The sequence below is a fragment of the Mercenaria mercenaria genome, chromosome 16 (genome assembly GCF_021730395.1).
Source record: "Mercenaria mercenaria strain notata chromosome 16, MADL_Memer_1, whole genome shotgun sequence".
Lineage (NCBI taxonomy): Eukaryota > Metazoa > Mollusca > Bivalvia > Venerida > Veneridae > Mercenaria > Mercenaria mercenaria.
In genome coordinates, this window is record NC_069376.1 from 61,038,680 (window position 1) to 61,182,858 (window position 144,179).

General features: G+C 34.8%; 3 protein-coding genes and 1 long non-coding RNA gene across 8 annotated transcripts in view; all 4 read left to right on the forward strand.

The window, feature by feature from the left end:
• Positions 1-44,213: 44,213 nt before the first annotated feature.
• Positions 44,214-59,296, forward strand: LOC123541511 (uncharacterized). 4 transcript variants are annotated; one of them, XR_006684565.2, is made up of 8 exons: positions 44,214-44,354; positions 45,103-45,206; positions 46,788-46,873; positions 50,272-50,424; positions 50,801-50,954; positions 51,402-51,510; positions 54,042-54,154; positions 56,971-59,296. It is a non-coding gene; the product is annotated as an uncharacterized LOC123541511 (long non-coding RNA). The 4 variants fall into 4 exon arrangements; XR_008367912.1 differs by having other exon boundaries at positions 50,272-50,420; positions 50,801-50,958; XR_008367911.1 differs by having other exon boundaries at positions 50,272-50,420.
• An 8,667-nt stretch (positions 59,297-67,963) lies between these two features.
• LOC123542229 (uncharacterized) lies at positions 67,964-102,395 on the forward strand. Its single transcript, XM_053525981.1, has 10 exons — positions 67,964-68,216; positions 70,119-70,257; positions 70,941-71,719; positions 79,934-80,019; positions 80,458-80,532; positions 95,525-95,704; positions 96,688-96,983; positions 99,554-100,094; positions 101,639-101,973; positions 102,293-102,395. The coding sequence occupies exons 6-10, from the start codon at positions 95,543-95,545 to the stop codon at positions 102,393-102,395; spliced, it is 1,437 nt and encodes a 478-aa protein (XP_053381956.1). The 5' UTR covers positions 67,964-68,216; positions 70,119-70,257; positions 70,941-71,719; positions 79,934-80,019; positions 80,458-80,532; positions 95,525-95,542.
• On the forward strand, positions 91,903-92,310 carry LOC128549362 (uncharacterized). The gene has a single exon (XM_053525979.1). It carries the CDS (start codon positions 91,903-91,905, stop codon positions 92,308-92,310), a length of 408 nt encoding a protein of 135 aa, XP_053381954.1.
• Positions 102,396-135,754: 33,359 nt separating the features above from the next.
• Positions 135,755-144,179, forward strand: part of LOC123540899 (uncharacterized) — a 9,670-nt gene continuing 1,245 nt past the window's right edge. The window contains exons 1-6 of one of the 2 annotated variants that reach the window (XM_053527222.1): positions 135,757-135,901; positions 140,600-140,732; positions 141,431-141,501; positions 141,880-142,017; positions 142,708-142,745; positions 143,251-144,179. The exon at positions 143,251-144,179 is cut by the window's right edge and continues 1,245 nt beyond it. In XM_053527222.1, coding sequence (XP_053383197.1) covers positions 140,672-140,732; positions 141,431-141,501; positions 141,880-142,017; positions 142,708-142,745; positions 143,251-143,374 — 432 coding nt within the window. In that variant the 5' untranslated portion in view covers positions 135,757-135,901; positions 140,600-140,671 and the 3' untranslated portion in view covers positions 143,375-144,179. Of the gene's footprint in view, positions 135,902-140,599; positions 140,733-141,430; positions 141,502-141,879; positions 142,018-142,707; positions 142,746-143,250 lie in introns of both variants that reach the window. The other variant, XM_053527223.1, reaches the window with a different exon arrangement.

Consider the following 144,179-nt stretch of genomic DNA (forward strand, 5'->3'; position numbering starts at 1 on the left):
CCTACTAAATATTTCATATTCAATTTCATCTATACACATCTCTCCTGCTTATTTTGTGGCCATTGCTCTATACTAATATTTTAATTCCAATTATGATATATATTATTTGTACCGTCCTATCTAGATTACCAATCCGGAATGGGATGAGACGGGTCAAGGCTGAAACTGGGGTTTGACTGATGTGAGAAACTGGACTACAAAGGACACCGCTTCCCATCCCCCCAAAATGTATTTAATTCCATGATTTAAAATTTTTATTTCTTTCTTCACTTTAATATTACATAATGAACAAATCACCTTTCACAGACATTCTTCTACTTTTGCTGGGGAACTCAGTATGCTTCTTTGGTGCCTTGACACAAGACACATATTCCTGCTTCAACTGCAGCTCAAATGCCGAAAAAATGGCCTTATATAAGTATTGTAAAAAAGCATTGGCAACAAGAAATATAAAATTCCCCCGGTACTCTTGTATTTCTGCCTATATGTTTTTTTTTTTCTACCCAAGTAGAAAATACATATTCCCTACCAAAACATTCTTTTTCCAGGACCCTTTTCCCTCAACATATCGTTGGAGTGTAACTTCTAAAAACTGACCTAGTGTGGTTCCAGATGATAAACTTTCCACTTCAGGCTAATAAACTCTTTATAATAATATTACGATGTTCACAAAATTCATGTTTTCACCTTTTCTATCATATTAAATACGTCTACTTATAAAGAAGTGAATATTAACACTTCATTATAATGTGTGAATATAGAAAGTGTCAATTGGCTGAATATGACATGATTTCACACTAACTATTTCATATTAAATTGATTATACACATCTTTCTCTGCTTATTTTTTGGCCTGCTCCACATTAATATTTTAATTCAAGTATGCTTATCATGTATCTTTTTATACACTCATATATGGGTGAAAACCAATCAGAAATGGGATGGGAGGGTCCCGTTGGAATTGGATAGGAGAACTCGGAAATAATGGTATAGACAGGACAGAGATTCCACCCCCACAAAAGTATTAATTCTAATAATTAACATTTTTAATTATGTTTTTTTTCACTTTTTTATACTATTTAGATGCTCTTTCTTGCTTCATATTTAAACTTTCTATTGATTTATATTCCTTTTCTGCTCTTAATGAAGTCCAATTCACTCGCTGCCTTATAATATGAATGGACATAGTTGACCTTGGCAATCTATTGACCTTTTCTATCATATATACATTTTTACGAGACAGTACCTTTTACAAACTCTAATCAAGTTTAACTATAGCAAAATTTAATGTTCACTGCATTTATAAGACATATTTTCACATGAACAATTATTTCATATTGAATTCACTTATCAAATCCATACTTGCTTATTTTGTTTCCCATGCTCTACACGCGAGTGGTCCAGAATCGACCCAATTATTCCATTCAGAAATTATACACCATAAGGTGTTCCCATGGGAAAATTCGATTGGGAAAGATTTCCCAATGTTTATCCCTGGGAACAACATCGCGTCCCATGGGAAAGCCCTTTTCCCATGGGAAATGACCGTTTCCCAAGGAACTCGGCCATTTCCCGGGAACAGAACATATTATAATAGCAATATTTATTCAACCGAATACGACTAGAATGATGAAAGTTGTTGGAGCTCTATGGATGATATGGCTATCCTTCAGTACCATTTAAAAAGTTCAAAGCTTTCGTAGCAGTACTTGCCGGTTTTTTGCCATTTTATTGTCCGCGGCACAATAAAATTGGCGGCCTTTTCCGATACTAGATGCATCCGTAACAATAGTATAAATGTCTCCCAAAAACTCCTGTTTTCACCTTTTCTATCTTACATATATTTACTTACAAAGAAGTGTATTTTATGACTTCTTTACTTAAGCGTACTATTGTATGTGATATTGCATACATAAGGACTAATTTCTTACTTAAACATATTTCATATTAAATTCATATATACACATCTCTCTGTGTATTTTGAGGCATGCTCTATCATATATTTATTTTGTTGGGTTTATTGTTCGCACCGACACAATTTTAGGTCATATGGCGACTTTCCGCTTTACTGGTGAGGAAGACCCCAGGTGCCCCTCCGTGCATATTTCTCCCGAGCGGGGCCTCTGAGGTAGAAAAACCCCTCTCATATATTAAACTTCCCCTTCAACTATGATATATATTAATTCTCCCTTTCTCTCGGGCTTACAAATTAGGAATGGGATGGGCCGGTCTAGATGAAATTAGGGTTAGGAAGATTGGGAGATGTTAATCTGGACTACAAAGGCAAGATTCCTCCCCCCCCACCAAAAGTATCAAATCACTGATTAAATTTTAATGTTTTAATCTTCACTTTACATACTACAAATGAACAGGTCACTTTTTCCTTTTTCACATCCTTCTTCAGCACTTTTCTGGGGGAAATCCAGAGTACTGTTCTTTGGCTGCCTTGCACATGACACCATGCATTTTCCTGCTCAACTTGCAGCTCAACCTGAAGGCACCATGGACTGGATAAGTACTGTAATACGCATGGCCACACGACTCTACAATTAATTAATTATACATACTTCGACTTCTAACGACAGTGTACTAATAACATGCATATAACGTTGTGCATATAGAAAGTGTCAATTGGCTGAATACGACCTGGCATTTCACCTCACATAATTCATATTAAATGATTATATACACATCTTTTTCTTGCTTATATTTTTTTGGCCTGCTCCACATTCTATATTAATTCAAGTATGCGTTATTATGTCATATTTATCCATTCATATCTGGGTAACCAGTCAGATATGGGCTGGGCAGGGTCAAGTTTGGACTTGGATAGGATGAATCAGAATAAATGGTCTGACCGGACAGAGACTTTCACCCCCAATGCATCAATTTTCCACAATAATTAACATTTTTAATTATGTCCCTGTTTATCACATTTAAATTATCTTTTCCTTGGCTACATATTAAATCCTTTCTATTGACTTTTATATTCCTTTTCGGGCTTCCTAATAAAGGCCAATCACTCGTGAACTTTACATATGAACTGGACATAACGTCAGTTGTCATGGCAGTCTACTAACCTTTTCTATCCATATATACATTTTTACAAAGAAATGTTCTTTTACCACTTCTAATCCAGTTTAAACTATAGCCCATGTTTCCTTTGCAATAAGACCATATTTTAACATAACAATTATTTCCTCCTGAATTCTTGAATTCAATTGATACAAAATCCATTCTCTGCTTATTTTGTTTCCCATACTCTACAAGGAAGTGGTCCAGCCTCAATAAATATTGCTTTTTTTGTACCCTTTTCGCTGCCCTTGTGTAAATGTGAGTTCTGCTCAACCAGGGCTAGAGCGCGTGTGGCCGTCGCATGCTTTCCATACTGTTCATTGGAACAGGCTCATTAAACACTCTCAAAACTCATGTTTTCAACATTTCTATCATTATACATGATATTTTATTCACAGAAGTGTACTTTTATCACTTCTTCAAAGTGTTACTTTGTATGGTCAATTGCATGCCTTAAGACATATTTTCATACAACATATTTCATATCAAATTCATTATCTTACATCTCTCTGCTTATTTTGTGGCCATGCTTCTATTAATCTTTTAATTCATATGAATATATTATTTGTACATTCATATCTGGATTAAAAATCAGGAAATTGGGATGGGCCAGGGTCAGGGTGAATGGGGTTAGGACTGATGGGGCTTGCTCTGGCCTACAAAGGACATAGATTCCCCCCCCACAAAAGTATCAATTCCAATGATTAAAATTTTTATGTTTCTTTCCTTCACTTTACTGCTACAAATGAACCCAGTATATTATTTATTCTCCATTCTTCATACTGTTCTGGGGACATCCCCGATTCCTGTTTCTTTGGCTTGCCTAGACACTTACACCATGCATTTTCCTGCTTCCACTTGGCAGCTCGCACCGCAACCAAAAATGGATGGTATAGTACTGTAAATAAGCTTGGCAACAAGAACATAAATTACTCCTGTAATTCTGCATATATTACCAAGCAAAACACATATTACCTTTCAAGAACACTTCTTTTTCCGTCCCCTAATCCCCTATTGTTGGAGTGTCACTTCTGACATACTGTAGGAGGTAGGTTTCCACGATTTAATAATTCTTTCAATTCAGTTCTAGTTTCTATCCATAATAAAATTTATGTCTTGAAAAATAGGTGTTTATAAACCTTTTCTATCATATACATAAATCCTATCCTTATACAAGAAGTATACTTATACCTCTTTATATAATGTGGGATTAGAAGTGTACAATTGGAGGAATAACGACATGATTTCACACTAACTATTTCATATTAAATGATTTATAACATCTATTCTCTGTTTAAATTTGTGTGGGCCATGCTCTACATTTATATTTTAATTCAAATATGCTAAATTATATATAATTTGTACAATCATCTTGGGAACACCAATCAGGACATGGCATGGGCGGTTCGTCTGGATGAAATAAGATAGGTATATCGACACATGGGGGACAGAAGAATTGGTCCTATAGGTACGGACTGAGATTCCCACCCCCAACAACCAACAGTTCCATAATCAATGATAACATTTTTATGTATGTATTTCACTTAACACTATAAATGAATACGTCACTTTTTCGGGGTCCACATTAACCTTAGCTATCTCTCTTCACTCTGAGGAAAAATACAGTCTGTCTACTGCACTTAAATAAATTCCACGTCGCTTGCACTTTGATATTCTTCCTTGCTCCATTAATAAAATGCATTAATTGCATTTTATGTTTCCTTCTTCAGTTCTTTATTCTATTCTTCCTGAGGAAAATCCAGTCCATTCGCACTGGATGTGTTTCTTCCTTGTCCTGAAACAATGTAATTGATAAACTATTGATAATCCTTCTTGTTTATGTTTAAATCCAGTTAATTGCCATTTGATATTCTCTATGCTTCCTAAAAAAGTCAAATCGATCGCTGGACTTTACACTTATGAACGGGACATAAGTCAGATGTCATTGGCTGGTTGTTGATATGGTAGAAATGCAAATCCTCACAATCCCGACTCCATCTCTCAAAAAGAGGAAACTAACCATCATCTTAACATTGCCGGCACAGTTGCAGGACCCGTGCTCCAAAAAACGCACATCTGCAGCGGACATATAGACACGGATAGTCTCGAAGGCCAACGTTAGCATGTCTCACTCAATCGTAAAGGGACTGTCGGGCTTTGACCGTAGCAAACAGGGAACTCTGCCCATCTTTTGAAGCCACATCTTCTCCCAGTAGTCTCCCGTCCTTTGCACTGCTGTCTCTTCCTTTTCTTCATAATCAAATTCCCTTCACTGTACTTTGATGTTCCTTCTTATGTCATAATTCAATCCGTCCTTCGGCACTTTACTATTCCTTTCTTGATTCATAATAAATCCTTCCACTGCACTTTGATGTCTTTCATGCTTCCTAATGACGTCCAGTTCACTGCATAATAATGCCTCTTTCATACAAACGTTATATAATCCTATTTAAGTTGTGGTTTTTCTTCTTTTGCTCTCTTAACACTTTTTGTTCTATCTTCACTTTAACCACTGCAAATGGAACTCAGACTATATCACATTCTTCATACTTTTCTAGGAAAAATCGGGGACTGCATCTTTGGGCTTGCCTTCAAACTTGGACACCATTTTCCTGCTTCAACTTGCAGCTCAACCTGAATGAAAATGAACTGGTATAAGTACTGTAATTAAGCATGGCAACAACAAATATACATCTCTTATAATTCAGCAATAGTAAGAAAGAGAAAAAATACTCACCTTTAAAAACTTCTTTTCAACATATCACAGAGAGTGTTGTAACTTCCGAAAAAACTGACAAGCGTGGGTCAGATTATAATACTATTCCACTTACATAAGAGACTTCTATCCATAATCATATTATGAATCGTCTTGAAACAATTCAAGTTTCCACCTTTTTTATCTATACCTACATTTGCTATAAAGATGGGTTCTTTTACCTTATGTCGTGAGATTAGTGTGTCAATAGCATGAATAAGGACATTATTTCACACCAACATCTTTCAATAATATTGATTTTACACCTCTTTTCTGTTTGTTTCATGGCCATGCTCTCATTTATATTTTAATTCAAATATGCTATCTTATTTGTCCAATATCATCGGGTAACAATCAGGGAATGTGGGATGGGCATGGTCAGGATGCAATAAGATAGGATGAATGGGGAGAACTGGTATTAGGACAGGACAGAGAATTCCCACCGCCCAACAGTATCAATTCAATGATTAACAATTTATATGATATTTTTTCACTTTTAAACACTACAAATGAATTACGTCACTTTTATGGGTCACCTTAACATTAGATATTCTCTTCACTCTGAGAAAATCCAGTCTGTCCACTGCACTAAAATAAATTCACGTTGATTGCACTTTGATGTTTTCTTCCTTGCTCCATAATAAAATGAATTACTAGCACTTTATGTTCTTCCTCATGTTCTTTCGTTTCTTCCTGGCGACAATCCAGTCCCTTTAGACATTGGATGTTGTTTCTTCTTGTCCTGCAAACATTTAATTCCTACAGTTTGATAATCCTTCCTTGTTTATGTTTAAATCCAGTTAATTGCACTTTGATATTCCTCTACTGCTTCATTATAAAGTTAAATCGATCGCTGACTGTACATATAAACGGGGACATAAAGTCAGTTGTCACTGCAGTCAGTTGATATGGAAGACCTGCAAACCTCACAATCCCCGCTTCATCTTCAATAACAGAGAGGAACAACATCATCTTAACATGGCCGGCACAATGTTTGCAGACCGTCGCTCCAACAAAGCTACATTCGCGGAACATATCGACCCGGATTGTCTCGAGGGCAACGTTTAGCCTGCTCAAACAATAGTAAAAGGACTCTGTCAGGGCTTTGCACCTTGCAAAAAAGCATCTGCCCTTCTTTTGAAGCAACATCTTCTCCAAGTACGATCTCAGTCCATTGCACTTGACGTCTATCCTTTCTTCATAATAAAATTCATTCACTGTACTTTGAGGTCCTTTCTTGTGTTTAATCAATACCAGTCCTCTGCACTTAATATTCATTTCTTGATTCATAATAAATTCCTGTCCACTGCACTTTGATGTCCCTTTCTTGCTTCATAATAACTTCCAGTTCACTGCATAATAATGCTCTTTTATACAAAGGAGATAATTATTTAAGTATGATGTCTTCTTTTGCTGTCTTACACTTTTTTGTTCCTTCTTCCACTTTACCATTTCAAATGAAACACAGTCACTTTTTTCAGCCATTCTTTTTACTTTTTACGGAAAATCCAGACTGCATCTCTGGCTTGCCTTCACAACATGACACCCTTTTACTGCTTCACCTTGCAGCTTCAAAACTAAATGCAAATGCATGGTATAAGTACTGTAAATAAGCATGGCCAACAAAAATATAAGTTCCTTTGTCATTCCGCCCTATGTAGAAAGAGAACAACATAATTACTTTAAAAAAACTCTTCTTTTCACATATCGCGAGAGTGAACTTCCGAAACAAATGTACCACGCGTGTTCAGATTTGATATTATTCCACCTTCACATAATAGACTATATCCATCATACTAATTATGAATGTCTGAAAATTCAGTTTTCGACTTTTTTATCATTTACCTCCCTTTACATATACAGAAGTTTGTACTTTTACCACTTCATACCGTGTGAATATCGAAAGTGTCAATTGCCAATGAATAAGAATGCTTTCACACCACATATTTCATATTAAATCGTATTGATAACATCTTTCTTGTTTATTTCGTGGCCATGCTTACATTTATATTTTAATTCAAATATGTACTATTATATATTATATTGTACAATTCATCTTGGGTAACCAATCAGGGATGGGATGGGCAGGGGCCAGGATGAAATAGATAAGGATGAATGGGACGAACATGGTATTAACAGGGCCGAGATTCCCACCTGACACCAAGTATCAATTCCAATGATTAACATTTTTATGTTATTTTTTTTCACTTTTAACACTACAAATGAATATCGTACTTTTCTGCGGTCACCCATCTAACAGCCAGATATCCTCTCTTCACTCTGAGAAATCCAGTCTGTCCACTGCCCTTAAATAAATTCAAGTTGATTTGCCTTTGGGACGTTTCTTCCTTTCTCCATACTAAAATGGAATCTTGCACTTTTTGTTCCTTATCCTATTTTCTTTTATTTGTTTCTGCGACAATCCCGTCAAATCGCATTTGATGTTGTTTATTCCTGTCCTGAAACAGTTTAATTATAAAACACTTTGTAATCCTTCCTTGCTTTATGGTTAAACCAGTTGATTGCCACTTTGATATTCCTCTACAGCCACCAAGAGGCAACTCTGCAATCTTTTGAACGCAACCTTCTCCCAGTGTCTCCAGTCCATTGCCCCCTTTGATGTCCCATCCTTGCATTTGATTAATAAAATTCATTACTGCACTTGATGTTCCTTTTCTCGCTTCATAATTAAATCCAGTCCACTGCCTTTTCATACTCCTTTCTCTGCCGTCTTTCTGTTCATAACGAATTCCGTCCCTGCTTATGAAGCTCTTTCTTGCCGCCTGCAAAATGGTCAGAATAAATGACTTTAAATCGTACCAAACTAAGAACATGCACAAAACTTTTTTTTTTGTTATTTTTTTTTTTTTTTTTTTGTAGTATTTTTTTTTTGGTATTTTTTTTTTTTTTGTAAAAACAACAAATCACGCTACACACACTTACATACCAAACAAGCCTCACATGACCTTATTCCCTCATTCATCTTTTCCACTCCTGGAAAAAGACCCAGTACCGTGCAACGAAGATCGTTACCATAAATCCTAAATTTGCCAGGGTCTGGAACTGCTGGTTCCTGGAACAACAGCTACTGCATGCAATGTTTGCCATTATTAACAAAGCCTCCCTGGCTAACATAGTATTGTCTTAAGTCTTTAATAGTATACATCGGGTTACTGGTAACATATCACACGCTATCAAACTCCACATCCACAAACCCATACCATACTAACAACAAATCAACCACACACACTACCATACACATCACAGCACTCATGACCTTTTAAACCCATTCTTCTTTTCACTTCTGGAAACCAGCCCCAGTACCGTGGGCATAGAAGATAGTTACCATAAATACTCCTTTGAAGGGTTCCTTGGAAATGTGGGTCCAGGGACAATCCAGTATGCATGCATGTTTGCCATTATTAACAAAGGCCTCTTGGCTAATTTAGTATTGTCTTTAAGCTATTATAGTCCAAAAAGTGAAACTTGGTAACGTAAATATAACACACAGCTTTATCCCCCACTCCTCCCCCCACCTCCACATACCCATACACAACCCACACTCACACCACTTAACTAAGAAAGGTTTCAAAGAAATGGCAAGCAATCTGGACTGTTTTGGTATACATTTAAAACTTCACTACATGTAGTTGGGGCATGATTTCAGATAGCTCTGATAATGTTTGATGCCTATGATGTCAGAGTACTGCTGCTACGAATGCCGCTAAAAAATAGGCGATGAGGCGGAGGAGAAGGACGGTGGAGGGGGGGGGGGGGGGGGTGGAATGATGTGCACAATCGCCTGATGATGGTGATGTGCTGCCTTTCAACTGCTGATGATTTCTGTTTGTAATGCCTAGGATGAGTGATGAGCAGTGATGATGCCACTTTGTTCCTAGGAACTCCACATACACCGGTGGGTGTTGGCCCCCCACCTCCCTCCAACGACCCTGAAACTTCAGCCAATCTTGATTTTTAAAAATGCAGACAAATGGCCATGTTGCGGAGGAGGGGACGGGGGGGGGGATTGGAGACTACAACCACCAAGTTGTCTGCAGAAAAATCACAGTTACTGATGATAAACAGATGATGTGATGACTCGCGCCAGATGCTGGATGATAGAGATGATGGTGGTGACTAGATGATTGCTGACACTGAAACAGATGATGACTAGATGCTGATGCTGATGGTGATGATGCCTAGAGAAGATGATGATGACTAGCGATGGATGGTGATTACTAGATGTTGATGACGATGCATAGATGATGACTCGATGATGTGATGACAGCCGATGATGCTGAAGAATAGAGATAATGATGCTGATGATAAGTAGATGATGCTGAATGGATTGAGGCTGAATGGATGATGATAATGAGAGTGCTAATAAATGGATGCTGATTGGCTATATGATGATGGACTGATGGGACATGCCTGCACCGCCAGTGCCTGCCAGTTTCTTGAACACTCACATTCCACTGGTGGTTTGCCCAACTCCCCTCCTAATACCCTGGAACACTCTCGGCACCCTTTTCGTCTTTTTAACATAACCTGAGAATGGTTTGTGCTACACCCCCCGTTCATTAAATTTATTCGTTTAGTAGTAGGTTTTTCAAATTTCGGTTATCAGAGATGAGCTGTCATCTTCAGTATGTTCTGCAGAGCTGAGCGGCTTAAGGTGTGGTCTATAGGCATTGTTTCTTTGTCATGGCCACAGATTCACTTCCGTCAATCTTATTTTCTCTTTTAAGCGCCCCCACGACCCGCCCCCAAGCGGCAAGGAAACAGCAGCCATGACCAGACACATGCAATACAACCGTCCACATAGCCGACTCGACCCACGCCGAACATGATGGAAAATCAGAGTACCTCTTTGATCATGTTCTACCGTTTGATGCTGACAAATGGCCTGGGACAGAGGAGGGGCGGGGGGGACAGGGACTACCCAACAAGTGTCTGTCGAAAACTCAAGTACTGATGGATAAACAAATGCTGATGATAGATAGCGACGCTGCTGTTGAATAGCGAGATGGTGATTGCACAGTGATGATGACGATGCATAGATGATGTGATGATAGGACAAAGATGATGATGCAATAGCGATGTGATTGTGATAAGTAGATGATGATGAATGGATTAGGATGCATGGATGAGGATGATAATGATGAACAGTGATGATGAGGACAGAATGCTGATGATAATGAGCAGGGAATTGCTTGATAAATGGATGATGATGATGAGATTGGATGATTGATGAATGGATGATGATGATGATAAGTGGATGATGATGATGGATGTTTAATGATGAATGGAGGGATGATGAAGTAGCTAATGTTAAAGTATACTAAACCCCTTAATTCTGTCATGTTTCCCCTAAACCACAAGGGAGGAGGTGTGAGGCATTTGGCAAATCATAGGACTTAAACCCCCTCCCCCAAATAATCTGAAAGGCACATGAGGTCGACGGGGCCTAGCTGACCTGCGTGGGACAAAACTGTAAAATCTAACTCTGGCCTACCCACAGGATTAACCTCTAATCCCTGAACCACCCCCCCAGAGACCCCCTGTCTCTGGTGTTCCCTGGGAATACCTGGGATCCCTGTGGCACAAAAGGATCCGGCACCTCTACCTCTGGGACAAAAGAGGTGGGAGAGGCACCTCTACCTCAGGTACAAAAGGGAAAGGATCCACCTGGGGTACAGGACCCCCCTCATGCTCCACAGGATGGCCCCCCTGAGGAGCCCTTCCCCAATTACCTTCGACGTCAGCGGGGGCGTATCCTCTGGGATTACCGCAACATCAACAACAGGGCGGCCCCGGTCCTGGCTAGCGAAGGGAGTCACCTCGGGTGACAGCCCTCCGTCACAGCCAAAGCAACGCCCTCATCACTACCGGGGGTAGTGCCCCCCTAGCCCCCAGTCACCTCAGTACCTGAAAGTGGAAAAAATACGTAATAAGAAAAACGCAGCCTTGATTTTGTACACAATTAGGGCTGTCATCGATAGAAACGATATCGATATATCAACGATATTTTTTGGTGATTGATTATCGATTCCCATTTGAAAATCGATATTTTACTGCCAAAAAATCTGTCCACATAAACACTCTAAATTATCTTTTCTCCCTGCAAAGATGTCGCCTAAGTAACAGAAGTTGTATAAAAAGCTCATGAATAAACTTGTACCGTAGCTGTGTCTTTATTAATTTTTATTTATTTCATAAATCAACACAACACAAATAATAGAAGATGCTGTTGACAACGATGAATTATGAAAAGTAGGAATAAAGCAAATAACATTTACTTATAACAAGAAGGTATATAGCATGCACCCAAACCCCAATAGGGTTTTAAATCTAAATTTATAATCGATATATCGATGTATCGTCGATATTTGTCTTCCGATATATCAGTATCGTCGATATGCCCAAGACCGAATCAATGACAGCCCTATACACAACGCTCTAGTCATAAATTTAATCCTGAAATTATTTAAAAATGTCGTAACAAGACTTTCAAATCCATAACTCTTAAATATCACATAATGATGGCCTTCAGAGCACAAAATTTTAAAACCCGTACCCTTAACCAAAATTGGAAATCATTGTGATATAATTCGTTTAAAAGCAGCAAACTCTTCTGCACCCCAAAACAACCACATCACCTTAAACAATATGTAATGTTATAGTTGTGTGAGAGTGTGTTACCGGTATATCAGAGCTAGGGGTACATCGAGGGTATTTTCTCTGCACTTCATCGAGGCCGGTAGGCGAGACAGATATGTGAGGAAATAACGAGATGTATCCCTAGCTCTGGTTATCCTGGTAACACCACGCATTACATTTATAACTGTTTTAGCGCATTTGTTTATCATTAAAAACATATTTTTTTTCATTTTTAAAATTTTTTTATTTTATTTTTACTATTTTGATTCCCCTTTTTGCACCTCGCTGACTGACCCTTAAAAACTTCTGTTTTGAACCCTAGTGAAAAATCAATGGAATTCCAGTGGAAAGCTACATAAATTCCTGGATTTTGCTATGTTACTGGGAATACCAGTGGAATTACCAAATATACCACTGGAACTGGAATTTGAAATACAGTAGGGTGGGAACTCCACTGGAATTTGAATTTGAAAAACCGTAAGGTGGAATTCTACTGGAATTTGAATTTGAATACCAGTACAGTGGATTCCACTCAACTGAATTTCATGATTTGTGATAAAATAGCACCAGTTTTGGCGGAAAAATGATGGTTTTTATATAGTTTGAAATTCTGGACAGTTTATGTGGGAAAAGCATGGTACCGCTACAGTAAGTGCCTTATATATGTTTAAAACAAAAGAAGTTTAAATCAATTATAAAATGTGATATTTTTTCTGTTTCTTTTTTCAAAATAATTTACTCAGATGCAGTTATATTTTTGTCATTGGTTTTTTATGAATTTTATTCTTATTTCATGTAAATTTTGATCAGTTCTTGATTTCCATGCCTCTTACTTTGTCAAAATGTTTTTTGTGCCCCCACTATGAGTGGCGGGGGCATATAATTTTAGTCTAGTGTCGTCCATGCATCTGTACGTCCATCCGTTTGTGTGTATGTGCAATGTGTTTCCCAGATAAAAGTACCCAACAAATTTCTGCATTGGTTTTAAATCTTTGCATTTCATTGGCCAGACATATTGTAAAACTTGTTGTTTTGTTTGTAAAAAAAATCAAAGAAAAAGAAACATTTGAGAAATCTCAGAATTTCATGTTTTTCTGAATTTGGCAATAACTATCAAGTTTTTGAAATATTCTAGTTTATTTATTCTTTTACTTTATAAATGTAGGTGTTTGTGACAATTCTTTCTCTGAGAACTAAATTGGAGCTAAAATCATCTTTTCTTTGAAAGGAAAAAATTATACTCCCTTGATAGGACCTCAATAGAGAAAAAGTGTTCCGATATATATCGGAACAGTTTTACTGTGCTGATATATATCGGAACACTTTTTTTCTTATGAAACTCCATAGAGATTTCCGTGTTGATATATATCGCAACAGTTTTGTAAGATATCAGCACAGTTTTGTAGTAATAATGTGTGTTACTATGTATAACATGCTGCAAAGATCAAAGGAAAATTGCCGCACTATGCGATAAACATGTAAACAATACCACATTTTTACTATCTTGGCACATTGTCCATACTAAACAGGTATTACCTGATTATCGATATGGAATACAATGCCATTAAAATCACTAGCAGCAACCACAACCAATTCCACATTTTAATCTTCCTAAGAATATTCTCACTTTCAAATTGATAGCACCTTGTAAACTAGAAATTGCTTTTGTAAAAAAGCATATGTCTCCCCCAATGCAAAGTCCTATAGGCAACAAGTCAATAGGGGTCAGGAGCGAAAGTCAAAGAGACACTGATGGTTGGCTGTAATAGGGATCATCTACTTGGCATGTCCAGTCATCCTGCTAAATTTCAACACTCTTTGCCTAGTGGTTCTCAAGTCACTGTTCAGGCTCCTGTGACCTTGACCTTGGATCAAGTGACCTCAAAATAAATAGGGGTCATCTACACTGCATGCCCAATCATCCTATTAAGTTTCAACATTCTAGGTCAAGTGGTTCTCAAGTTATTTTCCAGAAATGATTTTACATGACCAGGCACGTGTGATCTTGACCTTTAATAGACTGACCCCAAAATCAATAGGGGTCATCTACTCTGCATGTTCAATCATCCTATGAAGTTTCAACATTCTGGGTCAAATGGTTCTCAAGTTATTGATCGGAAATTGTTTTCCATCTTCAGGCTCCTGAGACCTTGACCTTTAACAGAGTGACCCCAAAATCGATAGGGGTCATCTACTCTGCATGTACAATCATCCTATGAAGTTTCAACATTCTGGATCAAGACATTCTCAAGTTATTGATCAGAAATGGTTATCAATGTTCAGGCCCCTGTGACCTTGCCTTTTAACAGAGTGATCCCAAAAGCAATAATGGTCATTTATTCTGCATGAACAATCATCCTATGAAGTTTCAACATTCTGGGTCAAGAGGTTTTCAAGTTATTGATTGGAAACGGTTTTCCATGTTCAGGCCTCTGTGACCTTCACCTTTAACAGAGTGACCCCAAAATCGTTAGGGGTCATCTACTCTGCATGACCAATCATCCTATTAAGTTTCAACATTTTGGGTCAAGTGGTTCTCAAGTTACTCACCGGAAATGGTTTTCAATGTTCAGGCCCCTGTGACCTTGACATTTAATGGAGTGACCCCAAAATAGATAGGGGTCATATCTACTTTGCATGTACAATCATCCTATGAAGTTTCAACATTCTGGGTCAAGTGGCACTCAAGTTATTGATCACAAATGGTTTTCAATGTTCAGGACCCTGTGACCTTGACCTTTAACGGAATGACCCCAAAATCAATAGGGGTCATCTACTTTGCATGTACAATCATCCTATGAAGTTTCTACATTCTGGGTCAAGTGGGTCTCTAGTTATTGATCGGAAATGGTTTTCAATGTTCAGGCCCCTGTGACCTTGACCTTTGACAGAGTGATCCCAAAGTCAATACGGGTCATCTACTCTTCATGACCAATCATCCTATGAAGTTTCAGCATTCTGGGTCAAGTGGTTCTCTAGTTATTGATCGGAAATGGTTTTCAATGTTCAGGCCCCTGTGACCTTGACCTTTCACGGAGTGACCCCAAAAACAATAGGGTCGTCTACTCCAGCAGCCCTACAACCCTATTTAGTTTGAAGGTTCTAGGTCAAATGGTTCTCCAGTTATTGCTCGGAAATCAGTGTGACGTACTGACTGGCGGACGGACGGACAGGGCAAAAACAATACGTCTCCCCCAGAGGTGGGGAGACATAATTATCAGAAATTTTGTTTAAGTATCAGCATCAGCATCACCTCCAAAAGTTTAGCAGCAGTAACTGTATCATCATCAGCAGCAGCAGCATTAAAATTTCTAAGAATAATCTTGATATTAAATTGACAATCATTATGCGTAGTAAATTATTTAGCATTGTGACTTTGTTTCTATCATGAACATCTGATCATCATTTTCACCTTTTCAGACCAGTGACAATAACAGATGAATAATTAAGAATTCGAAGCAGCAGTCATTATACTATCATCAATATCAGCAGCAGCAGCAACAGTGATAACACAAGTGTAAACAGTTCCAAATTCTGCATCATCATCATCATCTACAGTAGCAGTAGTAGTCACAACAAGAGCTGTCACAGGAGACAGCATGCTCGACTATTTCGATGTTTGACAGTGAAATTGGGCACATTTGAGGAAACTGGAGCCCGTCACTGCAGTGTGGAGCGAATGAGTGAGTCCTCGGTCATAAGTATGACACATCTCAATATGGTTAACATTTGTGTCAAATTATTTTCAAATCCCTTGATAAATGGCAAAGTTATGGACCAGACAAGAAACACCTTTGTCTTCTAAGTGTGACCTTGACCTTGGAATTAGGGGTCTGGGTCTTGCACATGTAATGACACCTCATCTCAATATAGGGAACATTTATGCTAAATAATTTCAAAATCCCTTTATCAATGGCAGAGTTAAGGACTTACCAAGAAGAAGACCATGTTAACCTTTGACTTGTAAGTGTGACCTTGACCTTGGAGCTAGGGGTCTGGGTCTTGCTCATAACACGTCGTCTTATTATGGTGAACATTTATACCAAGTACAGTCGACATTGTATTAAGAGACCACCCAAGGGACTGCTAAGAAGTGGTCTCAATGGAATGGTCTCTTAATGAATTTCAGTCAGATGAAAAGGAAAGTTATTTTTAAATATTAATGTAATTGTACTTATTATGAACATACATACATGGTTTCAAAATCTGTTTTAACATCATGAACACTTTTCCAAGTCCACAAACTGTGAAAATTATGGCTAGATTGTTTGTCAGTTTGACTGATACAAAGGTAAATTGCATTCAGTCACGTGCAAAACGTACTCGCTAATTACACAGATGAAGAAATGCCTGGTAGAATTTTGGTACCCGGTCGCTTAATAGATACTTTGGTCAAATATATTGCCTGTCGGGACTACATTACTGTGGTCGCTAGTCGTTTAATAAAAAAAAGTCGTTTAATGGAATGAATTTATATACTGAAAACGTTCGGGAGGGATTTTCACTGGTCGTTTAATACAAAAATCGCTTAATAGAGGTGGTCGCAAGTACGATGTCGACTGTAATTTTAAAATCCCTTCATAATGGCAGAGTTATGGACTGGACAAGAAACAGAGCAACAATCACAACAACAATCACACTAATTCCACATTATAGATTTTCAAGCAACAGTTTCAATGTCAAAATTACTGATATTGCAATACAAAGTTACAGTTATCATCATCAGCAGCAGCAATGGCAGTCATGAAAACAAGCATAAAACCCACACTGTGAACCTTCAATCAGGATTATCTAGATCAGATTCATTTGCCAAACAATGTTCTTGTCATCATCATCCAACACCAGACACAACAGCAAGCATAACAAGAGCTGTCCATAAGACAACCAATGCTCGACCAGGGCTCCAGATAAGATGCGTATTAGCATAAATTACGCTTTGAAATAATGCATATACGCATGTCTGATAATTTTTAAGCATATAAAAACGTATCGTATAACCCCGTTTAAACGCCCCCGGAGGCGATGCATTTTACAAAAAATTTGATCCGAACAATGTCAGTAACTCGTGTAAATGCCCCCCTGTTTATCCCAATTCATGCACTGACATAACCCGATACGTAATCGTACTGGGAATCTGTGTAAAGTCGCGTGCTGAGTGACATCATCCGAGTTAAATTCCATCAATACTGTAGCGTTTATAGCGTGGCATTTTCAGTACTTAATAATACACACAGTAGATTTATTTGTGCCATGCCTGTTGACGTGTTTAAAAGTTTGTGTTAATAAAGTGTGTTTTTTTTTTGAAATTCATTTGTATTGTTATGGAATTGTTATTATCTGGATATTATTGTGTTGGATCTAGGACCAATTTTTGAAGGTAAGACTTTTTTATCTTCCCCCAAAAACAGGGGGGGGGGGGGGGGGGGCGTTAATATGGAGTTATACGGTATATGAAATAACAGAAACGCACGCAATGACTTTTTACTGGTGTAAACAAAATCTGAATCGTCCGGATGCTATATGTAACAGAGCACAGTCGCATTAATTCTCCCACATTGAACATACACACCAATTGAATGGAACTCCATAAACCTCTAGGTTAAACTATTTTTTACACTCAATGTCTGCGTATATCAAATAGTTGGGAATTAATATTTATGGTACGGTAGTGTATTTTAAAGCGGTGTCGATTTAAAATATCAACTTCCGGTGCGGAATAAACAAAAATGTCTCTTTCTAAGAATGTATAAGTGAACAATCACCCTACGCATTCTTTAAACCAACAAAACTGATCCCCAAAACATAGCTTAAGGTATATTTAATATCCTATTTTATTCGGTAGCGAGTGTGAAGCCAAAGCAAGCCAAGGGAAAAAAAAGAAGCAAAAACTTAAATGATGAATTGAAACTAAACTGCAAACAAATGCATGGGTGTTACACCCAATAAATATGTTATAAAACTGATTTCTGTTTTTTTTTCACATTTATAAATTTTCAGGAGTAAAATTACTTCTAGTCATTTTCAGATTTTACCATTTTACTCATTCACAAAATATATGTTGAGTAAATACTCATTGGCCAAAAACATTATCTGGAGCCCTGCTCAACTATTCATATTACTGTCCCAGAAGCAGGAAAATGGTACCCTACATGTTAAAATATTTATAGAGTTTCAATCCAGTATCTGCTTTAGTTTTGGAGATAGTAATTTGCATGCAAAATTTTAACCAGATGTTTTATGTTGAAAAGGGGACGTAATTTGACCAAAATGCATGTCAGAGTTATAGGACATGATGCGATCAACAACTTTTATAATCCTAAAGGCAAATGTGAAGTTTCAATTTAATATCATTCTGCGTTTGTTCTGCAGATAGTAACTTGCATGCAAAACTTTAACCAGAATTTTCTAAGTTCAAAAGGGGGCATTTGTGCCAAGTTACATCAAAATCCCTCCATGCATGAAGAAGAAATGCTCCAGACAAAGTCATCATTGATTTTTTGTTTGTTTTGTTTGTTTTGGGTTTAACGCCGTTTTTCAGTATTTCAGTTATGTTACACGGCGGGCAGTTAACCTAACCAGTGTTCCTGGATTCTGTACCAGTACAAACCTGTTCTCCGCAAGTAACTGCCAACTTCCCCACATGAATCAGAGGTGGAGGACTAATGATTTCAGACACAATGTCATTTATCAAATAGTCATGGAGAACACACGCCCCGCCCGAGGATCGAACTCGCAACCCCGTGATCCGTGGACCGACGCTCTACCTACTGAGCTAAGCGGGCGGGTAAAGTCATCATTGAATTTAACCTTTGACCTCCAAGTGTGACCTCGACCTTTGAGATAGGAACCTGTGGTTTGCACATGACACTCCGTCTCACTGAGGTTAACATTCATGCCAAATATAAACGAGATTGCTCCATGCATGTCAAAGTTATGGTCCAGACAAACAAATCCAGACAGATGCACGCATGCACTGACACACGCACGCACGTACACCGAACAGCCATTTTGACAACTATGTCTTCGCTTCTGCAAGCTGGCTCAACAATAAATTATCTTTCGGACGTGTGCAGGTTCTTCAATAATGCAGACCACACCACACAGATCCCCCAAACTTTTCTTTCAGTACAATGTTTAGATTTTAATACAAAATGAAATATTTTTTTATGTTAAAAAGTAGAGTACACTTTGAAATAAGAAGAAACACAAGTGTAGATTATAATAAGTCTGCACATCCATGCAGTCTGATCAAGATCTGCACTGTTTGCCATTCAGTCACTAGTAATCTTTTCTTAACCCTTATCATGCTGGACACGATTGATTCTGCCTTTGCGACCAGTGTAGATCATGATCAGCCTGCACATCCATGCAGTCTAATCAAAATCTGCACTGTTTGCCATTCAGTCAGTATCTTTTTGGCAGGCATCCCTTTTAACAATTAATGGTACTGTCCAAATTGAAAGATGGACAAGTTCATTATAGAAATTTAGCAGGGTATTAGGGTTAAGTCTCTGATGAATGTCAATTATTGAACAGATTATAAATAATCACTGTTCAATGTACACAGAAATATCAATTCAGTGACTATAAATTTTTATTTAAAAAATGTTTAACTTCTCCTGAAGTTTGAAAACTGGAGTTAAAGGCACTGACTTCCAGATTTTGGATAAAAAATATCTTTCTTTCAAACTGAAGTTTGGTCATATCATGAAAATTAGAATACCAGAATGAAATTTTGTTTCTAAGCTGTTTTTAAAATGCCAAATCAAGAAAAACAAGAGCACCGCCAAGCGGGGCAATATATGCCCAAAGGGTTACATCAGAGGATGAGAGCAAAATTTTAAGAACTTGACTGTTGAAGCCCAAAGCACAGGAACAACAAAAAGAAGAAATTTAAAAAAAACAGGAGCTGTCACTAATGGTGACAAATGCCACCCCCCCCCCCCCCCCCAAGGGGGCATAAAAAATTTTCTAAGTCCACAAAAAAATTTTTACCAGGTAAAGTTATGTCAAAATACATCTAACTAGATGCCCACGGGCAATATGTCGAGCCCGTCAGGTGTCAAAAGGACTGGGAGTTGTACATGACACTCCTTGTCTCATTGATGCAAACATTTATGCCAAATAAAAAGGAGATTGCAAAAAATTACAATATAAGTTTAACTGTTATTTAAAGTAACAACAAAGGAACGTAAATCTAAAAAAAAAAAATTCTAAGTCCACAAAAAAATCAGCATCGGTAGAGATAGGTCAAAATACACTTGAAAATTGGATGTAACATGCATGTTGTACTACAGAAAAGTGGTCTTGATTTTTCCCTACAACCAGTAATAAAAAAGTTTCAAATATAAGCTATTTATAGTAACAACAAGGGGAAGTAATTCTAGGATCTTGCACATGACACTCCGTCGCATGATGATGAACAATTGTGCCAAGTTACATCAAAAAGAAATGCTCCAGACAAAGTCATTCTTGTTTGTTTTGGGTTTAACGCCGTTTTTCAACAGTATTTCAGTCATGTAACGGCGGGAAAGTCATTCTTGTATCTGACTTTTGACCTCTAAGTGTGACCTTGACCTTAGACCTAGGGACCTGGTTTTTGTGCATGACACTCCGTCTCATGGTGGTAAACATTTGTGCCAAGTTACATCAAAATCCCTCCATGCATGAAGAAGAATTGCTCCTGACAAAGTTGTCATTCTTGTATCCTTTGACCTTTAAGTGTGACCTTGACCTTAGACCTAGGGACCTGGTTCTTGCGCAGGACACTCCGTCTTATGATGGTGAACAATTGTGCCAAGTTACATCAAAATCCCTCCATGCATGAAGAAGAAATGCTCCGGACAAAGTCATTTTTTAATTTAACCTTTGACCTGTAAGTATGACCTTGACCTTTGAAATAGGAACCTTGGGTTTGCGCATGACACTCTGTCTCACTGAGGTTAACATTCATACCAAATATAATGTCAAAGTTATGGTCCGGACAAACAAATCCGGACGGACGCACGCACATACACCGAACAGACATTTGGACAACTATGTCTTCGCTTCCGCAAGCGGGCTCGACAAAAATTGGATGTACCATCCATGTTGTACAACAGACAAGAGGACCATGATGGTCCTGAATCGCTTACCTCTTCCCACATGACCCAGTTTTGAGTACGACATTGTTTTTTCTATTATTTGACATAGTGACCTAGTTTTTGAGCTCGTGACCCAGTTTTGAACTTGACCTAGATATTATCAAGATAAAAATTCTGACCAATTTGCATGAAGATCCATTGAAAAATATGGTCTCTAGAGAGGTCACAAGGTTTTTCTATTATTTGACCTATTGACCTAGTTTTCAAAGGTACATGACCCTGTTTTGAACTTTACCTAGATATCATCAAGGTGAACATTCTCACTAATTTTCATGAAGATCTCATGAGAAATATGGCCTCTAGACAGGTCACAAGGTCTTTCTATTTTTATACCTACTGGCCTAGTTTTTGATTGCATGTGACCCAGTTTCGAAACTGACCTAGATATCATCAAGGTGAACATTCAGATCAATTTTCATGAAGATCCATTGAAAAATATGGCCTCTAGAGAGGTCAAAAGATTTTAATAATTTTAGACCTACTGACCTAGTTTTTGACCGCAGTTGACCCAGTTTCAAACTTGAACTAGATATCATCATGATGAACATTCAGACCAACTTTCATACAGTTCCCATGAAAAGTATGGCCTCTAGAGAGGTCACAAGGTTTTTTTATTATTTCACCTACTGACCTAGTTTTTTAAGGTATGTGACCCAGTTTCAAACTTGACCTAGATATCATCAAGGTGAACATTCTGACCAATTTTTATGGAGATCAATTCATAAGTATGGCCTCTAGAGAGGTCACAACGTTTTTCTATTTTTAGACCTACTGACCTAGTTTTTGACCGCACATGACCCTATTTCAAACTTGATCTAGATATCATCAAGATGAACATTCAGTCCAATTTTCATACAGATCCCATGAAAAATATGGCCTTTAGAGAGGTCACAATGTTTTTCTATTATTTGACCTACTGACCTAGTTTTTGACGGCACATGACCCAGTTTCGAACTTGACCTAGATATTATCAAGATGAACATTCAGACCAACTTTCATACAGATCCCATGAAAAATATGGCCTCTAGAGAGATCACAAGGTTTTTCTATTATTTAACCTACTGACCTAGTTTTTGAAGGCACGTGACCCACTTTCGAACTTGACCTAGATATCATCAAGGTGAACATTCTGACCAATTTTCATGAAGATCTCAGGAAAAATATATCGCCTCTAGAGAGGTCACAAGGTTTTTCTATTTTTAGACCCACTGACCTAGTTTTTGATCGCACGTGACCCAGTTTCAAACCTTGCCTAGATATCATCAAGATGAACATTCAGACCAACTTTCATACAGATCCCATGAAAAATATTGCCTTTAGAGAGGTCACAAGGTTTTTCTATTATTTGAACTACTGACCTAGTTTTTGACGACACGTGACCCAGTTTCGAACCTGACCTAGATATCATCAAGGTGAACGTTCTGACCAATTTTCATGAAGATCTTGTAAAATATATGGCCTCTAGAGAGGTCACAATGTTTTTCTATTTTTAGACCTACTGACCTAGTTTTTGAAGGCACGTAACCCAGTTTCGACCTTGACCTAGATATCATCAAGATGAACGTTCTGATAATTTCCATGAAGATCTTGTGATATATATGGCCTCTAGAGAGGTCACAAGGTTTTTCTATTTTTAGACCTACTGACCTAGTTTTTGAAGGCACGTGACCAGTTTCGACCTTGACCTAGATATCATCAAGGTGAACATTCTTACCAATTTTCATGAAGATCTTGTGAAATATATGGCCTCTAGAGAGGTCACAAGGTTTTTCTATTTTTAGACCTACTGACCTAGTTTTTGATGGCACATGACCCAGTTTCGAACTTGACCTAGATATCATCAAGATGAACATTCTGACCAACTTTCACAAAGATCCCATGAAAAATGTGACCTCTAGAGTGGTCACAAGCAAAAGTTTACGGACGCACGCACGGACGGACGGACGACGGACACCGCACGATCATAAAAGCTCACCTTGTCACTTTGTGACAGGTGAGCTAATAAGTGGTCTTGGTTTTTCACTACTGCCAATAGTAAAAAATGTTTCAAAATAAACTATTTAAAGTAACAAAACAGGGAAGTAATTAGAAAAACAATTATTGTAAGAGAACAACAAGAGGACCATGATGGCCCTATATCACTCACCTGTTATCATTGCACTTAAGGACAAGTCTTCAAGGTCAAAAGATCATAATAAAAATCAGTCAAAAGAATTATGAGAAAATATAGTTGAAATTTTCTTAAAGTAACTTTAAAAACAAGATTTGAAAACTTTTTGTAGAGGTCCACTAGGCAATGCTACATGTCAAATATCTAAGCTCTATTTTTAGAAAATTTTGAAGATTTCTCTATGTACAATCAAGTTACCTTATGGGGCGGGGTCAATTTGACCCCAGGGGTCATGATTTGAATAAATTTTGTAAAAGTCTACTAGGCAATGCTACATGTCAAATATCTAAGATATCTAAGCCTTCTGGTTTTTTTTAGAAATTTTTTAAAGATTTTCCTATGTAAAATCAAGTGACCCCTAGGGCGGAGTCAATTTTGACCCAGGGGGACATGATTTGAACAAAATTTGTAGAGGTCAACTAGGCAATGCTACATGTCAAATATCTAGGCTCTAGGCCTTCTGGTTTATTTTTAGAAAATTTTTGAAGATTTTCCTATGACATCAAGTGATCCCTGGGGCGGGGTCAATTTTGACCCAGGGGGTCATGATAAGAAAAAATTTTGTAGAGGTCCACTAGGTAATGCTACATGTGAAATATCTAAGCTCTAGGCCTTCTAGTTTATTTTTAGAAATTTTTTGAAGATTTTCCTAAGTAAAATCAAGTGACCACTAGGGCGGGGTCAATTTGACTTCGGGGGTCATGATTTGAATAAATTTTGTAGAGGTCCACTAGGCAATGCTACACATGAAATATCTAAGCTCTAGGCCTTCTGGTTTATTTTTAGAAAATGTTTGATGACTTTCCTATGTAAAATCAAGTGACCCCTGGGGCGGGGTCAATTTTGACCCCGGGGGTCATGATTTGAACAAATTTTGTAGAGGTCCACTAGGCAATGCTACATGTCAAATATCTAAGCTCTAGGCCTTCTGGTTTATTTTTTTTTAATTTTTGAAGATTTTCGTATAGAAATCTATGTAAAATCAAGTGACCCATGGGGCGGGGTCAATTTTGACCCTGGGGTCATGATTTGAATAATTTAATAGAGGTCCACTAGGCAATACTACATGTCAAATATCTAAGCTCTAGGGTTTCTGGTTTTTGAGAAGATTTTTTAAGATTTTCCTATGTAAATCCATGGCAACCAGAGTTCTGCATGGAATTCAACTCTTTGTAAAATTTTGAAAGGGGGCCACCCAAGGAACATTCCTGTGAAGTTTGGATGAAATTGGCCTAGCGGTTTATGAGGAGATGTCATTTAAAGTAAAAGTTTACGGACGTACAATGGACGATTGATGCCGGACGGTGAGTGATAAGAAAGCTCACCCTGAGCCTGAGCTAAAAACTAACAGAATTAATTTATCAGTGACTTTGGTACTTTATCATCAGCAGCAGCATCAAGTTGTTATTACAACACTTCATAAACATGAATCTTTTCTGTTTTTAAAGATCATTATAACCCACAACCATGATATGATATTATCAGTAGCTTTGGCATCATCAAAATCAAAAACAATAACAACAGATTCAGGGGGTTTTTTTTCGGCCGTTTTTATAGCCGTTATTCGGCTATATTCCCAATGCCAAAAAGTATGTATTTTCCCCAAAATAAGTGCAAAAATTCCCAATCTACATTCTGAAAAAAATTCCATCAAAATTGCACAAACATTGACCAAATTATGGACAATTTTGTAATGGAAGTATGTTAAAGAGGTTGTAAAATGTGAAACAAGTGTATGGGAAAGTGCTTAAACACATCCTTGCTATATCCTATGGGACTAAATATTTCCCAATTTGGAACATTTACGCGTCAAAATTCCCAATTTTGGGGGTATAGGTTATGTTCCCAAATTAGCTAGAAAAAACCCTGAGATTAACCAAATTTTATCAACAACATTTTCACCCCTTATATAGCCTGAAATTAAATTAAATTAAATGTTCGCATCATTGTGATGAAAATTATCAGGAACCCTACTGGGAATTTTGGCGCGTAAATGTTCCAAATTGGGAAATATTTAGTCCCATAGGATATAGTAAGGATGTGTTAAGGAGGTAGGTTACCTTCATATTTGTATGTGCGCATGTCCAACCGGAAGCTAACGTGACGATTTACGACGACGTTTACGACAAACTAAATGTGTTTGTATATTCATTCTTCTGAAAACAAATCATGAACCTGTCTTCGATCTGATGCTTTATGGTTTAATAATTCAGAAATAATGAATAAATTGCCGCAGAAACGCTTCAAAACAATGTTGCCTTAAAATGACGTCACTGACGTGTCAGTTACCGCGCAAAATTAATAGTTTTTGTCTTGAAAGTACGTATTTCTGTGCATTTTTTTTTATTTTAACTATTTTCAAATATCCATTATTTGCTGAAATATTTTTATGAGTCTTTTGCGCTGAATAAAAATCAATATTTTGCTTCTTTTATGTAGTTTTATTGAAATGTTATGCGGAATGTAAGAAAATGGATGATGGTAACCAATGTTATTTGGTATATAGTTGGGTGGAAGGTTACTTGTTACGGCCATTTTCAAATAAAAATCTAGCAGTTTGATTTGTAATACCTACTTTTCAGGTTCCGTTGATAATTTGTTACTTATATACTAAAACTAAGATCTAAAATTGTTCAAATTTCGGTAGAAAAATGTGGTTTCTTGAATTGAATTGATGTTACCATGGAAACGAAGCCCGTGACCTATGTATCTAAATGTAAAATTCAAAAGCGTTGACACTGGTCTATTTAAGAAACACAGCTTCGGCTTTTTATTTTCATTTCAACAATATCCATGAGAATAATAGCAGCATGCTGAATGATTTTTCCATGAAAAATGCCAGACGAGGGGTACTGCAGTAAGTATTCTAAGCTGTGAAATTTGTTTGAATAAATGCAAATAACACGAAAATATAACTTACGTTAGAAATAATATGTTTTATAGCTACATTAACTAGAAAGATAATCTTATTCAATATTTTTTTATAAGAAACTACGACAAAAAGCAAGATATAAGCTATTTTAAACATCTCTGTTGCCATGGTTACTTTAAACTTTAAGAAAAATAGGGTACCATGTAAAGTGCTTGGTATTTTGCTAATAATATTACCCAAATATTCCATGTTGGTCATTAACGAAATGGCACTGAAGCCGTCGAAAACCCCTATTTTTATACATAATTGTTTAAAAATGAGAGAAAATGCGTTACCATGGAAACACGAGCCCCGCGACATATACATTTTAAGCTTTTATTAGAAAGATAACGTGCATACTAGTAAAATTATCAATTATGCAGACTTCTACGGATATCAATGAAACTAAAATACACTGAAAAGTGTTAAATATCCGTATTTTCCTTCTTCTTTCAATATGAAATACCTTTGGAGGGTCATGCTCTTCAAACCTGGATAAAAATTGAACTTGAAGGGACAGAGACAAACGAAATTGAGATTATAGCAGTTAAAACTTCATATTACACGAAATACAAAAATGTGCTGCGGTTCAACTAATTTGAATTTACCCTTGTAACAAGGTAACCTACCTCCTTAAAGCACTTTCTCATACACTTGTTTCACGCCGTACAACCTCCTTAACATACTTCCATTACAAAATTGTCCATAATTTGGTCAATTTTTGTGTAATTTTGATGAAATTTTTTTCAGACTGTAGATTGAGAATTTTTGCACTCATTTTGGGAAAAAAACATACTTTTTGGCATTGGGAATTATAGCCAAATAACGGCCGAAAAAAACCCTGACCTGCCACAACATAGTCTACTTTTTCCTCCCAATTTAATTTCGTGCAAATCATTCTGATACAGCTATTCTACAAGAAGACAGGACAACTTAGGTCCTAGCTGCCTGAATAAATATCATTTCACAACTTCACCTGAAAGCTTATTCAGTCAATTTCTTTCCGGTAGCAGATAAAAAACTTAAGGTATTAGGCCCATAATAGAGTACCTCCTTTTTGAAGAGTATTCAATCCCAATCTGAGTAAAGTACATCTCCTATAACGCTACGCATAGGATCTGAGAACGACCTATTCATAGCCTCGTTCTGACGACCCTTTCGCTAGCCAATCAGAGCCTAACTTACAACATCTTGCAAATCTACATGTAGCCTTGACTTTTGATATTTACAATTCTTATGTCGTAATGTATCAGGTAGCCGGCTAGCTCAGCCGGTAGGCTACTTGCTTGGTAAGCGAGCGTTCCCGGGTTCGAGCCCTGGAATGACTGCACATTTTTCTTACTCTTTGACATTCGAACAAGACGTCTGATTGGATAAAATAAAAATAGCAATACTGGAAATCCAAAATATACAGAAGACGAATGTGAATGGGTCGTTCTCAGATCTTCGTTTAGAAGATCAAGTACTTTAGTCAGATTGATTCAATCCCTACCATAAACCTACTTTGACTGCAATTCTCAGGTGGGCATAGGTTCAAGCCCCATTGGGACCAAATTTTTTTTTCTTTATTTTTCTTTTTTTCTAGCAAGTTTTTACTTCTTTCAATACTTGTTATTGATTTATTGTACAAAAGTGGAAAAAAATTCATTTGATAAGCGATTCCTTGCTGTTCAAAGCAAATTTACCTCTGAAACAGAAGGGGTAGAGTTAGACATCTTTAAAAATACCGAGTTACATGCAGTAAAAGTTCTCTATTTTGCCTTCATTCTTTAGATTATATATTGTGGAAGAAATGTAGGTAGGTTTTACTTCTGCCCCAAGGTTATTTTTGAATGAAGTGAGCAAAATTCAAAACAGACCCGCTGGATTCGACCTTAATTTTACGGTTTTGGCAGTTAGAATTCTGTCTCATTAAATCCGTTAACTTGAGGCACCCTATAAAAATGATATTGACAGTTATATTTTAAGTTTTATAATTGATTACCAATAGTTTGATGTTTCTTTCATAAAAAATAATAATGAATATAATGAATTCTCTGCAAACACTTTAGATAAAGGCCATCATTTTGAAATTTGTCTGACTTGAGCTTGAGGAAATACCATAAATTACACAAAATTTATAAAAAACAGCACGGTAAAAGTTTTTAAAAAATTGCAACACAGTGCGAACCACGGTCAACTGTAAGAATATACAAAGCAAATGCCATTTTTTAAACATCACTATTAAGGGCCTAATACCTTAAAATACAGTATAAATTTATGTATTTGTCCAAAACAATACACATCCTGTAAAGAGTTCATTTTGTACAGGAATTACATTTTTATCCACGCCTACCACTTTTTCCTCACTATAAACTGGCACTGTACCTTCAATAACTTTTTAACAAGCAAATATAAACATGTAAGACCAAAACTTTCCAAAAGCCAAGTGAAGATAAATTAAAATTTAATAGCCACCAAGCTATCGTTTGAAAATTTGTCTATAATAAACACACTTACAACTGCAAAATGTGTCCTCTATTAGGTCAGAAAATAAACAAAGGATGCCATTTTGAACTGCAACCAGCATTTTTCTTGCCTAAAAGCAGCAAAATACATCCACCCCCCTGCAGGCATCACCTTTAAAGTAGACTTAATAGTTATGTCAGCTACAGGCTTATTCACAGGTATGTAATTTTGCTGTGAACAATACCAATTAACATACATTCAAAATGTATTTATATAAGGTCTAAAATCTATCAAAAATTAGACACATCGGGCCAGGCCAGACCAGGCCAGATTTTAGAACATGCCCCTTGAATCCTATCCGGTTATATTTGCCTTGATCTGTTTATAGGTGCAACCTTTATTAAGGTAGTGCTCATTACGTGACTTATTTACTAGTGCATAAATTGTACACAGATTGGTTTGTTCATACTTACTCCCCGACTTAAGATTCATGATCACCATTAATTTTGCAGTACATGTATTCACAACAAGAGCTGTCAGTGGACAGCACGCTCGACTGTTCTCAGTGCTTAAAATTGATAGTATAATATAAGCAATGAGTAAAACTTGAACATTACAATAAGTTTAGCATATTCTAGTTGAAAAGGGGCCATAATTCAGTCAAAATGCTTGATAGAGTTGCCTCCTCCTTCTTACAGACTGGGGTCATGATGGTAAACAAGTATGCAAAATATCAAAGCAATATCTCAATGGACTTTGAAAATATTTGAGGTGGTACTCAAACTTTAAGTCAAAAGGGGCCACAATTCAGCCAAAATGCTTTATAGAGTTGCCTCCTCCTTTATACAGACTGGGGTCATGATGGTAAACAAGTATGCAAAATATGAAAGCAATAACTCCATGGACTTTGAAAATATTTGGGGTGGTACACAAACTTTAACATTTGTGTGACACTCACGCTAACACTAACCTTCACGCTGACGCGAATAGGATAGCTCCCCTAATTCTTCCAATAGTCAAGCTAACAAGAGCTATCTGTAAGACAGCGTGCTCCACTTTTCTCAGTGCTTGACTCTGAATTAGAGCTTTGCCATTAAAAAAATTCCAAGTTAAAAAGGGACATAATTCTGTCAAAATTCAAATCAGTTATGGGAATTGTGGTTCCTGGTGTAGACTTTGATAGAAAATGACTATTCTGAGTTTCAAGTCAAAAGCTTTAATAGTAACAGAGATATTTGACTTCATCAAATTTTTTCTTAAAAAAAATCAAAGTTAAAAAGGGGCATAATTCTGTCAAAATTCAAATCAGAGTTATGGGAATTGTGTCTCCTGGTGTAAACTTTAATAGTAAACAAGAGCTGTCGGAGGACAGCAACGCTCGACTATTCAACAGCCTTGTTGATTGAATGAATACGAGTCGAAAAAGGGACATAATTTAGTAAAAAAGCAAAATAGGGTTATGGAACCTGCATAGTGCTTATCAGCTCAGGACAGTGGACAAGTGTGTGAAGTTTCAATCCATTCCCATTAGTGGGTTTACTAAGATACCAGCTTACATAATAGGAATTTAACCAAAACTCCTAAGTCGAAAAAGGGGCATAATTTTGTAAAATGCAAAGTTGAGTTTATTGACCCTTTGCATTGCATGTCATATCATGACAGTGAACAAGTGTGTGCAATTTCAATCCTTTCCTATTATGGATACTGAGATACCAGCTTACATACAAAAACTTAACCAAAAATTTCTATGTTTGAAAAAGGGGCATAATTTTGAAAAAAAAGCAAAATAAAGTCATGGACCTGCTTTGTTGCATGTCAGATCATGACAGTGAACAAGTATGTGAAGTTTCAATCCATTCCAATTAGTGAGTACTGAGATAGCAGCTTACATACAAAACCTTAACCAAAAAATTCTAAGTCGAAAAAGGGGCATAATTTTGTGAAAAAGCAAAATAGAGTTATGGAACCTGTGCAATGTAAGTCAGTTTATCACAGTAAATAAGGTTGTGAAGTTTCAATCCATTCCCACAAGTGGTTACTGAAATACCAGCTTACATACAAAACCTTAACCAAAAATTTCTAAGTCGAAAAAGGGGCATAATTTTGTAAAAAAGCAAAATAGAGTTATGGAACCTGTGCAATGTAGGTCAGTTTATCACAGTGAATAAGTGTGTGAAGTTTCAATCCATTCCCACAAGTGGTTGCTGAGATACCAGCTTACATACAAAAACTTAACCAAATCAGGACGCGGACGCCGACGCGGACGCCGACGCATGGGCGAGTCCAATAGCTCTACTATTCTATGAATAGTCGAGCTAATAACTACTTTGAGTTTCAAGTCAAAAGCTTTAATAGTAACAGAGATATTTGACTATCAAAAATTTTAACAATAAATTCTAAGTTAAAAAGTGACATAATTCTGTCAAAATTCAAATCAGAGTTATGGGGATTGTTTCTCCTGGTGTAGACTTTGATGGTCAATACCTATTTTAAGTTTCAAGTCAAAAGCTTTGATAGTAACAGAGATATTTGATTTTATCAAAAAATTTAACAAAAAATTCTAAGTTAAAAAGGACCATAATTCTGTCAAAATTCAATCAGAGTTATGGAGATTGTTTCTTCTGGTGTAGATTTTGATGGTAAGTAAGTATTTTAAGTTTCAAGTCAATAGCTTTGACAGTAACAGAGATATTTCACTTTATCAAAAACTTTCACCAAAATTCTAAGTTAAAAAGGGGCATAATTCTGTCAAAATTCAAATCAGACTTTGATGGTCAATAACTATTTTAAGTTTCAAGTCAAAAGCTTTGATAGTAACAGAGATATTTGATTTTATCAAAAAATTTAACAAAAAATTCTAAGTTAAAAAGGACCATAATTCTGTCAAAATTCAATCAGAGTTATGGGGATTGTTTGTCCTGGTGTAGACTTTGATAGCAAATATCTATTTTATGTTTCAAGTCAATAGCTTTGACAGTAACAGAGATATTTGACTTTATCAAAAACTTTAACCTGAACGGCGACGCCGACACCGACGCGAGTGCAACAGCTCTATTTTTTCTTTGAAAAGTCGAGCTAAAAATGGTAAAGTGCTATTTTAATAAAGGTTAAGTATCAGACGAGCTGAAATAACTTTGAAATGATATACAATTAGTTACATTGAACAAGCATAGGGCTGATCCAGGTTTTTTTATAAATAGGGCCCCTCAAACTGCAAAAAAGTAAATAGAATAACTTCGGGTAAATTCCGACAGTTGTGTATATTCGACATCTTGAATTAATATCTGTGTGGAAAACTCATAATGTCCTTGAATAATTTTTCTTAGGTAATTCATATAAGACACCATATTCATATCTTGTTGATGGGTGAATATTTTAAACAAGACAAGATAACACATACTGACACTAGTGACAGACTTTCCTGTTTCAGAAGTCGCAATTCAGTTGGTAAGTACAAACAAGAGCTGTCAGTGGACAGCGCGCTCGACTATTCTCAGTGCTTGATGGAATAATATAAGCAATGAGTAAAACTTTAACATTACAATAAGCATATTCTAAGTCGAAAAGGGGCCATAATTCAGTCAAAATGCTTGATAGAGTTGTCTCCTTTTTACAGACTGGGGTCATGATGGTAAACAAGTATGCAAAATATGAAAGCAATATCTCAATGGACTTTGAAAATATTTGGGGTGGTACGCAAAAGGGGCGAGTAGGATAGCTCCCCTGTTCTTCGAATAGTTGAGCTAAAAATGGGTCTATGTGGTTGGATCTTGGTAGCAAATTTGAATAAAATTGTACGAGAAGTTTTCTTCGGATAGGCTGCTTCCAGTAGCTGACAGGTACAGGAGAGATTGTGTATGTATACAGATCCGTTGTATTTTCTATTTTTAGAACTGATTTATAAGACAGCGATCAGGTAGACAGAGTGACTGTTGCCGAATGTCCATGTTCTTTATAAACAGTGATGTCTTTTTAACGGCCAAAAATTTCTTAAAACATAAATCATATCTATATATATTTTTTTATCAATGCAAAGGTTATAAAACAAGTGATTTATTAATTACTTTTAACTATTATTTCGAAATGGATGAATTCTGAACACTTTTAAAAGTGTTTTTCTAAAAGTTTTGAACATCACTACACCGCTATCAAATTTATATGTCATTTAAAACGATTATTCATTTAAAAAAGATATTTGAATACAAAAATATGGAAATTGTACGTATTTCAAAACTTTCTGAATTTTTAGAATCCATAAATGAGAGAAACAGTTATTAAGAAGTAAAATTCCTATCCCATACACAATCGCCTCAGTCACAATCAAATGCATTTTTTTGTTTCACTTGGGGTCAAAAATAAAAGTTTGTAAAACTCTTTTATTTTGAAATGTTCATTTACCATATACCTTGGTTCTACAAAAACAATGGTAGGTGTCGCTGTCTGATAGTTCGACAATATTTGTTTTACGATATAAAGATGAATCTTCAGGGAAAAAATAAAACAGACATGACCATTTTTAAAGGACTGTTTTATTAAAATAACTCTTTGTGATCCAACAAAATTGTTACCACATGATAACGTACATAAAAGTAATGCAGAAAACCCAAAAAACTAATAAATTGCACAAAGATTTGTAGTTATTATCTTCTTTTGAAGTTCAAAATTCTAGAAATTTTTGTTTTCTACCTGCTTTCAGTTTTTGCATACCTTTTGAAATGCATTTGTTCACCTCAAATATGTTATTTTCTAAAATTCAGTCATTTCTCTTTAAATAATGGTCTCATTTTTGTGATTACGACCCATTTTTTAGCAGAGATATCGCAGTTTTAAAATGAAAGCCGAAATTTACCCAAAAAGTCTACGGACAAGACATCATCGCAAAGTGCTTTCTGCATAGGTTTTAGAAGACAGTCCTTTAGTTCATTTGAACTTTTTATGTTTAAACTGATCAAGAACAAGTAAATAACAAACAAATTTAAGAAAATAAGTATAATTGACGGTCTTCAGAATGTGCCTTCGAATAATTGAAGGATTTGAACAACTGTGACTAAACCAAAATGTCATTATGTGACAAGTTCTGTGTGCTATTGCTTACATAAATTAGGACTAATTGTTTTCATATTTCACTATATACTAAAAATAATGATACTTGGAAGGATCCTCACTGAAATAGGCTGTTAAAAATCTCCTTCAGCTTGGTGTCTACGGACAAGACATTTGACCATAATTTCTGTCTAAAAGACAGATAGAGTAATAATGTTTCTAATCAATGCTCATGCATTTAATGTGCTTAAGAACTGACCTTGCAGCCTGTTTACAACTGTGTCTTAAAGTGGAATTATGGGCATTTTTCAAGTAAAAATCCAGCTGAAATAGATGTGTGTGTAAAAAGGGTGGAGGAAATTATAGCTTTTAACCCAATATACCAAACTCTTCTTGTTACCAGTACGAAATAATAACTTTCCAAATATGAATTTTCTTATTTTGAGTGGGGCAGTCTTTTTAAGAAAAGTCAAACTGCACGCAGGAGTTGCTTCCCTTCAACTTCAGAAATCTCTGCCGATTGGTAAGGGAGATCACTGCTTAGGAGATTGAAGAAAAGAACTATTATTCTATTAGTCAGATTTCTTTATTTCTAACGCATAAACTTCAAATACTTATGCGGCATTATCGTTAATTTAACACGTCTAAATGCACAGCAACCGAAAATTGCTTTTATAAAACATTCACCAAAAACACACTATGTGCAGTAGGATGCGCATAATGCCACTTTAATATTAACTTTCTTGGAAAAATACTGAAACAAGTGTTAGTAACTCGTAAATCGTAAATCAAACTATGATTTCAAAATTCTAGACCTCTGCCTCTGATGCATGTGGGGGAGTTGGCAGTTACTTGCAGAGAACATGTTTGTACAGTACAGAATCAATTAACAATTGTTAAGTTACATAACTGAAATTCTGTTGGAAAAGGGCATTAAACCCCCCCCAAAAACAAACAAAATCTAAAATAAAATAGCTTTCATTTTTGAAAGGGAGAAAGCTGCAAGGAGACTAATCACGTAGTAAATTGCTTGTAATATCTTTTTTAAGACGATTTAAAATGCTTCAGTTTTATGTGATTTCAGTCAGTTACAGAATAAAAGTTGAAAGGCAAATGAAATAGTTTAGAATGAAATCTTGAAAACCAATCACCATTATATCTTGGCCCTGAAGAGCACAGAAATATGCCATCTTGAGTTGATTATAACAAAATGTTTAAGTTGAAAGTGGACAGCCCACACCATGTCTAACAATAGATCCATACTCCACTAGAATATTTACCAAATGTCAAATGATAAGGGTGTAGACATGTTATGTTCTGTGTGTAATTTGACCTACTTACAAAAAGGTTATGGTCCTTGAACCAGACTATATGTTGGCCATTCCCCCAACTTGATAGAAAGGTGTTTTGGTTGTTGTGTCTGTTGGTAAACCACTTGGTTTCTAATCAGTGTCTACTGTAGAGAATGCTTTGGCTAACAAGAGCCAAACTTAAAAAATAAGGTGATTGCATATGGTTAACAGATGTCCCTATTTTGGGAGTGGGTTTGTAAAAGGTCAAGGTTACAGCGACCTTCAGACATGTTACGGTTTCCATGCAATAAATGGAGGTTTTAGTCTACAGTTCTCACATATCATGTGATGATTGATTATTGCTATTGTTGTAGGTCAAAGGTGACATTAAAACATACCAAAATACCTCTGACTTCTATCTATTATAAGAATTTATCAGTTTTTAGTCAAAGCAGGTTGATAAGGCCACAGAGACCTAAGCACTTCATGAAATGCTAAACAGCAAGTGACCTGATGCAGCTTTGGTTTTGATTGTGCATTAATAAATTTAGTGCATGAATAAGTAGCTTAATCATGTCTCTAACCACAGTGGTGGGAGACGCTGATTTACTCCTGTCTTTGTGTGTGTCTGTCAGTCTGAATGCATTATATGCCTTACTTCTTTCATGTATTTTTTTAAGTGTTTGCATCTATCTTCTCATTCTTTCTGTTTTACTACTAACTTGTAAAAGATTGTTGTTGTTTTTTTACATTTGAGAGTCTCTTGATTTATTTCAAAGATCTCTTGATTTATTTCTAAGGTTCAGTGCTGGTTTTTACTGAAAACAGAAAATATATTGAATAGTATTTGTATTATGTCTTGTCCGTAGACACCCTCATTGCATGCATTGTTTTTGCCATAACAAAGGGAGGGTTAGAAAGAAATGTATTATTCCTTTTTTGATAGCTTTTAACATTTATATAAGTCATGTATAAGATAAAAACATAATTCTATATCCATTGTACTTCTCAGACTCAGATTGTACACACAAGGATAAATGGGTGACATTTTGCATTTGGAAGAAGTATGTTTCATTAGAAATATATTTATTCTATATTTTGTATAAACATTAAGTGTGGTGTATCATTGAAACTTGATAAATAGCTCCAGTATGATTTTATAAATGATATTTGTCAAAAAACCTCCGTTTCTTTAGTGTCTACGGACAAGACATGTGTCTACGGACAAGACATTTTGCAATTCAACAACTATTTATATCTATATAACCCAGTTTAATTCCGTCTAATGTTTATCAACTTAGACACTATCCTAGCAGCTTTCATACCCACAGTGATCAAACTCTAATATTGCATCCTTCACAAAGAAAATAGGTGTCTACGGACAGGACAAAAAAATTGGCGCATTTATCACTGTCAGTTCAGAGTCAAATCTGAGGAGATAAGAAACTTCCACCTGAAAGAATGCTATTATTTTCAGAAGAAGGTAGACTGAAGTTCACACAGAGACAAATAAGACAGTAAAAAAAGAATTATTTTATAATGAAATCACATATCTGATATGAGGAAAGAGCAAAAAAGGCAAAATATATAACAAAACGGTCATGTCAGTCTTCAGTACATATCTTCTGTTGTGGATGACATAGACAGTTGAAATAACTTGCAGCTGAAAGAAGACGAATTTTCCTGTAAACCAAATAGCACAAAAATATCTTGCTGGTTCAGTTTTTAATTAAAATGAAAAGACAAAAAGCACATTTTTTTAGGTGAAACAATATAACGCTGAATTTTGGCCTTTTTTCTGTTATTGGACAGCATGGCGTTCGTTTTATATGTACATCAGATACCTGAAAGTAGTTCTACCTGCAACTGGGTAGTGATATGTAACTCCTGCAGTGCCGAAGACAGAATATATAAACATACACTTTTAAATTTAGGTGTATAACATGGAGCACCTAAAAAGTATGCATTTGATTGTGACTGAGGCGAATGTAAAAACATTTGTTTTGCCCACCACCAGATAAACTGATGTTTAAAAGCGTGACATCACAACAATCTCTCCTATGTTTTATCTTTATATTGGTTGGTCACAATCTGACTGAAGTACTTGATCTTCTAAACGAAGATCTGAGAACGACCCATTCACATACGTCTTCTGTATATTTGGATTTCCAGTATTGCTATTTTCATTTGAACCAATCAGACGACTTGTTCGAATGCCAAAGAGTAAGAAAAATATGCGGTTATTTCAGGGCTCGAACCCGGGACCCCTCGCTTACAAAGCAAGTGGCCTACCGACTGAGCTAACCGGTCATCTGACACTATAAGACATCAGAATTGTAAATATTAAAAGTCAAGGCTACAGGTAGATTTGCAAAATGTTGTAAGCTAGGCTCTGATTGGCTAGCGAAAGGGTCGTCAGAACGAGGCCATGAAAAGGTCGTTCTCAGATCCTATGCGTAGCGTAATAGGATATGTACTTTAGTCAGATTGGGTTGGTCATTGCATATTATCACTAAATTTTAGAAAAGGGGTCTGTGTCAATGTTATGTTCATTTCAATAATGAGGATGGTATCTGCTCGACTGCCAGAAACAATGAGAATGCCTTGCAAAAAACGCTATAATTTTACTTTGCTTCCAATTTTTGTGGAACAAAAGCAATGGCTAACACATAGAATGCTTGCTTTTCTTTTTCTTAAAAATTTCCTAATTTAATCCTAAATAATACCATTATTTATGAAAATAGATAGCATCATCTTAGATAATCTTCATTTTCGCGACAAATCATATTTTTCCCACAAAGATAGATAGATAGATATTAATAGAAATTTGACAGTCGAACTAATCTGACATGTACAATTTGTTTTATATTTGACGGTCAAACTGCGGTGGCTGCAAAAGTCAGAAATAAAAAAGCAGCTACTCAGCCACAGTAAGCTTGTCTAAAATTTGACATGGATATAGTCACACTGGCAATAGCTTTCGCAGAAGCGGTGGTTCCAAGGCCATGGCTTTGTAGGATTCGTCGCAGAAGCGGTGGAGAAATATGGCCGACTGACTACATTTATGCTATCATCGGTACGTTTTCTAATGACCTTTTCACGTTTGACTGAAAACAACCAGAGAGACAGGAGCCCAACATGTGTACTCTTCCAACCAGAAACACTTGTTCAGTGCAATTCTTTGTCATTATTGTAAACACTTCTGTACACTTTGAAGAGGGTCCCTGCCGTTTTTGTAGAATTCCCATTAAAAATGGTAAAATCTTGTACAAAACGACCCCTGAGCACATTTGCAGCAAATCGTAAGTTCGGCCCTGTCAAGCAAAAAATATTTCTTTGTAAAAGGTGAATATTCATTACAGGCATATGAAACAAGAGCTGTCGGAGGACAGCAACGCTCGACTATTTAACAGCCTTGTCGCTTGAATGAATAAGAAAGTCGAAAAAGGGGCATAATTTAGTAAAAAAATAAAATAGGGTTATGGAACCTGCATAGTGCTTATCAGCTCATGACAGTGGACAAGTGTATGAAGTTTCAATCCATTCCCATTAGTGGGTACTGAGATACCAGCTTACATATAAGAATTTAACCAAAAACTCCTAAGTTGAAAAAGGGGCATAATTTTGTAAAATGCAAAGTTGAGTTATTGACCCTTTGCACTGCATGTCATATCATGACAGTGAACAAGTGTGTGAAGTTTCAATCCTTTCCCATTAGTGGATACTGAGATACCAGCTTACATACAAAAACTTAACCAAAAATTTCTATGTTGAAAAAGGGGCATAATTTTGTAAAAAAGCAAAATAAAGTTATGGGACCTGCTTTGTGCATGTCAGATCATGACAGTGAACAAGTGTGTGAAGTTTCAATCCATTCCCATTAGTGAGGACTGAGATACCAGCTTACATACAAAACCTTAACCAAAATATTCTAAGTCGAAAAAGGGGCATAATTTTGTGAAAAAGCAAAATAGAGTTATGGAACCTGTGCAATGTAAGTCAGTTTATCACAGTAAATAAGTGTGTGAAGTTTCAATCCATTCCCACAAGTGGTTACTGAGATACCAGCTTACATACAAAACCTTAACCAAAAATTTCTAAGTCAAAAAAGGGGCATAATTTTGTAAAAAAGCAAAACAGAGTTATGGAACCTGTGCAATGTAAGTCAGTTTATCACAGTGAATAAGTGTGTGAAGTTTCAATCCATTCCCACAAGTGGTTGCTGAGATACCAGCCGACGCATGGGCGAGTCAAATAGCTCTACTATTCTATGAATAGTCGAGCTAAAAATCGACCAAAAATGATTCCAACGCAGTGTGCGGTGGCTACAATTGCAACGCATTACGGTGGATCTTGTTTCTTTAATGTTTGTTATGGACTTTTAACTTAAGTAAACAGCATTTTCCTGGGATTTTGATTGGGGTAGGTCCATGACATCAGACAGCAACAGAAACTTAATGTTTAGTAATAATATACTATTGATTTGCACTTCTGTTCTGTTGAATCTGAGGGTCAAGTGTTCTTTAGTTATCATCCAGAAACCATTTAACATTCAGGGTCACTGTGACCTTGACCTTTGACCTACAGATCTCAAAATCAATAGGGGTCATCTGCAGGTGATGACCAACCTTCCTATACACTTTCATGATCCTAGGCCTAAGTGTTCTTTAGTCATCATCCTGAAACTGATTGGTCTACATACAGACTGACCAACAGACAGACAGACATCTAACAAAACTGAAGGCAACAAAGTTATTTCTACCTTAGTACAACAAAGTTATTTCTACCTTAGTATGTGTTATATGTTATGCTTAATTAATGGACCAACTTTGAAAGAAATATCTTTACTATTTTTCAAGAAATATTAGTTTTTATGTCAAAAGCCCAATCGGGCAATGTTACCAGCCTGTTTACGGATGTGAATCAATGTCATACTTATTCTAAACATTCAGTTTCTGTTGCTATCTAATGTCAAAGTGATTTCATGTTCCCAGGGTTCAAATTTAGACAAGCATACAAGCTAAATGCTAGTGGAATTTTAAAATAGCTAACTAGTGGGTTTGAAATGTACTAGCTAATTTCAGCTAGTCAATAATATAAAAAGCAAATGTCTTCAGAGCTGTAATAAAGTTTAATTGTTTTGAAGGTACACATTTTTCTTCATGAAAGGAATGTTATCATTTATGTTTATGATATTTTATTTAATAGAAAATATTTTTGTTTGAGACTGGCTACTAACAGAGATCAATCAGTAAGTTTTGGCCAGTAAAATATTGATAGAGTAATTAAATATTAATAACTTTAGCCGGTAGCTTTTCATTTTAGCTAGTGATCAAAAAAAAGGGCACTAGCTAATTTCAGCTAGTACAAACTATTGTTCAATTTGACCCTTGGTTCCTACCAAATCAAAATTTTGGGAAAATGCTGTTTACTCCAATTTAAAGTCAATAGCAAAATTAAAAGAAACAAGCCCCCACCATAATGCGTTTGAACTGTACCCAATGAACACTGCAAGGGAATGATTTTTGGTCGATCATTTTGTAGGGCTTGCAATGTAAAATCATCGTTTTATGGAGAAAAAGTTTTTGCTCGACGTGTCAGACTTACATTTTGCTGCAAACGTGCTCAGGGGCCCGTTTTGTACAAGATTTTACCATTTTTAATGGGAATATACAAAAAACGGCAGTCCCTCGTAAAAACTATACAGAAGTGTTTACATAATGACAAAAAATTGCATGAACAGGTGTTTGTGCTGGAAAGAATACACGTGGGCAGTGGGCCCCGTCTCACTGGTTGTTTTCAGTCAAATGTGAAACACTCGTTAGAAAAAGTATACTGATGAGAGCGTAAAATATTATAGTCAGTCGACCATATTTCTCCACCGTTTCTGCGATGAATCCTCCACCGCCGTGGCGTTGGAACCACCGTTAATCTGTGAAAGCTAAGGCCAGTGTGATTGTTGAGGTATGATCTTACACATTCAATACTAATACTTTTCAAATCTTCAGTAAAATACCTAATAAATATATGGTTTAGTTGTGATTATTCAGTATATGTGTATAAATCGCAGGAGTATTCAATATCACTCACAGGAGTTGTTAGCCAAATACTCAGTGCGAGTTCGAGTTGGCCAGCACAATTTTCTTAACTTGAGCACATGCATGAACATTCAAATATTTCCAAACAGTCAATAAACATATCTTTAACTCTATAATTGAATTCATAAGAAGATAAAGAAAGCCACCAAGATTGACTGGAAATGAAATACTGAAAAGTGAAAATCGAAAATGTACTTACAAGTCCCACCCTCGCCCTGCGATGGCCAAGCCGCGGGCAAAAGACCTAAACCCTTGGGAACGGGGAAAAACAAAAACTGTGAACAGAAATCCAGCAACTGCTAAGAAAAGCCATCTTGATAACTTTGTTAGTCAATGGTAATACTTGGCAAGCGCTAAATTTCTGAGGTCAAAATTTGAATTTCGATTATATAGTAGTAAAACCCAAGCGGACGATTTCATTGGATAATGGAAAGGTAGTTGCAAGGGGTTTATTTACAATTTGTTGCAGTTTGCAGGTCATTTTTCAATAATTGCATATCACTGTTTTGATCGAATAAACAATGTAACATTTCTTCCTTTTTATTTTGACTTCATGTCGATGTTTACGTTTCATTTCAGTTTTTTTTCATATTTCAAATCTGCCCTCTACCCTTTCTTTCATAAATGGTATCTTCCAATCGCTCGTGCGTCAACGGAAAATAACGTTTAGTAACATCGGGTGTTTCCGTGCCCAAAAATAGAAAGGGACCGGATGTCCTCCCACGGTAAAAATTATGAAGTTCTACAGGACAAATGGTGCGCTTTAAAGCAAAGTCAATCCGCCTGTCAAGACAAAACAAAAACAAAAACAAAAAACTCTTCGCGGTTAAACACATAAGCATATAAGCATTTTATTTTGACTCTTACAGATTTGGCTTGAAAATAATCTTTCTTTCAATTCAAGTTTTGGTCATATTATGAACATTAGAATATGATTTTTTTGTTTCTAAAATATTTTAAAATTTCCAAATCAAGAAAAAAAAAAAGATAACTGCGTCGGAAATCGAACCCCGGACCACCGCGGCAATAAAAACACTTTCCCGTGCGTTATAGCTGAAGTAGTGAATAATAACTTCGAATATAGATATTTATAATCGGGACAGTTTACCTGCGTAACAAACGTTTTTCGATTTTCATCGTAAAAAGTATTAAAACCATGTGTTTCCATAACATAAAGTTTGTCATTAATTAAGTTTTAAAGCTGTAAGAAATATAGCATTCATTTGAAAATATCCAAAAAAGATAAGTTCGTTGTTGTTTTTCGAACGATATGCAGACATGCCGCTTTAAATAGTTTAAATATGAAGCTGATTCATCTATTTACACAAAGCATGCAGCGGTTTTAACATACCAACCTACCCTAGAATATATATACACAAAATGTACATGTTTGTCCATGTATAGTATAGGCGAATAAGTCATTAAGCGTATCTGTTCTGGCTGTCACGGCCTTCATGAGGCATGTACCGAGTAAAAAAACTTCAAGATAGCATGGATAGGTCAAAATAGTGAAATGAATCAGTTCGAACTTAACAGTCACCTTTTGGTATTTTCGAAACAATGCAGTGCTCAAGGCAAACACGGGTTGGCTTCAGTTGGTTGCACGTTCGTGTAGAGTAGGGGTTATGTCTGTATTTCCTGGTAATAAACTTTGTAAAAAAACACAAGACATGGTAAAAAAATGGCATTTTGTGATCTTTTTATAGATACATAACTACACCACTCGAACGAGCTAATTTGAGTCTCTCAAACTTTCGAACAAGAGACAGAGTTTAGATTGAACGAATGCCCTCCAAATCCAGGTCTTTGGCCTGCTGAAAGGGCGATAAACTGATAAAACCTCAGCAAGATCCAAATCAAAGGAAGAGCTAGTTAACACTCTTAAGAGGCCACATTTATGACCATATCTTAATGAAACTTGGTCAGAATGTAAATCTTGGTGATCTTTAGGTCAAGTTTGAATCTGGGTCATGTGGGGTCGAAAACTAGTTCACTGGGTCAAATCAAAGGAAAAGTTAGTTAACACTTTAGAGGCCACAATTATGACCATATCTTAATGAAAGTGTCTTGATGATCTTTAGGTCAATATGTCAGGTGAGCGATACAGGGCCTTCATGGCCCTCTTGTTTTTGTTGTTGGTTTTGGATTATAACTTCACCTCATTTTATATTTTTTTATTTGGCTCGCTTGTTTAAATCCTGAATTGTACATTTTGTATTAATGATGCTTGATAATGTTTGTTTAATGTTGTGTATATACTGTAAATAAACTCAATGTGTAGCCCTTGGAAATAAAGTGGTTACTTACTTACTTGAGTACATGATGTTGCACTGCAAGCTTATAAGGTCACAAATATTATTTGAGCATACAAAAGAAACAGCAAAATTCCTGGTTTATTCAAAGGTAATCTACAACATGATTCTACAACTGCCAAGGAACTTTGGCAGAAGAGCTGGTATATAGGAGAGTGGAGGGAGCAGACTGAAGTACAGTCAAACCTGTCTATAAAGACCACCCTTGGGAGAGCCAAAATGTGGTCTTTTTTGGGAGGTGGTCATTATTCACAGGTTAAAATACACTGTTAATGTTAAAATGGGAAACAAAACACATGTTTTCTCTGTGGTCTCTGTTCAGATGTGGTCTTTAAGACAGGTTTGACTGTATACACATCAGTGGAAGTGGAACAGGCAGATTTCAATACATACTACATCAGTGGGAAAAGCGCAGTGAAGTTCAGCTGTTTCCAGCTTGAGATACATGGTATGAATTGTTTTTAGCTCAACTATTATGAAGTATATGGAGAGCAATCGTACTTGATTCAAACTTAAAACAACTGTCCCATATCATCACCCAGATACAAGATCCATAAATCTGGCATTAATATATTATGAATTATGCCCCATTTTTTTTCTTAGAATTTCAGGTCAATTCATGATGCTATTTTTCTCAACCTTCTTGCAGAAATATTTCATGAAGCATACCTAGTAAATGATTAGATGCTGTAGAGAGAGCATAGATATACAGATTGATTACAGCATTGTCAGTTTGATACCTGGGCGGTGCATATGTTGTCTGTGATGATTTGATAAAAGACACTGTGTCTGAAATCATTCATCCTCCACTGCTGATTCATTTGGAGAAGTTGGCAGTTACTGCAGAAGTTGAGCATGCTGTCTGTTGTGACAGCTGTTTCTTTATATGTTTACGAATAAATTTTTCCATATCAACAAAAACTTTGGTACTCAATGATTTTTGTGATTCATTGTAGAGTTGCCTATTAAAAATAGAAATACAGATTTTATTTAAAGACAGTGAAATTGTAAATTCCCAAAATCATACCTAGTTAGAAAGGTAATTAAGGTGACAGTTCCTAATTTGATACGGTTCATAGCTTGAGCCAGTTGAAAGGCATAAATTTCAACCTAGGCTTTATTCCTGTTCTGGTTTTCACATTTGTTTAACCTTTTGGCCTAAATGCAAAAAAGATCAATGAAATGTTTTATTTCAGCCAATGTGGACAGCCTAGGAGGTCCTCAAGTTGCAGTAGATTCATTAAAACAAGAAATGGAGTAAGCTGTACTTACTGTGTTCTGCTACCTGTAAAAAAATGGAGTAAGCTTTACTTACTGTGTTCTGTAAAAAACAAAAACAAAAAAAAAAGCATCTCATTATACAAAAACCCAGAATAGTTTCCATCATTGTTATGCTGTAGAATCTTTGCATACAGATCCAAAAGTATTTCATATCATCACTTCAATGGGGAGGTTGTACGTTTGATGTCAAAAATGCAGAAAGTTTACCTCCTTGTGAGACACCAGTACTGTTCTTATCCCACTGCTAGAGGAATCAAAATTATAAAAGAACGGTTTCAAATTTTCTTCACAGTCCAGCTGAAAATACATTTTAGTGAACTATTAAGATAAAAGAATTTGTATACTGTGAAATCATAAATATTCATGAGGGACTTATTTTCTTGGATTTCTTGGTTGAGTCACTCAACGAAATTTAATCCAAACAAACAAGTAAAATTCCCATCCATTTTGTGTTCAGAATTTGAAATCCATGAATTCATATCCCCACAAAATTGCAGTTTTGACCAAAATCACTAAAGTCCATGCTCACAAATTTAAATGATTTTACAGTAATCTATTCCTATAGTTTTTTTCCTTTCACAAAATTTTCTTAAATTCACATATATGATAGGAAAATTTGTGCTGAAAACAATGAACAAATAAAAACAATAGGTCACCAGGCTTGTTTTTGTGAAAAATTGTTTTGAACGCACCCATTGTTGCAGAAACTGCCAGCGAATTTTCAAAATTTTCAAAATGTTCTGCATTTTTATAAATACCAACCAAAATATACATCAAGACAGCACAATAATTTTTTTTTTTTGTTTTTACAGATTTTATTATATACTTATTTGATATCATAGTCATTTTTGTAAAATTCTATCCTTACAATAATGGGTACAAATGATAAAAAATATTGTTTCATATTTATTTTTGTGAACTTTTTTCAATGAAAAATACCCATAGTGAAGAATATTTTTTTTTTAATTTTGAAAAAACTTTCATAGAATTTTTTCCTGTTTTTCTTGTGAATAGATAATTGTATTGTGAGCATAAAAATGGCTAAAAATGTATGGGTCACCAGGCTAAATTTTATGTTAAGATCGCTAGAATACAACACCTGTTCGGACGGAAAATGGCGTGAACCTGGCCAAGTTGATTACATGTATGTCTGCTAGAAGTTAAAAAAAAGTTTAAAAAATTCTTAATTCTTTCTATAATTGAATACTAAATAATCTGAAAGGTGATATTGTCTTATCAGTATAAAGTTAATTATCTATCATTATATGAACAACACTGTCTTTGTACTAAAATGCCATGTGAAAACACTTGAACCACAAAAATAGCAAATTACCTGTCAGGCATGATACTTGTCAATACAACATAAACCAGAATCGACATTTGATTACTGATAAAACTTATCAAAAATGTTATTTCATTCAAGATTCCTCATATTTAAGATTGTCTGTAACATGTTTCAACAAATGTTGACTTCAGTTCAGTTTTCCATAGAAAGTGTCGGCTGCGCAGAAAGATGCGCATAAAAAACTATAGGAATTCCCTTTAATTGAGGTTTATATATGCTGTTATATTTTGTTTCATTGAGATATTTTCTATCCAGGAATCTTCAGAAGCACATAATGGTATGGTCGACATTATGGAAGTTCGTGGAGTATGCCCGTGGCCAGACAGATCTTCATCTCTTAGGTACATATGAAATTTTGATGTTCTTCAGTGTTAATCAGTAACAGACAAATAAGCATTATTTTTTTTAGTAGGGCTGGGATGATTTAATAGTTTTGAAATTGGTTAATCATTTGTTTGAAATGGTATTGAACTGGTTAATCAGCCACTATATTCAAAATACTGTTTCCTTTTCTGACAACCGTATCAAGGTACTTCCAGCAGCTGACTTCATAAGAAACTTTATCATTTGCTAGCAGTGTGACGATTAATAAGTCATATTTTGGTGTATCTTATTTTAAATAACTCGTGACATGCAAATCCGAGAGTATAATCAGTTCAGTTGATGTGTTTAGTGGAAATATACTGTGGATCTATGTGCTGGTCAAAGAAATGTATAAAATACAACTCCTGTTTTCTATTGTTTGAGAGCAATTACTTGTTTAGCGAAATTGAAACTGGTTTTAACTAGTAATCATCCCAGTCCTATGTTTTAGCTCACTGGAGCACAAAGTGACATATTGTGATCACACTGTGTCTGTTGTCTGTGTATGTGCATGCGTCAAGTCGTCCGTCCTTGAAAATTATGTTTAAAGAAATTCTTCTCCAAAACCACAAAGGATTTTAATGAAACTTTGCCTGGATGTTGCTTGGGTGGTCCTCTACCAAAGTTGTTCAAACAGTTCCACTTGGTCGCACATTTGGTCCCCTAGAGCTTAAAATAGAAAAATCATCAAATGACATCTCCTTCTAAACTGATGGTCTGATTTAGAAGTAATTTTACACAAATGATCCTTACGTGACTCTCTACCAAGATTTTTCAAATTATTTTGATTCGTCAAGAAACATGGCCGTCAGGGGGTTTGGTCACTTTTCCCTATATGTATTTAGTGGAAACATTAAAAATCATGTGTGAAACTGCTGGCCTAATTTTGAAATAATTTTACACAAATAATCCTTATGTGACCCTCCACCAAGGTTGTTCAGATTATTCTGATTCATCAAAAAACATGGCTGCCAGAGGGCTTGGTCACTTTTCCCTATATCTGTATTATAAACTTAGAAAGCCCGCCCGCTTAGCTCAGTAGGTAAGAGCGTTGGTCTGCGGATCTCGGGGTCGCGATTTCGATCCTCTGGCGGGGTGTATGTTCTCTGTGACTATTTGATAAACAACATTGTGTCTGAAATCATTAGTCCTCCACCTCTGATTCATGTGGGGAAGTTGGCAGTTACTTGTGGAGAACAGGTTTGTACTGGTATAGAATCCAGGAATACTGGTTGGGTTAACTGCCTGCCGTTACATGACTGAAATACTGTTGAAAAATGGCGTTAAACCCAAAACAAACAAACAAACAAACTTAGAAAGTCTCCTTGTATAAAACTGTGAGCCTGATTTTGAAATAATTTCACATAAATTGTCTTTGTGTGACCTTCTACAAATAGTATTCAGATTTTTCTGATTAGTCAAAAAGCATGGCTGCCAGAGGGTGTGGTTACTTTTGATCAACAATTTCCTGTAACAACATCTCCAAGACCACTGAATGGATTTTCATGAAACTTTACACAAATGATCTTTGGGTAACTCTTTTTCAATGTTGTTCAAATGGTTCTGATTCATAGAACATACAGGGTTTTTTTTGGTTAAAAATAGGTTTTCAGCTATCAGACTTTATTTTTTTCCTCTGGAGCTTTGATATTTGGCATGTGTCATAAGGATTTGACTTTCTACCGAAATTGTCCAAATAAATGCCCAAAGGTCAAAAATGGCATGACCCTGTGAATGACGTACTTACTAAAGGCTTATGTATAAGAAACTTTGGATTTTTTTCTCTGAATCCATAAGTAGTTGTTCAAATTATTGCCCTAAGTTCAAAAAAGTGTGTGACATGTATAAAATATAGGCTAACATAGAAGAAATTACACGTTATACAAACACACTTGAAGCCTTGTACACAGGTGAGCACTTTAGGGTCAATGACCCTCTTGTCTAAAGTTGTTCTGAATGTATTGAGGCTTAGCCTTATGTTTTGAGGAAAAAAAATCAAACAACACCTAAAGAGTTGTTTCAAACGAAAATTGAACAGCATGTAAAACATGTATATTACCCGTACTCTGCGAAACAAGTGTCAGTATACTAATATAAACATGAATTCTGGAAGAGGACTGCCTAAAGGGGTCCCACTTCTGGACAGTCAAACACCTTTAAAAACTCACCATTTTCAAAGAACTGTTACATAATTATGTTTGTTTTGATGCATTTGCAATACTAGTGTACAACTGGTGAAATTTCACATAAGTAGGTGGAACACAGTTTTCAGCAATTGTTTGTTTTTATTTCTTTACAAATGGCATTCATTTTCAAAGGGGGGCCATTTTCACCTTGTGACACGCCTAGCTCAAAAAGAATTTGATATAGATTCATGAAACCTTGCATGAGTCTTAATCATGATATGAACTTGTGCACCTTCTATTTTTCATCTGGGTCTGCCCCCTATTTTCAGAGTTATTGCCCCCTGAAATAGTCAAAAATGCACATTTTCACCTTGTGACATGCCTAGCTCAAAAAGTATTTGATATAGATTCATGAAACCTTGCATGAGTCTTAATCATGATATGAACTTGCGCACCTCCTATTTTTCATTTTGGTCCACCCCCTATTTTTAGAGTTATGGCCCCTGAAATAGTCAAAAATATACTTTTTCACCTTGTGATGCACCTAGCTTAAAAAGTATTTAATACAAATGGTTGAAAACTTGCTTAAGTCTTTATCATGATATAAACGTGCACACCTTTAATTTTTTGTCTGGCTCCACACCCTATTTTTAAAGTTGTGGCCCCTGAAATAGTAAAAAAATGCACTTTTTCAACTAATTATGTGCCTAGCTCAAAAAGTATTAAAAATGCTTCAGGAAACCTTGCTGGAGTCTTTAACGTGATGTGACCTTGCACACTTAGCATTCTTCTTGAGAATCTTAGCTCTTATTACAGAGTTATGGCCCTTGAAATGCTCATAGCTCAAAAAGTATAGGGCCTAGAATAATGAATCCTTTTCATAAAATGTTTGTTGAGGCTATACCCCATTAAGACTGCAAACATTTGAATTATTGCCCCTTATTTGTGACAAATGTGCCAGTGGGGGGCACATCCTGTGTCCTACAGACACATTCTAGTTTCAGAATATTTTAAGTATCCGTCGCATGAGACAGTACGGCAGAACATGTAATGGTCAGGTAAAATATTGGTAAAGATGGTGTTCATTTATCAAATATTTCTGTGTTTTGATGATATACTCCTAAACCTTAAATATGATAAAATCCTAGTATGTTTATTAGTGTATTATATGTTTATTTTGATGGAATCCATTTTACAAGCTACATGTTTGTATTTTGCAGTATGTATGTACATGAATTATTTTTCTTCAGAGGTTGAAGTTGCAAGACTGATGGAAAATGACAGTGACTGGACAGACAGTGATGATGGTGAAGAACTATAGAAAACTTGGGGAAACTTTTAATAGTGGCCATCAACAAGCAGTCATTGATTCCAGTGTTCCAGCCAATGTATCCGTCTCGTAGGTAGCAAAATGATTAAGATACTGTTTGTCAAGTTTTTTTTTTTTAGACTGCTGTTTCAGAATTTCATTTTTTTCACAGTAGCCATTACCCTGCTAAATTTCTATAATGAACTTGTGCATATTTCAATTTGGACAGTACCATTATCTTATAAAAGGGTTGCATACCAAAACGATACTGACTGAATGGCAAATAGTGCAGATCATGATCAGACTGCATGGATGTGCAGGCTGGTCATGATCTACACTGGGCACTAAGGCAGAATCATTTGTGCCAGCATGGTAAGGGTTAAAATTATAAGATTATTAAATTTAATGCCAGCTTGCACATTTTTTGAAGCTCATGAAATTCTCTGTAGTACATGAATTATTTGTTTTAGAAGTTGAAGTTGCAAGGAGAGACTGATGGAAAATGACAGTGATTGGACAGACAGTGATGATGGTGAAGAACTACAGAAAACTTGGGGAAACTTTTAATAGTGGCCATCAACAAGCAGTCATTGATTCCAGCGTTCCAGCCAATGTATCCCTCTCGTAGGTAGCAAAATGATTAAGATACTGTTTGTCAAGTTTTTTTTTTAGACTGCTGTTTCAGAATTTCATTTTTAGCCCACCATCTGCATGATGGTGGTGAGCTATTCAAATCACTCTGTGTCCGTGGTCCGTCCGTCCGTTAACAATTCCTCGTTATCGCATCTCCTCAGAAACTACTGGGGGGATTTTGACCAAACATTGTCAGAATGATGTTTTGGTACCCTAGTTGTGTCCCCCTGAACTATAACTATTGTGTATGGAAGCAATTAGTGGTATTACCATCATAAGGTAGCATCATGCAGACTTGATGTTTATTCAGCATTCATAATACTAGGAAGAAAGTAAAAACAAGCAATATTTATGCATAATAGTTTTATATTTCAATTTAGATAAGTAACAGTATTCAACTTTTAAGTTTTAGTTTACATTTACCCATTTGTCTCCTAGGTTAACTTTAAAGCAGGACTTAACTGTCATATGGGGGAAAAACATGAAATGGAGACGATCACTTACCAGTGCACACAGTTGACTTGAGAAGAAATTTCTTATCAGTCAGGTGATTTTTTAAACATAACTTTCTTACATCATTGTGCAAATGTTGAGTATAAATCAAGCCTAGAAATTTAGATGGGAATGTTCTACATATGAATTTGACTGAAAGAAATATGTACCAAGTTGTTTCTTACCCATATAGCATCATATGAGAAAATTGTCGTCTGCTTACAGAGGATAGGTCAGTAAAAGGAGAAATACTGGACAACTGAATATACAATATAAACTTGTTTAACCCTTACCCTGCTAAATTTCTATAATGAACTTGTCAGTCATTTAGTTTTGAACACTGCTATTTACTGTTAAAAGGGGTGCTAACCAAAAAGTTTCTGACTGAATGGCAAACAGTTCAGATATTGATAAGACTGCACAGATATACAGGTTGATCATTATGTCTCCCGAGGAGGGGGAGACATTGTTTTTGCCCTGTCTGTCCGTCCGTATGTCACACTTCATTTCCGAGCAATAACTGGAGAACCATTTGACCTAGAACCTTCAAACTTCATACGGTTGTAGGGCTGCTGGAGTAGACGACCCCTATTGTTTTTGGGGTCACTCCATCAAAGGTCAAGGTCACAAGGGCCTGAACATTGAACACTATTTCCGATCAATAACTAGAGAACCACTTGACCCAGAATGTTGAAACTTCATAGGATGATTGGTCATGAAAAGTAGATGACCCCTATTGTTTTTGGGGTCAATCCGTCAAAGGTCAAGGTCACAGGGGCCTGAACATTGAAATCCATTTCTGATCAATTACTAGAGAACCACTTGACTCAGAATGTTGAAACTTAATAGGATGATTGATCATGAAGAGTAGATGAGACCTATTGATTTTGGGGAGTCAAAGGTCAAGGACACAGGGGCCTGAACATTGAAAACCATTTCTGTTCAATAACTAGAGAACCACTGGACCCAGAATGTTGATACTTCATAGGATGATTGATCATGTAGAGTAGATGACCCCTATTGTTTTTGGGGTCACTCCGTCAAAGGTCAAGGTCACAGGGGCCTGAACATTGAAAAACATTTCTGATCAATAACTAGAGAACTACTTGACACAGAATGTTGAAACTTCATAGGATGATTGGTCATGTAGAGTAGATGACCCCTATTGCTTTTGGGGTCATTCCATCAAAGGCAGCAGGTCAAGGTCATAGGGGCCTGAACATTGAAAACCATTTCCGATCAATAACTTGAGTACCACTTGACCCAGATTGTTGAAACTTCATAGGATGATTGTACATGCAAAGTAGACGACCCCTCTTGATTTTGGAGTCACTCCGTTAAAGATCAAGGTCACGGGGGCCTGAACATTGAAAAGCATTTCCGGTCAGTAACTTGAGAACCACTCGACCCAGAATGTTGAAACTTCATAGGATGATTGTTCATGCAGAATAAATGACCCCTATTGTTTTTGGGGTCACTCTGTTAAAGGTCAAGGTCACAGGGGCATGAACATTGATAACCATTTCCAATCAATATTTTCAGAACCTCTTGATCCAGAATGTTGAAACTTCATAGGATGATTGAACATGCAGAGTAGATGATTCCTATTGATTTTGGGGTCAGTCTGTTAAAGGTCAGTGTCACAGGGGCCTGGTCATGTAAAATCATGTCTGGAGAATAACTTGAGAACCACTTGACCTAGAATGTTGAAACTTAATAGGATGATTGGACATGCAGTGTAGATGACCCCTATTTATTTTGCGGTCACTTGATCAAAGGTCAAGGTCACAGGAGCCTGAACAGTGACTTGAGAACCACTAGGCCAATAGTGTTGAAATTTAGCAGGATGACTGGACATGCCAAGTAGATGATCCCTATTGCAGCCAACCATCAGTGTCTATTTGACTTCCCCTCCTGACCCCTGCTGTCTTGTTGCCTATAGGACTTTGCATTGGGGGAGACATGTGCTTTTTTACAAAAGCAATTTCTAGTTATCTACACTGGTAGCTAAAGCAGATATGTGTCCAGCAGGATAAGGGTTAATGGCCGGTTGGTCAGTAGTCAAGTTTGAAAGACGGAGGGCAACAGTTTTGACTATTTACTGCCTAGCCACTTGTTAAATGTGTTTTATCACATGACTTCAGAAATAAGTTTTTATATTTTTTTCTGCAAACTGTTGACCAGTGATTAATATGAGGAGAATTATAGTTTGTACTTAATTAATGGCTTGCCAGTCAATAGTCAAAACTATTGCCAGAAATAAATTTTCACACTTTAATTCCTAAAGTTTTGACTTATTTGCCCTGTAATGAATACAGACTGGACATACAATATTAAACTGATGACCTGCACTTTGTATAAGGAATTGTGTTATAGTATCACCAGTGTTAACAACATCCATGTAGAGAAAACTGATTCCTGCAAGGGCAGATTTCTCTGAAGTAGATCTGTATCATCTTTTCTTAGTTTTTTTTTACAAAATAAAGATTGCAACTAACCAAAGATATAGCTGGTAAATTTTCTGAAATGGAGCATACAGAAATCAATTATTACAACAAAGTTTATTTTCTTCAATTTCCTTTACAGGAATTGGCCAAAAGGGATGTTGATACTGATACAACTTCCTTGTAGCAACTTCAGACCTACAGAACTAGGGGAGGCAATAATTATCACTGTTGACCTAGAAACCATTGACCTAAGTAAGTTGCTTCGGATGCTCTTTAGCTCATCTGAGCCAAAGGCTCAGGGTGAGCTATTGTGATCATTCACTGTCTGGCGTCCGCCCGGCGTCCATCTGTCCACAATTTCCTTTAAACAACAGCTCCTCCTAAACCACCAAACCAATTTTGATGAAACTTCACAGAAATGATCCTTGCAAGGTATTCTTTAAAAAATTATTCAAAGAATTGATTACAATTTTTACATAGACTTATATAGGAAAAACCTTTAAAAATCTTCTTGTCTAAAACCACAGGACCTAGGCTTTTGATATTTGGTATGTTGCAGTGCCTTTTGGTTCTTTACCAAGATTGTTCAAATTATTACTCTGGGGTGAAAAGAGGTCCTGCCGTGGAGGTCCCTAGTTTTTTACATAGACATATATAGGAAAAGACTTTAAAATTCTTCTCGTCTGAAATTGCAAGACATAGGCTTTTGATATTTGGTATGTTGCATTGCCTAGTGGTCCTCTACCAAGATTATTCAAATTATGCCCCCAAGTTGAAAAGAGGCCCTACCCAGGGTGGGTCTCAAGTTTTAAAAAAACAATATATAGGAAAAAAATTAAAAAATCTTCTTGCCTGAAACTGCAAGGCATAGGCTTTTGATATTTGGTATGTTGCCTTCCTTAGTGTTACTCTACCAAAATTATTCAAATTATGCGCCTGGGGTGAAAAGAGGCCCTGTCCTGGGGTCCCAAATTTAACATAGACTTATATAGGGAAAAAATCTTCTTGTCAGAAAGTTCAAGGCTTAGGCCTTTAATATTTGGTATTTAGCTTTGCCTAGTTGATCTCTTAACAAGACTGATGAAATTATGTCCCTGGAGTGAAAAGAGGCCCAGCCCTGAGGGTCACTTGTTATATGAGTTTTATCGGAATAAATACTTCAAAAATTATCAGATCATATTTCCTAGACTGTTTAACTATAATTACCTGATGACCACATGTGATTAGGGGTCACTTGACTCACCTTGACCTACTGACCTACTTTCTTGTTTTGTTTTTTTTTAAGATAAACCTTGACATTTGGATGACATGTACAGTTTTGCACACCGATTTTAAAACTGACTTTCAGTGACCATAAATATGACCTAATGACCTACATTCTAATATTTTAGCATCAATTTACCATTTTCAACATGTGGCTCGTATTACTCAGGTGAGTGATTCAGGGTCACCATGACCCTCTTGTTTAAGCTTTAGCAAAGAAATTTGTTCAAGCAAGCAACTTAACTCAAGTGGGCGGTGTAGGGCCATCATGGCCCTCTTGTTTTCATTCATTACAGTATCAAATGAATGGATATGCTGTGTGCCTTTGCCATAGTCAATGCTTCTAGGGCTTATACTATAACTGTTTTAGTAGCATTGTGTTTTGGTGAAGATAACATTTAATATTTTGTTTCATAGCTTTATATACATATAATTGATTTTCAATTGATGGAAATTCATTGGTTTTCAACCAATTAGAGAAATAAAACTTGTTTCTGCTTTTAAAGATTTGTCTGTTTTGAATTTTATACATTTTGTTTAAGAGCTTATCAGTTTTACACATAGTTCATTAGCTCACCTGTCACGAAGTGACAAGGTGAGCTATTGTGACCGCTTGATGTCAGTCGTGCGTAGTACGTCGTCCGTCAACATTTTCTTAAAAAATCTTCTTCTTGAAAACCACTGGGCAGAATTACACTAAACTTCACAGGAATGATCCTTGGGTAGCCCCCTTTCAAATTTGTTCAAAGAATTGAATTCCATGCAGAACTGTGGTTGCCATGGCAACCGAAAGGAAAAACTTTAAAAATCTTCTTGTCCAAAACCACAGGGCCTAGGGCTTTGATATCTGGTGTGTAGCATCATCTAGTGGTCCTCTACCAAAATTTTTCAAGTTATCCCCCTAGGGTCCAATATGGCCCCGCCCCGGGGGTCACATGGTTTATATAGACTTATATAGGGAAAACTTGGAAAATCTTCTTGTACAAAACCACATGGCCTAGGGCTTTGATATTTGGTATGTAGCATCATCTAGTAGTCCTCTACCAAGATTGTTCAAATTATCCCCCTAGGGTTAAATATTGCCCCGCCCCGGGGGTCCCTTGTTTTACATAGACTTATATAGAAAAAAAGTTGAAAAATATCTTGTTTGAAACCACAACACTTAGACCTTTGATATTTGGTTTGTAGCATTGTCTTATTGTCCTCAACCAAAACTGTTCAAATTGTACCCCTTGGGTGAAAAGAGGCCCTGCCCTGGGGGTCTCAAGTTTTATATAGACTTATATAGGAAAAAGCTTTACAGATCTTCTTGTCTGAAACCATATGATCTAGGCTTTTGATATTTGGTATGATGCATTGTTTAGTAGTCCTCTACCAAAATTATTCAAATTATGCCCCTGGGGTATAAAGAGGCCCCACCCTGGGGTCACTTAGTTATTAGGTGAGTTATATAGGAAAAATACTTAAAAAATCATCTGATCCTATTTCCAAAACTATTTAATTATAATTACCTGATGACCCTAAGTAATATGATGTCATTTAACTGTGACCTTGACCTACCGACCTACTTCCTTGTTTTTTAAGATACAGCATTGAAATTTTGATGACATACTCAGTATTGCCCACAAATTGTAAAACTGAATTTCATTGACCATGAATGTGACCTACTGACTTTCTTAATATTTTATCATCAGTTTGACATTTGAAACATGTAGCTCATATAACTCAGGTGAGTGATCCAGGGTCATCATGACCCTCTTGTTTTAGAGTGATATACAGTAAATTGAGATATTTCTTTTATGTAGTTCAATATGGGAAGATGCCACATGTCACACAAAGCCGCATACCACAACAAATCGCTGTAGCACATATATCTATGTCACACCTGAAAAGGAAATTTCACCAGAGGCACAAAGGATCACCAGGATTGCATGGAATATTCAGACACAATGATGATAAAAAGCACAATAGTCCAACACATCTGTACCTGGTATTAAGTCAACTGTAGAGAAATTGTGTACTTGGCTTGAAAAGATCCTAAAGTGATTTTGGTAGCCCGTTATGGAAGACAATTTGATTTTCCAGTTCTTGTCTGACCTCTACTGTGCACAAAAATAACTAGGACATTATTCAGCTGAGTTTTTTTCTAAAAAGTATTTTTTTACCAGTGTTCAAGAAACTGTACCCTAAACAGTCATACTTGCTATGACACTACTTGGTATCTGGTACAATGCCTATAACTGACAGACAGACAAATTTATTATGAAAAACTGGGAAGGCCTGCCAAGAGTTTTCATATGTTAAAGAAAAATTTCAAGCAATGACATATACTTATGATAAATTTGGTACCATAGTGTTCATTATCTTAAGTAGAAAATGACAATTGTAATTGGAAATTCGAATTGTGTTATTTTACTCTATGTTTAAGAAAATTAATATACATTGTATTCAAACTTGTAAATTTTATCATTTGTTAAAATGTTATATTATAGCTTCAAGTCTTAATACCCTCTTTTTACAATCTGCCTAAAGAAACACTTTAGTTGTTCTTGTTTATTATTTAGCCATTTCCTTGATTAAAATACACAACAAACTTCTACCTCAAGACTTTCTAAGGCTGACAAGTTATTACTTTCTTTGATTTTGCTTAAATTTGTTAATTATAGTTAAATACTTCTGTTCAAAATTTAATAAGGTGTAAAAACCTTTAAATAATACCCTTGAGCAACAGATGTTCTCTTTGTATAATTAGTAAAGTAAGGAGAAGACAACCTTTACTGTAAGCTATTAGCTTTCTGTCCAATGCCTGAAATATTTTTTATAAATATTTCATGACTTTCTGAATAAAAATGATTAAATTAAAACTATAAGTAAAGTATACAAACCCCAAACTTTTAAGGAGCTAAAAGACAAAATTTCATTTCAACTCATTTGTATAATTAACTTCGTGATATTTTTCTTAGTGATAAGTTTCTCAGTGATAACTAGACATTTAATTTTATATCTGTGTAGATTTTTGTACACAAGACAATATTTATAAAGATTTTTTTTTATGTTTTAACCTACCTAATTATTTATAAGAGAAAACTGTTAAATTTTAATTACTTTATAAGTGTACATGTAAATCCTATTTCACTATACTTATATATTAGGCTACATATCGAAACTGGACATTGGATTAAACCAATTAGCACACCTGTAGGTGATAGAAAATGTACTGTATGCAATGCTTTAGAGGATGAGTTCCACTTTGTATTAGAATGTCAAATATATAATGAACTAAGAATACAGTTGATACCAAATATGTATAGGTTACGCCCAAATATGCAAAAGTTTGTATCACTGTTAAATACAGAAAATGTTAAAATCCAGAAAAAATTGGCAAAATATGTATATTATGCCTCCTAAAATAGACAAAACAGCTTATATGCTAATAATTAAAGTTTATGCCACATGTACATGTTTACATATTAATTTATGTTTAAGTTAACTGTGTATTTTCATACATTGTTAAGCGTAACTTCAATATTACAGGCAATGTATATCCCGAATCTCTCTCTTTTGACATAAAATAGCAAATAATTTGGGTCTTATAAACTTAATAATTATGCTTATTGTTTATAAGTCCAGACCGATCTTATATTTCATTTCATTAAGATCAGTCTGGACTAGTACTAGTACACTGTACTAGAAGCTTACATGAAAATTTAATCAATGCTGGATAAAAACTCATCAACTAGTCACAGTAATATAAAAATTGTATGTACATTCTCCATTAAAATTTGTTTATAATGAGAATATGCTATGAATGTTTGCCATGTTCATTTTATATGTTTATATGTAAATGCCTCATGGACCATATGGTCCAATGGTTTTTTTCTGAAATAAACTTATCTAAACATATTATTGAAAGCTAAAGGACTCCTTTGTGAATAAGTGAAATTGTTACTTTCATGGTTTATCCCAGGCAGAAAGATCATCATTTTTTCCTGATATTTATGTATTAGCTTGATTACAAACATATAAGGGTTTACTGCATATTTATTAATTCTAATATTTTTGATTTCTGTACCACTTTGTATTTCTGTTATAATTGGATCTTATATCTGAATAAATTTGAACTGAACTGAATTTTAAACTGAACTGAATTCTAAACTGGAACCAAACTGAATTTTGAACTGAACTGGAACCAAACTGAACTGAACTGAATTCTAAACTGGAACCAAACTGAACTGAAATGAATTTTAAACTGAACTGAATTCTAAACTGGAACCAAACTGAACAGAAATGAATTTTGAACTGAACTGGAACTAAACTGAACTGAACTGAATTTGAAACAGAAACTGAACTGAATTTTAAACTGAAACTGAACTGAACTGAATATAGCTGGGTAAAAAACAACAGTACAGCTTGCATTAAGAGACCACCAAAGGGAAGGAAAAAACATGTTCTCTTTATGCCACATAGTTTGTTCTTTGATAACATAAAAAAGGAACTGAACAAGACTTAGTGGTCTCTTAATGCAAGAAGCCTCTAAATCATATGTACTTGATGAAACATTATGCTTTTGTGCTGCAAATTTTGTAATGAAGTTTTGTTGTGTCTATGATGATTTCTCTAAATAAACTTTAAACATTATTTCTCTTATTTGTTACAATATTTACAGTTGACAGATGCATATTACCGGTAGTTCAGATAAAATGACATGAGAATTGTGTGCCATTTACCAGTCCATTTACTTCTGCTAGTACTAAGTCACCATTTTCATAAAAATTTCCAGTAATCACCTCCTTCTTTAAGAGTATACTCGCGATTTGATTGGGGTACTGTTCTTGCATGGCTGTAATGGACAAAATATGTCTCCCACACTGCTGATTTACTGCTGTCTGTCACAAATCTTGTCCGCAATATTAAGTCAAACATTTCTCATGCAATCTGCATCAAATTTGAACAAAATGTGTCTGCATGACAATGAGTCCATGATGAAGTTCTATTGCTAGCCAAACCTCTTCGGAATTACGGCCCTTGAAAATCAGCCTTTTTAATCTTGTCTGCTTAAGTTGAACATTTCTCATCTGATCTTCACCAAACTTGGAACAAAATGTATTTGCCAATAAGTCCTCTGCCAAGTTTGATTACTGGCCAGATTCCCCCAGGCACTTAATGATTATGGCTCTTGAACTACCCAAAATCTGCCATTTTAGCTCACCTGAGCCAAAAGCTCATGGTGAGCTTTTGTGACCGCTCAATGTCAGTCATGCGTCGTCCGTCTGTCAACATTTTCTAAAAAAATCTTCTTGAAAACCACTTGGCAGAATTACACCAAACTTCACAGAAATGATCCTTGGGTGGCCCCCTTTCAAAATTTTACAAAGAATTGAATTCCATGCAGAACTCTGGTTGCCATGGCAATTGAAAGGAAAACCTTTAAAAATCTTCTCAAAAACCAGAAGCCCTAGAGCTTAGATATTTGGTGTGAAGCATTGCCTAATGGACCTCTACGAAGTTTGTTCAAATCATGACCCCGGGGTCAAAATTGACCCCGCCCCAGGGGTCACTTTATTGTACCCCCCGACAACAAAGTTGTAAGGGGGGGGTATACTGGTTTCAGGTTGTCTGTCTGTCCATCTGTCCGTAGACGCAATCTTGTGCGCACCATCTCTCCTCATCCCCTTGACAGAATTTAATGAAACTTCACACAAGTGATCAGTACCAACAGTAGTTGTGCATGGGGCATGTTAGGTTCTTTTTGAAAAAAAAAATTGCAGAGTTATGGGACTTTGTTTTTTTGTTACTATACTATATACATAGACACAATCTTGTGCGCACCATCTCTCCTCATCCCCTTGACACAATTTAATGAAACTTCACACAAGTGATCAGTACCAACAGTAGTTGTGCATGGGGCATGTTAGGTTCTTTCAGAAAAAAAATTTGCAGAGTTATGGGACTTTTGTTTTTTTGTTACTATACTGTATTCATAGACACAATCTTGTGCGCACCATCTCTCCTCATCCCCTTGACACAATTTAATGAAACTTCACACAAGTGATCAGTACCAACAGTAGTTGTGCATGGGGCATGTTAGGTTCTTTCAGAAAAAAAATTTGCAGAGTTATGGGACTTTTGTTTTTTTGTTACTATACTATATACATAGACACAATCTTGTGCGCACCATCTCTCCTCATCCTCTTGACACAATTTAATGAAACTTCACACAAGTGATCAGTAACAACAGTAGTTGTGCATGGGGCATGTTTAGGTTCTTTCAGCGACAAAAATTGCAGAGTTACGGGACTTTGTTTCTTGTTAACATACTATGTACATACAGTCTGCATATGCAATCTTGTGTGTGCCTTATCTACCAAACCCTTGCACACAATTTAATGAAACTTCACACAAGTGATCAGTACCAACCCTAGTTGTGCATGGTCATGTTACATTCTTTTAGATAAATATTCTGCATAGTTATGGGACTTTGTTTTTTGTTACTATACTGTATACATACAGTCTATATACATACAGTCCACATAATTAGTCTTGTGTGCGTCAAATTGCAATGTACTGTATCAGTGCATGTGGGGGGGGGGGGGGTACATTCATCACCTTTAGTGATAGCTCTAGTTTTACATAGGAAAATCTTAAAAAATCTTCTTCTCAAAAACCAGAAGCCCTATAGAGCTTAGGTATTTGACATGTAGCATTACCTAGTAGACATCTACTAAAGTTGTTCAAATCATGACCCCAGGGTCAAAATTGACCCTGCCCCAGGGTCACTTGATTTTACATAGGAAAATCTTCAAAAACTTTCTAAAAATAAACCAGAAGGCCTTAAGCTTAAATATTTCACATGTAGCATTGCCTAGTGGACCTCTACAAAATTTGTTCAAATCATGACACCCCTGGGTCAAAATTGACCAAACCCCAGGGGTCACTTCACATTGCCTAGTGGACACCTCTACAAAATTTGTTCAAATTTTGACCCCAGGGGTCAAAATTGATCCTGCCTCGGGGGTCACTTGATTTTACATAGGAAAATCTTCAAAAAATTTCTAAAAATAAACCAGAAGGCCTAGAGCTAAGATATTTTATATGTAGCATTGCCTAGTGGACCTCTCCAAAATTTGTTCAAATCATGACCCCCAGGGTCAAAATTGATCCCGCTCTGGGGTCACTTGATTTTACATAGGAAAATCTTCAAAAAATTTCTAAAAATAAACCAGAATGCCTAGGTGTTAGATATTTCACATGTAGCATTGCCTAGTAGACTTCTACCAGGGGTCACTTTATTTTACATAGGAAAATCTTAAAAAATCTTCTCAAAAACCAGAAGCCCTAGAGCTTAGATATTTGACATGTAGCATTGCCTATGAGACCTCTACTAAAGTTGTTCAAATTATGACCCCAGGCTCAAATTGACCCCGCCTCAGGTGTAACTTGACTGTACATAGAAAAATCTTCAAAATTTGCTAAAAATAAACCAGAAGGCCTAGATCTTAGATATTTAATATGTTACATTGCCTAGTAAACATCTACAAACTTGTTCAAATCATGACCACCGGGGTAAAACTGGTCCCGCCCCAGGGGTTACTTGATTGTACATCGGAAAATCTTCCAGACAAATTCTAAAAAACATAATTTTGACATTTGAAACATGTAGCTCATATTACTCAGGTGAGCGATCCAGGGTCATCATGACCCACTTGCTACTCTTCAAAAGTATATTTGCAGTGAGTAAACAGTACATTTGTTTATGAAAACCGACTGACTATTCTGATGATTAGGCAGTTGTGGGAGACGTGTGCTTTCTCAAAAGCAGCTCTGGTTATTAATTAATCTAAAAAGTCTCATTTTAGCTGAACTATACAAAGTATATGGAGAGCTATGCTACTCCCCTTGGGTCTGGGGTTGGCGTTGGGGTCTTTCCACTTCCCCTCCTTGGTTAGTTTTTTTTATACACTATCTCTTTTTTTCTCCTTATCTCTGTAATTACTTGATGGATTATCTTTAAACTTAAAATGTTTCCTTATTAACACCCACATCATCTGGCATAAGGGCCATAACACTCACACCAATATTTTATTAATTATCTCCCCTTTTAACTTAGAATTTCAGGTTAAAGTTTTCATGCACTTTCACCAATCTCAGTTATTACTAAATGGAGTGAAATAGTTGTTCCACTTTATCACTTACATCATATAACACAAGGTCCATAACTCTGGTACAAAAGTTTCATTAGCTATGCCCCCCTTTTACATAGAATTTCAGGTTCAAGTTTTGATGCACTTTCACTCCTGTCTCGGTTATTACTAAATGGATTTGATTCAAACTTGAAATGGTCTTTTAACATCATCACTCACATCATACAACTCAAGGGCCATAACTCTTGCACTAATATTTCAAGAATTATCTCCCCTTTTTACATAGAATTTAGAATTTCAGGTTTAAGTTTTGATGCACTTTTAATCTATCTCAGTTATTACTAAATAGATTTGATTCAAACTTAAAATAGTTGTTCCACCCATATCATAGGACACAAGGTCCATAACTCTGGTACCGGTATTTCACGATTGATACCTCCCCCACTTTTGCCTAGACTTTCAGGTTAATTTTGATGCATTTTCACTATATCTGTTATTATTGAATGGATTTAGTTCTAACAAAACCAAAGGGCCTAGAGCTGTGATATTTTGTATGAAACATCATCTAATAGTCCTCTACCAAGATTGTTCAAATTACTCCCTAGGATAAAGTATGGCCTCGTGTTTGGAGTCACATTGTTCATGTAGACTTTCATAGGGAAAACTTTGAAAATCATCTTGTACAAAACCACAAGGCCTAGGGCTTTGATATTTGGTATGTACTTTACCAAGATCGTTCAAATAATCTCCCTGGAGTTAAAACTTTCCCCGCCCCTCGGGGCACATGGTTAATATAGACTTGTATAGGGAAAAAACTTTAAGGCCCGGAGCTTAGTCTTAGTATGTGGCAAGCTGTAGTGGTTCTCTACCAAGATTGTTCAAATCATGACCTTGAGGTCAATATATGCCACGCCCAGGGTGTCCCTTGTTTCACATTGACTTATATAGGAAAAATCTTGTCCAGAGCCATAAGACCCAGACCTTAAATATTTGGTATTTAGTATTGCCTAGTGGTCAACTAACAAATTTGTTAATCCGCCCCCTCCCACACCCCCAAAGTGTTAGGGGGTTATAGGAATGGTCTCCGTCCGTCCTTCCATCTTCCGTCCTTCCATAACATTTTGTGTCCGCTCTGTATCTCCTAAACCCCTTGAAGGATTTTCATGAAACTTGGGTCAAATGATCACCTTATGAAGACGATGTGCAGAACCCATGAGGCGGCCATGTTGGCTCAAGGTCAAGGTCACACTCGAGATCAAAGTTTTGAGCCTTCCATTTCGTGTCCGCTCTGCATCTCCTAAACCCCTTGAAGGATGATAATCGTGAAACTTTGGTCAAATGATGACATCATCAAGACGATGTGCAGAACCCTTGAGTCAGCCATGTCAGCTCAAGGTCAAGGTCACAACTCGAGGTGATTCTGCCTTTGCGACCAGTGTAGATCATACGTGCAGTCTGATCATGATGTGCACTGCTCGCAATTCAATCAGTATGTTTTTGGTAAGCACCCCTTTAAACAGTTACTGGTACTGTCCAAACTGAAGGATGGACAAGTTCATTAATAGAAATGTAGCAGGGTAATGGTTAACAAGCGCCAGGCCACGCAGATCTGTTCAACACATTTGAAACACTACAGCCAGCACCAGAGGCTGGCAATGATGGCAACAACAAGTAAATATGACAGCTGCAGTGTGATCAGCGAAGAAAACAATCTTAAGACACTATATTTCAGAGATTTCGCGGCATCATTTTAATTTTTTGATAACTGTTTATCATGCGAAAACAGCAGGTGATAGTTCTTATATTTTGTTTGTAAAACGTTTTACATTTCAATATTTCATATCTCCAAGGTTTGTTTAATAAACACACTTAAATAGTACATGATGGCACCATTAACCGGGAGGTTTGAACCTCTATGTGCAGCCCGTCTGGGCGTACCAGATGATTTAAGCACTGGTATTGACAAAATAGGGGTAAAATGTCCTCAAGGGGAGGGGTGCGATCAGGACTGTTTATTACAATAAGGCTGTTATTATTATTATTGTCATTATTATTAATATTGTTATAATTACTATTATCATCATTATTATGTACAACGCCATTGAATGTATCATTGTATAAAAATAGGCATTTAATCAAATTATTCAGTTTCAACGTTCTTAGATGACGTCGTAGTTGTTCCGGGATTCGTGATTCATGGATTTGCTGATCCTATTCTGTCCCTCATTTCGCATGAACACCGTAAAAAAGTTTTATTTCTTAAATACACGTCGTACATTCTTTTGAAGACGGAATAAAACTAATTATAGAGCACATGATTACAAAAGGTTGTACCCGTCACTACTTTTTTCTTGCAGGTTCATAAGTATACAGTGTGGCTGAAATTCTTTGGGGCAAAAAACAAAATCGATTAACTTCAATGGGATGACCAGTGGTATAACCATATATCACTGCACATCGTAGGACATGTATGTTTGGGTTTAACGTCTTTTTCAACAATTTTTCAGTCATATAAACGACGGTGTCTACTTGTAGCAGTGAGCACAATGCCCAACTTTATAGTGCTGCCTCACTGGAATATCACGCCGTAGACACGTGGCATGATACCCCACCAAGTCACATTATACTGACACCGGGCTGACCAGTCCTAGCACTATCCTCTTAATGCTGAGCGCCAAGCGAGGAAGCTATTAGTACCATTTTTTACGTCTTTGGTATGACGCGGCCGGGGATCGAACCCACGACATCCCGCACTCGAAGCGGACGCTCACATCGTAAGACATAACAGCTAATGTGAAAATACGTATGTATCAGTGCGAAGCGGTTGTGTTTTGCTCCTTTTTTATTCCTAGGGTGCTACTTCATTTACAGCCAGCCAACCTCGCACTTGTATTATATAACGCGTTTTTTTCGTGTTTTAACATCGGCAGAATCCCGAGGGACTGGTTGGTGCCCGAGCCCGGTGGGGCGAGGGTACTGGTCAACGTGTCCCGGGGGATTCTAAAGTTGTTACAACACATTAAATGAACATTCGTTATCGCTATTCTAGGATTAAAGAATAAATTATTCCTCAACGTCATTAAAGCGGAAACACCTGCGTTGTTCTTTAACGTTGACGTCATTTCCTTTTGAATTATCCGTTTCGGGGCAATAATGCGTTTACGCTTTACCGTGAAATGCGCGTATATAAAAAGTTGTTTTAACAGCACGTGAGCGCGAGAGTCTTTCAATTTACACATATTTTCACTCTGTTAAAACATTAACAACGCAGTAGGCCTATGTATGTGTGTACATTTTTTTTATCAAGACAGGGAGCTAAAGTTCTCTTTAGGTATTGCACATTTTTTTATCACCAACTGCCAGTGAGTACTGGGACTGAGTAGCGCGCGCGCACACACACGCATGGCTATAATGTTTTATCACTGAACGTTTGCCATTATTATAAAAGAAGAAAAAGAAGAAGAAACTATCCCTGAGAAGTGACAAGAACAACATAAAAGATTTTTTTTCAGAGTGAAATCGCAGTATATTTCAGTGGCAAGGCACTTCAAAATATTGCCCTCAAATAAAATGTCGGGTGTCCCTGGCAAGGCTGCTCGCAGTCCAAGCTGTAAGTCTGGACCTAGAGTCGCAACACGAACAACGAATATGTTCGAATAGCACCTTTAAGACTGGACACGAATTAGCTGGCACATTCAACCATGCAGTTTATATTTATTATCTCTTGTTTGAATTTATATTATAGTTTAATGATACCAATATAGATGGATCTTGAAGAAAAGTTTTGACCCTCGATCAAGTACCAGATTGGATGATTGACTGATAAGATTGGGTAAAATTTTGGCTCTTTCAGGGGTCAATCAGGGGTCATAACTCCGGAACCTATGTCTGGATTTGACAGATTCATCATGGAGTCCAAAAGATATTTTGAAAGTATGTATGAAATCAAACCATAAATGAAGTCTCTGTATTCTACAAAGCCCTATAGCAAATTTTGGCCATTTAAGGGGCATTTATAAGTCTGGAACTCATGGTGGGATCTGGCCTGTTTTCAAAAGTAGCCTAACCAAGGAATTATGCCAATACAAGTTGTGTTAATAAGTTTGCAAAGTGTGGTCTCTATCGTGTTCACGTGTGTAATTGCTGAGGGCGAGCGGAAGACAGGACGACGGACGAGTTTAGGGCGATCACAAAAGCTCACCATAATATGTTATTATTATTACCCTAAGTTTATTGCCAATTATGTTGCTAGATTTAAAAGACCGACTCAAAATAAAGTTTCTTGTATCTTGTCACTACGAGCTAAAAATGGGTAGAAAGCACCTCCACATGTGAGTTCATACTCCATGGCAACTGCCCGGTACAATGACTTGAATGTCGGTAAATAGAGCTATTAGTTACCTATGTCGGTAACTTATGTTTTTCTGTTTCTACACCAACTTTAAAAAGTCGCGCCATGAGAAAACCAACACATAATGCGTAAACTTGCAACCAGCATGGATCAAGACCAGCAGGACCCATGTTACATTTGCTTTCAAAGACTATGGGAATTAGAGAAACTACAGAATAGCATGGATCATCGCAGGCTGGTTTGGATTCATGTTGTCGCAAATTACTCTGTTGGTTTTCACATGGCGCGGCTCAAATAAAATTTGCATGCAGTTTGCCGCACGTGAAAGCAGGTATGACGTCACGTCCGGATAAACAAGCGCTGAGGTCCGCGCGTATATTTTGTAGCTTGATTTCTATGATAAATATGCTATATGGAAAGGTGACAGCGATTGAAATGAATAAAATACAATCCATACTTACTAACAAAACTGACGATTCGGATTGACAACGAGAAGTATGCGTAAAAATAGCGATACAACTAGCTGGAGTCAATCTGGGTCGCCAGACGCTCATAAAAGGTATAGCAGAAAAACGTCTCAAAACTGTCAATCTTCCACTTGAACAAACAAATGTCACCAAAGATATTTTGTTAATTTTACTTCAACGAATCGAAGAAAGGTTAGAGCTATTGAAGTGTCCAAATAATATGATGTTTCGGGACAGCATGATAACTTTTTACTGCCGCTGAGGGATGACTGCTAAAAAAATCAGATCATAAAATATGTCATCCCAATAAGCCAAATGAGTAAGGTTGTGGATCTGTAAACCTAGACACTTCCAAGAGCTATTCTACTCACCCCACTTGTTTTCAGGCTATCATTACAAAAAGTACAAAATGAGTGTCATTAACTGATACAAACCCGGAAAACAATTGCCTAAAGGGGCCCCACTTCCGGACAGTCAAATGCCTTTTTAAAACTCACCATTTTTAAAGAACTGTTACACATGTTTGTTTTGATGCATTTGCAATGGCGTGCAAGTGTTGAAATTTCACATAACTAGATAGAACACAGTTTTCAGCAGTTGTTTATTTTTATTTCTTTACAAATAGCATTCATTTTCAAAGGGGGACAACTTTTTCAGAATATTTTAAGTACGAGACAGTATGGCAGAACATGTAATGGTCAGGTAAAGTATTGGTAACAGTGTTGTTTGTTTATCAAAAATATCTGTGTTTTGGTGATATACTCCTAAACCTTTAGGGGGAGAGATTGTTTTCCTACCAATAACTGGAACCACTTGACCTAGAACCTTGAAACTTCATAGGATGATAGGCTTATGGAGTATACAGCCCCAGTTGTTTTTGGGGTCTCTCCATTAAAGGTCAAGGTCACTGGAGCCTGAAAATGGTAAACCATTTCCAATCAGTAACTTGAGAACCACTTGACCCAGAATGTCGAAACTTCATATGATGATTAGACATGCAGAGCAGATGACCCCTATTGATTTTCAAGTCACTCTGTTCAAGGTCAAGGTCACAGAGACCTGAACATGGAAACCATTTCTATCAATAATTTGAGAACCATTTGACCAAGAATGTTCAAACTTCATAGGATGATTGGACATGTAGAATAACTAACCCTAACCCTTATTGATTTTGGGGTGACTCTATTAAAGGTCAAGGTCACAGCAGCTAGAATAGTGAAATACATTTCCTGTCAGTAACTTGAGAACCATTTGACCTAGAACCTTCAAATTTCATAGGGTGATAGGACTTGCAGAGTAAATGACCTCTATTGTTTTTTGGGGTCACTCAATCAAAGGTCAACATCACAGGGTCCATCTCTCTGTCACACTTAATTTTTTTCAATAACGAGAACCATTTGACCTAGAACCTTAAAACTTCGTAGGGTGATAAGGCCTATAATATTTTTAGGGTAGTAGATCAAAGCTCAAGGGGCCTGAACATGGAAAGCTGTTGCTGATAAAAAACTTGAGAACAACCTTATTGCCCAGGGCAGGTAAAAGTGGAGTGCGGGCAAGCAAAAAATCATACTCAGTTGCCCATCAGACAAGTGAAATATTTGAAATGTTTGAAAGATCCCCAAAAATTACCCTATGGGCAAGTGCTCAAAAGAGTTAAGTTGATCCCTGAGGTACAATTTTCTTACTACATATAAAATTTCATGTTTACAAAATAACTTTCTTAAATTATGGAAAAAATACTATAGAGAGATCAATATTTTCGAAACAGAGTAAATAATCTGTAGAACTTGTAATGAAATATGATGGATGCATGTCTTGAAATTCAGACAGGACATATTGTTATTCTGAAAGGGAAACTGTCTGACATTGTACCAAGGAGCAGTCAAGAAGAAAGATTAAAAAAAATATATATACACAGTGCGTACAGCTGCTTTGCTCTGCCTTATATACAGAAGAATTTCCATTATAGACTTCTCATTAGCATCCATTTACAGATACATCAATATTGATGAACATAGAACATCAGACCTGTACCACTGGCATCCTGTACCTTCACCAGAACAGACCAGGTACCTCACAAGACAGAAAGTGTGTGTCCAGCAAAGCATTCAGTGGTTGAAGCTCTAATATCAGGTAACTTGTAAAGCATTTTTGTTAGATCTCCAGCACCTAATCAGGCAATGTAATGTATGTCTGCACTGCCAAAAAGCTTGGTCACCTCTCCTTCCTGCATTATGCTGAATGGAAACATTCTGCTGCTGAAATGCCAAGCAAGAAGGTGGTTTTGGATCAGACTGATGTGAAACCTCCAGAGCTTTTGTCAGTGTATGCAAATATACTGCACTGGTCGCAAAGGCAGATTCACTTGCCGCCAGCAGGCTAAAGGTTATAACGCAAATGGAATTTAAGGGTCAGTAAGTGCTGAAGTGTCAAGTGTCATAATAGTCCTTTCAGTAATAGCCAAATAAAGCATCAACACTCTAATTAAACACCCCTGAATATTCTTGATATATTCTGAACTTAGAATGTAGGGGTTTCCATGGCCGAGTTGTTAAGGTTGCTGACTTCAGATCACTTGCCTCACGTCGATGTTGGTTTGAGCCTCATTCGTAGCATTGAATTCATGTGAGGAAGTCATCCGGCTGGATTGAGGGAAGTCAGTGGTTCTACCCAGGTGCCCGCTCTTGATGAAATAATGCACAGAGGATTTTCATCCACCATCAAAGCTGGAAAGTTGCTATATGATTGAAAATGAATAAATAAAATGAACTTTGGATGTGTTATAGGCTGGCTCATGTATTTATTATACATTTTAGCTTGGGTGGAAAGAACAATGAAGATACAGAACAGACATAAGTTAATGAGATATGATAACCTGGAAGCTCCGAGAGGATGTTATACAAAAATATGATAAGTGGACTTGATATTTTGCAATTAGGTTTTAAGCTAGTGAACAAAAAATCTAAATTCCAGTACCAGTTAAGGTCACAGGATAACAATCTAGCTTTATAGGTGCCTATTTTGGACATATTACATGTCCAGTCATCTATAAATAAATTAAAACCACCTTGATGGTTTCCTTGAATGAAAGATGTTTATTTTTATAGAATGACTGACTGCTGATTTTTATCATATATACTTGTCTGTGTCAGATGGTGACAAAATTAATATAAAATATGTTTTTAATATTATACTACATGTATACTACACTTGGAAAGAAAAATAAAATGGAACAAAAGGAAATTTGTTTGTTTCACGTGTTACATCAAAATATCTTTTAACTCTTGGACATCAGAACTTAAGTTTTTGCTTGTGACTGCTTGTAAAACTATTGTATCTGATGTCCTGTTGATGAAAGATATTTTGAACTTGCACTGAAACAACCAAATATCCTGTAAATACTTTCTCAAAACATTTGATAAATTGTGTTGCTACAATAACCTAACATGAAGGAAGTGGGGGTTTTATTAATTGTATTTTCAGGTTGTAGGAGTTTTAGTACAGACACAGAAGAGAGAAGGTGGCTAAAAAACCTCAGGTGTGGTTGTTACAGTTTGAAGGAATATGATTGAAAAGTGATTGTATTTTGTTCTGTGTGAGTCTGCTACAGTTTTGTTAGTTTCCTACTAATTCCTGGACAGATTATTAGGATCACAGGCACTTTTCCATCCATCCAGCATTCTGTCAGACTCCATAATTTTGTCCTATATGTAACTTCCTAAGACTAAGACAAAGGCCAATTTCCAAACAATTTGGAACAAATTTTGACCATATCAAGGTGACTTTCATGTTCATAACCCAGAGCCGTTCCATGAAGTTCAAGGTTACAAAAAACTGACATACGTCAGTGACTTATAATATATCTTGGTGTAAATATAAGACACATTTTGCAAGAGAAGTTAGTTGATAATCCAGTAGGGTCGGTCGGTACCGTCCTGGGGGATCAATTCTCATAGTTATTTTTGACAAGCTAAACAAACCCAGATGTAAAAAATGGAACGATGGTAGTTTTTTATGTTTTTAGAAAATCCTGGGTGCAAGTATATATAGCTACAGTGAAACACCGCTCGCTTGAGGACGCAAGGGGATGAGCAAAATGCTCGAGTTATCCATGGTTTCCGAGCGACCCAAACATTGAACAGTATACGAAGAAAAAAATGAAATTTTATTTCATCAATGTCATCGGGACCATTTGCAGAGGAAACGGTGATGCATAATAATAACAAACCTGTGACATTTAAAAAAACGTATCACAAACGTTATTAAAGGCATGAAGGGGGCAATTAGCCGGATATGCCTCCGTGGTCCACTCGAGTGTAGTCCATATCAATATATAGTGCAATTTTCCCACCTAGTAAAGGCCATTTTCATGCCAGATATAAGCTTTATTGATGCTTGATTGTAAAATGGAATGTCCGCAGATGATTTTAAGCTACGTTATATGCTTCAAAAGTTGATTTGAAGCTGCCTTGTAAAATGAAAGTGAAAGTATGTATTTCCTGATGTCTACCTACGCAATATTAGCGTTTTCATCACGTGTCTCAGTCACGTGACCATGGTTTCACTGCATTATGGTCAACCCTATATTTTTTGGGTATATTTTGATTGCCTAAAGACAGACCTTCAAGACAAGGGTAGCCTTGCAGGAAGTGAAAGGCTAGAAATCTTGATAAAAATATGTTATAAGTTGTTAATTTTATATAGAAAATAGTAGCGGAGGGATTTAATACCTTCATACCTAAAATGAAAAATTCGCACTTCGTGAAAATTGCTTCAACCGATGTAAAACTGGTACTTTCTGATCAGAATTGAGCAATAAGCACCATTTTAAGACAAACATGGCATATCATTTGCATATTTTGGGCAAATTTGAGATTTTTTCGGAAAGTAGGCAAAATTCTGATTTTTAAGGTGATTCCCCACATCTCAGTTTTGCATCAGCGACACCATTTTAGGTAAGAATGACAGAAATCGATTATTTTTCGTGTTCTTCTAGCTGTTTCTTGCAAACGAATTATAGACATAAGAAAAGTAAGGCCGTATGATACTATATTTAATGAAAAATTGGCATTATCTATGCCCCTGACACGTTTTTTGCAGGTGTGGACTGTCTGTCTGAATGGGGCATAATTCCGACAGTAGCCATTCTTTCAAACTGAAAGTTGGCAAAATTGTTGACAATTGACTTACGTACAATAACTGACTGCAACAGAACGATTTTGAAAACTTTGGTATTTCTTATAGGCATGAAGGGGGCAATTAGCCGGATATGCCTCCGTGGTCCACTCGAATGTAGTCCATATCAATATATAGTGCAATTTTCCCGCCGAGTAAATGCCATTTTCATGCCAGATATAAGCTTTATTGATGCTTGATTGTAAAATGGAATGTCCGCAGATGATTTTAAGCTACGTTATATGCTTCAAAAGTTGATTTGAAGCTGCCTTGTAAAATGAAAGTGAAAGTATGTATTTCCTGATGTCTACCTACGCAATATTAGCGTTTTCATCACGTGTCTCAGTCACGTGACTATGGTTTCACTGCATTATGGTCAACCCCATTTTTTTGGGTATATTTTGATTGCCTAAAGACAGACCTTCAAGACAAGGGTAGCCTTGCAGGAAGTGAAAGGCTAGAAATCTTGATAAAAATATGTTATAAGTTGTTAATTTTATATAGAAAATAGTAGCGGAGGGATTTAATACCTTCATACCTAAATAAGTGATAACGTACTTGCTTTAATCTAAAGCAAACAGTAATTGATCAATATTTGATCAATAAAACTTTTCTTTAACCTTTCATCAATAATTAATCTCATTATTAGATCAAATATACCGACAAACAAACATTTAAGGTAGTCGGAGAATAGACAACGCAATTTTCACGGCATGCGAAATTTTTTAATTAACCGATACATTCTGATCGCCGAAGCTGCGAAAAATTTTGACACCTCTGCTCGAGTTAGCCAGAAGCAACAAAGTGTAAATCAATACACAGGGACCAGGTGTCATGCTCGAGCGATCGAGTTATCGATGCTCGACCCAGCCATAGTAATTTCACATAGAAAATAGAAGGAAATCGGCCGGGGCTACATGAATTGCTCGAGTGAGCCTGGGTGCTCGAGTCATCGATGCTCGAGCGAGCGGTGTTTCACTGTATTACTAAAAGTCATATAGATTTGAATTTTCTTTACTATATCAATTATCAACCACACTGGGTCAAGTCCCATACTCTGTCATGTATTTTGGGCAAATTATGCCCCCTTTCCTTTTGGACTTAGAAAGTCCTGGTTAAAAAGTCCTGGTTAAAGTTTTGCATGCAAGTTATTATCTCCAAAACTAATGCAGATATTGAATTGGAACTTCACATGTGTCTTCAGGGCTATGAAACTAGTTGATAGCATCCAGTCCCATAACTTCATTTTGGCCAAATTATGCCCCTTTTGGACTTAAAAAATCCTGGTTAAAGTTTTGCGTTCAAGTACATACAGCTATTACTTAACCTTTACCCTGCTAAATTCCTAAAATGAACTGTTCCATCATTCAATTTGGGCAGTACCACTTATTATTCGAAGTGGTGTTCACTGAAAATTTACTAACTGAATAGCGAACAGTGCAGACTATGATCAGCCTGCACAGATGTGCAGGCTGATCTTGGTCTGCAATGGTCGCAAAGGCAGAATCTCTTGCTGCCAGCAGGCTAAAGGTTAAAGGCATTTATATTTGAAACTTATTTTTTATTTTTCTGGAGCAATTACTATCCTCACTTGATCAAGTCCCATAACTCTGACATGTATTTAGGGCAAATTATGCCCACTTTTGGACTTAGAAAAATCCTTGTTAAAGTTTTACATGCAAGTTACTATCTCCAAAACTAATGCAGATATTGAATTGAAACTTCACATGTGTCTTCGGGGTTATAGAAATAGCTGATAGCATCAAATACCATAACTCTGACCTGCGTTTTGGCCAAATTATGCCCTGTTTGGACTTAGAAAATCCTGGTTAAAAGTTTTACATGCAAGTACATACTTAAAGGCATATAGATTTGAAACTTATTTTTTATTTTTCTAGATCAATTACCAACCTCACTTGATCAAGTCCCATGACCTTGACATGTATTTTGGGCAAATTATGCCCCCTTTTAAACTAAGAAAATTTTGGTTAAAGTTTTGTGTGCAAGTTACTATCTGCAGAACAAATGCAAATATTTAATTGAAACTTCACATGTGCCTTAGGGATTATAAAACTAATTGATTGCATTAAGTCCAATATCCTGAACTATATTTTGGTCAAATTATGTCCCCTTTTGAACATAAAACTTCTTGTTAAGTTTTGCATGCAGTCACTCTCTCCAAAACTAATGCAGATACTGGATTGAAACTCTATAGATATTATTATGAAGCAAATATTTGTCTTTTTTTTTATACAATACATTTTTTATAAAATTTAAAATAATATTTATATTTATAGAATACTGACATGTTTAGTATCAAACTGTTTGTCTTTTAAAGTTAGAGTTGATTTAATAATTAGTTTTTGTAAATTCTTATGTTTATTTCAGTCATTGGAAATTTTCATTTTCTTTTACTATAGGGAATTACTTAAGTGTCAGAATATGTTAAGCTGACTCTCAGAGTCTCAAAAAGATTGTTAAGCCAGGAAGCCAAGCTGTCAACTTGTAAAAATGCTTTGTGTTGTTTTTCCTGTTCTTCTGTTTAATCATTAAGTACCTGCCAAATATTGTGTTACATGATAACTAAGTAATTACTCAAGCCATATGTGTAAATATGTCACATGTCATTTCACATAACCAATGAGAATCCTTCATATATTTTAACATGATGTTTCTTAATTTAAAATAGCATAGGAGAGATCGCCGTGACGTCACGCGTTAACATCTGTTTATCTGGTGGTTGGCAAAACAAATGATTTTAACACCGTTTGCGTATTGAATCAGAATTTTTAATTTTTAATAACTTTTTTGCTCATTTATGGATTTTCAAAATTCAAAAAGATTTGAAATACTAACAATCTTCATATTTTTGTATCCAAATATCTTTTTTCAATGAATAAACGTTTTAAATGACATATAATTTTAAAAGCGGCGTAGTGATTTTCACAACCTTTAGAAAAACAGTGTAAGTTAAGCGTTCATAATTAATCCATTTTATTTCGAAATAACAATTAAAAGTAATCAATAAATTGCTTGTTTTATAACCTTTCCATTGATCAAAAAATTATTTATGTAATTTGTGTTTTAAGAAAGTTTAGACCGTTAGAAAAACATCACTGTTTACAAAAAACATGGACGGTCGGCTTCTGCCCACCCGATCACTGTCTTATCAGTTCTAAAAATAGAATTTGTATGCAAACACGATCTCTCCTATATTCTTGCACTTTACTCTTAGATGTCAAAGTAGAAGGTGTTCCTTCATAAAGATTAACTTTACTATTTTTATTTGTGGTGTTCCACATGAACTTTAGGAGTGTAGGACAAAATCCCCTGCGGACAAAACCCCCTTCGCTCATTTTTGCATAGGCGGACAAAACCCCCTTCATGTTTTTTAAAAGGAGGACAAAAACCCCTTCTCTTAATTTTACAAGGAGGACAAAACCCCCTTCGCGTTTTTTACAGGGAGGACAAAACCCCCTTCATCCTAGAATCAAAAGGACAAATTATATGATAATAATTATGTAACTAATCAAAATATCTGAGAGTTATTTAACAAATTACTTAACAGTTTGATGAGAAAAACATACAATTAACAAATTATCAGGTCAATTAATTAAGAGATATTCAACACTTTTTTCAACAAACTAAAATAATTGTATATGTATAGTCTGATTAATTTCAAAGTTATTATGGAACCAACTAAAATAATTGTATATTATAGAATAATTAAATCAATTATCATTATTATAAATATTAATTATAATTATGTTCAAGACATCTCTTTTTGTTTGCCCTTTTGATTCCTTATAAAAAAAATAAAGGGGGTTGTCCTTGTAGAAAAATGCGAAGGGGGTTTTGTCCTCCTTGTAAAAAATGCGAAGGGGGTTTTGTCCTCCTTGTAAAATTAAGCGAAGGGGTTTTTGTCCTCCTTGTAAAAAACATGAAGGGGGTTTTGTCCACCTATGCAAAAATGAGCGAAGGGGGTTTTGTCCGCAGGGGATTTTGACCGGATCCCGAACTTTAGTGTTTGAATTTGTGATTGGTGTTCCAACACATTGCTGGTGAACCAGATAAATTTCTGTTGTGTTAAAATATTGAAACTTTATTAAATTAAAACAGATAAACTACACTGGACTTGATTTATTTTTAATGTAGTGCAAATCGCCGCATAATAGTTTGGTGGAGAAACCGGCCAGATGACTTTTTAGCTCATCTGACTTTCCTGGTACCTCTGAGGACATCAGCCAAGTGAGTTACTCATCTTATATTCCCCACATCTACAAGAAAATATTTTACTAAACTTTAAAGTGAACTTGAAATGAAAATGCAAGGAAATATGTTTGGATTTACCAGAAGAACTCATAAACATGGGAACTGGATCTACTTATCTCCTATCAATCAGAACTACAGGATACTTCAGCAGTCACAACAACCGCATCACACCAGTGTGCACTATAGGTCACCATCACTTGTTCAGAAACAAAAGAAATTAAGGGACACTGCCAGAATGACAGCATTCCTGAACAGAAAGGATGCTGAAAACCTTCCTTTCTACCAAATGGAGGATTTAGAACTACAAAAACAGTGTTTCAATTCATTAGCAAGATTCCATTTGGAGAATATCTCAGCTAAAGCAGAAGATGTCAAATCAGTTGTGTTGACGATTCAACAGGAAAATGTATCCAAAAACCAAATGATTAGGTCTCTAGAGGATGAGAACAAATATCTGACTCACAAGTCTAAAATCCAGTCTGAACTCATCACAAAATTACGCGATCAGATGAAAGAAATGGAACTAAGTAAAGACACCTTACTAACTGAACATTCTAAAATCACAGATCAATGCTCAGTGCTGGAAGAAACCATCAATACTTCAAAACGTGTTGTTGCCATGTTAAACATACAGAACAATCACCTTGAAACCATCGCAGAAAATCAGTGTGATAAAATTAAAGGACTAGAGAAAATAGTTTGGGCTTGTGAAAGAGAAATAAAAAGCCTGGCAGATGAAATCATAAAATTAAATAAAACAGATAAAAGTAAAGGAAATTCCATCTTCCTGTATGCCTGCACACGATGCACTGGTAACATAAGTCACACCCAGAATGAGTGCCCTTCCATTGGAATAACATGCAAGCTCTGTGACCAACAGGACCACTTCACTGTTGCATGTACCTCAAAAGAAGAATTCATTAGACCTTTCTACATAGCTCCTTCAGGCCCTTATGGGCTGTGACTTTGGAACTCATAGAATTTTGAAAAAAAAAATTAGTGACTGGAACTGATACATAATTGTATTTCATATTCAATATTTTATTTGACTTTGGGGACCACAGTAAAAGAAGCAGGGGGAAGTTATTATGAAGCAAATATTTGTCATTTTTTTTATACAATGCATTTTTTATAAAATTTAAAATAATATTTATATTTATAGAATACTGACATGTTTAGTATCAAACTGTTTGTCTTTTAAAGTTAGAGTTGATTTAATAATTAGTTTTTGTAAATTCTTATGTTTATTTCAGTCATTGGAAATTTTCATTTTCTTTTACTATAGGGAATTACTTGAGTGTCAGAATATGTTAAGCTGACTCTCAAAGTCTCAAAAAGATTGTTAAGCCAGGAAGCCAAGCTGTCAACTTGTAAAAATGCTTTGTGTTGTTTTTCCTGTTCTTCTGTTTAATCATTAAGTACCTGCCAAATATTGTGTTACATGATAACTAAGTAATTACTCAAGCCATATGTGTAAATATGTCACATGTCATTTCACATAACCAATGAGAATCCTTCATATATTTTAACATGATGTTTCTTAATTTAAAATAGCATATTCTTGCACTTTACTCTTAGATGTCAAAGTAGAAGGTGTTCCTTCATAAAGATTAACTTTACTATTTTTATTTGTGGTGTTCCACATGAACTTTAGTGTTTGAATTTGTGTTTGGTGTTCCAACACATTGCTGGTGAACCAGATAAATTTCTGTTGTGTTAAAATATTGAAACTTTATTAAATTAAAACAGATAAACTACACTGGACTTGATTTATTTTTAATGTAGTGCAAATCGCCGCATAATAATATCATAACTTTTGAGGTAACATTTTCCTGCTTCTGGGACAACAATTCGAATAGTCAAGCATTGGCTGTCTTACGGACAGCTCTTGTTGTCTTTACTTTTAAAGCTATATACAAACACTGATTGACCTAAAAAGGTATTTAACACTTTTGCCATTATGGTGAATCTGGGTCATTTTCAAATACGTACTATTAGACCATTTACGGTCATTTTCAAATAGACCATTAGCGTTGTATAACTAAAAAATCTTGACAGAGGGGAATATCTGCAGTCTTGATCGGGAGCTTCTGTTAGTTGTCTTTGCCTTGGGTTTCCAGTACATCCAACATGTCATCAATTTTCTGTCATTTTCGTTAAATGTTAGAAACTTAGAAACATTCAAAATGAAGAAAAACTAAAGAAAAAATACTTAGCCACTTTTTACTGTCGCATAGATTTGGATTGGTGAATTATCAGACTTTTTAAAAAACTGTTGTTTTTTTTTGCATAGAAATTATTCAAGTGAATACTTAAAAATCAGTATTTTGTTACAAAAAATATACTTCTGTCTTATTTTCAGAGGGATGAAAATCTGATCCGATACTTTGTTGTGAAAAGGGTAAAATTCATATGGAACTCTGAAGAAGACAAATACCAGAAACTTAGGTAGGTTGATTATTTCATGACTTCATTAATCAGAATATGAATTTTTCAGAGAAATATATGGTGTTTCAGAAATATTTTTCACTGCAGTGCAATTTTCCTATTTGGTGTTCTAAACTAATTAAAAGTGACGTCATTATATATATGACGTAATGTATGTTGCTGAAAGACACACATTTGTAATTATGCAGCTATATTAGTTAATTTTGAAATAGTGTTTACAAAGTGTTTTTGGCAATTCTAAAACCAAAGTATTTTTGGAAAGTCTAGCATACTACATGTTGCTGAAAATCCTGAGAATATAATCTGGCTGCAAACAATGGTTGTAACTAGTTCCCCAGCAACAAAATGTATTTTGTTCTTGTCTATTGCTAAATCTGGATTTAAATATAGATTGTTATTATCCAGTTATAGATTTACTCCTCTGTTCTTGTATTTCAGAGGGTTAGAAGTTAACAATACATGTTCATATTTCCATGAGGCGAAAGGTTTGAGCTGCGAACACCAAAGCAAAAGGTATTATTCCTTGTCAGTTTTTATTTTGTTCTAAAGTAATAATAATAATAATAATGACTTTATTTTACGTGGATAACATATTTGGTGTTTAACCAATTTTCAATATGGTCCACATTATCAAACAAAAAATACTTAATTACAAAATTTACAAATCAGAGAACAGTAATGATTGATAAATATACAGCTATACAGCTGAGAAACAAACCTGAAAAAGAAAGTTTAATAATGAACAAATGTAGCATAAAACACAAGAAGATAATAAAAGAAACAGCAAAGGCATGCATATATACATATATATTACAAACTTAAGAAAATTTTGCTTAACCATGAAATTACATATCAAAATTGGTGGTCCCAGCCTGAGAGTACTTCCATTGAAGGTATGAGTTTTTGAAGTGAATCTGAATTTCGTATATATGCTGGAATAGAATTCCAGGTTACAGGTCCAGAGTATGATAGGGATTTGCAAAAGAATTCTATGCGTGGTTTGGGGACAGCCAGGTTAGCATTATCTCTGGATCTAGGTTCAACTCAAATGAATTTTGCAGGTACTGAAATTTATGTTCTGTATAATTTCTTTAAAGAACATCTATGACACCTGAAGCCAATTTCAATCATACCTCCCAAGAATGTTCCTTTGATTGTCACATTTCAGATTCCTTCAAATCTAAGTCAGCCTTTGAGAAGTTTTGTTGCCATGGCAACCAAAAGGAAAGGCTTTAAAATCTTTTTTGCCCAAACACTGCTGGTACGATTTAGAAATAAGTCCTCGGAAGTGTTCCTTGGGTGACCCACTACTAAATTCTTTCAAGCTCCCAACCACATTACCCCCCCAGTCTCCCAAATCATCCCAACCCATACAGAGCTTAAGATAGAAATGCATTTAAAAGACTTCTTCTCATGTACTGCTTGACAGATCTTTACCATCATGATGGGGTCCTCACCCACATTTGTTCAAATGGGGATGAGGTGCTAGGCCCTTTTTAGGGGACCACTAAAGCTAAAAATAGAAATATCTTTTCATTAACGGCTTGATGGCTCTTCATCAAAACTTGGTCTGTAGCATCTTTATAAGGTCCTCTCTCAAGTTTGTTCAAATAAGATCCATATCCCCTTTAGGGTCGCTAGAGCTAAAAAAAGAAAAGTGGTTAAGTGATTTCTTCTCCTCAACTGTTTGGTGGATCTTCATGAAACTTGGTCTGTAGCATCATTATAGATCTTCTTCCAACTTTATCTAAATGGTGGCACTTGGCCCCTTTTATGGGCTACTGGTTTATACAAAACACATTTATTACCATTTATGATTCAGTATGTCATACATATAATCAAGGTCAGCAACAGAGGTCAACTGTGGCTCTATTATTTTTTTTACTTTTAGTTTATCATTTTTATAATAATAATAATAATAATAATATTTTGACAGAATTTAATGAAACTTCACACAAGTGATCAGTACCAACAGTAGTTGTGCATGGAGCATGTTAGGTTCTTTTAGAAAAATTTTTTGCAGAGTTATGGGACTTTGTTTTTTTTGTTACTATACTATATACATAGACACAATCTTGTGCGCACCATCTCTCCTCATCCCCTTGACACAATTTAATGAAACTTCACACAACTGATCAGTACCAACAGTAGTTGTGCATGGGGCATATTAGGTTCTTTTAGAAAAAAATTTTGCAGAGTTATGGGACTTTATTTTTGTTACTATACTATATACATAGACACAATCTTGTGCGCACCATCTCTCCTCATCCCCTTGACACAATTTAATGAAACTTCACACAACTGATCAGTACCAACAGTAGTTGTGCATGGGGCATATTAGGTTCTTTTAGAAAAAATTTTTGCAGAGTTATGGGACTTTATTTTTGTTACTATACTATATACATAGACACAATCTTGTGCGCACCATCTCTCCTCATCCCCTTGACACAATTTAATGAAACTTCACACAAGTGATCAGTACCAACCCTAGTTGTGCATGGTGCATGTTACATTCTTTTAGATAAATATTCTGCATAGTTATGGGACTTTGTTTTTTGTTACTATACTGTATACATACAGTCTATATACATACAGTCCACATAATTATGCCATCTTGTGTGCTTCAAATTGCAATGTACTGTGTCAGTGCATGCGGGGGGTACATTCATCACCTTTAGTGATAGCTCTAGTTTTAACCAAACTTGCACACAATTGTATCTCCATAAGATCTTGGTTCCTTTCTTGAACTGGCCAGATCCCATTATGGGTTCCAGAGTTATGGCCCCTTAAAGGGCCAGAATTAGCTATTTTGACCTTGTCTGCACAATAGCAGCTTCATTTATGATTTGATTTTAACCAAACTTGCACACAACTTGTATCACCATAAGGTCTTGGTTCCTGTCCCTTCTGTCGTCCATCCGTCCACAATTTCTTGTGAACAGGATAGAGACCACATTTTGCAAGCAATTTTGATCAAACTTGTACAAAACTTATATTGACATGATATCTCGGTTCTTTCGAAAACTGCACAAATCCCATCACAGGTTCTAGAGTTATTGCCCCTTAAAGGGCCAGAATTTGCTATTTTTGTGCATCAACAATTTCTTGTCTGCACAATAGTGGTTTCATTTATGATTTTATTTTAACCAAACTTACACACAACTTGTATCACCAGAACTGGCCAGATCCCGTTATGGGTTCCAGAGTTATGGCCCCTGAAAGGGCCAAAATTAACTATTTTGACCTTGTCTGCACAATAGCAGCTTCTTTTTTAATTTGATTTTAACCAAACTTGCACACAACTTGTATCACCACAAGATCTTGGCTCCTTTCTTGAACTGGCCAGATTCAGTCATGGGTTCCAGAGTTATGGCCCCTTAAAGGTCCAAAATTTGCTATTTTGGCTTTTGCAGCCATATAGAGACTTCATTTATGGTTTGATTTGATGCAAACTTCCAAAATATCTTCAACAACAATAAATCTTGGATTCCATGACGAATCTGTCAGATCCAAACGTAGGTTCCAGAGTTATTTTATATCTTATTACCTCCCCTGATTGTAATCAAAATGGATTTATATCAGTAAGTACTTATAGGACTTATTTGAAATTTCATTATTGTCATTAGTTGGACTGAGACAATGATAACTATGGACTGATTTTATGTCAAATAACCTCCCTTTATTTCAAATTAAAATGGGTATATCACATTACTAATGAAGATACTGATCTGAAATTTCATTTATGTCAACAGATGGACTTGGACAATCAGTGAAGATACATATTGACTGTATTTATGACAAATTACCTCCCTTTATTTTTTATCTAAATGAATACACCTTAGCAGCTTCTAATGATATTGGTTTGAAACGCTATTTATGTCTTCCATGGTAAGAAATAGTCATATTAGATAACTCTTGATTGAACATTTATCGATATGAATACTTTACTAATATATTGTTGTATAGGTTTGTACTCTGTATCTTCTACATGCATATACCAATGCATGATTACCTCCCCTAATTTTAATAAAAATGGATTTATCTCAGTAAATATCTCTGTTGCGCATGCGTTGTCGAGGGCAGACATGTTTATTTTTTAGGCGTACAGGAATTTGATCGTTTACAAATATTAAGCGATTTTGTGGAGAAAATATAAGCATCATTGAGAAGGGGAACATCAATATTGTGTTTTTGATTTAGTATTAACAAGTGTATAAACTATAGTGTGATAAATTCAGTTCCTGAAGTTGGACCATAGCCACAAACGGAAGAATTAGAAGTCTTCCGAATGAACTGGAAGTTAGCATTGTAAACGTCCGTTGAACAAAATGTGGGAATCCAAAGTCCCTGCAGTGGCAATTGGTCTTGTAGCTTCCCTTTGTTGTATTCTTAATCTTCATAAAACTTGTGAAATTACAGATAGTGGTAATGACCTGACTATTATTGCTGTAAGAAATATAATTGATTCCAACCAGCATGTTAGTGTTTTCCTGTCCAATCGCCTTAGACTTTTATGTATCAAGAATGCCTCGTATACTGGAAAGACATGTTTAACTTACCTGTGCCTACTTCTTATTATGAATTCATCTGACTGTCACCCGAATCCAGGACCCCGCACACCAAAATATCCCTGTCTTATGTGTAAAAAAGCAGTGAAAAATACAGACCCTAGTATATGCTGTGACAGTTGTGATATGTGGGGCCACACTGAGTGCTTGAGGACTAACGAGATTGCATTGTTTGTCTGAAAGTAGTGTTACATGGATTTGTCCTCACTATGAGTCACCAACTGTAACAAAATCTAGCTCACTATATTCCTCTGGTGGTATTTCAACCTCAACATCATTTGAATCTTTAAATTTGAACAATACATTGGAAGATAGTGTATTTATACCCCCACCAAACATGTTTGAGGGGGGTATATAGGAGTCAGTTTTGTTGCGTCCCATCCCGTCCTGAAATCTATTATCTCAGTTATTACCAAATGGATTTGATTCAAACTTAAAATACATGTTCCACCTTATCACCCACATCATGTGACACAAGGTGCATAACTCTGACACCAAGTTTTCATGAATTATGTCCCCTTTTACTAAGAATTTAAGGTTAATTTTGTTGTATTTTCACTATATCTCAGTTATTACTAAATGGATTTGATTCAAACTTAAAATAAATGTTCCACCTCATCACCCACATCATGTGACACAAGGTGCATAACTCTGACACCAATTTTTTATGAATTATGCCTCTTTTTACTTAGAATTTAAGGTTGATTTTGATGTATTTTCACTATATCTCAGTTACTACTGAATGGATTTGATTCAAACTTAAAATAGATGTTCCACCTCATCACCCACATCATGTGCCCACATCATGTGACACAAGGTGCATAACTCTGACACCAAGTTTTCATGAATTATGTCCCCTTTTACTTAGAATTTAAGGTTAATTTTGTTGTATTTTCGCTATATCTCAGTTATTACTAAATGGATTTGATTCAAACTTAAAATAGTTGTTCCACCTCATCACCCAGATCATGTGACCCAAGGTGCTTAACTCTGACATAAATTTTTTATGAATTAAGTCCCCTTTTACTTTAAATTTAAGGTTGATTTTGATGTATTTTCACTATATCTCAGTTATTACCAAATGGATTTGATTCAAACTTAAAATAGATGTTCCACCTCATCACCCACATCATGTGACACAAGGTGCATAACTCTGACACCAAGTTTTCAGGAATTATGCCCCTTTTTACTTAGACTTTAAGGTTAATTTTGATGTATTTTCACTATATCTCACTTACTACTGAATGGATTTGATTCAGACTTAAAATAGATGTTCCACCTCATCACCCACATCATGTGACACAAGGTGCATAACTCTGACACCACTTTTTCTTGAATTGTGTCCCCTTTTACCTAGAATTTAAGGTTAATTTTGATGTATTTTCACTACCGGTATATCTCATTCTGATTGGCTTAGAGCCAAAGGGAAGTAACCTTTTTTTAACTTTTGTACTGAGTTTCTTCCCCTTAAATTCCAGGAATTAGTCTATTTTTGGAAATCCTATTTTTAGATTTTCAATATTTTAGGTATTTTTCTATCTTTTTTATTTAAAGTCCTATGTAAAAAGTAAATACATTTTTCTGTGGTAACATGGGTCGGTAAGACATTTTTTTGTATTCACTTTTAGTGTATCTCTAATATTAGAGATTTTTTATATTTACTAGTATTACTATACTAGTATTATACTAGTATTACTTATATGTGGAAGCCCAGGATACAGTACTCCAAAGACTAAGTATTTTTAAGATTTCTTATGGTTGCCATTCTTCTGTGACAAGACCGTATGGTGGGGGTATGAGTCACTCCTGTGACAGTTCTAGTTATTTCTGCAGAAAACAATGTCCCAAAGGTAAAGCAAAACAGACTGTCTATATTGATCACTAATACGCAGAGTATAAGAGCTAAAAAAGAAGTGTTATGGGCAGAAATAGAGCAAAGCAAACCTGACACTATAGCGGTATCAGAAACTTGGCTGAACCAAAATATTTATAGTAGTGAAGTAATCCCAGATGAGTACGAGGTTTATAGAAAAGACCGCAAGGATGGATATGGTGGGGTGTTGACTGCCGTGAAGAAGACACTCATTAGCAAACAGATTACTTTAAATACGGACTCGGAAATAGTTGCGGTACAAATTGATTGTAAACACTCAAACCATATAATCATCAATGGTTATAGACCAACAAATAATGACACTGATTATATAAATATTTTTTGTTCAGACATAGAAAACATCATAAATTCTAATCCCAAAAGCAGTATTTGGTTGGTAGGTGACATAAATTTACCAGATATTGATTGGAAATTGAACAATATTTCTGGAAATCAGTACAGAAAGGAAATTAATGAAATATTTTTGTCAACACTTGAAAATGCTGGTTTAGAACAATTAGTTGATTTTCCTACACGGAATAATACAATACTTGATATATTTGCTACCAATAGACCATCATTAGTGAAAAGTTGTCATTCAAAGGCAGGAGTCAGTGACCATAACATAGTTAAAGTTGAATCTGATATCAGTGTTAAGTACCAGCGACCTTTGAAGAGGAAAGTAATTTTATGGAAGAAAGCTGACATGTGTGGTTTAAGATCAAGCTTATCAGAATTAAGTACTGATTTCATAAACAGTAACCAAACTAACACAAATGCAGATTCTTTATGGAGTTCATTAATTTTTGTTAGTAAAACACAGGAACTCATTGAAAAGTTTGTGCCAAGCAAATTGACTTCAACCTGATTTAGCCAACCTTGGGTGAATAGAAGTGTAAAACGTTGTTCTGCCAAGAAAAGGAAATTCTATAAAAGAGCAAAAGCCAGTGGTAGTAATTCGGACTGGGCAAAGTTTAAGAACTATAAGAAAAAATGTCAGCAGGAGTGTTGGAAGGCACACAATGACTGTATTAGTGACATGTTAGATGAAGACAGTAAAAGTAACCCAAAAAGATACTATAGCTATATAAAGTCCAAGAAGTGTGATTACGTTGGAGTAGCACCTTTGAACAATAATGGTATTATGAACAGTGACAGTAAAGTTAAAGCTGAAGTACTTAACAATCAGTTTACATCAGTTTTTACGTCGGAAGATACAAGCAACATTCCAAGCATTGACAATCAATTTTGTGAAATTCCATCTATCTCAGTAAATAGAAAAGGTATTCTTAAACTACTGAAAGAAATTAACATTCATAAGGTTACAGGACCAGACAATGTCTCAGGAGTATTTTTGAAAAGTGTTTGTGAAGAAGTTGTAGACATTCTAGTGTTCATTTTTCAAATTTCGTTAGATACTGGTAAACTTCCAGAAGAATGGAAAGAAGCTTTTATCACGCCTCTTTTCAAAAAAGGTGATAGAAGCAAACCATCCAATTATCGTCCTGTGTCCTGGACATCTATATGTTGTAAATTGCTTGAACATGTTATACACAGTCATATAATTTCACACTTAGAAAGACATAGTATCTTGAGTGAAGCACAACACAGATTCCGCAAAGGAAGATCATGTGAGTCACAACTCATTATCACGATACAGGATTTAGCAGACGCGTTAGATAATGGAGGTCAAGTCAATGCTGTATAACTGGACTTTAGCAAAGCATTCGACAAGGTGCCACACCAACGTCTACTGGCCAAACTACATAGTTACGGTATACGTGGAAACTTGCACCAATGGATTGCTGATTTCCTCATGGGACGTTACCAGTCAGTTGTACTTAAAGGGCAGCATTCTTCCCGAAGTCCTGTAACATCAGGGGTTCCACAAGGTACAGACCTTGTCCCTCTATTATTTCTCGTGTATATAAATGATATGCCAGACTGTGTTTTTTCTACAGCATGCCTTTTCGCAGACGATTGTCTACTATATAGAGTAATAAGGTCAGCAGAAGACGCCACTATTCTACAGAAAGATCTTGATAGTCTTCAAACAAATGGCTTATGGAATTTAACCCAGACAAGTGCAAGGTTATTCGAATAACTAAGAAAAGAAAACCATTAATTTCTACATACAACATCCATGGAAAAACCTTAGCTACAGTAGATACAGCAAAGTATTTGGGAGTTAACATCTCTTCTGATCTTTCCTGGAACAAACATATAGACATCACTACCAGAAAAGCTAACAACACCTTGGCATTCCTAAGAAGAAACACTTATAGCTGTCCTCCTGCAGTGAAAGAACTATGCTATAAATCATTAGTTAGACCAATAACAGAATACGCCTCCTCTGTATGGGATCCATATACAGAGACTAACATCAACAAGGTCGAACAGGTGCAAAGAAGGGCAGCACGATATGTTACAGGGGATTATAGATGTACCAGCAGTGTTACAGCCATGCTTGAGCGTTTATCCTGGCCAAGTCTCAAAGAACGTCGCGAGACCAGTAAGACAATTATACTCTATAAAGTAGTGTATCAACTTATTGCTATTCCATCAGTTCCATATTTAACCAGGACAAATATCACGTCAACAAGAAGTCACAGCATGTGTTTCATCGTCCCGCATTCAAGACTTCTACTTCACAAGGGCTCCTTCTTCCCAAGTGCAATACGGCTATGGAACAGTCTTCCAGAGTCAGTAGTAGCAGCCAGTACCATCGAGGACTTCAAGTCTGGGCTGCTATTATCATCTCTAAATTAATCATAGAACTGTTTTTACTTTTAATTGTAAAAAGGACATTTTAAATTCACTTGCTGCCCTCGGCAACTCATGCATGTACAGTCACAATTCCGAGAATACTCATCTTGAGGTTTGGAGTTCAACGGAAGAAGAAGAAGAAGAAATATTTATAGAACTCATTTGAAATTATTGTCTTTAGTTAGACTGAGGCAATCAGAGTAGATAGCTATGGACTGATTTTATTTGAAATTACCTCCCTTTGTTTCAAATTAAAATTGGTGTATCTCAGTAACCAATGAAGATACTGATTTGAAATGTCATTTGTGCCATCAGATGGACTCTGACAATCAGGGTAGATAACTTTTGACTGAATTTATGACAGATTACCTCCCTTTATTTTATGTATACGAATATATCTCAGCAGCATCTAATGAGATTGGTTTTAAATGTTATTTAAGTCTTCCAGGGTAAGGAATAGTCATGTTAGTACAAAAATGCAGCACTTGAGCCTAGGACCCTCAAACTTGGTATGGAAATTGGCCCTGACTAGGTCAAAAGGGACTGTTACAAGAAAATGTTTATCCTGATGATATTTAATGTGTATGCCTATGTGCTCTATGTCAAAACTTGATCATATCATTTTGAGCAATGGTACTCAGGTGAGCGATACAGGGCCATCATGGCCCTCTTGTATCAGAGTATTGTCTTAATTATCAAATACTCTAATCTTGATTCAAATTAAAAGAGAAATAGTGTTGTTGTCACTGCAAACACATGCTGATGAAATGCAAACATAGGCCTACTGTATTTTTTTAGCTCACCTGAGAACAAAGTGCTCAAAGGTGAGCTTTAGTGATCGCCCTGTGTCTGTCGTCCGTCAGTTGTCTGTCCGTCGTCAACAATTTGACTGTTAACACTCTAGAGGTCACAATGTTGGTCCAAACTTAATGAAACTTGGTCAGAGTGTTACCCTCAATAAAATCTTGGACGAGTTCGATATTGGGTCATCTGGGGTCAAAAACTAGGTCACCAGGTCAAATCAAAGGAAAAGCTTGTTAACACTCTAGAGGTCACAATTTTGGGCAAATCTTAATGAAACTTGGTCAGAATGTTTCGCTCAATAAAATCTTGGACGAGTTTGATATTGGGTCACGTAGGATCAAAAACAAGGTCACCAGGTCAAATCAAAGGAAAAGCTCGTTAACACTCTAGAGGTCACATGTTTGGCTCAATCTTAATGAAACTTGGTCAGAATGTTACCTGCAATAAAGTCTTGGACGAATTCGATATTGGGTCATCTGGGATCAAAAACTAGGTCACCAGGTCAAATCAAAGGAAAAGCTTATTAACACTGTAGAGGCCAGATGTATGACTATATCTTCATGAAACATGGTCAGAATGTTAATCTTGATGATCTCAAGATCCGGTTTGAATCTGGGTCATGTAGAATCAAATACTAGGTCACCAGGTCAAATCAAAGGGAAAGCTAGTTTACACTGTAAAGGCCACATTTATGACCATTTCTTAATGAAACTTGGTCAGAATGTTAATCATGATGATCTATAAGTCAAGTTCAAATCTGGGTCAGGTGGGGTCAAAAACTAGGTCACATGGTCAAATCAAAGGAAAAGATTGTTAACACTCTAGAGGCCACATTTATTTCTGGTAAAAAACTAGGTCGCTGGGTCAAATCGAAGGAAAAGCTATTTAACACTTTAGAGGCCACATTTATGACCATATCTTAATGAAACTTGGTCAGATTGATAATCTTGATGATCTTTAGGTCAATAGGTCAGGTGAGCGATACAGGGCCTTCATGGCCCTCTGGCTTAAATTTTAGAAGATTTTGCTGACATGAAGCTGGTGGACATAGTTTGTGAGCCTGCTCTCAAGGCATATAATAGCGATTTGGCGGTTGAATCCATAGAATTAGAGTGGATCAGGTTTAAGAGGGAAATTTACCACAGGTAATATCACTTATGTACACACATATATTTATAATATAAAATGATAATCCAGTAAGTCTTCAGCTGTATTATAATAATTGTATTAAATGTATTTTTGTTAGCTCCCCTGTCACATAGTGACATGGTGAGCTTTCATGATTACCCTTCGTCTGTTGTCCGTTGCCAGTCCGTCCGTCCGTGCATCAACATTTTCTTGTCTTCATGATACTGGTTTCATTTATGATTTTATTAGTCCCCTACTGGTTGAAAACCAGTTTCGGGGACAATAGGAATGCGCTTTTCCGTCCGTCTGTCATTTCGTCCTTCCGTCCGTCCACAATTTCGTGTCCGGTCCATAACTTTGTCATTCATTAAAGGTCAACTGCCAAAAATCATACATGGGTATATGAATTAGAAGTAATATTTTACAATAAACACGATAAACAAACTCAAAAAGTAAAAAAAAATCATTATATTGCAAAAATGATGATTTTGTAAATTGTTTTTTTCTGTAGCGCGCTCGTTAATTTCCGCCGCTCTTTCCGATGATGACGTAGGAATATCCCCAGCGTAGTTGACCTTGTGACCTGTTCACTCGCATGTGTAATTTTCCCGCGGATACATCATTTACTACACAGTGTCTTTTGTGATTTTACATATTTTGTGTTACAGTGATTTGATCTGGATACTTTGTTGTTAAAGTGAGAACATTTTTTTAATCTACGTGTGTTAAATCAAGGAACAAATTATGGTGCACTGTGTTGCATTTGGGTGCAACAACAAAAGTGATGATGGAACAAAAGGGTTCTTCCTCTTTCCGAAGGACGAGAATTTACGTCAAAAATGGACGAATAGTTTGAATTCTCTGAGAAGTGTTGATGGGAAGTTAGTTCTGTTTGTGCCAAGTAAGACCTCTCGTGTATGTCTAAGACATTTTACTGATGACAGTCTTTTTCATTCGCCAAGTGTTATGAAATCAGTTGGGTTGACACTAAAGCTACAATTAGTGAAAGGGGCAGTGCCAACTTTTTTTCCAGAGACAGTTTCCTACAAGGAAAACAGGAAACCAGTTTCCAACTGTCTCGGTCCAGCAAAGAGAATAAGGACCACCTATGGTGCCTTCGAGAAAAGGAACAGTAAAGCAGTAAGCATGTAATCAATTGTTTTCGATTCTATGCATTTAGATTACCGTGAAGTTACTTAGTCGGTCGAACTAATCCGACACAAACAGTTGCATTTTATATTTAGTGGAACTAATCTGACGTATAGGTTGTTTCATATTGTGACGGTCAAACTGTAACGGTGGCTGCAAATGTCAGAAATTAAAAAGCAGCCACTCAGCGACAGATAGTAAGCTTGTCTACCATGAAGTCTGTGTAGGTCTATTGCAGGTAAATAATTTTTAATGAGTGCAAAATGTAGTATATTTTTATGCAAGACATAAAAGCACCCATTGGACTTCTAGCTGTAAAGTAGTAGTAAACAATGTACAATCCCCAGTTTATATAAATTGATGCCAATCAAGATGTTGCTCTGATCTCAGCTCCTGAAACTTAATTGGTGGTATACCTGTCCTCTTAAGCTTGTCATAAACCACCACAAATGTGTACATAGTGCCTGCAGGGCATGAACTTTATATTAGTGGGCACAATACACAAAGTGCCATAAAACCCTGAAACAAGGGTCAGCTGGAGTTCTTTGCAAACTAATTAGTATCTTATATAATACAGACTGATTGTGATGATTGTAACTAATGCATGCACTTTAAAATTTGCATGTTATAGGAAGGTTGAACAGAAACAATAATTAATTACAGTTTTAAATTACCAAAGTTAAAAACCTAAGAACAATCTATTCTGCCTAATAGCACTCTCTCGTGTTCTATAAATAGAACATACAGCAGTTATACCATAATGCAATGCGCGAATTGCGGACAAGGGAGCGTTTTCTATATATAACGAATCATCAACTATCTGGGAATTAAAAAAGTAACATGCCACCTATATAAAATTGTTGCACTTGTTAACAGAAGAAATAAAAGAGATGAAACTGTGAATTACTAATTAAAAAATATATTGGGACGAATGTAAGGAATATACAAACTATACAGACATATTATTTTAACAAGACGATTCAAAACGGGCCTACTAAGCAAATAAAGAGCAACATTTAAAAGCATGCAGCATCCATATTACCCAATATTATAATATTAAAATCTTGCATCAGAAGGACAGTTTACAGTCTTAATAACAAGTTACAATATTTTCGAATGCGACACACCGAAGAGCACTTTTGGTTGAAACTTTTAATACTAAATCATTTTGATTCATGACGTTCAAAGAACATACTATCAGCAGAATTCAAATCATAACTACAATAACTACATGTTTTCACTTTAAACTACTGATTCACACAACACTAAACGCAAACTTGCTCATCCTCGATGTCAGTGGTTGGTGTGGACCCGTCAAACATTTCCTTATTAAAAATACAGATATGCATGATTTGGTAGAAAATAATGGTGTTGCATTAGATTCGAACATGTTTATTATCAGATAACATCTAAATATTACTATCAAAAGTCAAATATCTTTAATTTATTATGTCACACTAAGGGGTCATTTGTATATATTTTGTATATATATATATGTATATCACATAGGTGTTACTTGTTTCACCGAATAACTGAATATGTGGCCGAAAATAATAATGTGTATGACAGTTTACTTTAAAATATACATGTTGTTCATCACATTTCAAAATTTCAATGAATTTTAATTATGCGATCATAAGACTTCTTTTTACATTCACAGGTAGATCTATTAAATTTATAAACACTTAAAACGGATTTTTTTACGAAAATATAATGTTAATATATGATGGTAACTAAGAAGAACAATTTGGATATGTGAATACATTTTTGTTTTATATAATGCTTTCCATTTGGTATTAATACATTTTTCCGAGTTATTCTACTTTTTCTAGATATTGTTTTTTTTTAAACTGGATGTGTCACAAAATGAACAGAATAATATAATAACATCATCCATTCATGCATAGATCTATGTATTGATAAAAAAGCGGTATGTTATTTCTAACATGTATATAAAATAAGGAGTTTCTCGGCTAGTTTAGTGAAATAAAAAGTGCAGAAAAAAAACATTTGTTTGCGACGTGCAGGCTAGAAACCTGAACAAAAATAACGAAATAATGAAAAATTTATGATTTACCTATGCTATTGTACAATGAATGCATTGGTTGTTTGTCCGCAAATTGAGTCCTGTGCTATGTTTAGATAGCAGACCTTATCGGTGATGTCACAGATCCTTACATACGAGAGTGTGCTATTACAAATAATAAATGGACATACTACTGTTATTGTTAATAATTCCCCCCCCCCAAAAAAAAAATAATTAAAAAATGCAGTTGTTACCTTAGCTGTATGGTGACAACCTTTAATTCTAAAAACAAACTCAGACTGGCAACACTGAAATTTTGACCAAAATTTATAGGCTTGTAAAACTGTTTCTTGCAACCTTTGTTTTTGAAAATATGGATGATCAGGAAAGGATTTTGTTGTAACTATGTAATTAGCACAAATGTTCACCACAATGAGGCACCCTTGTGTTTAGAATTACTTCCCTTTTTTGTTATTATGAAGAACTAATAATGTAACTTTTTTTATTACTGGCTGTATAGAAACATCAAAACTACTTTCCTGTGGTACAATATTTGTGTTACATCAGTTTGATCTATTTGTACCTCTATCGTATAAAGGAGTTTTGTGTGGACATAAAATATATATATTTATTTGCTCATGTATATAGTGACAACTGGTGAGCTTGTGGTCCATGTTCTTTTATCCTTTGTAAGTCCACAATTTCGTGTGAGCACGAAGAGACATTATGATATTGTCTGATTAAAAGTTTATTCCGGGGGTCATCTATATTAGTTATGCAGAGCTAGAAATTTGTCATGAAGCTAACTACTTTGTGCCAAGGTATTGGCCGAAAAAAAGAGATTTTTTTTTATGAAGTTTGGTCATATAATGAATGTTACAATGAGTTTTTGTTTCTAAACTACTTTTAAAAAATGCAAAATCAAGAGAAAAAGATGACTGTGTCGGGAATCGAACTTGGACTGCCGCAACAATGTTAATAAATTGAGCCGCGCCATGAGAAAACCAACATAGTGGCTTTGCGACCAGCTTAGATCCAGACCAGCCTTCACATTCGCGCAGTCTGGTCAGGATCCATGCTGTTCGATTTCAAAGCCTATTGCAATCAGACGAACCATTAGCGAATAGCATGGACCCTAACCAGACGGCAATAATAGCTTTAACTTAATTCTTGATTTCTATATATTTTCAATGTGTTGATGAGCTGATCATGTCACATCAGCTGCTGCAGAAAGAAGAAGAAGAGAAACGGCGAATAGAAGAGGAACTTCATTTAGGAGAAGTTGAGCTTGGTCATGCACCAGCAGTGAAGTCCATATCATCAATTGAGCTGCATGGTAATGCTACTTCACGAGCCTGTCAGACAACTGAGGTATGTTATACTTCAACACATACGTATTGATTCATGTTTGCAGTTAGTATCCTCAGAGTAAAGGTCTAGTTGCTGTGTAAACTGTACAGCCACTATAAATTTACATGAATTATAAATATTAATGCATTACGTTTACTCTGTTTTCAAATCATATGTTTTGTTCATACTAGGCGATAACTACAGAGGCTATTCAAATTTTATATAATTATGTCCCTTTTCTTTTCAAAACATGTAGAATATCAGAGCCAAAACTGAGGAAGTCAGCATATAAAAGAATTATTTTTTCTAAAAAAAAGATTTCTGGTCGGTAGCTAGACTAGCTCCTAGACTATGATATACCTTTTTCTACACTTTTTATGATTAAATTTAGTGAACTGAGGCAGTCTATATCCTATGACCAATTTCATAATTTCAACATCAGTCCTCTGTGAAAATCTCTAAAATAGACTGGCTTTTGTCTCTATGAAATTGAATTTGTCCAAAAAAGGGGAAAAATGTAGAAATATATTTATTATCAGTCTAGTGGCTAGTCTAGTTGGTAGCCAGACTACACTACATTGTATGTATGTGAAATGCTGAAATGATGTCAGATGAGAAGTCTCTTACCAAAGACCATAGTAATGTTCAGATATGTAGCTGCGACACTGCAACAACTCTAAAGTTGATTATACACTTGACTAGTAGCTTAATTTAGTCAGTACTTCTATATTTGCACTAGTTTTCATAATAAATAATGAAACCGATAATAGACAAAAAAAGGTTACAAGCCATTAGTTTGCATAAGGAAGGGATGGAACGTTCTTCTTTGTAGCTCTAGTTGTATTGAGTTCAACAGAATTCGGGTGGGGGCATAATTATAGATTTGGTCTTGTTCGTGCGTCCGTCCATGTGTCTGACAAAAATGAAGAAGAGGGGCCATTTCTAATTATTAATAAGAATACAATAGTGGAATTTTTGTTTGTGATGCTCGGTTTCATTTCCAGTTGATAGCAAGTCGGCCTACGGAACATAAAGGTTTCCAGATTAAGGTTAAAGTCAGAGGGTGTGGGACACTTGCAGTGACTGAAAAAAAGGACATGATGTGTGGTCCAGACCAGTGTACACCTTCAGTTGAGAAGAGTTTCCAATTCCCGGAAAATGCCTGCTATGATGACCCAGCTGAACAGTCTGACGAGGAGTATGTCGACAATGTGGAAGAAGACCCAGACTGGGAACCATCTGCTTATGACTTGGCAGATCTAGACGAGGATGAAGATGATGATGAAAACGCAACTGTTTGGTAATTTTGTTGCTTGTGAACATTATCATAAATAACATGCCAGTGTATGAGAGACGTTTGTTTCATTGTTGAATAAAAATGTCTTGCTCCAATTAATTGAGTAAATTTGTAAACAGGGCACTAGACAACTTTTGGGGACAGGTACCAATGCCCTCAGGAAGGGGAATTTTTCGACATTTTAAGACGAAAAGGGGAAGTTTAAGCCATGTGTATGTAACTACATTTCACACTTATCAATACTGTTTTCAGTCATTTCTAAATGATGTGACTATATTGCAACAGTAATCTTCCTTAGAGGCACTATATAATATATTATTTTATTACCCGAAATTATAACCAGAAGACAAGTAACATTCACATTTTTACATGTTTATTTGTACATTTCAGATATGAATACAGTCACATATTTCAATTACCGGCGCGTAAGATACTGTAAACAGTGCTAATTCAACCTATGAAATATTCCTTTCAATATAAAAGTTATTATCAATATTTTGGCAGAATATGGCCACTCCAGTGAAAGCTATTTGAAAAACCAGTCGACCGGGAGGAAACCAGACGTACTCGTAAAGCACCACGTCATTGCTCCACGTTACCTGTAGAGCAACAAGCAGCGCCACACGGACGCAAGGGATACCACAGTACACCATAGTAAATTAAACATCCCCCAAAACTCGACGTTACCTGCAAAGCAATGAGGAATATTTAGCGGACCAACGGAGCAAGGCAACGTACTGTGGTTCTAAGCAACGAGCAAGGCTACAGTACACAACAATATTTAGCGGACCAACGGAGCAAGGCAACGTACTGTAATTCTAAGCAACGAGCAAGGCTACAGTACACCACAATATTTAGCGGAGCAAGGCAACGTACTGTACTTCTAAGCAAGGCAAATACTATAATGAGCAAGGCTACAGTACACCACAGTAAATTAAATATTCCCCATAACTCGACGTTACCTGCAAAGTAATGAGGAACATTTAGCGGACCAATGGAGCAAGGCAACGTACTGTAATTCTAAGCGAGGCAAATACTATATGATGAGCAAGGCTATGACATCAGCAAGGCTATGATACATTTAAGCAAGGCTAGTCAGATATTGCCAAGGCACTAGAGCAATACCTTTAATATACACCGTAACATCCGTACCATCAAAACGTCCCAAAGCACGCCCGATCGCCCCCACGGTCGACAGAATTTTTCCAGGCCCTTACAATTAGGAGTGACATAAAAATAATTGTATATAAATATGGAAATGATTAACTGGAATTTTAGTAATAAAAATTATACATGTATTAATTCTAAATTGTCCTTTTGATTTCTCATAAAGCAACAGTCCGGAAGAATGATATCCTTTTAGATTTGTCTGTTTCACAAATTGTTTGTAGCCCAGGAATCCGTTCAATTAATGTCTGTGGAAAGTACCTGGAGTCTGAACACTTCCGGAGTTGGCACCCAGTGGCAGCATATTATCTGCAACATAAATACTTAACAAAACAGTCAGATTGTCATAACAGAATTAAAGATACAAAATATAATGAATTGTAGTATACAACAATTTTTATTATTAGTATTATTATTATTATTAATGGGGTGTGGCGGGTGGGCAATTTAACATCGATCTGAAGCGCTAGCCAATACACCTTTAGTTCAACTGAGAAGATTGCACGTGCTCTCGATTTAATATAACGCTCGAGTGGTTCCCTGACGAATAGGCGTTTATCATTAATCTGTTATGTTTAGACAAGGAACTAGAAAACTGGATTACTTGACAACGACGATAGTTTATAGCTAACACACCTAGCAACGAGATAGCTATAAATTTCGGGAAAAAATAAAAGTAATTATTTTTAGGCAAAATAATTTTTTAATATTAAAGAAAGAGTTCATATCTATTTGTGTCAAACAACCTATCATCAGGGGAATTTTCTTCCGAGAAAGGGGAAAAAAACATATTATTTTAGGAGGGGAATGATACCCATATTCGGCCCCAAAAATGGCCAAACAAGTGCCCTGGTAAATATGTATATATGTAAGATATGTTGATATGTAACAGAAATACAAGCAGTTAAGATTTCCACCGTTTCATGACATCACATTATTTACCTATGGGACACTTGAATCATTGCAGATTTATCAATGTCTATAAAAATTTCCCATGGTTTATTTTTCATGATGGTTGCAACATTGATACTGCATTCTGAAGGCAAAATATTGGCAAAAACATCCATAAGGCCAAAGTGTTGAAAAACAGTTTAATTGAAATAAGTGAAAGTAGGACTATGGTAGCAGATGAATACAATCCAAAAGGAGGTACGCTATTAAGGGTCTATTATGTTTAGTTTATCGCCAGTTTGAGAACAAAGCTTATTTATAGCTTATTGTCTGAAGTTGAGATTAATACGACACAAGCTGTACTATACTATATGGCAGAAAGTCAGAATCAGCTACCGGATGAATATGTATTGCCAAGTTTCAAGTTCTTAAGCATACAAATAACTTAATAATACCAGTATTGTAAAAACTGGTCCAGTTTAATATAAAGCAGTTTTGTAATATATTTTTTTCAGGCACGACTGTATAGAAGACCATGCACCAGATCTAATGAAAGAAGAAAAATTCATTGTTTATCAGAGTTGTCTTCTGTCTCTGTTAAGGTTGTGCCACATATGTTCTGGGGTGTGTAGCAACATTAAGAAGAAAGTGGTGGGCAGCATGGTAATTTTTGAAAGTGTTTCTGAAACTGGACATTCAAGGATCTGGCATAGCCGACCGGTGGTTAGTGGTGCTCCAGTTGGGAATGTGTTATCAGCAGGTGCCTTGGTGTTTTCAGGACTATCACCGTCTAAACTTTTCAGCTTTTTCAAATTTACAAACATTTTAATGATCAAGGAAAGGACATTTAATAGATACCAGAAATTGTTTGTTATTCCGGCAACAGCGAATACATGGCAACAGAAACAGAACGAGACCCTCCTGGCATGTAGAGGGAGAAGTGTTCGTGTAGGTGGCGATGCTAGGTGCTGCTCTCCTGGACATACTGCCAAATATGGAAGCTACACCTTGATGGATTTGGAGACAGGCATGGTGTTAGCTACAGAATTAGTACAAGTAAGTCTTTGTTAAGGAAAATACCATTTGTTGGAAGTTTTGTCTTGTTTAAAGATACAAATGGAGACTGTCAACCCTTACCCTGCTAGATTTCTATAATGAACTTGTCCATATTTTAATTTTGACAGTGCCTTTGACTGTAAAAAGGGGTACTCACCAAAATGATACTGACTGAATGGCAAACAGTGCAGATCTTGACCAGACTGCATGGATGTCATGCTGATGATGATCTACACTGGTCGCAAAGGCAGAATCAGTTATGTCCATTCTGAAGTAATTGCAGATGTAATTAAAGCATGTGTACTTACTTGCATATACAAGGCAGTGTATAAGTGGTAGGATGTGCACAGAGGTATTTGATTTGAACCCAACTACAGTATAATTTTGCCTCAATCTCTGTACAATACTGTTATTATGCCCCCCTTCGAAGAAGGAGGGGTATATTGTTTTGCAGATGTCGGTCGGTCTGTATGTAGACCAATCCGTTTCCGGATGATAACTCAAGAACGCTTGGGCCTAGGATCATGAAAGTTGATAGGAAGGTTGGTCATCACCTGCAGATGACCCCTATTGATGTTGAGATCTGTATGTCAAAGGTCAAGGTCACAGTGACCCTGAACAGTTAAACGGTTTCCGGATGGTATCTCAAGAACACTTGGGCCTAGGATCATGAAATTTGATAGGGAGGTTGGTCAAGACCAGCAGATGACCCCTATTGATTTTGAGCTCAATAGGTCAAAGGTCAAGGTCACAGTGACCAGGAACTGTAAAACGGTTTCCAAGTGATAACTCAAGAATGCTTGGGCCTAGGATCAGGAAAATTGATAGGGAGATGGATCATGACCAGCAGATGACCCCTATTGATTTTAAGGTCAGTAGGTCAAAGGTCAATGTTACAGTGACCCGGAACATTTAAACTGTTTCCAGACAATAACTTGAGAACGCTTGGACCTAGGGTCATGCAACTTGATAGGGAGGTTGATCATGACCTGTAGAAGACCCCTATAAATTTTGAGGTCTGTAGGCTAAAGGTCAAGGTCACATTGACCCAGAACAGTTAAACCCTTTCCGGACGATACCTTGAGAACGCTTAGGCCTAGGATCACAAAACTTAATAGGGAGGTTGATCATGACCAGCAGATGACCCCTGTTGATTTTGAGGACAATAGGTCAAAGGTCAATGTCACATTGAACCAGAAGAGTAGAACTTTTGTTTACAGTGAGCAAATAATTTCTGTTCCTTGTGCAATTACTGAATGCATCAAGGGGGGCATTTCGTGTTCGACAAGCTCTTGTGTGGAATAAAGTAGCTGAGAACTTGTTATGTGGAATAAAGTAGCTGAGAACAGCTTCTGTTTTTCCTCCACAATTGAACTTAATCAAGTTACCTTAGATACTGTATACCATACTTTTCACAGAATGCTTTTAAAAACAAAAGTACTGCCCAGTTATTTTTGGTTTACAGCTGCATGTTAAAAAAAGGAAATATTATATTTGTGATACTACTCCATAGTATTGTGATCTCAAAATAATTCACATTTCAGAGCAATGAGCTTCATTATGAAGTGAAGAACTCAAATGCTATGGAATTAGAGGGGTTGAAGAGAACCATGAAAGTTGTGGACGATATGGGTGTGACTCTCAGCAACTTAACCACAGATCGCCATGTACAGGTCCGAAAATATCTCCGTGAAAATAAAGGACAAATAAATCACTGGTTTGACAGCTGGCATGTTGCCAAAAGTAAGCTTTTTGTTTCATTACAGCAAAAATCCAAATATCTTTTGAATATAAGCTGCATAAATATACAGACAAAATGGAGGCATTCTATTTTGCACCCACCTCTGCCAAGTGACACTGAATACAAACGTATGGAAAGGCAGGCATACATTCTACCTAATGTCCACCGTGTCTCTTGTAGGAATTTTGACTGTTTTTATTTTAAAGTATAAGTATGAGCTTGCATGTTTGATAGACCAGAAGTAATACTTCCTTCCTGAAAATATGTGCTAGGTTAAAATTTTCCAAACTATTGTAGCAATATAATCAAGCTGTTGTAGCAAGTAAAAAGCTCAATTATCGCCCCTATTGAAAACATACAGAACATAATAGAACTAGGATCAAACGAACAGTAGACACATACTGACATAATTTGCAATGGATAATTATTCAATGTTAATACTGTTTTGTACAATTAGCTCCAGCCTAGCCAAATGTCAAGTGTATGATATCAACCAAGATGTTGCAGACGCTGAGCCCATGGAAGCCAAACCTAGTAGGACACCGTTACCTCAATTCTGAGTGGGCAGTTGCATCCTTAGCTCTACTGTGAAGATATGTAGGAGGTTATTGTTTGAATGTCTTATGGATTTTGTCTTTGTTCAGAATGTATACGTTAACATGGTATTTTTGGCAGGTTGATCTAGTAAAGTACTTCTGAAAATTATTCATACATGTTTGATGTTTTATATAGTTAGTTGCCAAATCTATATACAATATGACTATGTACATTGCGTTTATCAATTTTCCGCGGTAAACTATGAAATAGAAACAAGGGGCAGTTTTGATAAATACTGTGAAGAACTAGATGGACTGATAAAACATACATAAATATGAACATCACAAATGCAAACACGGATAGAAAACTACCGACTGGAAAACAACACGCCCAATAATTGCAAAATTTGCAGTGTATCCCGACAGAAAAAGACCAAGAGCGCGGTCTGAAAAATAATTAAAACATCAGCAATTAATTGAAAACATACATCAAAACAAAAATCACAAACAAGCGAAGACGGATAGAAAACTTCGGATCATAAAATTCGCGTCCAGAAGCTGCAAATTTTGTATTAAAAACACCGATATCGCGATCTGATAATTTTATTTGGTATAAAAAAAATAAACTCAGGAGAAGTAAAACAGAAGGTGGTTTTAATTTGTTTAATATAAAAGAGCTAAAACTTGCGGTAAATATAAAAATGATTAATAAAATAATACAGTCTGAAAGTGAAAATTGGAACACCATAGGTAAATACTATCCTAAGTCACTTATGTAAAATATAAAAAGAACTTTGTCCTGTGCAGATGTACTTGCGATAATAGATATTTGAAAGAAGTTTAATTACATCACTTTTATCATGACGCTTTAGAACAGCTACAGGATTTTTTTTTAAATCGTTCAATTCTGATTCGGTTCAGAAAATTTTAGATGAAAATCTTTTCAGAAATAATAAAATATTTTTCTGGAAAGCCTCCATGTTACCCCCATGTTCAGAAAGCAACACAGTAACAAGTACAGATACATGGCATATAAATATATATCCTGTTTTTATTCCGAGTCGGAGAGTTTTGAAAACTAAAAAAACGAAAGAAACTGGATATCAGAATGGTCGAAAATGAAAAAGACGTCAACACCAAAAACGTAAATTGAAACGCTTAAGAAAGGAATATATCAAGGGAAAAAATCATACTTAATCTGTACAATTTAAAAACAAATAAAACAAGTTAAAATCTAAGCAAGTTTTGCAAAAACTTTAAAACGATTGCTAAATTAAATTCTGAGAACAAATGGGGAAACTAAACTTTCAATGTTGAAAAATACGCAGAGTTATATCTGGTCAAATATCAACAAATCATACGCTCCGAACGGCGCAAAACAATTTCAGTGGAAACTCAAAACATAATGTTATTTTCACCGAACACAAAACTGAAGGTTTCAAACGGTCTATATAATATTTGCAATAAAAAGGAATTTGGGAATGTACAATTATGGTAAAATCGACCTGGAATGCGGAAGTCAATGAGGAGCCAGTTTAGTTAACCGTAACAAAAACATTTCAATCAACGGCTGTATACATTTTAGCAGTAACATATAAGGGAAAGCAATACACACAACTCAAATATATGGAATCGCTTTGGATAATCTTCCTTGTAAATATAATATAAAACGATTTGTTGCATTTGAAAGTTGTATGTTTATACTCTGTGTTGGTATGAAGAAACAAACTAATTCCACTGAATTTGTGTACATTTAATATAATCGTTCATGTATATTCATACAATTACACATGCATGTTTATTTAAAAAGGCAAGAGTGTGATGTTCTTCGGCCTTCCCTTTGCCTATGACGGAGAAAATGAATAAAAAGGGTTGCCCCATTACGGGGGCCTGGAAAAACTATTATTTCATCAAACTTAAAACTGTTGCGATCGTTGGTACTAGGAATGATGTTTGGTGTTTCCCGTTTTTATCATGTATATATACATCAGAGAACGCTAAATCTACACGTATGGAACATTTTGGACGTTTATGGTTGCGCTTTGACGTTCCATACGTTACTAATACGTACAGGTATGAAATCGCAACTAAGTAAACATAATCATGTTTGCTATACTCGGTTTATGGTGCATTGCAACAACAATCATTTGTATTTGGTATTGCGTAATCGTAAAACAAAACACACAATAGCCGAAAACAAACAAAGAAAAGATATACTCAATAGTTTTTCACTCTCTCCCCCTGCATAGAAATTTGAGAAGAAATGTAAACATTGTACACTGGCGTTTATGGGTCTCACAGAATTTATTATCACATTAAGTGGTATATGTCTCCCACCAGGACGTGCATACGTCCCATTTGTTTGATTTGTTGCGTTTTATGCTTCCATATTATTTCATAACCTTTAATAGTACTTATACCAAAGAACATTATTCATGAAGTAAGACCAAGTAATTTGCTTGTAAATTGCTTTAACCCTTACCCTGCTAAATGTCTATAATGAACTTGTTCTTCTCTTTCAATTAAGAAAGTAAAACTAACTGTTAAAAGGGGTGCATATCAAATAGATACTGACTGAATGAGGAAAAGTGCAGGCCATGATCAGACTGCACGGATCTGCAGGCTGATCATGATTTGCTCAGATCTCAAAGGCAGGATCAATCGTGTCCGGCATGATTAGGGTTAAAGAAAGTCTGAAGCCTTATGATCTGGTGTTTTATAAGGTAAACTTCCAGCGTTTGAGACTAGACTGTTTAGTATGACTAATACCATGGTCACAAGACTGTACGATGTCCGTACGGTTTTAAAAAATCGAACGAGTCCACCAGTTTTAGAATCCTTTACGATCTCTGTACAATGGTAGCGTGTGGTCACAGTACGTACGGGCCCCGTACGACCTTTAGAGAATGCAATCGTAGGCTATCCGTACGGACATAGCAGACAAGTCGTGCGGAACTCGCAAGGAGCCCGGCCGTACCTCGTACGATGCCCGTACGGTATACATGCGACAGGAATAAACCAGTTTGGCGGCGTCTGAAAATTGTCCATTTGTAGCTACTCAGCTGAAGCGATTACATCCAAAGTCAATTTTAATTAATATCAGTTAAGATACCGTAAGTTAAGATGCCTCCTATAGACCTTTTTACACAAAATATTGGTTGCTATGCATTGTTAAGGATGTTTTGATTTTAACGCACATGCCCTCTTTACGTGTGGCAAAAGAACACTCAGCGATAAGAAAACCTACATAAAATTATCATTATACTATGAATTGTTTTGCCACTATAAAGATTACTTCAGTCAAGTAATTTTTTATACAGTATGCTTTGATTAAAGACAGGTATGTTATTAATTATATCTTACCTGAAAAGCCCGCTTTATTCTTATTTTCGTCAGAAAAGAACAAACATTTCCAGCTCTATTTCCACACATCATACAAATATAAAACTTGTACCTTACATTTGAAAATGTCATATTTTCTTTCATTTTACCTATTTTTTCCACAACTTCAAATAGTTATTGTATATATTTTTCTTTGACTTGAATGACATCTACTGCACACTTAGGGGTCGCGGCTCCATGTCACTGAAGTTGCTGTTAAGTAATCTACCTGAAATTATTACGTAACTATTATGCAAATGGCATGATAAAACATAGGTCACCTAGGTAATCAAGACCCTAACTTAATTTTGATGGTGTCCCCTGATTAGAGTGGATCATAAAAATTACTGAAGCATAAAAGATGGCTTTAATGTGACATCAATGCCATAATAAGAACGCACACGGATTAATAGATCACGTAGCGGAGCTGTTTTGTGAATCAAAAATAAACATTTCACGTGATATCTAGACTAGTATAATTTATAAGAATATACTTTGGAACTTTAATGGACATTTACTTTTATAACGATGAAAGTGTAGTTTAAAAAATCTAAATTCCTAAGATATGAATCGAATCAAGGAATATAACTACATACTGAAGGAAAATATCTAATATAAATTTCTATTTTTTTTATCTCTTAAGTTTACATGCTGGATCATTTTCATATCGAAAATGTATCGTGCGCACTCATTTACCGTAAATTAATAGAAAACTATGATAAACTTGAATTCTGCAAAGAATAGAAACGTCGTTTAACAACAGATAAAGAATGTAAGTAGAACACCTCTGCCCGCTAGCCGCCCCTCCCTGGACTCTCCCCACCCCGTCTTTTAAATCTGACCGCTGCATCCACCAGCCGAACCACTTTTAACAATTTTAAGATGATTATTCTTTTAAATACGGAATGAATTGATCCCCGTTCATTTGGGTATGATTGGATACAAAATCAAAGGCTGAACTTTTTTTATTTTAAGCTTCATTAGTTAAAGTATATCAGCTGTGGATTTGCCAAGATCTACGTATATTTTCCCTTGTCTTGCGGTGGGTATTTACTATAAAACAAACTAATTACTGATCAAATAGATTGAAATACAATATAACTTTAACGTAATTTGCGGTCATGTCTTTTTGCCCTACGTAGAGTGCGCATGCGCGAAAATTGTCTCCCGTTGCTAAGGAAATACTAGTACCTCTGTAAAAAGGTCTATATTGTATGCTTTTGCAATTTTAATAATTATCCCCCGCCGATGAAATCGGGAGGGGGTATTGAAATGGCGTTGTCCGTCCGTCAGTCCGTCCGTCAGTCCGTCAGTCCGTCCGTCCGTCCGTCCGCAGCCATTTCTCAGTAACTACTTGGTAGAATTTCATGAAACTTGAAATAAACATGAACCAACATACTGCGATGATGCCCGTCAAGTTTTTTTTTGATTGGTCAATTTCCCTCAGAGTTATTGCCCTTGATTTAATAAAAAATGTCCGTCTGCAGCTATTTCTCAGTAACTAACAGGTAGAATTTCATCAAATTTGAAGTAGACATGAACCAAGATACTGTGCTGATGCCCGTCAAGTTTTTTTTTTGATAGGTCAATTTCCGTCAGAGTTATTGCCCTTGATTTAATGAAAAATGTCCGTCTGCAGCCATTTCTCAGTAACTAGCAGGTAGAATTTCATCAAACTTGAAACAGACATGAACCAAGATACTGCGACGATGCCCTTCAAGGTTTTTTTCGATTGGTCAATTTTCCATATAGTTATTGCCCTTTAATTGTTTAAAAATCCACAGATTTGTACATAACAAACCAACCAATTGGAAGAATTTCATTAAACTTCTTTCATTCTTTTCCATGAACATTTATTATAAACATGTGATGTTGTGTACCTACACCTGGTCACCACCTTACCTTGGTCCCCCCCCCCCCACCCACCCACCCCCCACCATTTTTTTTTTTTTTTTCATTTTTCATTTTCTATCAATATTTATAATCAACATGTAAACTGTTGTGTCCTCACCCCCCCCCCCCCCCCCAGCCCCACCCAAACAAACCATTCATTTTCTTTTAATTTGATTTTGACTAATGAAATTATTTGCTTCTTGGTAACATTCTTAACTTTTTGCTGGATATATTTTTTTGCCGTTCCTCAACTCTGACCCTTTCGGCGGGGGATTCCAATTCATCGAATTTGCTTGTTTACATAATTTTAAACACACCAACACATATTTACAACATATTTACAACAATTTATTTACACTTACTTTGTACGCTTTCGTATGCGTGTTACAACTTTGCAGTTTCTTCCGGAACATCTCCGGTTCCATCCGAAGGAACCCTTTAAAGTTCCCCCGGGACTCTCGCATTAGTTTCTGTATGAGGGTATCGTACTGGCCCAGCAGGAGGCGCCATTGCAACCATGGCTTTACCCAACACGTACATCTCCGCTGCCTTCGCCGAGCGTTCAGCTGTTCTTGTAGCAGTAGTGCTATGAATAAAATGACATTATGGGCACGACCCTTGTGAAGCGCGAGCCGCATGTGCATCAGTCTGAGACGATGTGGCTCCATTCTGTACTACGCCTTGACGGTACCTGGAGGAACTTGAAATATACTCCTGTTTCTATACCACCATGTATTATTAAGGTAGTCGTATGGAGCCCGTACTACTACCGTGAGGCCCTGCGAGTCCCGTGCGAAGATCGCACGTTCTCCGCACCATGTCCTTAATATCGTACGGACATCGTACGTTGACCGTGTGAGTCCTCTGTGATAGTCGTGCGAGCATCGCAAGCCTTGTTTTCCAAATCCGCACGGATATCTTGCGATGCCCGTACGAGCTCTTCCAGCAGGACCCTTGCGGTTCTCGTACGGGGCTCTTGCGAGCCGCTCCCGACTTCGAAATTCTCTACGAGCTCATAGACAACTCGGGAGCTCGGTGAAACAGTCCTCTACGAGTTCAAAAAATCCGTACGCCGTACGAATTTGCCAAAATTCCGCTGAAAACCTACTCGTACGGAGCACGTAGCGTTCTTGTGACCAGGGTATTAGTCTTGTGTTGTCAGTCTGATAAGCTGTCAAACCTGAACATGGAAATAAGTTTTACACAAGTAGAGCTTTGATGCAGAGTCACCGGAAACAAGTTGATTTAGGATTAAAGAATATCTCTCATCTTCTTAATTCACAAAATATCATTTCAGAATGAAAATGTGCAAGTTTTCTGGCTAACACTACTATATTAACTGGGGACCAAACACAGCTTTTTCATGGAATTACATTCTGTGTATCATGAAAGGTCTCAATTCCTGTGATCAAGTCAAGCCGAAACAATGCAATTTCACAGGAGATACTAAAAATAAATATTTAGAGATCAGTAAAACTGTTTTAATTTCTTTATTTCCGGTCTACACCTTTATTTGCACGTGTGTGTATTGATTTAACTTTGGATGAAATATCACTACAATACCAAAATGGGTCATGTCCCGTACTCAAAGGTTTGCGTGGCCGGTATAATAATGTTATTGCACAAATGCCAATCCTAAGGTAACATTAGTATATCCTAAATTGTGGGTTTCGAGCAATATGGCCAATGTCACAAATTGGGATAAATAATATAGCCCATGTTCTCTCTTATATAAATCTAGGTATACACATAGTCAGTATATGATGATTACATGTCGCGCATAAAACACACGTACCTAGCTCGCTCGAAGTGATGGATATAGGAACGTTTGCTTATCATGTTTACAACTGTTATATGAAATTATTAATGCAATGATAATGTGTGGCACATTGGACCCATACCTCAGGTACCAACGGCAAAACCATACAGAAATGTCAAATATCATATCATTTTGTGTGTCTGATAATGCATGCAGGGATTTTCAGATCAACAATGCTGATGGTTTATATGTAGTGCCGGATACTGGTATAAGGCTCAAGGTTGGAAGTTTGCAGGGTTTCGTTTATGTTTGGACGGCATAAATTTTCGAAAAAGTAAATATTTTCTTTGGTCCACGCAATATGTCAGACTGTCTGTAAAGATTGATCAAGATTCTTGAATATGTCGGAAAATTAGGATTAACTTTATATCGTGTTTTCTTTTACTCAATATGTATTTGTAGCACTCTATCGAAATTGGCATTTTTCTGTCGCATGCCATTTTGTGTCTCCAAATGAGACATAGAAAGAATCGAAAAGGAGTAAATTTAGCAGGTTATATTCAATGAAATGTTAGTAGTCTTCGTATATAAAAGTTGATACCCTTTTCTGTTTTCTTTTTCTATAGCAGCGATAAATTCTTTATGGGAATATGAGTCTCTTAAAATCTAATGTGCTAGAAAATGTCTAAATAAAGGTTATCAAGTAAGCGGTTTTTATGTGAAGTAAACAGCTGGATTTAGTGGTGTTGGGGCCAAATGATCGTTGCTATGTTAACATCTGTATGTTATCAACAGTAACTAAACAATATAATACTAGACTCAATTTTATTGAGATGTAATGAATAAAAAGACCGTTCACATGTTAACCATAGTATTATGTAAAGGCCGTTCGTGAACATGTTAACAGCAGTATTACAAAAATGATTTTTAATGATTTTTCAAATGTTAACAGCAGTATTACGTATATGACCTTTCATTTGTTAACCGTTGTAACTAAAATCTGTAAGAAGATCCTTTGGAAGAACAGAACGCAGCCAAACAAAATAACAGCAGTCTCGGTTTTATTCAAATGTAATGAAAAACTCAAATGACCGTTCACATGTTGACAAAAGTATTACATAAATGACCATTCACACATTAACAGCAGTATTTCATAAATGACCATTCACACGTTAACAGCAGTATTACATAAATGACTGTTCACATGTTATCGTCAGTATTATATAAATGACCGTTCACATGTTATCGGCAGTATTACATAAATGACCGTTCACATGTTATCGGCAGTATTACATAAACGACCGTTCAAATGTTAACGGCAGTATTACATAAATGACTGTTCACATGTTATCGGCAGTATTACATAAATGACCGTTCACATGTTATCGGCAGTATTACATAAATGACCGTTCACATGTTATCGGCAGTATTACGTAAATGACTGTTCACATGTTAACAGCAAAAAGGAGATCAATAAGCTTACTCGAAGAAACTGCTTTTATAAACTAAGGTAAATTTATAGTAGAATTGATACCCTTCTTAACTTGAGACTGTCGGCTAAAATCACGAAACAAATTTGTCATTCTAAAACGCAGGGGCATATCTCCATTTTGTATTAAGTTGAGGTTGTAAATTAAGTTTTTCTTTTGATGTAGTAAATTTTGGTACGGGTTGTCCACTTGTTTGAGCATAAATCCTTTACTTCTATTTAGATATACGAGTATTTACTATACATTTTTATAAACTGCAATATACTTCAAATCACTTTATAGGTTTATAAAATTTATTACATTGTATTCTCTTAAATCGTCAAAAGATTTTGTCATTGAATTTAGGAAGCATATATACAATATTGGATCTCAAAACATACAAAACAAAAATGGTTACATCCCTTATGACTCAGACAGATTAAGGTTCCTTTATATAGGTTATGGACCGTTCCAAGGCTGTGCCCTCTTTTCAACTTGTTTTTGCCTGTTTCGAATTCTATTTAAAGTTACGTGTATTGTCTTGTGTGTTGTTGGTGTTTCTTTCCTCTTTCCTCTCTCCACATTGCTCCCTAGCATTTACGCTCTTCTCCTTTTACTATGAGTGAGGTTAGGTGCCCACCATATTTTATATCGTCCCTGGGCGATGCCCCTGTGTATTTTTCTGCTTGTTTGCTATGTTTATGTTTGTGTCTGTGTCTCTTGGGCGGTGCCTCACTTTGTATTTTCCTGCTTGTGTTTGTCTGTTTGTTTGCTCTGTGTGTGTTTGTGTGTGTGTGTGTGTCTGTGTGTGTGTTTGTGTGCGCGTACGTGTGTGTGCGTGCGTGCGTGCGTACGTGTGTGATTGTCTGTTGTTTTTGTGTGTTTGTTTTGTGTACGTGTGTTTGCGGTTTAGGGAGACTGCATTTTTTGGAGCGCGGCTTTCCCTGTAGAATTGCTTAATGCCAGATACTGAACATATCATTGAATGAATGCATCCTTCTGATAGTCAGTTCGCTTTCGCAACACAACAGCATTTTATAGGGAACAGTTTCGGTCCCATAGAACATGCTATTACTTAAACTAGACTAAAGTCTTGTTGATTATTATATTTTGCATCGGATTGAAGCTTACAGCCATTAGATTACGAGATACAGATGTTTAACAATTTGTGATACGCCATTAACATTAAATATCTAGTATGTAGCGTTTAGGTTTAACATAATGTATATGGCATATGTCAATTTGTATTTAGCATTAAGTATTTGACGATAGAGTTAATTTTTGAACATCTATATACATATGTTATAATGACTGTCATGATTTTAGGACATGAAGAAAACTAAAATGTTACTGTATACACGCAAAATTGCCCTTATCAGGATGACGTAATTTAAGGAAACTTTTCATGAATCTGCTTCAAATTTACAAAATCCATTCAATAAAATTAAGTCCGTTTACGTTGTCTTTTGATAAATTGAAACTGAAGTATTATTATTTTATACGAGATTACCATGTGACATTACGAGATACGTGCCATCAAAGAGAATAATAACTTTATTCTTTAATAACTTGTGCATAGTCTAATCTTCTGATATTGCCTTAATTGTAAACTCTGTTCACTGTTCTACATACTGGATTAATTTGTTTTAAAAATACGATATTTCAGTAGTATTAGAAATACCGATTTTAAAACAATCTGACCCCCCCTGACCCCTTGTCCCTATTCTATAAGTGGACTTTAACCTTGCCCTAAAATTAAAATACTAATTTGGTACCCTTAATACCCTGAAAATCTTTTAAATCTTTAGTTAAACCGAATGAAAACCTTTGGTTTAACCAAAAAAAAAAAGATTTAGTCTTTGGTCCGGACTGACCAATGCTGGACAATTAAAAACCCACAGGCTTTATCAAAGATACAAGCTGAAATAAAATTGACTTAAATATCTATACACCGCGTATTTACTTCCTGATTGACAGTGCATATCAAGATAAAGATCAGGTTTCAGTTTAACTGGAGAACAAATATTACCCTAAAACAAATACAATTCTATTGTGTATTGAAGCTTGTCCTACTTTAAGACACATACTTGTCCTTTATGTACCTGTTGTGTCAAAGGTAAATCAAGTGCATTTTTTAAAAATGGTTATGTGAAAACCACAAGTTCAACCAAATCAAAAGCCTGCCATTTTTCTGCCAAGTGGCAGCAATGTGGCAGTGTCTGCCAACTTGGCAAACTTTTGGCAGAAATTTGGCAAAACTTTGGCAATTATATTATTAATAAAATGTAAGGTATTGATCTTATCTCAATGTAAAGTACATTATCAGGGTAACACATAGTAATTAAAACTTAATTAAACTTTTAATTCAAAAGTTTGTTTTCTCTATCATGGAATGCATGTTCATTCGATACAGGTTATACAGAATCATCCGATATAGATTCATCCGGTATAGGTTCATCCGATACACATATTCGATGCAGGTTCATCCGATATGTATAATCTGATGTAACTACCCGGCAAAAGCGTAAAGTTACTTCTGTAGATTCTGAATCGTTATAAGGATGAATATCAAACATTGTTCCTTGTGTTAGATAAACTTTAATTCTTTTCTTATAAATAGATATTAACCATCAGTGTCAAAGTCCTCAGCTACTATATTTATTATATTACTGCCAAATATACCAAGAATTAGATCATCATCATCATACCACCGCCTAAATATAAACTGCGATATTGGCTTTTAATCGGTGTATCCGGTTCACCTATGGGCCTGGCCCCCCGTTAATAAAAATTTAATATCTATTATATACATTCCAGTTTTTCTGACCGCAAACACACCATTCAAAACCACATTTGGTACAGCTACATTATATTGTTGGTTTAGTGTTATAAAATCTTTATAATCTACGAAAATTCCAAATCTTAAATCCATTCCATTTAAATAGTTCAGATCATCCATACCTTCATATGTTGAATGTATCCAAGCACCAAGACGGTTAAAATACTTTTTCATTTTACATATTATAAAAACTGTAAATATTCAATAAGAAACACTTCATGTCCCACTTCCCTTAGCCTTTTTTCTATTTTTTTGTCTTTCTTTTAAGTTTAAGAATTATTTCAGCTAAAATCATCAAGTCGTTTTGTTGTGGCAACTTCAGAAGCAGATAGATTGTCAACAGTATTCTTTGTTCTAGCTAATTGTGTTTCTTGTTTTAAGAAAGCATCTTTTACTTCTATAATTTTTTCCCAATTATTAAAAATTTTTTTTCATCATTAGTAGCAATTTCTTTCCGACATTAGCGGTTAATTGCTTTAGTATTAGCAGTAATTACTTGGGTATTAGCAGTGATTGATTCTCCTTGTTTAGCTGATATTTCAACTACAGAGTCCAAATCATTTATTATTTTTTTAATTTTATCATTAAATTTATCATTAAATTCATTAATATCTTTTGTAATAAAACCTTTAATTTTACTTAAACTCTTCGTACTTTATATTGTGACGTGCATCAACATTATTAATCAGGTCTACAAGTTGTTTCTTCAAATTTTCTATCTGATTATTAACTGTGTTAATTGCTTCAGTATTAGCAGTAATTAACTCTCCTTGTTTAACTGATTTTTCAACTACAAAGTCCCAGTTCATTTTTATGTTCTTCAACTTAGCATTAAGCTGCGTCATATCTTCTTGTAATTTTTTTGTAATATTACTTAAGTCTGCATACTTTAAAATTATGACGGTTGTCAACAATACTAATCCAATTTCGAAATTGTTTTTTAAAGTCATCTATTTTAGAAATTGAGCTCTTTTTTAAAGTCCTCTAATGCTGTGTCATGATCATCACCTCTTTGTGAAGCTGCCTTTTCCAATTCAGATTTATATTCTGCAAGTTTATTTGAAATTAATTCTAATAAATCTTTATGCTTTTTTTCAGTTTCAGTATTTAGTTTATTTATTTCTGTTCTAATATCTAACTGATACATATTTTTTTGTAACTTTTTTTCAGCTTCAATAATCTTGTCTTTTAGTTCTTCATGTTTAATCATACTATCTTTTAATTCTTGAACTTGATTGTATAACTTTTCAAAATTGGTTCTAAATACTTTTTTTATATTGTCATCTGTCAAATCAGATTTCTCTTCAAGTTCTTTAATAGAATCAGTCATAGCTTTCATTTCTTCTTCAATTTTACCTTGTAATTGAACTATTAATAATGAATTCTTTTTAAAATCTTTTGTTAATTCTTCAATATTCTTTACTTCTGCTTCTAATGTCTGTTTTATATTTTTAATATCTTCAAGATTATAGTCATCTATTACACTTTGAACTTTTTTATACACAAACCGTCTTGAAACTACATCGGTGGATTTATCTGGATTTCCTAGGTTAATTATTTATTACCTCCCATATCTAATGCTCTGTTCATTGTGTTATCAAGTTCCTTATTTCTGTGAAGATATGATTCCATGTCCTTTCTAAGCTTTTATATTGTTTTTTAGTAGCATAATCACTTAAATCAATATCAAATTAACTTTACTTACACTTTCAGTTTCACTTATTTGTTTTTGTATCATTAAAAACCCCCATTATATATTACCAGTAAAGTTTTTTCTTAAAAACTTCCTTGGTTTGTCAATATATAAGAAATCATATTTTTGATTTGTTGCATTAGCAAAAGTATCACGATCTATATTTTGTTCATTACAAATCCTATCATTTTCCATTTTACCTGGACTTTCAAATAAAATATAATGTGAACAGTTAATTCGAATATCTTTTGGTGTTTTATAGTAAGACTGACTTAAATAAATAACACAACAGTTTTTGTGACGTCCTTGAATAAATATTTTGTTATTTCATTTTGAACTTTTTTATCTTCACATACAAAATCATCAAATATTACTACTTTTTGTTTTTCTGATTCAAGATTCTCACAAGGTTCAATTTGGTTGGGATCAGCTGAATATTCAAGTATTTCATTTGGATCTACTTTAATTTTTTCTGCAATTTAACTTAAGTTGTTAATTAAATCTTGATATTTAGATTGTTCTAAGTTTTTTAGCATACAAGTATAATTTTTATCATAATATAATAAGAGGTTTTCGAAGTATATGCATTAATGTATTGTTTTTTCCAGATCCTGACGATCCACATATTAACATTCTAAAACATGAATCTGGCATAAAAGGATAAAATTGTTTAAAGTTATTGGATTTATCACTTTTTGTATCATAATTTGGAATTTCCATTTATATAATATTACATTATTTTACATATTTTACAATATCTTACATTATCTTACATTATTTTACATTATTTACATTATCTTACATTATTATATAAATGCAATCAAAACTTAATGAAATGATAATAAGAAAAAAATTAGTTGGGCAAAAGATGAGAAATCTTAGAGAAGAAATAATGAGAGAAAAAATAAGAAAAGCTACAAATCGGGATATGTATACTGAAATTTATAAGCCAATTACTGAAAAAATAGAAAGTCAAAAACAACAATTATCAAGTCAGTTAAAAGCATTACCTGGAATTAAAGAACAATTAGCGTTACTTCCAAAAAGTTTTGTTGATAAAATACAAGAAGTAGAACAACAACAAAAATTGGCAGAGATAATGGAAGAACAACCACCTCCGGAACTACAACAACCATTACAACCATTACAACCATCACAACCATTACAACCATCACCACAAAAACTAGACGAAAAAGAGGTTGATAAAATACTGGAAGATTATTATAACAGAAAAAAAAAATCCTGAAGAATCAGAAGAAAAATTGGGAGCAAGGCCGAAAGAAAAAAAAATACATACAGTAAATTTGGATGCTGATTTGGATAATGATGTTTTAGAAGAATATGGATATTACAAACCGTCTGAATTGTTTGATTTTTTAATTTCAAATGTAATTGATCCTAATAAAATAAGTAAAGACGATCTTGAAGCTACAATAGATGGTGTTACTGAAAATATTAAAAAATTAAATGGTTCAATAACTGGCAAATTAAATTCAAAAGATCCAAATAAACGAGAAAAAGCAAAAGAATTAAAACATGATCAAGACGAATTATTAAAGTACAAAAAACGATTAAATCATATTCTTGGTACGGAGGCTACATATAAAAAAGGAAAAGGAATAAAACATCATAACCCATATAAAGTTTTACCAAATGGACAATATGGTAATTTAATTATTAACTTAAATAAACTTTATGGTCAAAATAAATTAATTGCTAAGGATAGAATAACTGGAAAAGAAGTAATTAACACTAAAGTAGATGATGATTTAATTGATTTGATTAATAAAAGATATAACAATAATAAAAAACATTCAATTCATTCAAGAAAAATATTTAAAGAATTAACAGAAAAGTCAGGATTACCTATCAATAAAAGATCTATGAAATTTAAAAAAGTAATTAGAGGTGAAGGTTATGACGTTTGTCCATGTAATCCAAAAGAATTGGTTAATGACTTGGAGTTAATTTGTGGTTCAATTGATGCTGGAAATAATAATGAAGAACTAAAAAATGAAGGTATTAGCATAATTGATGAACTATTAAAAATGAATTCACTATTACCAGAACAACATGAAATGTTATATAAAAATTATTTTTCTTGAATATATAATGGAACAAAAAATAGTATTAAGTTCTGAAACAGTTAAAGATAATAACAAAAATACCCGAGTGATTTTACAATCAGATTTAGTCGTCTTTAATTTTAGATAAAAATAAAACTTAGGTTGTTGGTTTGGATAGTATTAACACACATGACCTACTCTTGGCATAATATTAGTGATGATATGACAATAAAAGAATTCGTTACAATAATGGTAAAGAATGGAAAGATACATATTTACAAATGGTTCTTACAGTTACACAGATATTAATAATTAATCAGGGAAACCATTAATAAGTAATGATGATTTGAATTTAATAAATCAGAAATTGCTCCAATAAGTTTGGAATTTGATTTAAGTAGTTTAAGATTTTGATTCATTAACAGATAATTTTATGTTGATTAAGATGTCAAATTTTCATACATTGCTTGGGTTTGAGAAAAAAGCCTTGAGAATACTGAATGGGAACTACAACACCAAAATAAACTAACTCTGTGGATCACAATTACATTCATTGTGATCTTATTGATAATTCACTTGTTGATGGTAATTTCAGTGAATTATTTAATGCTTAAGTACTGCAGATTTAACCAGAGCTTATTCCATTTACAAAGAACCACAAAGAGTTGGATATTCTGAAATTAATAAATATATTATAAATTCAATTAGAATATATACTTACAGATGTATTTGGTAGAATAATTAATTTTAATGAGGTGAAACAGTTTACACTAATTTAAAAGAAATTAATTAAAACTAAATTTTAAAACTTTAATTATAAAATTAAAATTTTAGTTTTATATAATGTACAAAAAGTTTATGACAAAAATAAAGGAATATTATTTATAAGTTGATGCTCACACAGGAAAAGAAATCATACAGGGAACAGTATCTTTGACACTTTAAACGAAATTGCTTTCAAGTTCAGCCGCATCTTCAATTAGCACAGCTGGAAAAAAAGCTTTGGAACAGCAGGAAAAGCAGCACTTGAAAGTGGAACAAAAAAGGTTGGAACAGAAGTTGGAAATTAGCTGCTGATAAAATTGTTGAAAAATTTAAAAAGAAACCTGCTCGGCAGTTGGTAATTTAATTGCTAAGGAATTACAAGAAAAGAATAACAGTAAAAATAATAAAAATAATAATGATAAAGAGGAGGATATTGATATGAGAATAATAGAATATTGTCAGGATCTGGAACTTCAGCTCGACAAAAACGTATTAACAGATTAATTTAAAAAACTAAAGTTTTAACTTTAATAAAAAAAAATAAAATAAAAAATAGAATAAAAACTAAAATAAAAAAATAAAATAATAATAATATATACATGTTAGAACAAAACAATATTGTGAAAGATATGAATTAACTCCTATTCAATTAGATACAGCTTTAATATCTGTCCTAGGAAATAATTTAAGCAACAAAAAAAACGGATATCACTTTACAATTAATGATAGAAGTTCATATTTTGATTGGTATTTAATGGTTATTTTGAAGTAGTTTTTAAAGTAAAATAAGCTTGCTAATGGTAATATTATGTTGGTGATGATCAAATTGCTCTAATTAATAATGCAGCTTCATTAATTGATCAGTTAGTGGTTAAACAAAATGGAAAAATATTGATATGATTGTAATAATTTATACAAAGTAATAAATGTAAAGGATTTAGTTGAACTGTCTGAAGATTATGCAAAATCAACTGGAACAAATGAGTTTATTTATTTAGATATAAATGATAATGCTGAGAGCAGGAAGGATCAAGCTGGATATAATTCGGGGTTTTGCTGTTAGAAAGGATTTAATCGAAGATGAAAGAGGTAAATGCTAAAATTCATTAAATATTATTCATTTTTTCAGGGTTTAGAACTAATATTATACCTCCAAGTCAAATTCAAATAACACTACAGCTGACAGATGATGATGAATTAATTTTTAGAGCTAATGCGCTGATCCAGGTAGGGTTAATTGTAACAAAATTAATTCTATGGTTCCACGTTTAATTTTCAATGAATTTGGGTTTGATCTAATTACTACTGAAAAGATTTAAAAAAGCAAGATGGTCATACCTTCGGGAAATGATAACACAATCAACTGAATACACAACAAACTAATATAACCTTTAGAATAACAGCTGGTGTAACAAAACCACAACATGTATTTGTTTATTTACAACGACCTGATAAAAGTAATTCACAAGAACATAATCCACATTTGTTAGATACATTTAAAATTAATGCAGCAAATGAAAATTGCATTTTGAGTTCTTGTCGTCTTGAAGTTGGTAATGGTGTTTTTTATCCAGAAACAGAATACACAAGTATATCAAGAATATATGACGATGTAATTAATTATTATTATAAACAAAATAACAAAACTACTGGAAGTCTCTTAAATAGATTTAATTTTAAAAAATTGTTTGGATTTATTCATTTTAACTTGGAATATAAAAAGGAAGTAACTACAGATGACCCTAAGCAATATACATTAACAGCTAAATTAAATATTCCACCAGCACTAATATTCGTAATTTACGCAAATTGTATTATATGAGGAAACAGTTGAAATAAATACTATCGGAAATGAACTTGTTATTGTTTAAATGAACTTGTCATTGTTTAAATAAAATAAATATAAATTAAATAAAATAAATATAAATTATATATAATGTCATCAAATTATATTGAATATAAAGTTAACCTTACAGATGGACAAAAGAAAAATTTAACCCGAGCCTACAACAACAAAATTCCACATACTTTTAGATTAAAACATGAACAATTACGTGGAAACTTTCCTTTACTTTTAACAAAAACACAAATTAATCAAATTAAAAAAGCTGTTGCAAATAATAAGGGATTAGAAATTACAATTTCAAAAAGCCAAATGTCCAGTCAAGGTCAAAATGGTGGATTTTTAAGGAGCTTTTGGCTGGTTTGTTAGGAAAAACAATTCTTCCAATGGCAGCAAAAATAGCTCCAAAAATATTAGCCCCTTTGAGGCATTGGAGCCCTTTCTGGACTGGCCAGTACTGGTGTTAGTAAAATACTTGGAAATGGTATGATTTCAGTAGCTAATGATAAGAGAAAATGATATCACCATATCTTACACCTAATCAAAGAAAGCAACTAGTAGGATCTGAGTGATTAGATTAAACACAAAAACAAAAACAAGACGGTGGCTTTTTAGGTATGTTGGCTGCTAGTCTAGGAATACCTTTGATTACATCTTTGTTAAGTGGTAAGGGACTACAGATTGATTCACAACGGAGACCTTACAGACGAATTCCTATAGTAAAAAAAAATAAAATTTAGTAAAAAGAAAATAAAATTTATAAACAAACCTATTTCTAACTTTGAAATTGAACAATGGGTACAACAATTAAAAATTAAAAACTTTAGGGGTGTATTTAGTAGAAATAATTTATTAAAATTAAAAGAAAAGGTTGAATGTGGAATTATAAATTTGGACGACTCTGTTGGTCCTGGAACACATTGGGTTTGTTACTTGAATACTTTGTACTTTGACCCATTTGGACTTCCTCCGCCGAAAGAAGTAATTAAGTATATATCAAATGTAAAATACAACAATGTTCAATATCAAGACAAAACAAGTATGCTTTGCGGATATTATCGTTTATTTTTCATTAAAATGTTACAAGATAAAGTACCGTTGTATGATTTATTGTATAAAATACTAAAAATTAATAATGTAAAACAAAATGAACAAACTATTATAAATTATTTTAACTAATAAGGACATGTAAATTAACTGGAATAATTAATATAATGGGAATATCAATAATATAAATGAAAAAGTAAATAAATAGAAGACAATTAATAAGAAAACCTCCCATTGTTTTTAACATGTTATACCCAAGATACCGATGGTGGATTATTTCAATGGAAAACTGTAAATGCTAGTCCTGGTTTAGTTCAAAATGGTAATAATGTAACAATAATTTTAATTGCATTTTAATTATTCTTGTTGATGCAATTAAATTAGATAAAGGAGAAGCTAAATTACAAATAAAAATAAAGAAAATGTAATTCTTCAAAGTTATCATGTAAAAAAAACAGAAAAAATGAATCTATTTCTATTAATTATGCAATGAATTTAAAATAAATGATGTTATTTATATTAATTCTTTAAATGTTATGAATATTCAGTTAACAATTTATGGTTCTATAATTTAAGTTTTAATTTAAGAGTTAATTTAAGTTTTAATTTAAGAATAAGCTAACGTATCAATACCATTATCAAGAATATATCTTTTATCGTCATAACATGATAAAGATGTTTTATTTATAACATAACTGGAAAGATTGTGTTTATTAGAACGAATAACTTTAAAGGTGTGATTAGTTTGGGTTGAATTAAACAAAGTATCTTTGTAATTTTTATGAACTATTGTTTTCTTAACAACAAGTTTTTTAATCCCTTTACATTTTTTAACATTAACTTCATTTTCTAATAAATATGAATACATTTTACTTCTTAATCCGACAAATTCAACAATGGGAATGCCGGCAGCTTCATCTTTAAATTTTCCAATTACTTTTTTATTATTATCAAAATAAAATTCTGATTTTGGGTTATAATCACTATTATCAAATAAATCTTTGTCCTTATAAAAATCCTCATATGCATCTTTGGTTTTTATTTCATAACATAATGAATCAGTATCAGTGAATAGTAATTTACAATTACCCTCGTACTTTTCCTTAATGTAATTATAATGAAAATCATACATTAAAATTTTGATAAATCTAGAATGCACATTCCAACATAACAAGGTCTGTTTAATAACAAACTTTCTTTTATTCATGAATACCAAACAAATTCTTGTTAAACATCGTTGAACTAACAAATGAAGGTTTGGCTATGTATTTTAATAAAATATTTTCATCATGAGTTAATTTAATATAACCTTTTGCGTAAATTCTCCATCGTCTACCGAATACAGAATTGTTCATTAACTTAAAAAAGTCCTTTTCAAATGAATTTTTTGCTTTAGATCTTTTTGAGTATTAAAATCAATATACTTTTTTAACCAAGGAAGATGAATCAAAAGTTAATATTTTGTGTATTTTTGTTACTTTTAACCCTAATTGTGTATATAGTTCAAGATTTTAAAATGAACTACATAATTTTTGTTTTTTCATTAAAGTTGGAACTAACTTCTTTACATTACTTTTCCTATTTCAATTCTGTTTTTAATATTTTTTACTATAATCAGAAAGCCATTCGTCTGGTATTTTAATTTTTTCAGGAGCTAAAGGATAATCATTGTGGGTTTTTATGTAATTCTTTTGGATATTCAAGATCACATTCAACTATAAAGGTAGTTTTACCTTTTGCAATTAATTTCTTAAATTGTTTTTTTCGGATATAAATTTAAAGTTTCCAGAGGTAAAGGTTGACACATAGCCCAACCGTAAAGGTTATTGGCGTCGAGGTACATAATGTATTTGTTGTCAAGTTTAGGATCATAATCCTTCATATATTTATTGTTTGCTTTACTGTATCATGTTTGAAATATAACTTATTCCCTCCTCTCAGTCCCTTTTCAATAAAAAGATACATATCAATATCAGTTATTAAATCTAACTATAATTCCAGTCATTTTTAACATTGCATCCCAAGCTAAACCAGGACACTAAAATAATGACAAGGATCTAATTTGTAGTACTCTAAACATAGTTTTCTAAAAATTTTCGAATACATCAGCTAAAAGTAATACGTCAGTTTTTAAAATATAAATCATGATATTCTCCCATTGTTTTAATTTTAAATTTATTCCAAACATTTTTAGCATGTTCATATTCGTTGTCAGATATATGTGTTTCATTTAAAATTGAATAAAACTCTTCTTTAGAAGGTAATTCTGTTTCTTTGAATTTTTTGAATGAATCCATGTAATCATATGGATAAACACCTTTTGTTTTTAATAATTCTATATTTTTATCAAATTCTTGAGATAAATATTTAAATTCTGGAATATTTTTTACTAGGTTATCCAATGATGAGACATAAATTGGAATGAATCAATAAAAACCAAGTCGGAAATCATAAATGCCATATATCTTCCATATTGTTAGGAATAACATTAATTTCTTTTTAAATTTACCTATTTGTTGCATAATAAAAATGACCGTCATAACCTCTTAAATTATGAAAAATAACGGGAATTTTATGTGTTAGTTTAAAATTAATATTACATTCTGATGAGCACTTCCTCTGAATTTTCCTGTTATATGACAATGGTCCTCTTTACTTAATTGAATCTTCTATATATTCTTTTTTCACAAATATGACAAAACTTTTGTTTTTTAAATTCACTTTCATCTTTTTTAGACATTCTAGTTCTTTGTTAAAGTGCTCTTTAAATATTTCTTTACAATATCCTCTTCCTCAAGCATTTTTTCAATAAACTTGTAAACTGCATTAGGACCTCTATAAATCTGGGTGGTTTAGTATATTTATCGTCATAACAACAACAACTTTATAGCCGTAACCACAATCTATATGATTTTGATATGGTTCAGTAAATGAAGATTCAGTTGATGTAAAGCAGTTAAAACTTTTTTAGTTATTGATTCAAAATCAGCATAAATTACAAAAGGTACTGCTAAACCTTTATGATAATTTTTAAATTGTACTTTACTTCCCTCTTTTGGCATTTTTTACAAACCTTGGGTACCATTAATAGCTAAACAATTTGGAATATGTTCATTTAATATTCTTTCTTGAGTAAAAATGTGTAAGCAACTTTTACAAAATATTTTCTATGTTGGTCTTTGGTTTTGTTAGTCATTAATCTATTAAGTCTTTTATCCAAACATAATGTTGGACTACAGTTTCTTGGGGGCTTACAGTCATCATCAGTTATTTTATCATTTATTTTATCATTAGAAATTAACAACAGTCACAGTGTTTCTCGTATTGAATATTTTGATATGTACAACGGATAAATACTATTTTCTTCATAACCAAATATATTAAATGATATTTCATTTAAAACTTCTATTTATAGGTATTGATTTAATGTAACAGGAAATTAATTCCAGTATAACCAAGATCGTATATGTTTTTTATATTTTGAAACTCTATGAGGGTTTTCTTTAATAGGAAATTTGTAAGCTAAATGACACCATCTAAAACATTCGTTATCATCATTCTTTATATTTATTAATCCTTTCATTGGATGTTGTAATGGTTTTGGTAATTCTAAATAACTTGAAGCAGCCAATGGACTATACTTAATCTATTTATATAATGAGCATCAACTGACTCTATTCTCCAGCCACTTCCTTCAGAAATCCAATTACCAATTCTATTTATTATTTCATCAAAAGCTTGATGTAAAGTTTTTTTTTTATTCGTTTGTGTTAATAATTTCTAAAGCCTTTGATTGAAAATAAGCTGATTTATATATTGTATCAGTTTTATCCATTTTTGCAAAAGTTATTTTAAAACAACGTTTATTTTTATACCTTTAAAGTTTTAAGTTCAGATTTAAGTATTTCATAAGAGTCGTTTATAGTTAAATATAATTGATTCTTTGGATCTTGTCTATATGTAATTTTAATTTCAAATTTCTTATAATATTGTTTTGTAGATCTCTCGATTTCCATCTATATATTATATTTAGAAAAAAAATCTTCAAGCAAAAAAGGATTAAAAAATAATTAAAAAAATAATTAAAAAGTAATAAAATAAATAAAGTTTTAAATTATCTTTAAGAAGAAATAAAATATTTAAATTATATCTTTTTTCCATTATCTTTTGATATTCCACATTTACTCGTTTTGTCCCTTCACAACACATTTTATTAACCCAGCATTAATACCAAATTCTTTAGATGCTTTGTAAGTGCTTTTATATGTTTTTTCTTCATTAGTATCACAGTCGGTTACAATTACTTTTTTAGGATTGTTTCGATAATTATTTGGTCTGGGACAATCACATAATCCTTCAGTATTTTCTTCTTCAGTTAATAGACAACCACAGTCCCATTCAAATAAAGTTCTTTTACGAAGATAAGGATCTATAACATTTTGTAATTTATCAATGACGTGGTTTTTATATTCATCGCTAACTATTTGATCAAGTTTTGATTTAATAACATTTCTTCTTTTAAGAACTTTCTTATATGAATTTTTATCTGGATTCATTATTTCTCCTAAAGTGCTAGATAATTTTGACATAATCATTCTATCTACCTTTCTATTAACCATCTATATATATAATATACTTATAGAAAAAAATCTTTAAAAATGCACCTAATGAAATTATATTGATTTGAGAAATTTGTTATATTATCTATATCTTTGAATAAGATTTAAAGTCATTTTTTCTAATTGTTATCAACTGTTAAATTTTAATACCTTCTTGAAACATTCTGTTTAACCATTCTTCGTGTAATTTGTGTAGTTTTTTCTAAATAATCTAAACCAACTTTGTTTTCTTCCGTTCTGTTTCTTTTTGAAGTCTTTTAAAACATATTTCTGGTCGGTTTTAACATAAACAAATCCATCGATTGGATTTTTTCCTATGGTTTTTATAATATGATCAGTTAAGAAAAGATTGTATACTGCCCCACTCGGGGTCATTTATAACACCATTGTCGTGATGTTGTTTTGTAAAAATGTTACTGTTAGTTAAATAACAACGTTCAAGGACAGAAACACCTTCAAACTGTGTAGCAGAAGATAACATTTTTATATGACTGTTTAAAGTTGTTAGCTGAAAAAGAAATAAATATTTGGAAGGTTCTTGAGCAGCAAGTTCAAAAAGGTTATATGAATTATAACTTGGGTCCATAACATTTTGCCATTCGTGAATTGGTTCTGGAATTATATTAAAATTAGGATTATATTCTTTAATAATATCTAAAAACGTACTTTTTCCTGATGCAATATTACCTTCAACTGATATAATTTTTCTCATTTATATAAAATACTTATAGAAAAAATCTTTAATAACCTTTAATACAACTCTTCTTCTTTTTTGCTTTTATATCCGTTAAGTTTAAATTCCTTCATATACGTTTCAAAAGGCATTGAATATATTTTTTCTTCCTGCATTTCTAAAGTATTGTAAAAATATCCTGAATAACTTGTTCTCTTCTTCTTTATTTACTTTTCCAATCCGTGCTTTTGTTATAAGTTGTTTTATTTTTGTGATGATGTGCTTTTAAAATAAAATTTCTATGTCGTCAAGTTTTAGTCTGTTAGTAAATATGGTAATTACTGATGGAACACGCGCCAGCAACTGCTACAAATATAGGAATAGCTGGAACAAGTGCTAATGCAGCTGAACAACCAAAAACACCTGCTGTAATATATAATCCGGTACTTACTCTCCCACAAAATTTATAACTTTTTCTGTAAGCAGCAGCTAGTTGGTAAGTGAATGATTAACTGATCTATTGTTCTATTCCATATTAGAAATTAAATTTTTATGGACCATTTATATAATATATATTTTAAATTAAATTTCTTTCAATTCACTAAATGGTACCCAACTATTAAATTTTTCACAAAAACCTTTCCATTTTACTAAAGCTTGTTTTTTCTTATAGTCTCGTCTAATAACTTTTTCTATTCTAAAAACTTCTTGTGTAGTAGGTAAAGTTCTTGTTCATAAAATGAACCTTGAATTATTTCATTATTTAAATCTTTAATAGTGTCGTTCTGGGATTTGTATTATTAATTTTATAAATTATAAATATTTCCTCTGTCCAGTTTGGTGTATATCCTTTTTCAAAATGTCTTTTAAGTTTGCTTAAGCGAACTCGATCACCAATTTTAAATTTTGTTTTACTTTTTGGTATCTTTAAATCACCAATAAATTAAAGTAAACAGTACCTTTATTTAAGTTTTTACTAGCTTCGGTTGGTGTCATTTTTATACTAGAATGTTTTGTTTTGTTATATTTATCAACCATATCCTGCAAATTATCTAAATAAGTATAAGTGTTATTTGCTGTAAAATATTTTCCACATTATTCTTTTTAAACTTCTATTAAATCTTTCTATTACTACAGCCTTTCCTTCATTAAATGTATGATACATATTAATCTTATTTTTTATTCAAAAATGATTCAAATTTTTTTTATAAAATTCTTTTCCTTCATCATACCCATAAATTTACTGGTATCGTCCTTCTAAAATTATTTTTTCAAATGCTTCAGTAACAGATTCTCCAGTTTTATTCTTTAATGGAATAACCCAAGCATATTTACTAAATATATCAATAACGGTTAACAAGTATTTTACTCCTTTATTATATTTTGAAAAAGCTTGCATGTCAACTAAATCAGCTGACCAAGTATCATCATATCATTAACAATCACTCTTCGTTTCACATAAATTTTCTTTAATTGGTTTGTGTAATTCTTCTGCTAATTCATCGCTCCATGTGATTCCGGGGGTATACTCTACCCCCTTTCTCGTTTTTTTGACTTTTGTTTTTGTCCCAACCCAAGTGTGTATTTCGTTTTGATAGCTGGTTTTACAACTAAATGTTTTGCAATCTTTTTCTCCAAATGTTTTTTTATTTAGTTTTATTTAAATTGGAAAGCATTTGCTTATCACATGTACCCTTTTTTACACCACTGTCCATAGCAAAAATCATGGTCCATACATACTGCAATCCAGATCATTGACAGGGGTCCATTATCTAGGGGATTTCCTGCCCACATAATTATATCCTGGAAGTGTTTAAACCTTTCTTAGGTAATAAAGGTAACATTGCTTTGTGAATATCTAAATTACCCCCTGTACTTTTAACAAACTTTGATTTTATTTTTCCACAAGATGAACAAGTAGCCTTTATCATTTTTCTCCCGTTTTTTGTTGTAACATAATGAGGATTTATATTATCAGTAAATCTTCTTTCTTTCAAACAATATATTTTATTCTGTAAACCATCTATATCATATGTATTTAAAACTTTTAGTTGGTTTAAAACCTGTGATTTAAATTGTCCGGCATTGGTCAGTCCGGACCAAAGACTAAATCTTTTTTTTTGGTTAAACCAAAGGTTTTCATTCGGTTTAACTAAAGATTTAAAATATTTTCAGGGTATTAAGGGTACCAAATTAGTATTTTAATTTTAGGGCAAGGTTAAAGTCTACTTATAGAATAGGGACAAGGGGTCAGGGGGGGTCAGATTGTTTTAAAATCGGTATTTCTAATACTACTTATTTCTATTCATGTTTTTTCTTCACACTCTGTGTGTTAATACTAAGAAGAGAAGTCTTACAACACTATGTTAGAGGACATTTGTTAGACTGGCTATAGCCAATATGTTATCCACTGTAAATTAGTAATAGTATTCATATTCGAGCCAACGATACTTGGACCATTTTGCAACTCTTCTGTCAATAATCCCATAACGGCGCTAAGTAATCAGATTTTAACCTCAAAACAAGTTTTGAACTCTTGCACCTCAACATCATTCGTTACAACAGCTATTTGGCTACTCTACATTTGGAGAAGAATTTTCCTGCTACGAGATTATAAGTTTACCTCTAAAAATCACAAAGTTCGTATCTTGAGTGTCACCATCCTAAAACATCTAAGTCCAGGCACTACTTAAAATAGTGCCATTCATGCTCACCGCGGATGAATTATCAACGATAGTGCCCAGTCTGTGTTTACAATACAGACTGCATTCAGAGCAAACTGACCATGTAGATATTGTAAGTTCTAAGAAAACAGAGAAGTCCAGCCCATGGATACATCACTTTCTACAGCTAGAGTCATGTCAACAATTAAGATGTAATTTCCTAACTCATCTGAGATCGCACGGAGTTCAACATAGACCTAAAGTATATTTTGTATTCGATTAACATACCATTATTTTATAACGTGTTCTATTAAAGGCAGAAAGAAGTGCGAGAGTATCAAGCGGGCGTACGAATACTTTATTAAGAGGCTGTTTATAGTATTTGTCTCAAACGTTCAGTCTTTTTCATCTTTTAAGATAAAAGTTGTTCTTTTAAGGATTTTATTACAATGCATGTTTACAATTGGCCTAATATTTGTTAATGGGTAAACTGTAAATGTACATCTAGTCGTTATTGCTAATACCACACAGTCATTGAGTGATACCAAGGGGGGAAATCGACCGAAACCTCTCCCAAGTAGCCCCCACCCTGTCTCCATACACATTCACCCTCCCACCGAAGGCTTTGATTTGAAGGTGCTGTTTGAGTGAACTTATATTAGTAACCTGATCTTAAGCCATATTTATTCGTATGTATTTAATATATCTAGAATGTTTTAGATGGAACAAATTTCTCGCACATCAAAACTCGTCATTTGAGAATTCTTAATGATAAAGCAGACCCAAATTGAAAATATGAACAATTGTTTCAAAGTTTTTTTGTAAAAATAGATAAATATCAGAGGAAAAAGCTGTCTCACCTGATGATGTACGCGGTCTTTTAAGGACATCAACATATTTAAAATATCACCTTTTTAGAAGAAAACTATCACAGGAAACCTTTGCTAGACGCTTTTTATCAATAGTTTTTATCTTCCAAAAATTTACATAGAACGGCTCTGAACGTGAATTTGGACAGTTTTTCCTGCAGTCAGTGTACATGGACGCTTGAGTCACTGGGTGATCCCATACACGACCCAGATCGGATAACAACAACAACAATTTTGGTTTACTTCCGCATAAATGTAATCATTGAAAACCTAAAGAATGTGGCCAGTTCATCTACATAGTCTGCTAGTGATCCTAACAATAGCGTTGCTAATATAGTACCCAAGCGGAGAGGTAACATATGCCAGTAACTACAATGAACCTAATAACCACGCTATAAACGTTACCAAAGTCAGTCTAGCCAACCAAGATCTGTGCTCGAGACCGATACATGAGAACCCTATGTCATGCAATTATGAATCGTCAAAAATGTACACTATAATATTCAAATACAGAAGAAATTCAGTCCGATATATGAACTATATTATAACATGATTCACAATCGTCGCAGAAAATCAGAAGCAGTAAGCCTAAGACCATGCCTGAGCTTTATATTGACTATCATCTCTGTAGATGTTGCATTAAATCCAGGACCCGTTCATTTCCCGTGTGGATTATGCTGTTGCAACCAACCACAGAGCAGTTTACTGTGAAGTGTGCCAACTATGGTGGCATATCCGGTGTGCTAAAATATCACAAGAAATGTACACTCTGAACTTTCTCAGTCCACCGAACCATTGGTATGTCCAGATGTGACCATTTCCATTTTTCAGACTCTATTTTCGAAGAAAGTATACTTACGGAGCAAGCAAATAGTAGCCTTTTACAAGACAGTGATATTGATATATTTGAAACACTTATTAATGCCAGAAGTAAGAACCTAAATAAATGTATATGTGGTTATTTAAACATAAATAGTAATAGATATAAATTTCCTCATGGGAAAGAGTTATTGAAGAAAAATGTTATAGACCTCTTATTCATAACAAAAACGAAACTTGATGACTCTTTCATCGATGCCCAATTTCAAGCAGAAAATTACCACCCATTTAGGGCCGACAGGTCGGCTTATGGTGGAGGAGTCCTTGCATAACTCCGGTCAGACCTGGCTGCCGACAGAAAGAAGCAGATGGAATTTAACGTTGTTGCGTCTGTAGGAATTGAAATTATCTTAAATGGTACTAAATGGCTTATCTTCGGACTATATAGACCACCATGCTCTAATGAATCAGAATGTTATGATGATTTTATTAAAACAGTGGACAAAGTCACTATAAGTTATAATAATTTTGTGTTTCTCAGGGACCTTAACTATGACCTCCTACAAACGGATAAATGTAAAAACCTAAGTGAGATACATTTGTATGTGATATTTTTGATCTATCGAATACGGTCAAAGAACAAACTTGTTTTAAAACTGAATCCAGTCTTATAGATGTTATTTTCTAAAATAGGCCTGATAAATGTGTAGAAGTGCTTAATTTTAACTGTGGTCTCAGTGACTTTCATAATATGGTATGTTTTCAGTTGAACTCTGATGTCCCACGTAGTAAATCTAGATGGATTACATATAGGTCTTTTAAAAAGTTTGATTTACAAGCTTTTTATAATGATTTAAATAATGTTGATTTTAATAATGTCATACACAAACAGTGCATCAACAAAGCTGCGATAGATTTTGGTTCCCAAATTATTAAGTGTTTTGATAAACATACACGAGCGAAAACCAGGAAACAACCCAGATGTCAGGCTTCTTTTATGAATTCTGAACTAAAGAAACTTGTCTTTAAAACAAGAATGCTCTTTAATAAATTCCAGAAAGTAAAATCTGACAGAAATTGGCATAGGTACAGGAAAATACGCAATCTAGTAAACAAGGCAAGACTGAAATCAGTAAGACAGTATTTTATTGAAAGATGTTCTGGTGGGAGCAAGAGTAAAGATTTTTGGTGTACAATTAAGCCTTTCTTAAGAAATAAAGGAACCATTTGTCACAAAAAAAAAAAAAAAAAACAACACAGTATTATTAGAAAAAAAATATTAATCTAGTAACAGATCAAAAGCAAATTTGTGATATTTTAACATTTTTTATGTAAATGTTGCTAAGGATATTGGAGATAGTTCAGTGGATTTTGACCTAAATCATACAAGTATTCGGAAAATCAACGAAATAATGGAAGGTAAAGAAAAAAAAATTTCAAACCGATAGATGACGTTTTTGTTAAGAAACAGTTAAATGGTATGAATGCCAGGAAAGCAACATGATATGACAATGTGTCTGTTAAAATGTTAAAACTGTCCAGTCCGATTATAGCAGATCCACTTTCTAAACTTGTTATTAGATCTTTTACTGAGTGTGTCTTTCCAGATAGTATGAAAATTGCTCAAGTGGTCCCTATCCAAACGAAAAATAGTAACATAGATAAAGGAAAGGACCGACCTGTTAGTCTTCTTCCAATAACGTCTAAGATCTTGGAGAGGGCCATGTACACCCATCTGCTTGAACATCTAGATAATATTTTAACCCTATGCTTAGTGCTTTTAGGTCTGACCAAAGATGCTGTACCACCTCACGAAAATTGCTGAAGACTGGAAACAGGCTCTAGACCAGGATTAGTATCTAGCAGCTGTGTTGATGGTCTTTCAAAGGCATTTGATTGCCTACTACATAACTTACTTGTATTAAAATGTAAGCATTATGGTTAGTCTGAAACAGCTCTTGAAGTTGTAAACAGTTATTTAACGGGTAGAAAACTGTGTGTCAAAATTAGTGATAAATTTAGTACTTTCAAAACGATTGTCAAAGGTGTTCCCCAGGGTTCAATCCTTGGCCCCCTTTTCTTCAATATTTTTATTAATGATATTTTTGAGTTTGTTCTTTACAGCGATTTATATAATTATGCGGATGACAGTACTCTGTCCTTTAAAAGTAAATGTCCCAGTATTCTGGTTAAAACCCTGGAAGATGATAGTATGAATCTTATGATTACATTCTACCAATTCAGTTCCTTCTTTATTTCATATAAACAATAAAATATTCAGACCTCATTTTCATGGTAGTCCATATTATATCATTTTTTTCCCCATTAATTGCACTCAAATCACACAATTTTACCGTAAAATAAACACCATCTCACCTCTGACACCTAAAATTCAGCAATATGTAGTCAGTAAATATGCATTTTTAAAAAAAAAATACACCATAAACAGTGAAATTGAAATATCTTTAATTGTTCTCTTTCTCATGACAATACTCTGTCTTTTAAAAGTAAATGTCCCAGTATTCTGGTTAAAACCCTGGAAGATGATAGTATGAATCTTATGATTACATTCTACCAATTCAGTTCCTTCTTTATTTCATATAAACTATAAAATATTCAGATCGCATTTTCAGCACTTTAGAGCATTTCAATGATATGAAAACCACATATGGTCATTTAGTATGGCATGTCTTCTTGTCAAAAAATATTGACCTGTTGTGTTATATATTAGAAAACAAATATGTTCTGAGAAACATCACCCTCTAAAAATGCTCCCATGAAAATAGCCGTGTAGCAAAGAATAAGACTTCTTCCTGGAAATTCACAATGAAAATGGTCTAGATCTTTCCTCAATAAATAAGCAATAAAACTAAGCCAAAAATATAACTGTCACATCCTCAAATGACTCATTATACCAGATTTCATCAACAGCATGGCACTACATTTTGGACTACTTCACATGTTACACTGTGTAGTCACTTCCTGTTTGGTGTAATCAGTCCTTTTCAAGTGGTTTAGTGAAAATCGTATGAAGGCTGATCACTACTAAATAGAATGTAAGCCTCCGCAGGTCTAGTCACAAGTAGTCCAAATATAAATAGTACTAATCTTTTTTCCTTTCCTAGTGCATTTTCTCGGCAGCAACGTGCTTACTTTTACCCTACCGCGTTTCAGTATGTATCACTTTGTATTCTATAGAAATCGTCATGTTCCTATCGCATGCTAGATAAAAATGGCGGCGTAAGAATTTAATGTCACGAAAAGAGAAATTGAAAGAAGCGAAAAGTAGTAAATTCAGCGGGTTGTATTTAACGAACTGTAGTTTTCTTATATAAAAGTTAACACCTCGTTTTCTTTTTGTTTTTCTAAAGTAGCGATCTAGTTCTTTATGGGAATATAAGTCACTGAAAATCTGATATGCTAGAAAATGTTGAAAAACCGTTATGACATGAGGGAATTTTATATGAAATAAAGAACAGCTGGATTTAGTGGTGTTCAGCCTATAAGGGGCAAACCCTGAGAAATTCCAGGCTATTGCCCTTGGCATGAAAACCCATACGTTATTTTTTTCTTTTGATCTTGAGGGAGTTAATATTAAACGTGAAGACGGTGTTAAACTTCGAGGTGTTACGTTTGATTTTATGTTGGATTTTAATACACACATAGCCAATATATGTAAAAAAGCTGCCAGACAATTAAATGTCATGAAAAAACAATTGGTAGAAATATAAACAAACTTGGCAGATTGACAATGCATTATTCCTTTATTATGTCAAACCTGAACTATTGTCCTCTAACATGGCATTTTACAGGACAGACAAATAAAAGAAAATTGAAAAAATACAGGAAAGAGCGTTTAGCTTTATCTATGATAATCATGAAAGTTCTTATCATAATTTACTACAGCGTTCTGGACTGCCATCTCTTAAGGTCAGAGGGATGAGAAGTATCGCTAAAGAAGCCTTCAAAATTTTACATAAACATATTGACCTCATTATCTGCATGATCTTATGTCTTTTAGAAATTCTAAATATAATTTTAGGTATGCAAACTGTGTGGATCTTCCTCAACCTAGAACTAAAAGGTATAGCAGAAACTCTTTCCTCTACTCGGCAGCCAAGATGTAGAACTCGCTGCCGGACTCATTCAGACGGTGCTCATCGTACAGTCAGTTCAGATCCCTGATTGGAAGTTGGAGTGGACCAGCGTGTAATTACTCTGCATGCGCCTGGTAGGGGGACCTGCACCTTGGCTGGTGAATAGAATCATGGTTCAATGTTTTTATGCTTGATAATTGTTCAATGTTTTATGCTTGATAATTGTTAGCCATGTATTCTGCAGCTTCATTTATTTATGCATGTTCCTCTGTTTGTGTTGTGAGGAAACTGCTGATCAGTTCTTTTCAGATTAATTTGGGGAGATATTTTTAATGGTCGCACCCTTGTGCTCTTTTTGTCTCGCAGGATCTTATCTCTTTTTTGTGGCAGGTTTTAGACCTAGGTCAAGACAGCAAATTTCACAGAGCTTTTAATTTTGCCTTTTATGTTGCTTAGCTCTTATGCTCTTAGAACCCAGTTCTTTCATTAGATAGATGATTGTGATATCGTAACATATTTTAGTGTATATGTAAGTTGATATTATTATAGTAACTATTAATTCATATTCCTACCTATTATCTAACCTATTTTTAATTGTCTTATATGCTACGTAATATGTTGATGCCGTTATGTTTATTCATTTGCGAATCGGCTTTAAAATCTCTTCAGAACTTTTGTTTTCTGTGTACTGTATACCAGTGTAATTATCCCGACTTTCATAAATAAATATTCCTTGACTTGACTTAATTGACTTGAAACACTTTTGTTAGAATAAACAGTACTGTGTGTCAGCTTTAAGATAGTGAACACCTAATACATATCCAGCTAAATGCAGTATAGATATTTACTACCATTAAAAAAAGAATTTATGACTATTATATATGGCATTTGATTGCGAATGCATCTCTACGAATACATTGTTAACATTACTGCGTTAGACGCCGCCTTCTGGGGGCAGGTGTGAAATACATATTACAAGATATATAAAGGTGCAATTCATATTTGAAACTGAAACACAGCGAATACATACGTGAGGTAAATATATATTTTCTGCTTCATCTATGTCTTATACTATTTTAATTTAAATTCTATCTAAAATTTTACCTCGTTGTTATATTACGTGCATGATTATTTCTTTTAAAACACTTGCCACCAGATCGTACGACAACAACAAAAAAAAGCAGATATTTTTTTTCCAATCAAACCGAGTCTGCTATTATTATTCTTGGTTGCATTCTATGCTTCTAAAGGATCTTTTTACAGATTTTTAGGTATCAGGAAATTAAATACTATATTTCTTATGAATGCTTTGAAACTTAATTACTGGCAAACTATATGTTATGGAAACAAATGAGAATTAGTTGTTTTTACTAAGTTTTACAATTAAAATCGAAAAAGCGTTTGTAACGCTTTACTCGAGGTAACCTGCCTTAATTATAAATATCTATATTTACACAAAATACTCCGTAGCCAGTGAAAACGTTTTTATTGCCGCGGCGGCCCGGGTTCGATTCCCGACGCGGTCATCTTTTTTTCTTTGTTTGATATCAGAAACATATAACTCGTATTCTAATGTTCAAAATATGGGCAAACTTCAATTTTAAAGAAGGATCGTGTTTGGCCAAAATCTGGAGGCCTGTGCCTTTAAACATTACAATGAACAGGGAAATATTGTCAATTGCAGGTGTCTTTGACCACAAGTCAACGACCCTCCATTTATTTTAATTTATTTAATTTTTGAAAATTCTAAAAGACTTTAGAATAGTCAGTATTGTTAATATTATTTGAACGCGTTAAATGCGCCCTTGCTTTTTTATCAGATTCTCCAACAACGGTGATAAAGAGATTATTGTCTAATAGAATGACACTTCTTGCAGACCGACATTTCTGGCAGACTGACATTAATGACAGATTGATAGACTGGCATTTCCGTAAGACTGCTCATTTTTGGCAGATTCACATTTCTTACAGACTGATATTTCCGACAGACGAACAGTAATGACAGACTGGCATTTCCAGAAAGTTGGCATTTCCGACAAATTAATATTTCGGACAGACAAACGGACATTTCTGGGTGGATGAAAAAGTGATAAACTGTAATTTTTATAGCGAGCTCGAAGAGCAAGCCCGAATGGCCTGCTGAAGAATCGAGCTTTACGGTAACGCAGGTATACTTTCACACTTGGTGATGGATTTTAAAAGTTTCGTCGGAAGTTGTTAAAAAGCGCACCCTAGCGGACAGGTGCTGACAGGAAATACTCATGTCCGCAGTGAATACCGAACTTTATTCGATTGCTGAAATTTATTCATCACTCAAAAATAACGCTAGATAGATATCCAGGTGTTTGAAAAAAATATCATTTTCTTTTTAAAGATCAAGCATTTGCAAGAAAATGGGAAAAAATGCCATTAATAAGCATAAGACACGTGAACGCGGAAAATAGGTAATGACGTCACCGTGGCACCGGCTTCCCATAAATTTCGCAACGTATGATATTTGCTGTTACAGGTATGATGAAACTAAATGTAGACTTTCTTGTCAAGGGAATAGGTTCTCGCGAATTCATTTGAGTAGTGAACAGTTTCTTTGTTTCATATAAATGATGTATATATTTTTAGCTAAACCTGATTTCTTTGAGTTCGCTTTGAGGCTTTGCCTTATTTCATATTACTTTATATATAGTTATATTCCGACATACTAACAATAGAGACTGACAGATATTTCCGACACACTGATACTTCCGACAAACCGACTAATATTTTCGGCAGGCATACTTGTTATTTCCAGCAGGCTGACATTAATGACAGACTGACATTTGCGATAGACTGGCTAGCCGATTTCTGACAAATTGACATTTCCGACAGAATCATTAACTAACATTTTGAAAAGTCTGATAAATAGGTAATTCTGCAAGTTTGGATATTTTTTCTACAATGTAAAACTTGATTAAGCCCTAATTTTACAACACTTCAGAATACATGTATACTTAGAAAATTAAAAAAAAAGAAGATAGGGTCGTGTGCTTGGTTTTTTGCTAGACTGATTTGAAAACTATGGACCTCACACAAGTTTTCACAATGGACATCTATGGAAAATCATAATTATGATTAGATTTTGGCGAATAGAATTTTTTTCTACAATGTAGATTTTTTATGAAATTTCTCGCAGTCGTAAATAAACATTTCCAACAGACTAACTTTAATTACAAACTGACATTTCAGAAAGACTGAAAAAAATACTAGACTGACATTTCCCTAATTCGCCAGACTAACATTTCCAAGAGCCTGTCTTTTGTTATTTTTGCCAGACTGATATTTTCGACAGAACGACTAATATTTTCGACAGACAGACTGCTATTTCTGACAGACTGACAATTACGATAGACTGATATTTCCGACATTTACTGACATTTAAGATTGACTGAACTTTATGGCAGACTGACAGTAATCATTTATAAACTGACATTTCAGAATGACTGACATGAATGATATACTGTCATTTCTGATATACTGGATAGTTTTGCGATCAATACATTTTCCATACCAAAACATAGTTTACTTAAAGTCTGACATTTTCAATTTGATAGCAAGTTTATACATTATCTCGGCAGTATTTAGAAACATTGCACATGAAGACAAGATGGAATGGGGCACTATAAGGCCATAAACAATGTGTAGAAATATAACGAAGACAAATTAACTGAAAACTGCCCCGACAATATCTATAAAGATATAACTTGTTAATTTTAATTTGATCAAAACGTTATCAGACATGCGTCACTTATAAATTATATCTAAAATAACTAAATAAGGCAATTTATATCATTATAAATAAAGAAGTGCCCGAAAAAATAAGATGTTTTATATATCTATCTAAATATATCGCTAGAGTACCGTTTGATTATACTTCTAACAATTTATTACTGCTGAATATTTTTGTGGGAATATAAAAGAAATATCTAAGAGGAAGTCTGACAAAACAAGTTTAAGATATTTAAAAAAAAACGGAGACCATTTATTGCCGCTTTATTACTTTCGGGGGACTAGCTAGGAAGTCTGATAAAACAAAAGCAGTCAAGTTGAAGATATTTAAAAAAGGCGATATGCCCAGCTGGTAATTGTTTGCTGATTTTATGGAGTCTCGAGAAATATGATTTATTTATTTGAATAAGGGCTTTTATATTTTTATACTTCCTTTAAAGAACTGGGAGTAAAAGAGACAGACAATATTCTTGAAAATAAATCCTGTGATAACAAAAAGAGGTAATGTACCTTTGCATATGCACCGATCCATAAAACTCGGAATAGCGATAAAGTTTGATGTTTAAAATCAAAGTGAATATAAACATTTGATTTCTGGCATCATCTACTAATTTAAGAACCAGCTATGCCAACCAAGACCCGTAATGGAAGTTGCAAACAAATATTCACGAACTATAATTGTACAAAAAGAAATGCTAGAAACACTAGACACTACTGTATAACCAGAGCCAGCACACTAAACTTAGCAATCCATGAATTGGCACTGTATTGAAACGGTTACTGTGTCAGCCAGTCAGTGGTTTAGTTAAATAACAGTCCATCCGCCCTTCTATGCACAGTATAGCATAAATGCTACGTAGAGTAACGACCGAGAACATGCCCCTTTTCATGTTCTTAAATGTTTTGCTGCCAATTAGGGATTAAGATTACCTCACTGCAATCCCAGGGAATTTAGACAAGACAATATAATTTGTTTTGCCAAATATGACTATAAATACAGTAACAAATGAGACCTAGACGTACTTCTGGCAGTATAGGCTTTTGTGGTTGTGACGGTCTTGCATATTAAACGGACTGAACCGGACACACCTGACTAGCGTTGACAATATAGCATGAGTCAGAATCGGTCGGTATTCGACTTTCCTTGGAGCCTCGATCTTCAAACGCCGGAGTCCAATCAGGACTATGCCCCCTGAAAATTCCGGCAAATCGCATCCCCGCCTCCGCAGCTGAAATCGCCAACAATATACCTTTGTCTTCAATCTGACTAAAGTACATCTCCTATTACGCTACGCATAGGATCTGACAACGAGCTATTCATGGCCTCGTTCTGACAACCCTTCCGCTAGCCAATCAAAAGCTACCTTACAATATCCTGCAAGCTTTAAAAGCCGTGGGTTTTGATATCAACAATTTTTATGTTGAAAGATGTCAGATAGCCGGTTAGCTCAGTCGGTAGGGCACTTGCTTTGTAAATGAGAGGTTCCGGGTTCGAGCCCTGGATTAACTGCAAATTTTTCTTACTCTTTGACATTCGAACAAGTTGTCTGGTTGGTTCAAACAAAAATAGATTTGCGAAAATAAAAATAGCAATATTGGAAATCCAAAATATACAGAAGACGAATGTGAATGGGTCGTTCTCAGATCTTCGTTTAGAAGATCAAGTACTTTAGTCAGATTGCCTTTGTCTTCGGACTGTGCTCTTAGGGAAGTACTTTTAGCGTGAAATCCCGTTACGTCTTGGACAGCGTCGCTAGTGGATCTTCTTCGTCGTACTTCACTTCGACAGAAAAAAAAAAATAACTGAAAATCAGAATTTGCCCAAAGACGTGCCTAACATTCGAATTAATAATCAACGCGATATGAAAAATATAATGTTTTAACTTGAAGAATGCCAGCGTTTTCAAACTAATAAGTTTTATAGTAAAAACAGACCAACGTTGAATATAACAAAATTATAATTTGATACAGACAAAATCGACATACAGCGAAGAAAGCATTTGTTCAACCGCCAACAGTTTGAGTAGGTGTACGTGGATAAAGATGTTCAAGTGGCTGGTTGTTTGTTTCATCGCTATAGCGGTTGCAAAATGGAACCAGAACGGTAAATATTTTTAATCATGATTTTTTTTAAATTACTTTTTACAATAATTTGCATTCATCCCAAACATTCCAAATAGTTATAAAGAATAGACTAGTTATAAAGCAGTAGTTGGCATTAATCAAATGGCTGTGTTACACAAGTGAATATCATCAAAAGTTAGACACTATAATTTCTTCTTTGAATGTGAACAAGTGAAAGACTCCTTGATAGGATGTTTTAAAAACACCCTAAATGATATTTTTTATCTTGCTATTTTTCCAATATTGCAAACGACAGTTTTACAATATTTATCATTTACATAAGCGACGTCATTATTGATAACGTCATTGCCTGACGACGTCGTAATTAACATTCTCCTGAAGTTATCACCTAATTGTGAAACCGGTTGAGATTGTTAACTTGTAATTTTACTCAGCTAAAATATGTAATACCAAAAAGGGCGTTTCCTTTAATCTTTTTCCCGCTGTATCGTCCGTATTGTTCAGCAGCAATACATTTTGGATATATATACACACTTATTTGTTGGATCTCCAATAAAATTCATTTCGTAGTTGTTGGGTCTCTACCTATTTATTTGGTCTTTTTTCTTTTGTTGTAAGCATTTATTGTGTCTTCAAAAGACGAAAAAAAGACCCAATATTCTTTCCATCTTATCTACTAGTCCGTTTTGATCTTTTCAACCTTATTTTATGTCCTAGTACAAGCGACGGATGAGTTGAATGAAGAAGAGAAAAGGCTACTGGAAACTCTTGAGGAGAAATTAGATCAGGTAATTGTTTATTCAATAATTAAATTAATTAGAGAAGCCATTGTAGTTTTAAATAATTCGTTTGAATCTCCAAGTTACAAACATTTGGTGAAATTACAAAGGGTATTATTTACAGTGGAGATAATCCCGACTTGATTGTTAAAATTAATAGCAGACTGCAAGTTTGGTGTCTAGCGCTTTAAAAGTTGTGTATGACATGCCATTATATTTAATTCAGTCGAGCCGAAGAATTTTGAATAGGGTACCAGTTCAATGAAATTTATCATTATGATTTCATTCCGATTTTGCGAACTTAAAACAGAGCTGAGACCTAACAATTCTCCGCCTTTTGGGTCACATGATTCACTGGGTATTTTTAAAATGTACTTTCAAAATTAGGAAACACAGGAGACTGATGTGTGTGAAACAAAAGAATGTTTCATGGATTACGCATGTGCATCACAATGTTGTTCAGATCAGTGTGTTGCAGCGGACGATTACGAAGGTTGCATGGATGTCTGTATGTCTGACGTACCAGTAAGCAATTTCTATCCCAATTTGTACTATATCTTTCGTCGATATGTTTAAATACATGTATTTAAAATGTTTTCTTCCTTCTTATGCGTATGCAATTTACAGACTTCCAAACTGAATTGCCTAAAACAAGGAAGATTATCCAGCAGAGAAAGCCGCGTTCTAAAAACGCAGCCTCCCCAAACGCGCACACGGTCAACACATGTACACACCACACACACACAAAGCAAACACACAAGGACAAAACAAACAAACAAACAAACACAGGAACACAGTGGGGCACCGCCTTGGAACGGTCAGTGGCAAAACCACCACTGGGGAGCTTAAACCGGTTTATGGTGCACCTAACCTCACTCTTACCCCCACCATGTTCCAAAGTCACAGGATAGCGTAAATAAAAGTTATCCCCGCCAGGTGAAACCCTAACATACGCAAAGGCAACAGAAGGCATGTTATGTAAAACACAAAAATAGCTTTATGTAAATTTGAAGATTTCTGAAACCCTGCATAAGGTAATACATGTACATTCTTATTACTTCATTATTTATTTGAAACAATATACTTATCAAGAAAAGGCAAAGAAAGAGGTGAATGTCCATATTTGTCTCCTGCTGATATCAATTCATTTAGAACAATAGTTTCTTAACAATGCAGGGTATCTTGTTTATTTAAGATACTTACTTTATTTTGTAGAACACGGTATCTGCTGCCCAGAACGAAGGGAGTCCAAGGTAGATATCTAGTTCTGAATTTTCAATTTCCATTCGATGTCTGTAATGAATCAGTATCCCTTGAACACACCTAGTCAATTTAAAGACAGTTTGTTTAATGTCTCATATTTCGGTACTGATTTGTTAATTGTTAGATCTACTGTAAAGCACTGCATTTAAACCACCTTTAATTAAAAGCGCTCCACTATTCAACCCATTGTTTTGCCAGAATGGAACTTCATCGTCAGTATATAAATGGTTGCATACCTTTTTCAAAGGACCATTACTTTATTTACTAATAACTAGTAGTCATTACCAAGCCAGTAGAGCAACTGAAAACGCAACCAAGTAAAATAAATAGCTGTCTCGGTCTGACTGAAATACTGAACTATTTGCAAAACACCCGATCATCACTGAATAAATCACGTATCAGTCCAAACTGACGCCAGATACTTACTTTTAAAAAATTAAAACTATTATTTGCTTTTTTGACTGTGTCCTATATAAATGAGAATCTTTATTACAGCGAAGAAGTTAACAAGTATCAAAAGAAATTATGGGGAGCTCGATTCCGTAGAGTCGTGAGAAGAGTTGCGAGAAGGGTTGTGCCTGTAATACTGGCAAGATACGTGCCTACAGTAGTAGGATAGTGACAAAATGTCTAGAAGTCGTCAAGAATATGCAGTTATATATATATATGAAAGAACATTTTGAAAGCTTTTAAAGTTTGTAGAATTCTTCAAAATCAGGCCATGTATTTTAAAATAACATAATATAGAGTATCATATAGAAACTAAACTGACTGAACTAGCATAATAGAGAAACTAAACCGACTAACATAGCAAAATATTGAAACTAAACCGACTATAAATGAAATAAACTAATTGTATTACTAATAGTGTAAACACATAGAAATATCGCTACTTCCAACTTCTCTGTACAGAATATTTCAAAAGTTAAGGTCAAGTAATAAAAGTTAATTCTGTCAATAACTTAATTTAACTTTTATGAATATGTTTAAATAGTTGTAAAGTATAATCAAAAGTAACTGTATTCAATTAAGTATAATAATGTCAAATTTCGGTAATCAACAAGAAAGATCATTTTGCGTTAAGACTCGTACTTAGAAATTAAGAATTAAATACATGTAGTTAGCTTAATGGTATTATTTTTATTTTCCTCTTCACGCCACGTCTATTAAATACAATATAAAACAGCTGAATGTTAAAAAAATGAATTGAACGCTCACATTATATATTAGTAATAAATCAATGTCAGATTGATACATATCAATATGTAATCTATTTAAGTAGCGTGCGAGATGGTTTTTATGTTTTTTTCTGATTATTTAGAATCATATTATTCAGAAAAACCTGTTACAGAACTGAGCAGAACATAACAGAAAAATGCTTTATTGTAGGGATAACGCATGTGTTTCATGTTTTAACATTTGTA

Coding starts and splice junctions, on each gene's coding strand:
- LOC128549362 (XM_053525979.1), top strand. CDS start 91,903: ATGGTGCACTGTGTTGCATTTGGGTGCAACAACAAAAGTGATGATGGA.
- LOC123542229 (XM_053525981.1), top strand. CDS start 95,543: ATGTCACATCAGCTGCTGCAGAAAGAAGAAGAAGAGAAACGGCGAATA. Junction 95,705..96,687: donor GAGCCTGTCAGACAACTGAG/GTATGTTATACT, acceptor TTTCATTTCCAG/TTGATAGCAAGTCGGCCTAC. Junction 101,974..102,292: donor GAATACAAACGTATGGAAAG/GCAGGCATACAT, acceptor TTGTACAATTAG/CTCCAGCCTAGCCAAATGTC.